This window comes from Dermacentor albipictus, chromosome 7 (genome assembly GCF_038994185.2).
Source record: "Dermacentor albipictus isolate Rhodes 1998 colony chromosome 7, USDA_Dalb.pri_finalv2, whole genome shotgun sequence".
Classification (NCBI taxonomy): Eukaryota; Metazoa; Arthropoda; class Arachnida; order Ixodida; family Ixodidae; genus Dermacentor; species Dermacentor albipictus.
In genome coordinates this window covers 132,097,229-132,241,407 of record NC_091827.1, presented here as the reverse complement: position 1 = coordinate 132,241,407, position 144,179 = coordinate 132,097,229, and the positions used below count along the sequence as shown (strand labels likewise).

General features: G+C 46.0%; 1 protein-coding gene across 3 annotated transcripts; it reads left to right on the top strand.

The window, feature by feature from the left end:
* The first annotated feature begins 28,920 nt into the window (after window positions 1-28,920).
* Window positions 28,921-81,827, top strand: LOC139048166 (uncharacterized). 3 transcript variants are annotated; one of them, XM_070522720.1, is made up of 4 exons: window positions 28,921-29,174; window positions 57,528-57,638; window positions 74,547-74,633; window positions 81,636-81,827. In XM_070522720.1, exons 1-4 carry the CDS (start codon window positions 28,950-28,952, stop codon window positions 81,651-81,653), a joined length of 441 nt encoding a protein of 146 aa, XP_070378821.1. In that variant the 5' UTR covers window positions 28,921-28,949; the 3' UTR covers window positions 81,654-81,827. The 3 variants fall into 3 exon arrangements, with proteins under 3 accessions (XP_070378821.1, XP_070378822.1, XP_070378820.1); XM_070522721.1 differs by lacking the exon at window positions 74,547-74,633; XM_070522719.1 differs by lacking the exon at window positions 81,636-81,827 and having other exon boundaries at window positions 74,547-77,112.
* Window positions 81,828-144,179: the final 62,352 nt, after the last annotated feature.

Genomic DNA, 144,179 nt, shown 5'->3' with positions numbered 1-144,179 from the left:
GTAGCCCATACCATGCGGGAAATGGGCCTGCTTTCCTGTAAATACCTAAATTATCCTGTTAATTTCGCAGTCATAGATGTCGCCACGCAATTAGGTCACATTGTTTCTCATAACGTGCGAGAAATGTGCCTGATTTCCTGTAAATACCTAAATTATCCTGTTATTTCGCAGTCATAGATGTCGCTATGCAATTAGGTCTCATTGTAGCCCATAACATGCGGGGAATGTACCTGCTTTCCTGTAAATTCCTAGGTTATCCTGTTAATTTCGCAGTCATAGATGTGGCTATGCAATTAGGTCTCATTGTAGCTCATAACGTGCGGGAAATGTGTCTGCTTTCCTGTAAATACCTAAATTATCCTGTTAATTACGCAGTCATAGATGTCGCTATGCAATCTGGTCTCATTGTAGCCCAAACCACGCGGGAAATGTGCCTGCTTTCCAGTAAATACCTAAATTATCCTGTTAATTTCGCAGTCATAGATGTCGCTATGCAATGAGGTCTCATTGTAGCCCATAACATGCGGGAAATGTGCCTGCTTTCCTGTAAATACCTAAATTATCCTGTTAATTTCGCAGTCATAGATGTCGCCCACGCAATTAGGTCACATTGTTTCTCATAACGTGCGAGAAATGTGCCTGCTTTCCTGTAAATACCTAAATTATCCTGTTAATTTCGCAGTCATAGATGTCGCTATGCAATTACGCCTCATTGTAGCCCATACCGTGCGGAAAATGTGCCTGCTTTCCTGTAAATACCTAAATTATCCAGTTAATTTCGCATTCATACATGTCTCTATGCAGTTAGGTCTCATTGTAGCCCATAACATGCGGGAAATGTGACTGCTTTCCTGTAAATACCTAAGTTATCCTGTTAATTTCGCAATCTCACATGTCGGCATGCAACCAGGTCTCATTGTAGCCCATAACATGCGGGAAATGTGACTGCTTTCCTGTAAATACCTAAGTTATCCTGTTAATTTCGCAATCTCACATGTCGCCATGCAACCAGGTCTCATTGTTGCCCATAACATGCGGAAAATGTGCCTGCTTTCCTGTAAATACCTAAATTATCCTGTTGATTTCGCAGTCATAGATGTCGCCATGCAACCACGTCTCATTGTTGCCCATAAACGTGCGGGAAATGTGACTGCTTTCCTGGAAATACCTAAATTATCTTGTTAATTTCGCAGTCATAGATGTCGCCATGCAACCAGGTCTCATTGTTGCTCATAACATGCGGAAAATGTGCCTGCTCCTGTAAATACCTAAATTATCCTTTTAATTTCGCAGTCATAGATGTCGCTATGCAATTAGGTCTCATTGTAGCCCATACCATGCGGGAAATGGGCCTGCTTTCCTGTAAATACCTAAATTATCCTGTTAATTTCGCAGTCATAGATGTCGCCACGCAATTAGGTCACATTGTTTCTCATAACGTGCGAGAAATGTGCCTGCTTTCCTGTAAATACCTAAATTATCCTGTTGATTTCGCAGTCATAGATGTCGCCATGCAACCACGTCTCATTGTTGCCCATAACGTGCGGGAAATGTGACTGCTTTCCTGTAAATACCTAAATTATCTTGTTAATTTCGCAGTCATAGATGTCGCCATGCAACCAGGTCTCATTGTTGTGCATAACATGCGGAAAATGTGCCTGCTTTCCTGTAAATACCTAAATTATCTTGTTAATTTCGCAGTCATAGATGTCGCCATGCAACCACGTCTCATCATTGCCCATACCGTGCGGGAAATGTGCCTGCTTTCCTGTAAATACCTCAATTATCCTGTTAATTTCGCAGTCATAGATGTCGCTATGCAATTAGGTCTCATTGTAGCCCATAACATGCGGGAAATGGGCCTGCTTTCCTGTAAATGCCTAAATTATCTTGTTAATTTCGCAGTCATAGATGTCGCCATGAAACCAGGTCTCATTGTTGCCCATAACATGAGGGAAATATGCCTGCTTTCCTGTAAATACCTAAATTATCCTGTTAATTTCGCAGTCATAGTTGTCGCTATGCAATTAGGTCTCATTGTAGCCCATACCATGCGGGAAATGTGCCTGCTTTCCTGTAAACACCTAAATTATCCTGTTAATTTCACGGTCATAGATGTCGCCATGCAACCAGGTCTCATTGTAGCCCATAACGTGCGGGAAATGTGCATGCTTTCCTGTAAATACCTAAGTTATCCTGTTAATTTCGCAGTCATAGATGTCGCTATGCAATTAGGTCTCATTGTAGCCCATAAGATGCGGGAAATGTGCCTGCTTTCCTGTAAATACCTAAATTATCCTGTTAATTTCGCAGTCATAGATGTCGCCATGCAATTAGGTCTCATTGTAGCCCATAACGTGCGGGAAATGTGTCTGCTTTCCTGTAAATACCTAAATTATCCTGTTAATTTCGCATTCATAGATGTCACTATGCAATTAGGTATTATTGTAGCCGATAACATGCGGGAAATGTGCCTGCTTTCCTGTAAATACCTAAATTATCCTGTTAATTTCGCAGTCATAGATGTCGCCATGCAACCAGGTCTCATTGTTGCCCATAACATGAGGGAAATATGCCTGCTTTCCTGTAAATACCTAAATTATCCTGTTAATTTCGCAGTCATAGATGTCGCTATGCAATTAGGTCTCATTGTAGCCCATAACATGCGGGAAATGTGCCTGCTTTCCTGTAAATACCTAAATTACCCTGTTAATTCCGCAGTCATAGATGTCGCTATACAATTTGGTCTTATTGTAGCCCATAACGTGCGGGAAATGTGCCTGCTTTCCTGTAAATACCCAAATTATCCTGTTAATTTCGCATTCATAGATGTCACTATGCAATTAGGTATTATTGTAGCCGATAACATGCGGGAAATGTGCCTGCTTTCCTGTAAATACCTCAATTATCCTGTTAATTTCGCAGTCATAGATGTCGCTATGCAATTAGGTCTCATTGTAGCCCATAACATGCGGGAAATGGGCCTGCTTTCCTGTAAATGCCTAAATTATCTTGTTAATTTCGCAGTCATAGATGTCGCCATGAAACCAGGTCTCATTGTTGCCCATAACATGAGGGAAATATGCCTGCTTTCCTGTAAATACCTAAATTATCCTGTTAATTTCGCAGTCATAGTTGTCGCTATGCAATTAGGTCTCATTGTAGCCCATACTATGCGGGAAATGTGCCTGCTTTCCTGTAAACACCTAAATTATCCTGTTAATTTCACGGTCATAGATGTCGCCATGCAACCAGGTCTCATTGTAGCCCATAACGTGCGGGAAATGTGCATGCTTTCCTGTAAATACCTAAGTTATCCTGTTAATTTCGCAGTCATAGATGTCGCTATGCAATTAGGTCTCATTGTAGCCCATAAGATGCGGGAAATGTGCCTGCTTTCCTGTAAATACCTAAATTATCCTGTTAATTTCGCAGTCATAGATGTCGCCATGCAATTAGGTCTCATTGTAGCCCATAACGTGCGGGAAATGTGTCTGCTTTCCTGTAAATACCTAAATTATCCTGTTAATTTCGCATTCATAGATGTCACTATGCAATTAGGTATTATTGTAGCCGATAACATGCGGGAAATGTGCCTGCTTTCCTGTAAATACCTAAATTATCCTGTTAATTTCGCAGTCATAGATGTCGCCATGCAACCAGGTCTCATTGTTGCCCATAACATGAGGGAAATATGCCTGCTTTCCTGTAAATACCTAAATTATCCTGTTAATTTCGCAGTCATAGATGTCGCTATGCAATTAGGTCTCATTGTAGCCCATAACATGCGGGAAATGTGCCTGCTTTCCTGTAAATACCTAAATTACCCTGTTAATTCCGCAGTCATAGATGTCGCTATACAATTTGGTCTTATTGTAGCCCATAACGTGCGGGAAATGTGCCTGCTTTCCTGTAAATACCCAAATTATCCTGTTAATTTCACAGTCATAGATGTCGCCATGCAACCAGGTCTCATTGTTGCCCATAACGTGCGGGAAATGTGCCTGCTTTCCTGTAAATACCTAAATTATCCTGTTAATTCCGCAGTCATAGATGTCGCTATGGAATTAGGTCTCATTGTAGCCCATAACATGGGGGAAATGTGCCTGCTTTCCTGTAAATACCGAAATTATCCTGTTAATTTCGCAGTCATAGATGTCGCTATGCAATGAGGTCTCATTGTAGCCCATAACATGCGGGAAATGTGCCTGCTTTCCTGTAAATACCTAAATTATCCTGTTAATTTCGCAGTCATAGATGTCGCTATGCAATGAGGTCTCATTGTAGCCCATAACATGCGGGAAATGTGCCTGCTTTCCTGTAAATACCTAAATTATCCTGTTAATTTCGCAGTCATAGATGTCGCTATGCAACCAGGTCTCATTGTTGCCCATGACATGCGGGAAATGTGCCTGCTTTCCTGTAAATACCTAAATTATCTTTTAATTTCGCAGTCATAGATGTCACCATGCAACCAGGTCTCATTGTTGCCCATAACATGAGGGAAATATGCCTGCTTTCCTGTAAATACCTAAATTATCCTGTTAATTTCGCAGTCATAGATGTCGCTATGCAATGAGGTCTCATTGTAGCCCATAACATGCGGGAAATGTGCCTGCTTTCCTGTAAATACCTAAATTATACTGTTAATTTCGCAGTCATAGATGTCGCTATGCAATGAGGTCTCATTGTAGCCCATAACATGCGGGAAATGTGCCTGATTTCCTGTAAATACCTAAATTATCCTGTTAATTTCGCAGTCATAGATGTCACCATGCAACCAGGTCTCATTGTTGCCCATGACATGCGGGAAATGTGCCTGCTTTCCTGTAAATACCTAAATTATCTTTTAATTTCGCAGTCATAGATGTCACCATGCAACCAGGTCTCATTGTTGCCCATAACATGATGGAAATATGCCTGCTTTCCTGTAAATACCTAAATTATCCTGTTAATTTCGCAGTCATAGATGTCGCTATGCAATGAGGTCTCATTGTAGCCCATAACATGAGGGAAATGTGCCTGCTTTCCTGTAAATACCTAAATTATCCTGTTAATTTCGCAGTCATAGATGTCACCATGCAACCAGGTCTCATTGTTGCCCATGACATGCGGGAAATGTGCCTGCTTTCCTGTAAATACCTAAATTATCTTTTAATTTCGCAATCATAGATGTCACCATGCAACCAGGTCTCATTGTAGCCGCCCATAACATGCGGGAAATGTGCCTGCTTTCCTGTAAATACCTAAATTTTCCTGTTAATTTCGCAGTAATAGATGTCGCTATGCAATTAGGTCTCATTGTAGCCCATAACATGCGGGAAATGTGCCTGCTTTCCGGTAAATACCTAAATTATCCTGTTAATTTCGCAGTCATAGATGTCGCTATGCAATGAGGTCTCATTGTAGCCCATAACATGCGGGAGATGTGCCTGCTTTCCTGTAAATACCTAAATTATCCTGTTAATTTCGCAGTCATAGATGTCACCATGCAACCAGGTCTCATTGTTGCCCATACCATGCGGGAAATGTGCCTGCTTTCCTGTAAATACCTAAATTATCCTGTGAATTTCGCAGTCATAGATGTCGCTATGCAATTAGGTCTCATTGTAGCCCATAACATGCGGGGAATGTACCTGCTTTTCTGTAAATATCTAAATTATCCTGTTAATTTCGCAGTCATAGATGTCACTATGCAACCAAGTCTCATTATGGCCCATAACATGCAGGGAATGTGCCTGCTTTCCTGTAAATACTTAAGACTTTATATCCTGGTAATTTCGCAGTCATAGATGTCACTATGCAACCAGGTCTCATTATGGCCATAACATGCGAGGAATCTGCCTTCTTTCCTGTAAATACTTAAATTATCCTGTTAATTTCGCAGTCATAGATGTCGCCATGCAACCAGGTCTCATTCTTGCCCATAACATGAGGGAAATATGCCTGCTTTCCTGTAAATACCTATATTATCCTGTTAATTTCGCAGTCATAGATGTCGCTATGCAATGAGGTCTCATTGTAGCCCATAACATGCGGGAAATGTGCCTGATTTCCTGTAAATACCTAAATTATCCTGTTAATTTCGCAGTCATAGATGTCACCATGCAACCAGGTCTCATTGTTGCCCATGACATGCGGGAAATGTGCCTGCTTTCCTGTAACTACCTAAATTATCTTTTAATTTCGCAGTCATAGATGTCACCATGCAACCAGGTCTCATTGTTGCCCATAACATGATGGAAATGTGCCTGCTTTCCTGTAAATACCTAAATTATCTTTTAATTTCGCAATCATAGATGTCACCATGCAACCAGGTGTCATTGTTGCCCATAACATGCGGGAAATGTGCCTGCTTTCCGGTAAATACCTAAATTATCCTGTTAATTTCGCAGTCATAGATGTCGCTATGCAATGAGGTCTCATTGTAGCCCATAACATGCGGGAGATGTGCCTGCTTTCCTGTAAATACCTAAATTATCCTGTTAATTTCGCAGTCATAGATGTCGCCATGCAACCAGGTCTCATTCTTGCCCATAACATGAGGGAAATATGCCTGCTTTCCTGTAAATACCTAAATTATCCTGTTAATTTCGCAGTCATAGATGTCGCTATGCAATGAGGTCTCATTGTAGCCCATAACATGCGGGAAATGTGCCTGCTTTCCTGTAAATACCTAAATTATCCTGTTAATTTCGCAGTCATAGATGTCGCTATGCAATGAGGTCTCATTGTAGCCCATAACATGCGGGAAATGTGCCTGCTTTCCTGTAAATACCTAAATTATCCTGTTAATTTCGCAGTCATAGATGTCACCATGCAACCAGGTCTCATTGTTGCCCATGACATGCGGGAAATGTGCCTGCTTTCCTGTAAATACCTAAATTATCTTTTAATTTCGCAGTCATAGATGTCGCCATGCAACCAGGTCTCATTGTTGCCCATAACGTGCGGGAAATGTGCATGCTTTCCTGTAAATACCTAAGTTATCCTGTTAATTTCGCAGTCATAGATGTCGCTATGCAATTAGGTCTTATTGTAGCCCATAACATGCGGGAAATGTGCCTGCTTTCCTGTAAATACCTGAATTATCCTGTTAATTTCGCAGTCATAGATGTCGCCATGCAATTAGGTCTCATTGTAGCCCATAACGTGCGGGAAATGTGTCTGCTTTCCTGTAAATACCTAAATTATCCTGTTAATTTCGCATTCATAGATGTCACTATGCAATTAGGTCTTATTGTAGCCGATAACATGCGGGAAATGTGCCTGCTTTCCTGTAAATACCTAAATTATCCTGGTAATTTTGCAGTCATAGATGTCGCCATGCAACCAGGTCTCATTGTTGCCCATAACGTGCGGGGAATGTGCCTGCTTACCTCTAAATACCTAAATTATCCTGTTAATTCCGCAGTCATAGATGTCGCTATGCAATTAGGTCTCATTGTAGCCCATACCATGCGGGAAATGGGCCTGCTTTCCTGTAAATACCTAAATTATCCTGTTAATTTCGCAGTCATAGATGTCGCCACGCAATTAGGTCACATTGTTTCTCATAACGTGCGAGAAATGTGCCTGATTTCCTGTAAATACCTAAATTATCCTGTTATTTCGCAGTCATAGATGTCGCTATGCAATTAGGTCTCATTGTAGCCCATAACATGCGGGGAATGTACCTGCTTTCCTGTAAATTCCTAGGTTATCCTGTTAATTTCGCAGTCATAGATGTGGCTATGCAATTAGGTCTCATTGTAGCTCATAACGTGCGGGAAATGTGTCTGCTTTCCTGTAAATACCTAAATTATCCTGTTAATTACGCAGTCATAGATGTCGCTATGCAATCTGGTCTCATTGTAGCCCAAACCACGCGGGAAATGTGCCTGCTTTCCAGTAAATACCTAAATTATCCTGTTAATTTCGCAGTCATAGATGTCGCTATGCAATGAGGTCTCATTGTAGCCCATAACATGCGGGAAATGTGCCTGCTTTCCTGTAAATACCTAAATTATCCTGTTAATTTCGCAGTCATAGATGTCGCCACGCAATTAGGTCACATTGTTTCTCATAACGTGCGAGAAATGTGCCTGCTTTCCTGTAAATACCTAAATTATCCTGTTAATTTCGCAGTCATAGATGTCGCTATGCAATTACGCCTCATTGTAGCCCATACCGTGCGGAAAATGTGCCTGCTTTCCTGTAAATACCTAAATTATCCAGTTAATTTCGCATTCATACATGTCTCTATGCAGTTAGGTCTCATTGTAGCCCATAACATGCGGGAAATGTGACTGCTTTCCTGTAAATACCTAAGTTATCCTGTTAATTTCGCAATCTCACATGTCGGCATGCAACCAGGTCTCATTGTAGCCCATAACATGCGGGAAATGTGACTGCTTTCCTGTAAATACCTAAGTTATCCTGTTAATTTCGCAATCTCACATGTCGCCATGCAACCAGGTCTCATTGTTGCCCATAACATGCGGAAAATGTGCCTGCTTTCCTGTAAATACCTAAATTATCCTGTTGATTTCGCAGTCATAGATGTCGCCATGCAACAACGTCTCATTGTTGCCCATAACGTGCGGGAAATGTGACTGCTTTCCTGGAAATACCTAAATTATCTTGTTAATTTCGCAGTCATAGATGTCGCCATGCAACCAGGTCTCATTGTTGCTCATAACATGCGGAAAATGTGCCTGCTTTCCTGTAAATACCTAAATTATCCTTTTAATTTCGCAGTCATAGATGTCGCTATGCAATTAGGTCTCATTGTAGCCCATACCATGCGGGAAATGGGCCTGCTTTCCTGTAAATACCTAAATTATCCTGTTAATTTCGCAGTCATAGATGTCGCCACGCAATTAGGTCACATTGTTTCTCATAACGTGCGAGAAATGTGCCTGCTTTCCTGTAAATACCTAAATTATCCTGTTGATTTCGCAGTCATAGATGTCGCCATGCAACCACGTCTCATTGTTGCCCATAACGTGCGGGAAATGTGACTGCTTTCCTGTAAATACCTAAATTATCTTGTTAATTTCGCAGTCATAGATGTCGCCATGCAACCAGGTCTCATTGTTGTGCATAACATGCGGAAAATGTGCCTGCTTTCCTGTAAATACCTAAATTTTCTTGTTAATTTCGCAGTCATAGATGTCGCCATGCAACCACGTCTCATCATTGCCCATACCGTGCGGGAAATGTGCCTGCTTTCCTGTAAATACCTCAATTATCCTGTTAATTTCGCAGTCATAGATGTCGCTATGCAATTAGGTCTCATTGTAGCCCATAACATGCGGGAAATGGGCCTGCTTTCCTGTAAATGCCTAAATTATCTTGTTAATTTCGCAGTCATAGATGTCGCCATGAAACCAGGTCTCATTGTTGCCCATAACATGAGGGAAATATGCCTGCTTTCCTGTAAATACCTAAATTATCCTGTTAATTTCGCAGTCATAGTTGTCGCTATGCAATTAGGTCTCATTGTAGCCCATACCATGCGGGAAATGTGCCTGCTTTCCTGTAAACACCTAAATTATCCTGTTAATTTCACGGTCATAGATGTCGCCATGCAACCAGGTCTCATTGTAGCCCATAACGTGCGGGAAATGTGCATGCTTTCCTGTAAATACCTAAGTTATCCTGTTAATTTCGCAGTCATAGATGTCGCTATGCAATTAGGTCTCATTGTAGCCCATAAGATGCGGGAAATGTGCCTGCTTTCCTGTAAATACCTAAATTATCCTGTTAATTTCGCAGTCATAGATGTCGCCATGCAATTAGGTCTCATTGTAGCCCATAACGTGCGGGAAATGTGTCTGCTTTCCTGTAAATACCTAAATTATCCTGTTAATTTCGCATTCATAGATGTCACTATGCAATTAGGTATTATTGTAGCCGATAACATGCGGGAAATGTGCCTGCTTTCCTGTAAATACCTAAATTATCCTGTTAATTTCGCAGTCATAGATGTCGCCATGCAACCAGGTCTCATTGTTGCCCATAACATGAGGGAAATATGCCTGCTTTCCTGTAAATACCTAAATTATCCTGTTAATTTCGCAGTCATAGATGTCGCTATGCAATTAGGTCTCATTGTAGCCCATAACATGCGGGAAATGTGCCTGCTTTCCTGTAAATACCTAAATTACCCTGTTAATTCCGCAGTCATAGATGTCGCTATACAATTTGGTCTTATTGTAGCCCATAACGTGCGGGAAATGTGCCTGCTTTCCTGTAAATACCCAAATTATCCTGTTAATTTCGCATTCATAGATGTCACTATGCAATTAGGTATTATTGTAGCCGATAACATGCGGGAAATGTGTCTGCTTTCCTGTAAATACCTAAATTATCCTGTTAATTTCGCATTCATAGATGTCACTATGCAATTAGGTATTATTGTAGCCGATAACATGCGGGAAATGTGCCTGCTTTCCTGTAAATACCTAAATTATCCTGTTAATTTCGCAGTCATAGATGTCGCCATGCAACCAGGTCTCATTGTTGCCCATAACATGAGGGAAATATGCCTGCTTTCCTGTAAATACCTAAATTATCCTGTTAATTTCGCAGTCATAGATGTCGCTATGCAATTAGGTCTCATTGTAGCCCATAACATGCGGGAAATGTGCCTGCTTTCCTGTAAATACCTAAATTACCCTGTTAATTCCGCAGTCATAGATGTCGCTATACAATTTGGTCTTATTGTAGCCCATAACGTGCGGGAAATGTGACTGCTTTCCTGGAAATACCTAAATTATCTTGTTAATTTCGCAGTCATAGATGTCGCCATGCAACCAGGTCTCATTGTTGCTCATAACATGCGGAAAATGTGCCTGCTTTCCTGTAAATACCTAAATTATCCTTTTAATTTCGCAGTCATAGATGTCGCTATGCAATTAGGTCTCATTGTAGCCCATACCATGCGGGAAATGGGCCTGCTTTCCTGTAAATACCTAAATTATCCTGTTAATTTCGCAGTCATAGATGTCGCCACGCAATTAGGTCACATTGTTTCTCATAACGTGCGAGAAATGTGCCTGCTTTCCTGTAAATACCTAAATTATCCTGTTGATTTCGCAGTCATAGATGTCGCCATGCAACCACGTCTCATTGTTGCCCATAACGTGCGGGAAATGTGACTGCTTTCCTGTAAATACCTAAATTATCTTGTTAATTTCGCAGTCATAGATGTCGCCATGCAACCAGGTCTCATTGTTGTGCATAACATGCGGAAAATGTGCCTGCTTTCCTGTAAATACCTAAATTTTCTTGTTAATTTCGCAGTCATAGATGTCGCCATGCAACCACGTCTCATCATTGCCCATACCGTGCGGGAAATGTGCCTGCTTTCCTGTAAATACCTCAATTATCCTGTTAATTTCGCAGTCATAGATGTCGCTATGCAATTAGGTCTCATTGTAGCCCATAACATGCGGGAAATGGGCCTGCTTTCCTGTAAATGCCTAAATTATCTTGTTAATTTCGCAGTCATAGATGTCGCCATGAAACCAGGTCTCATTGTTGCCCATAACATGAGGGAAATATGCCTGCTTTCCTGTAAATACCTAAATTATCCTGTTAATTTCGCAGTCATAGTTGTCGCTATGCAATTAGGTCTCATTGTAGCCCATACCATGCGGGAAATGTGCCTGCTTTCCTGTAAACACCTAAATTATCCTGTTAATTTCACGGTCATAGATGTCGCCATGCAACCAGGTCTCATTGTAGCCCATAACGTGCGGGAAATGTGCATGCTTTCCTGTAAATACCTAAGTTATCCTGTTAATTTCGCAGTCATAGATGTCGCTATGCAATTAGGTCTCATTGTAGCCCATAAGATGCGGGAAATGTGCCTGCTTTCCTGTAAATACCTAAATTATCCTGTTAATTTCGCAGTCATAGATGTCGCCATGCAATTAGGTCTCATTGTAGCCCATAACGTGCGGGAAATGTGTCTGCTTTCCTGTAAATACCTAAATTATCCTGTTAATTTCGCATTCATAGATGTCACTATGCAATTAGGTATTATTGTAGCCGATAACATGCGGGAAATGTGCCTGCTTTCCTGTAAATACCTAAATTATCCTGTTAATTTCGCAGTCATAGATGTCGCCATGCAACCAGGTCTCATTGTTGCCCATAACATGAGGGAAATATGCCTGCTTTCCTGTAAATACCTAAATTATCCTGTTAATTTCGCAGTCATAGATGTCGCTATGCAATTAGGTCTCATTGTAGCCCATAACATGCGGGAAATGTGCCTGCTTTCCTGTAAATACCTAAATTACCCTGTTAATTCCGCAGTCATAGATGTCGCTATACAATTTGGTCTTATTGTAGCCCATAACGTGCGGGAAATGTGCCTGCTTTCCTGTAAATACCCAAATTATCCTGTTAATTTCGCATTCATAGATGTCACTATGCAATTAGGTATTATTGTAGCCGATAACATGCGGGAAATGTGCCTGCTTTCCTGTAAATACCTCAATTATCCTGTTAATTTCGCAGTCATAGATGTCGCTATGCAATTAGGTCTCATTGTAGCCCATAACATGCGGGAAATGGGCCTGCTTTCCTGTAAATGCCTAAATTATCTTGTTAATTTCGCAGTCATAGATGTCGCCATGAAACCAGGTCTCATTGTTGCCCATAACATGAGGGAAATATGCCTGCTTTCCTGTAAATACCTAAATTATCCTGTTAATTTCGCAGTCATAGTTGTCGCTATGCAATTAGGTCTCATTGTAGCCCATACTATGCGGGAAATGTGCCTGCTTTCCTGTAAACACCTAAATTATCCTGTTAATTTCACGGTCATAGATGTCGCCATGCAACCAGGTCTCATTGTAGCCCATAACGTGCGGGAAATGTGCATGCTTTCCTGTAAATACCTAAGTTATCCTGTTAATTTCGCAGTCATAGATGTCGCTATGCAATTAGGTCTCATTGTAGCCCATAAGATGCGGGAAATGTGCCTGCTTTCCTGTAAATACCTAAATTATCCTGTTAATTTCGCAGTCATAGATGTCGCCATGCAATTAGGTCTCATTGTAGCCCATAACGTGCGGGAAATGTGTCTGCTTTCCTGTAAATACCTAAATTATCCTGTTAATTTCGCATTCATAGATGTCACTATGCAATTAGGTATTATTGTAGCCGATAACATGCGGGAAATGTGCCTGCTTTCCTGTAAATACCTAAATTATCCTGTTAATTTCGCAGTCATAGATGTCGCCATGCAACCAGGTCTCATTGTTGCCCATAACATGAGGGAAATATGCCTGCTTTCCTGTAAATACCTAAATTATCCTGTTAATTTCGCAGTCATAGATGTCGCTATGCAATTAGGTCTCATTGTAGCCCATAACATGCGGGAAATGTGCCTGCTTTCCTGTAAATACCTAAATTACCCTGTTAATTCCGCAGTCATAGATGTCGCTATACAATTTGGTCTTATTGTAGCCCATAACGTGCGGGAAATGTGCCTGCTTTCCTGTAAATACCCAAATTATCCTGTTAATTTCACAGTCATAGATGTCGCCATGCAACCAGGTCTCATTGTTGCCCATAACGTGCGGGAAATGTGCCTGCTTTCCTGTAAATACCTAAATTATCCTGTTAATTCCGCAGTCATAGATGTCGCTATGCAATGAGGTCTCATTGTAGCCCATAACATGCGGGAAATGTGCCTGCTTTCCTGTAAATACCTAAATTATCCTCTTAATTTCGCAGTCATAGATGTCGCTATGCAATGAGGTCTCATTGTAGCCCATAACATGCGGGAAATGTGCCTGCTTTCCTGTAAATACCTAAATTATCCTGTTAATTTCGCAGTCATAGATGTCGCTATGCAACCAGGTCTCATTGTTGCCCATGACATGCGGGAAATGTGCCTGCTTTCCTGTAAATACCTAAATTATCTTTTAATTTCGCAGTCATAGATGTCACCATGCAACCAGGTCTCATTGTTGCCCATAACATGAGGGAAATATGCCTGCTTTCCTGTAAATACCTAAATTATCCTGTTAATTTCGCAGTCATAGATGTCGCTATGCAATGAGGTCTCATTGTAGCCCATAACATGCGGGAAATGTGCCTGCTTTCCTGTAAATACCTAAATTATACTGTTAATTTCGCAGTCATAGATGTCGCTATGCAATGAGGTCTCATTGTAGCCCATAACATGCGGGAAATGTGCCTGATTTCCTGTAAATACCTAAATTATCCTGTTAATTTCGCAGTCATAGATGTCACCATGCAACCAGGTCTCATTGTTGCCCATGACATGCGGGAAATGTGCCTGCTTTCCTGTAAATACCTAAATTATCTTTTAATTTCGCAGTCATAGATGTCACCATGCAACCAGGTCTCATTGTTGCCCATAACATGATGGAAATATGCCTGCTTTCCTGTAAATACCTAAATTATCCTGTTAATTTCGCAGTCATAGATGTCGCTATGCAATGAGGTCTCATTGTAGCCCATAACATGAGGGAAATGTGCCTGCTTTCCTGTAAATACCTAAATTATCCTGTTAATTTCGCAGTCATAGATGTCACCATGCAACCAGGTCTCATTGTTGCCCATGACATGCGGGAAATGTGCCTGCTTTCCTGTAAATACCTAAATTATCTTTTAATTTCGCAATCATAGATGTCACCATGCAACCAGGTCTCATTGTAGCCGCCCATAACATGCGGGAAATGTGCCTGCTTTCCTGTAAATACCTAAATTTTCCTGTTAATTTCGCAGTAATAGATGTCGCTATGCAATTAGGTCTCATTGTAGCCCATAACATGCGGGAAATGTGCCTGCTTTCCGGTAAATACCTAAATTATCCTGTTAATTTCGCAGTCATAGATGTCGCTATGCAATGAGGTCTCATTGTAGCCCATAACATGCGGGAGATGTGCCTGCTTTCCTGTAAATACCTAAATTATCCTGTTAATTTCGCAGTCATAGATGTCACCATGCAACCAGGTCTCATTGTTGCCCATAACATGCGGGAAATGTGCCTGCTTTCCTGTAAATACCTAAATTATCCTGTGAATTTCGCAGTCATAGATGTCGCTATGCAATTAGGTCTCATTGTAGCCCATAACATGCGGGGAATGTACCTGCTTTTCTGTAAATATCTAAATTATCCTGTTAATTTCGCAGTCATAGATGTCACTATGCAACCAAGTCTCATTATGGCCCATAACATGCAGGGAATGTGCCTGCTTTCCTGTAAATACTTAAGACTTTATATCCTGGTAATTTCGCAGTCATAGATGTCACTATGCAACCAGGTCTCATTATGGCCATAACATGCGAGGAATCTGCCTTCTTTCCTGTAAATACTTAAATTATCCTGTTAATTTCGCAGTCATAGATGTCGCCATGCAACCAGGTCTCATTCTTGCCCATAACATGAGGGAAATATGCCTGCTTTCCTGTAAATACCTATATTATCCTGTTAATTTCGCAGTCATAGATGTCGCTATGCAATGAGGTCTCATTGTAGCCCATAACATGCGGGAAATGTGCCTGATTTCCTGTAAATACCTAAATTATCCTGTTAATTTCGCAGTCATAGATGTCACCATGCAACCAGGTCTCATTGTTGCCCATGACATGCGGGAAATGTGCCTGCTTTCCTGTAAATACCTAAATTATCTTTTAATTTCGCAGTCATAGATGTCACCATGCAACCAGGTCTCATTGTTGCCCATAACATGATGGAAATGTGCCTGCTTTCCTGTAAATACCTAAATTATCTTTTAATTTCGCAATCATAGATGTCACCATGCAACCAGGTGTCATTGTTGCCCATAACATGCGGGAAATGTGCCTGCTTTCCGGTAAATACCTAAATTATCCTGTTAATTTCGCAGTCATAGATGTCGCTATGCAATGAGGTCTCATTGTAGCCCATAACATGCGGGAGATGTGCCTGCTTTCCTGTAAATACCTAAATTATCCTGTTAATTTCGCAGTCATAGATGTCGCCATGCAACCAGGTCTCATTCTTGCCCATAACATGAGGGAAATATGCCTGCTTTCCTGTAAATACCTAAATTATCCTGTTAATTTCGCAGTCATAGATGTCGCTATGCAATGAGGTCTCATTGTAGCCCATAACATGCGGGAAATGTGCCTGCTTTCCTGTAAATACCTAAATTATCCTGTTAATTTCGCAGTCATAGATGTCGCTATGCAATGAGGTCTCATTGTAGCCCATAACATGCGGGAAATGTGCCTGCTTTCCTGTAAATACCTAAATTATCCTGTTAATTTCGCAGTCATAGATGTCACCATGCAACCAGGTCTCATTGTTGCCCATGACATGCGGGAAATGTGCCTGCTTTCCTGTAAATACCTAAATTATCTTTTAATTTCGCAGTCATAGATGTCACCATGCAACCAGGTCTCATTGTTGCCCATAACATGAGGGAAATATGCCTGCTTTCCTGTAAATACCTAAATTATCCTGTTAATTTCGCAGTCATAGATGTCGCTATGCAATGAGGTCTCATTGTAGCCCATAACATGCGGGAAATGTGCCTGCTTTGAAGGTTGAAGGTTGAAGGTTGAAGGTTTATTTCCGCAACTGGTGTTGCGAGGATAGCCAGGGAAAAAGCTCTATAGACAGCTTGAGAGGTCCTGACTTCCTCTTACAGTGCAGCATTGACGGCGGCGGAGTACAACAACAAACAAAACGTGAGGAGAAAAACAAATAAAACAAAAAAACACGTACGTTCGCTACAGAGAACGAGACATGCACGTTCAGTACGCAGTACATTGTACTTGTAAAGTACAAAACTACACGAACATTTGGGGCAATTCTTTCAGAGAAATATTAGATAAATCAATATTCTCGTAGCAGTACAAATGGTTCAGAAGTGTCGGTAGGGTATACTGCAACATTTGTTTGCCATAGTTTGTGCGGCATTTCTTAACATTCCAAGGTTTCGTTGTGCGGGTATCATACACAGTTCTGCTCTGCTCTAACCCAGCAAGTCTAAGCAAGGAGTCATCATTTTTCATCATGGCGAGTTTATATTTATAGCACAGTCTGTAGTTATACATGGACTTCATCTGTATAATGTTGTGTTGATGGAAAAGGCCTGCAGTGTGGAAGAAAAACGGCACTTTACATGCAATGCGTATAATACGTTTTTGTAAGACAGTGAGTTTGTTAATGTTTCCAGCTGCTGTTGTTGCCCACACCATACATCCGTAGTTGGCTATGGAAGAGAACAAAGTGTGGTAAAGTAACAAGTTAACTGATGTAGGAAAATTAAAGCAATTGCGGCGCATGATACCAACTGTTCTGGAAAGTTTCTGAACTACGTAATTAATATGATCATTCCACGACATATCTGCTGCAAAGTAAACGCCCAGAGTTTTCACAGACTGCACAAATTCTATTCTGGTATTGTTTAATTCAATTAGAGGAGGTTCAAAGCCTTTGTGACGTGGGTGAAACATGATTGCTGCAGTTTTGCTAACGTTAATTCTTAAGTGATTATCATCCGCCCAAGTATTTATTTCTTTTAAGGTTTTATTAGCTCGATTTGCGAGATCAGCAGTTGAAGTACCCGAAAAAAACAAGCTGGTGTCATCTGCGTAAATTATGTACTTAGCAGGGCGGTCGATGTGGACAATATCATTGACATAAAGAACAAAAAGAAACGGACCCAAAATGCTCCCTTGCGGAACGCCGGAAGCTACCGCTTTCAACTGGGAGCATTCACCGGCAATACTAACAAACTGAGACCTATGTCGCAAGTATGAGGCAATCAGCGTATGGGCTATGCCTCTAATACCGTAATGATCTAATTTTTTAAGCAGCACAGAGTGATTAACAAGGTCGAACGCCTTTGAAAAATCTAGAAATAATCCTAGTACCATGTTTTTTTATTCAAAATTTTCTAGTATGAATTCTTTTTGAGCAAGGAGAGCTAACTCAGTAGATCTGTTTTTACGAAAGCCATATTGAGCTGAAGTGATAATGTTGTATCTTTCACTAAAACAAGATAGCCGTTTAAGGACAACTTTTTCGAGGCCTTTAGAAAACACAGGTAAGATGGATATCGGACGATAGTTTCCCAATACATTTTTGTTCCCTTTTTTATATATTACTATAACTTTTGCCCTTTGCATAAGACGCGGGAAAACGCCGGAAACTAAAGATAAGTTGAAGATATGGGCAAGGCAAGGTGCAAGAATGTCGATAGTAAATCTTATGGGCTGTATCTGGAAACCTGACGCATCTGTAGCTTTACTATTATTGAGTGATAAAAATTCTATAATTACTTTATTTACTGTAACCGGCATTAGAAATACTGTTTCGCTATTTCGGGCACTCATATTTGACAGATTTACATCGCTATTTGATGTGTCCGCAAAAGAAAGAAAGTAGTCATTAAAGGCATCTGCTAGGTCAGCACCTTTTAATTCAATCCCTTCATAAATAATTTTTGTCGTCGGTTCGGGAGAATTACCAAAGATAGATTTTAAAACCTTCCAAATTTTTCGGACTGTCCACCAGTTGAATTGAATCGGTTATAAATATATTGCTTTTTAGCGATGCGAAGTTGCTTTGTAACGAAGTTCCTAAATTTTTTGAACGTTTTCAGCGCTTCAGGACACCTACTTTTTAAAAACAGTCTGTAAAGTTTATCTCGTTTTCTTATCAATTGCAACATATCTTTGTCGACCCATGGTTTTCTACTTTTCTTGGATTGGGAGAATTTCTTCAGTCGAAAGGAAGCATTATAAATGTCAGTAAATATCTCTAAAAATTTTTAGTATGCTTCATCAGGGTCGGTTTCCTCAAAAACATGTTCCCAGTTAAGAATAGATAAGCGTTCCTTGAACTCGCATAACGTCTGATCATTTATAACTCGATAAAATGACGTTTGGTCCGGTTGTCGTTGGGAATTCGGAGTGAGATTGACAGATATGAAAATTGGCATGTGATCACTCAGAGCATAAGCGATGGTGCCAGATTTCAAGCTATCTGTTTTGAAGTTTGTTATGAAGAGATCTAAAAGTGTTTCTGATTCTGTCGTAGTCCGTGTAGGTGACATGATGACATTTTCACAGGAGTGAACGTTAAGTAAAGTATTGAACTCGATTGTTGTGCTATTATTGGCCAGCATGTCAATGTTAAAATCGCCACCTAAAATTAACTGATATTGGTTCATGTTAACAAATTCTAGGAATGAATCAAGAAATAAAAAAAGCTCAGCAGAACTGCTACCCGGTGGTCGGTAGCAGACACAAAATATCCTTGTGCCGGACTTGACTGCCAAGACTTCATAATGGGGCGTGATACAAGAAAATTCAGGCAGCATTTCCGATTCCTTAAGATTCGAAACTAACATTGCAACACCACCACCCCTTCTTATGGATCGGTTCTTATAGAAACACTTATACGTCGGTACAACATAAACGTCACCTTCACAAGTAAACCACGTTTCCGAAAACATAACAACATTGAAACGAGTTTCCACTTCGCCAAAAAAACAGTCAAGTTCTTCTTGCTTATTTCGGCCACATCTGAGATTAACGTGAATACAAGAGCAGCAATGAGGATTATCAAGCTTAATGGAACTATGGAGGTCAGAAAGAGGAACTAATTCAGTAAAAAGAGACATTGAAGAAAGAGTGCCGCGTACTACCGCACATTACTGGCCTCACAACTGGTCTAAATCTGCTGCACAACGAATGACAATCACAGGATCGTATTGTTTCCTTCTAATGAACACTTTTCCATTCCGGTGCCAAGCATACTGGTACTCATTTTCACCTGCCCAAGCCTTTGCATAGCGCAACAGCTCACGGCTTTGACGCGTCATGTTTTCAGTGACTGAAATATCCGATTGAGCATCTCTTAAGGCTGTCCGCTTTTGAAACCACTTGTCACGATTTAAGAGCTTTGAAAACCGTACAATTATCCCGGGCACCTTGCCTGGCTTTGAGGGAAGTCTGTGCACAACATCGACGTCGTTCGAAGTGAGCTCTGGTAAATTCACAGATTTTGCTACATCATTTATCTTTTCCATGAGATTCTCATCATTGGTCACAGGTATGCCATGCACCTCAAGATTCAGCTTCCTATTTCGCCACTCAAGATCGTTCACAGTCATTTTCAACGACTCAACATCATCAGCGTCGACTCTGGTCTCAACGGCACTGACACGTTTCTTTAAGGAACAAATTTCTTTATCATGTTTCACTTGTTGCTCAAGTATATCATCGTATTTTTTTTACATTAGTTCGATGGATTTCTTCACTTCATTGACTTGGTCAGGCAGGCCAGCAAGAGCATCAAGTTTTTGAACTATGCCGGCTAAACAGCTAGCTAGGTCAGGCTGCGTACTGGGTGCGTCAGAACTTCCTGCGTTTGTTTTACGACAGTCTGGACATCGCCACGCTTTGCGACCTTTCTCGCCTTTTCCCTTATATGTTGACGGAGAGACACCAGAGCAATTGCCGAGACGGTAGGTGTACTCACATTCGGTGCACTTGATGGCGAGTCCGTCACTTGGCAGACATTCTTTGCAGGCAGGGCATGTCTCCGGCATATTAGCCTTGGTATAGCTTATGCAACATACAGGTTTAAAATGGGAAATCTTTCTCCTAACACTACAACTGAGAGCACGGTAAAAAACAAGGCAGCAGCGAGCAACACGGCAGCAGCAGCGGTGGTGAAAGAAAATGGCAAGTAAGAAGGTAGGTTTTTCACCAACCTGTAAGACGAAAACAAAGAAGATAAGGGGGCGTCCGATCACCACCGTCGCTGCTACTCGTGTGACACGTTTACAGCTCGGCCGGCAGAAGAGCGGTGGCGCAAAAGTCTGTGACGTCACACTTGGAGCTGTCCTGAGGCCGGGGCAGCAGGGTTCGTCGTTGAAATCTGCAGATGCAAGTAATTCACGGAAGCTGAGCGTCGGTAGGCACTGGAATGTCCGCCTTCAGGACAGAGCAAGGCAGCGCACTATGGCAGCGGGCAGTCAGGGGTAACCAACCTGTAAGGCGAAAACAAAGCAGATAAGGGGGCGTCCGATCACCACCGTCGCTGCTACTCGTAAATACCTAAATTATCCTGTTAATTTCGCAGTCATAGATGTCGCTATGCAATGAGGTCTCATTGTAGCCCATAACATGCGGGAAATGTGCGTGCTTTCCTGTAAATACCTAAATTATCCTGTTAATTTCGCAGTCATAGATGTCACCATGCAACCAGGTCTCATTGTTGCCCATAACATGCGGGAAATGTGCCTGCTTTCCTGTAAATACCTAAATTATCCTGTTAATTTCGCAGTCATAGATGTCACCATGCAACCAGGTCTCATTGTTGCCCATAACATGAGGGAAATATGCCTGCTTTCCTGTAAATACCTAAATTATCCTGTTAATTTCGCAGTCATAGATGTCACCATGCAACCAGGTCTCATTGTTGCCCATAACGCGCGGGAAATGTGCCTGCTTTCCTGTAAATACCTAAATTATCCTGTTAATTTCGCAGTCATAGATGTCACCATGCAACCAGGTCTCATTGTTGCCCATAACATGCGGGAAATGTGCCTGCTTTCCTGTAAATACCTAAATTATCCTGTTAATTTCGCAGTCATAGATGTCACCATGCAACCAGGTCTCATTGTTGCCCATAACATGCGGGAAATGTGCCTGCTTTCCTGTAAATACCTAAATTATCCTGTTAATTTCGCAGTCATAGATGTCACCATGCAACCAGGTCTCATTGTTGCCCATAACATGAGGGAAATATGCCTGCTTTCCTGTAAATACCTAAATTATCCTGTTAATTTCGCAGTCATAGATGTCACCATGCAACCAGGTCTCATTGTTGCCCATAACATGAGGGAATTATGCCTGCTTTCCTGTAAATACCTAAATTATCCTGTTAATTTCGCAGTCATAGATGTCACCATGCAACCAGGTCTCATTGTAGCCCATAACATGCGGAAAATGTGCCTGCTTTCCTGTAAATACCTAAATTATCCTGTTAATTTCGCAGTCATAGATGTCACCATGCAACCAGGTCTCATTGTTGCCCATAACGCGCGGGAAATGTGCCTGCTTTCCTGTAAATACCTAAATTATCCTGTTAATTTCTTAGTCATAGATGTCACCATGCAACCAGGTCTCATTGTTGCCCATAACATGCGGGAAATGTGCCTGCTTTCCAGTAAATACCTAAATTATCCTGTTAATTTCGCAGTCATAGATGTCACCATGCAACCAGGTCTCATTGTTGCCCATAACTTGAGGGAAATATGCCTGCTTTCCTGTAAATACCTAAATTATCCTGTTAATTTCGCAGTCATAGATGTCACCATGCAACCAGGTCTCACTGTTGCCCATAACATGAGGGAAATATGCCTGCTTTCCTGTAAATACCTAAGTTATCCTGTTAATTTCGCAGTCATAGATGTCGCTATGCAATGAGGTCTCATTGTAGCCCATAACATGCGGGAAATGTGCCTGCTTTCCTGTAAATACCTAAATTATCCTGTTAATTTCGCAGTCATAGGTGTCACCATGCAACCAGGTCTCATTGTTGCCCATAACACAAGGGTGATATGCCTGCTTTCCTGTAAATACCTAAATTATCCTGTTAATTTCGCAGTCATAGATGTCGCTATGCAATGAGGTCTCATTGTAGCCCATAACATGCGGGAAATGTGCCTGCTTTCCTGTAAATACATAAATTATCCTGTTAATTTTGCAGTCATAGATGTCGCTATGCAATTAGGTCTCATTGTAGCCCATAACACACGGGTTATATGCCTGCTTTTCTGTAAATACCTAATGAAGCTTTATATCCTGTTAATTTCGCAGTCATAGATGTCACTATGCAACCAAGTCTCATTAGGGCCCATAACATGCAGGGAATGTGCCTGCTTTCCTGTAAATACTTAAAACTTTATATCCTGGTAGTTTCGCAGTCATAGATGTCACTATGCAACCAGGTCTCATTGTTGCCCATAACATGCGGGAAATGTGCCTGCTTTCCTGTAACTACTTAAATTATCCTGTTAATTTCGCAGTCATAGATGTCGCTATGCAACCAGGTCTCATTCTGGCCCATAACGTGCGGGGAATGTGGCGTAACCAAAGATGCAGCGCTTGAATATTTGTTAGGCTTTTTGCATAAAGACTTATTATGCACATTTTATCATGCATGTAATCATTAGGCCAAGGATTGTTCTCTTGGGACCATGTTAAATTCTCGTCAATGGCATCATCACAAGCTTCCACAAGCGAGCTAGACACAATCTCCCGATTGTAAAGCTGATTATCAAGCAACGCGTCGTCGTACCTGAGGTGCCCCACAGAACCGTCTATACGGATTGGTGCTGCAGCATCCCACAGCTTTTCGTGGATGGAGCGTATGTTTAAAGAAGAATCGTCGGACACGCACCACTGGGGTACCTCTAGTATATAGCCATTGTACAGCCATGCTGGCAGCCATTGTATAAATTTGGTATCGTATCCTTTATTTCCTGCTTTGTTTTTCACTTGATTGCTTGCTTCATTCCTCATTATCTCTTTCTCGTAGCTCTATATGTTTCTGTGAGTGGAGTTAAAAAGTTAATTGAAACTGAGAGATTCGTTCGTTTCCTTCAGTGTGCCCTGTTTCTTCTATTGGTTTTCGATTTAACTTCAAGAATTATACGTTGGATAGTGATGCTGGTGGGTTGCAGCGGCAGGTGTGTTTAGCCTGGCGAATGAGACCGGCAACTGCGCCGTCGGATTGTCGCTTTCCCTGTCACTGGATTATCGTTTAGCAAGGCGTGAAGCTTCCTTGCGGGCTATAGCGGATCCATCCGGAAATACAAGGTGTTTGTGAAATATATGTGGGAAGCCTTCTCTTTGCGATTTCTCATAAGACAGTCTTTTCATCATGGTAGCTTCGATGCCACCACAGAAAGTTTCCAATGTCTCCTCTCTCTTTGTGAAAAGTACCGAGTGGAGAGTCGGTACATCTCGTCTTGAATGACCATCCTGATATATATTCAGATCCTGTCCTTATTCGATGTGATACCGAGGCTTCCTCTCGACGAAACGGCCTGGTTAAGTAGGCTGCATGCTGTGAAACCCAGAACATTAGAATGCAAGCGTGGATTTTGTGACTTGATTTCTCTTGGGAATTTTAGCTTTTGGGAGATGTGAGAGCACTGCGTACGGAAAAGCATGTGTTTCAGTTTCAGTTTATTTCTTTAATAAGTAGATATAGATGCTTACGCAAGTATACCGAAGGAGGTCCCACAGTATGTGGATGAAAGGGGACCTCCTGTCAGAAAATATACACACTAGAACATCTCACAGCATACAACAGCTATTCAGGAGTCACTAAGTGGAAGATTATAGAAAGTAAATGTAGTACAAACTGCAAAATAATATAAAGTCAATAGCTAGTTGTAGAATTAAAACAATAGTTTAAGGGATTCGCAACAGAACAAACCAAAAATATTGGTAAAGGCTACAAATGAACGAAAGAAAACAAAAGAAGAAGGAGCAACAGAGAGGAAATGAGCAGGAGTGAAGTGACTATCTTAGATATGTGCAATACTTTTCTATCTAGTAGAAAAGGTAATAATGTTTTCTTGAAGAAACCTAAGGATGAAGAGCGCTTGACATCTAGCTGGAGGCTCTTCCAAGTAGATAATGCTGCGAAATATCCTGATTGTTTTCCATAATTAGTATATATTAGTGGCAATAAGAAATTGTTGTTTGCTGCAAATCTTGCGCGGTTCAAGTTAACCGAAGCAGCCTCAGAAAATATATTTACTTGGGGAGGATTACGCGTTACCTTAAATAACATTACAGGTAATTTATATTTAACAAGATTTTTTTTTACTGAGAGTATTCTGTGGTTGAGAAGCATATCAGAAGTATTGCAGTTAAATGGGCTGAACTACAATATCCGCATGGCTTGATTCTGCAAATGCTGTAGTGGTGCTATATGAGTTGGATATGTGTTAACGCATGCTGTAATGCAACAATTGAGATGGTTGTGAATAAAAGAATAATACAAGGTTAGCAATGTTGGCTTGCTAAAATAATATCTACACTTATTTAAAATTCTAATACCGAGAGCAATTTTGCGCTATAAATAGGTGATATGCTTCGTAAATTTTAAGTTTGAATCAAAAATTATACTATGAGCGTTCATTAACTGCGCCGATGTCAAGAGAGTTTAGGTTGACAGTGGGAATGAATTCTAGTGTCCTATGATTCGAATGGAAAAGCATAAAAGACGTTTTGACATGATTTGTTCTTAGCGAGTTAAGCTGGCACCACATTAAAGTATTTTTCAGATCAGTGTTTAGCTTAGTATTAAGAGAAGTTAGTGAACGATCGGTTGCATGTGGTGTCATCAGCGCAAAGTAAGGCTTCAGTTTCGGATAAACATCCGGGTAAGTAATTTATATAAAGCAGGAATAGTAGTGGACCAAGTACAGACCCCTGCGGGAGCCCTTTTTTTGTTATTCTGAAATTATAAAGTGAGGAACTAAAATACACAGCTTGTTGTCTATCTGTTAGGTAACATTTTATAAGTGCTAATGCTTGGCCATTGATGCCTACTGCCCGTAGTTTAGCAAGATGGCGTGGTTTATTGATTCAAATGGTTTGGATAGATCGATAAAACTGATCCTGCGTAGAAATCGGCATCTATAGCGCTTTTTATTTTATCCGTGAAAAAAACGTGCAGCACAGTCAGTCGAGGATCCTACCCTGAAGAGAAATTGATTTGGCGAAATAATGTTAACTTTTGAGAAGTATTTTGTTAAGCGCTTGTCAATACGTTTTGCGATAACCTTGCTACAGAAAGGAACAATAGCAATAGGGCGATAATTAGAAATGTAGGAGTGGTCACCCTTTTTAAAAAGTGGAATATCCATTGCTTTTTTAATTGACTTGGAAATACTCCAGTCTTAAAGATCAAATTGGTAACATGAGACAACGGGCGAGCGATAGGATGAGCTGCTAAGTTAAAATTAATAGAACTGACTTCGTCGAGACCTGCTCCTGTAATCTTTAAATCATCTATGATACTGATTATTTCATCTGAGCTAGTTGGAAATAGGTACAATGATCGTAAGCATCGCTGAAATGATCGTTTAGTATCATTGGCATGATCAGAGGAATGGTCACAGAAAAACTCATTAAATGCGTTCACGATTTTTCTTGTTTCTATATAAGTGGCGTCTCATGAATGAAGCTTACTTATTGGTTTAGCCCGATGAGGGCGGTTTAAGAAGGAATTTATTATTTTCCACTTTCACTTTGAATCTGTGCCAGCTTCGGCTATTCTGAATTCGTAATAATTCATTTTGGCTACCCTGATCAGCCGGTTTAGCGAGTCAGAATAAATATGATAGCGAGTTTTGTGTTGAATGTTAAAAGGGCGTTCTTTAACTTTTTGGTACGGGCTCTCTGTTTTACGTTGGCTGGTTAGTAGACCATTGGTTAACCAATGGTTCCGTAACGCTGGGTCTTGTCTTCTGCATTTTACAAAGCTTTCAAGATTAGCGATACGTTTGTTTATGTTGTCCGAAAAGTCATTAAATGCTGATTGAGAGTTTGACTATGAAAATACAGAACACCAATTTAGCTCCCCAAGCGAGCGATCAAATCGATCTTCTTTATTAATCACAGCTTTATACAATTCATTACAAGGTTTCTATAATTGATAAGGAAGTTTAAAAAGACAGGAAAGTTGTCAGTGGTGTTAATTTCAAGTGCACCGCAAACTGGAGGGCACATAAGGCTGGAAAATATGGGATCTATTAAGGTGGTGGAAGCCCCTAAACTACATCTAGTTGGAAGGAAAACCAATGATACGAATCCAAATCTGTGAAGGCAGTTAGTGTAGGCAGTAGTAGCCGCGCTGCAGTCATCCGAAAGATTGATGTTACTGTCACCAAGAAGCACAACATTATTCTTTTCTGAAGTTACCAAGTATAGTGTTCAGATCATTGCCAAAATCAGATATTGAAGTTGAAGGTGAACGATAAAGACAACCGGCAATTGTCTGGCTCGCATCCTCCCGTTCAATCTACACAGTTTCACAATTTGGCGCTGAAAATATGTCATGTCTTCGTTTGTAACGCACATCTGGACACATAAAACCAGCGACACCTCCGTAGTTCTGATGAGGATGGTAGCAATATTCCGAATCATAATAGGGAAGGCCAAATAAATCGTTATCTGCAACTGAAAGCCAAGTTTCAGAAATGCAGATGAGAGAAAATGTGTGGTCTAGAGACCCTGAAAAGTTGTAGATGTCATCATGGTGATTTTTAGACTTAGAGCGGTAAAGTGAATTGCAGATAGGCATGGGTTCCTAAAAAAGATTTAAGTTGTTCAGTTGTAAAGTAAGACAACATTATCGAACACAATAGGTTAGTTCCTTGACCCTCCTATAACTACCGGAAGACCGATAAATCACTCTCGGACAAGATACGAAAGACTCGACTGTCGCACGTCTTTCTTGCTTTTATTTGGCAATTCTCGGTCGATAGAAATTGCCATCCTTTGTCCCTTTTCTGTGACTGAGCCTTCGCAAACAGACTTTGTTTTCTCTGGTCAAGTGATCATTAATATATATGGGAACATGATTCGGTCCTGCGAACCCGAGATCTTTAGAATTCAGGCGACCTTTTCGCGCTTTAGAAACAAAATCCTGCTTCTTTGTCCTTGAGCAGAACCGAGCAATAATGTTCTTATTGCCCGTTCCTCACCTCGTTGCGACGCGGTGTACAACATTGATGTCGTCATCAGAAATTGTACAGCATATTTTTTCACCGGCAGCTTTCGTGATCGCAAGACAGTTCTCACCCTGTGTAAATGCTACCTGATCAGCTTTGTCATTTCCATTTATTCAAATGTGAAATGGGATCGCTATAAACTTCAGCTTGAAGTCTTTCTTGTTGAAGCCTTTTGCAAATGAGAGTGACTTGTGCGGGAACTTACCTAATGGCAAATGGCGATATAGCTGTTTCAATGCCGACTCCGAGTCCGTAAGGATTAAGACATCTTGTATGGGCAGAGTATTGCGCATTCGTAAGGCAGCAGCCTATTGCCGCACCCTTGACAACCGTTCATGAGACCAAACGGTCGAGCCGGCAAGACGATGCAGACCGCAGCAGGACCGCTTTTATGGACCAATGCGCATACACTCACAGGTAATTCTTGTAATTAGCTGTCAGCGAATCCAGAATGAGGTACTTTGCTTCTGTAGCCGAAATAGTGTCGTTTGGATGCAGTCTCGGTGTGATAAGCATAGGCCACATCTTCGAATGCCCCTGGCAAATCTATCCTTTTGCCAGTTGAGGGCATATCAGCTCCTCGCGTCGAATAAGGCCTCATAGAGAGATACTGTTACTATTGTAGGCCTTATTTATACTGCTGTGTTTCTACAACATACAGCGAAGGTTTTGTAAAGCAAGCCTAGCAGGGTGTGATTTTTCGCATACCGTTTCTGGATCATACTGGAAAGAGGCACTTCGTAAGTAGGAATTATTTTTTTCGTAGCTGAAAATTGCTTTTCGGTTTAAATATTAAAACTATCATGTGTTGTAGGCATGAAATTACGATGTCAGGCTAGTTGGTGGATAACTGTCAGCGTTTGTGGCGCAGAATGTTAGAGGTGGGGTATGGACGGCTGCCAAGTTCGCAAAATATTTTTCACGACATAAAAACAGGACGCCAGATTACCTTCCCCACATATTCCAAGGAGTTATTAGGTTTGTCTTGGAGGTACATTTATGAGTTCTGAAAGCGTATTCGAGCAATAATGTCGCAGTTTTAGTGCCAGGAATCCCGCACGTTCGACATCGAAGTCGCCTAGCCGTGCGTCGGCGCTCTCATCCCCGGGATGGAGTCGGCGCTGCTCCTCATTGGGCGAGGGGCGCGGGTCGATGACGGCCAGCCTCCCCGACTCCATGGACGGCGTGCTGCTGCTGCTCGCGGCCTTCGCGGCGGCGACCTTCGCCGCGCCGCGTCTGCGCGCCGTCGATCCCGAGGAGCCCGACGCTCTGCTCAAGTTCGCGCTCACCGAGCTGCAGCGCGTCAAGGTGGAGAACCGCGAGATGGACGACTGCCACGGGCTCGAGCTCGCTTCTATCGACACCCGCGACGAGAAGGTGGGTGCTGCTGCACCTCACTCTGCGCTATCGGGCTGGCTGCAGACAGCAGCGCGTTTTAACCGGCGCCTCTTGTTCCCGTCCTTTGTTTACAGTGGAGCCCATTCCTCGCACCCGGTGCGATAGCCTTCGGAAAGCCTTTTAGCTGGCTTGTAACACGGCCAAGTCAGTGAACAGCACGCACCAAGGGCGTAGCAGTTGTGTGAGTTGCGTCAATTGCGTCAAAACCTTTTCTCAAGTGCGATGAAATCCCACGTGCGTATTTCGGCACAGCATAAGGGCTGCGCACAAACCGTAACGGCGCATTTCTCAGGGCATCATTTCATCTGTTTATTTAGTTCCGGATGGCTCTTGCAGGTCGAGGCAGGAGTGGCTGCATATTATGACAAGAATGCGTACTTTCCCTTCGAGGGAGCAAACAGAGTAACCATTTCCAAGGAGCTACGTCATAAACGGTGGTCATCGAATGGTGTTGACGCGGTGTAACTTTCCTCTCAAAACAAAAGACATAGAAGATTGCTCAGAACCTCAAGCCACGAAAAAAAAATCAAAACCGACGCATGACATTGTAAGTGCGTCTGAAGCCTAGAAAAAAGGATTAGCAAGGGGTTGAGTGCAACACGTTTGGCGGAAGGACGTTACATTCTTGGAAAGTACGATAAACGATATCAGGTGTTTCTTGTCTGCAGCATTAAACTTGTTTTGTTATGTTTATCGCTTGTCTGTTGCGACTTATTATATTGCATGCAAGTGTCCAATTTCATTTTAATCAAGTTGCTAACGACGTTCAAAAGCATAACATCTGTAAGAGGAGTAATCTGGGGCGAGCTTTTAGTGTGTGGCCGTGACTGAGGTTTCCCTATTGTACTCGGATGTCTAGCCGTGACTGAGGTTTGCCTATTGTACTTGTATGTATAAGAAATAGGATCCTTCGACTCTTTCGTTCTCCGGTAAAACCCGGCAGTTTACGATTTTCGCACTACGACAAAATTTCATGACAATTGAATTAAACCTGATTTCTCAATGAAGCTTCGCCCTTTCGCAAACGGTGTGCAGCTGCTACATGTCCAAGGAGCACTGCCTGCCTTGTGTGATCAAGGGGCCATGACGTATAACAAAATTATTATGAAAATAGTATAGTGAGATATATGCTTCATTTTCACTAGGATTCAAGCAGAAACCGTGATATGTATTCCGTTCAGCACCTGCCGGCCTAAAGTGAAGAAACGTTGGTCGCCCTTTTGTGGTCGCAGGAACACGGCGCATACCATCGCGGCTTGCGCACGTCGCAAATATCTAGACGACATTAATTCGCTAGGAAGCGCTTACGTTACTCTGCACTTAAATGAAATTTCCGAAAATGCATAATTGCTTATGTTAACGGTTTCAGAAAACACCAGCAATATTCCGCACTTTGGACGGCCACACAACAAAAACCCCGATATCTCCCTAGTTTCTGCCTTTTAACAAGACGCGCCTCCGAACTTCTAGACATAAAACCCGCAAACCCTAGTTTATGAATAAGCTGAAGCGCTTTTCCTTTCGAGCGCTGACACAAAGTGCACGTGACCGCACGTACTCGCTGTGCTGGTTCGCCAACATGGCAGCTAGGGTGGCATCGTGTAGCGGCTAACCTGCATAAATGCTATGGCGACACGGTCGGACTGCTGCTCGCGCCTGGGCCCCAGCAGAAGCTGCAGAGCGCACTACTTGCGACCGGCCGGCATCCGTGCATTCGGCAATTGAGTGGCCCAATTACTGTGTTCGATTGCCGTTATTTTGGTGGCACTTTTAAAGTCTTTAAGGCGGTGCTTTAGGAGCCATAAATTTTCATTGCCGCTGAGGAAACCTACTGGATATGCACTTTATAGATAATCGTGGAATCAATAGTTTCTCCAAAATATATAAATTCACTGGCTGGCCGAGGATGCCGCCAGGACCCAAGAACTCCTGGCCGTCACCGAGGCGGGGCCTTTGGCCCTCCCCACCAACTCGCAGGGCACACAATAAAGTTCTTTCCTCCTCCTCCTCCTGGCTAGTCTAATGTCCGTATTGTTCATCATGTAAGTGAACTGGCATCTTTCTTTTTCTTGTGCGTAATTACCAGTTTTATACCTGTGCGAAGAAACGACCACAGAGAAAGCATACGAGGACAGACTTGCAACTGATCTTGATTCCACAGAGACCACGGATAAGTACATCCCAGAAATGCACCACTGCGCGTGCGCGAAAAAAAGGCGTAATCACCAAAACTCCTTTCTGTTCAAGCAAACGCAACGTAACTACGTTAATGAACAAACCACATCTCATTGTTGTACAGATAAACTGAGGCGTCGCTGACACAATCCCTTCTTTCTGATATGATACGCCTCGCGTAACTCTCTTGCTCGACTATCTCGGCACCGGCGCCATATATGCAACGCTTACAGGATTGGCCAACACAGGCACGCCAAGCAGTGGGTAGGAAGGTGCCCACTCACTTTATCCCCAATGGACAATTCATGCTGACGCGTAACTTCACGAGCCTTCCTGTTTGGCCTGCGTAGACTTTGGCACGTGGGAGAGGAATCTGATAGACTACCCAAACACTGTAATCTACATGGAGATTGGCTTGCTTTATTCCGCACCCTTGGGACATATTCCTGATATTACCTTGTGCCACTCCGTCTGATTGTTCCTCACTTTATTTTTCCTTTATTGCTTTTCTTTGCCTTTCCTGCTGGCGCTTCGTATGTGTACATATGCCTAGCGTCGTCAGCAGCAGAAACTGTTGGAAGTCAGCGTCCTTTTCACTCAGTCACTATCGTCGTCCTTTCCTTATTTTTTGAGCGTTTACATACCAGTTGCAATGAAAGAACTAACCCGGCAGCGAACAATTCTGATCATTTTATATTTCTTTGCATGTTCACGTAAACAATTACCGTTGTCAGGGAGATGTGATACTTGGTCGTATTTCCCATCAAGGTGATCTGCCAATCATGAACATCATTATTTATTATCCCTTAAGGACCCCTTTCATTGTACTACATAAGGGGGGGGGCGAATGCCTCAATAATTACTATGGTCATTATTATACAATAGTGGGAGACAGAACTTGCGCATTAGCAAGTAAGAGCTTGCTACCTTATTTCTGTTCCTGTCATCATGGTTGTAATGAGTAGAAAACAAACAAGTGGAGACACAATGTGGTACTTCCCAGTTTGTAGTAAAATAGCCTTAAAAGCAAGTAAGCTTGTATGTCACATTTCAGCATTCCTGTTTGGTGGAATACAAAACTGCAGACTGCTGATTTCCTGTATAGGACTCGCACCTCTTCATCTGGTAAACTTCCCAACATTTCATGGTGAGGCTCGAAGCTGAAGAGGACCGGTTGTCATTGTAGCAACTGTTGAGCTTCTTATGGCTCGGCGTGGGCAGCTTCCCGGCTAGTAATCTCTCCTTTCTCGGTCTTCCTCAAAACAGAAACGATGAGGCTATGACAAACATGGTACCAAAAACGATGAAACAAGAGTTATTCCAATAAATGAACAAAGCATGGTTCCTGATGAAGTTTTCAGTAACATACCCTGTGAAAATTCTGACTCTTGTTGTTACACACAGTGGCGGCCCTCTCAATGTTGACGTACACGTCCTGAAATATTAGACTTAAAAGGATTGAACAAGTATGAGAAGCGTCTTGGAGGCTGAAATTGCACAAAAAAAAAGGGTCTCGATTACAATTGTGAAAGCATGGTTTGTTATTCATGCCTGAATAAGAACAGGGCACACAATGCTCCATGACAGAAAAACACGCGCAACACTGTTTTGCGTCTGTATTTCTTTCGATAGTGTCCTGGTGTGCGTTGTGCTTAGTCAAGCCTCGTTTACATGACAATTGTTTTTGCGAAGTACTAGTAATCAACACAGTGAGCAAAACGAGAACAAGATGAAAGCAGGAGCCACATTTTCGACAAGTGGGCTTGTCTTCTTCGAGGCGACATACGTTTTGCTTGCCACAGTATATACAGGTGGGGTTCTTCTAAAGGGGAGATGGTGTGAGGCGGGCGGGAGCAGAAACGAGCAAAGGTGTGTTAGTGGTGAGGGTGTCGAATTGAGCATATAGGAGTGCTGTGCACAAGGCCAGTGACACGGCCGTCTGTCAGTCACGTCAATGAAACTGGCATCGAACGCGGAATGGTGACCCATAGAGGATCTCGGCTGTGCTGACTGCAAGGCATCCTTGACTGTTGTTCGCAGCCCCAGTAGTACAGCGGTAGCCTTTCCATCCCGTGCTGTCTGACAGTGGCTGTCAATGACGCCTTCAGTTGTCGGTGGAGACGCTTGATCATGCCATTGCTCTGTGGGTGGTAAGCGGTGGTACTTGACGGCGCGTGCCGAGCAGCTTCGCCAGGGCAGAAAAAAAGCACGCTTTGCAATTGTCGGTTTCGGTCAGCAGTTATGCGCGAAGGACAGCCGTGCCGCGGCACCCACGTAGCAGCAAATGCTTCCACCACTGTTTTGGCGGCGTTGTAGAGGCGTCGCCTTACCTTGAGTACCGGTCGACACACTTGAGAAGGTAGCTGAAACCATGGCAGGGCGGAACCACCAAGTCTAAATCCACGTGATCAAAACGGCTCTCAGGAGGCACCGCTGAGCGCGTGTGCCAGGTCACTTTCATGGATTGACAGGCTTGGCAGCTTCTTGCCCAGCATCTTTGTTGTTCCCTGGTCAGACGAAGCGGGCTGTGATAAGCCTCTGTGTCACTCTGATTCCGGGATGGCTTAGCCCGTGCAGTGAGTAGAATATTGGCCGCCGAAACTCATGGGACACGGACGGACGAGGAGCTGCCTGCGATATGTCGCACGTGACCCATGTTGTTGTTTAGGGAAGCGGTACCTCCGCAAGCTAGAGCGACGAGCCCTTTTTCGGAAACTGGCGCAGCTCGGGGTCGTTTAGCTGGGTGGAGGCTAAAGCTCGCAAATGCACAGGGCCAGCAGGCTAGCGCCGATGCGCGACAGTGCGTCAACTGCCTCATTTTCTGTCTCACGGATATGGTGGATGTTCGTAGAAAATTCGGAGATAAACGAGAGTTGCCGAAGCTCACATTCTGAGTACGAGGAACTGTTGCTCTTGGAAATGACGGTTAATGGGTTGCGGTCGGACAGAATGTAAAAGCTACAGCCTTTAAGAAAAAATCGGTAATGCTTGAAAGCGCAATAGTTAGCCAACCTCCAGCTCCCAAAGGTGCTGTAGCGAGCTTCTGTAGGTTTGAGGAGCTTTGAGAAGAAACTCAGCGTCCTCCAGCCTATGCCATCGTGCTGCTGTAGTACTGCACCGACCGGTGTGTTCGACGCGTCTACCATAAGGTGACTGGGCGCGTCGGGCAATCAGCAACACGGCAGTCGCCAACTGCGTTTCGCTTTCCTGGGAGGAGTATTCGCGCTCCGAAGACCAGTGCAAGGTAGGAATATTTTTTTTTTTTAGTTGTAACGCAGCAGGTCGGTAAGCGGTTAAAGAACATGCGCACAGGATGGCATGCGCTCATGAAATCGATCCTCCTGCATATTTTGATTGCTGCGAGACGGGTGACAAAGTTATGTGTGTGGGGAAGGGGACATTAGATCCGGAATAGTGACGGCTTTCGAAACTCGGTAATCACCACAAGGCCGCCACTGTCCTGCATTGGAACCAGATGGAGAGGTAAAGACCGACTCCTGGAGGAAGAACGAATAACGCCGCGATAAAGCACGAGTTCAAACTCACGACGGCGATTTCCAACCTCCGTCCAGCGAGCCTCCGTGGCCGCGCGGTGGCAGGTGGACCGGTGGTGGTGATGTGATGCGTCACTTTGTGTTGCAGACAGAGACTTGTCACAATCTGTTCACGTCACATGCGATATATCCGGAGATTCACCCTGATGATGCGTGCCCTGCTTCCGTGGATAGCGCAACATTTTCACACATACGTGTTCTGTGTTTACGTGTTCTGTGTTTTGTGATACGTGTTACGTGTTTCACAATACGTGTTCTGCTGGACTGAAAAATAAGTTATTCAATCAATTTATCTATCTATAATTATGACCACTGCATGCAGGTGGCTATGTTTGCATCCCTAATAACGAATATTGTAGATTATTACAAGAGTTTTTTTTTTCCATGAGTCCTTAGTATTGCTTACTGGAAAGAGAAGCAATACTAAGACATATTGTTCACATGCCTTTCGCACGCCTTTGATAAAAGACTGTGCCGAAGGGGTCACTGAAGTGTGCAGGTTTTTTTCAGGGTCAAAAAGCACGCAAGGCAATTTGAAGCGAGGTCAACATATAACATATTCATTTTCTAAGCATAGGCTACCAATTGATTAAACTATCTCTCAGCCGACTACCTTCATCTCTTTAAAAATATAAGAATATTTGCACCGTGAATATTTAAGAGGAAGCTTTAACTCAGGTCCAACTCCAACGCGGCTTATTCAAATACATGTAAAACGCAAAAACGTCTTTCTGAGATGACCCCTGAACCAATTTGAATGAAATTTGTTGCATTTGAGAGAGAAAGTTAAATTCTAGTGACTGTTGGAAGCAAAATTTCGGTTTAGGTTCGGAATTTTCTTAAAACGATTTTCAAATATTCGACCGTATGGAGAAAATAGAAACACGTAGTTTACAAATTCATAGGTCTGCATCAAGAACAGATATCGCGGTTCTGTAAGGGGCATCCATTTGATCATTGAAAGTGGAATAATTAAATGTGCCATTCTACATCTTACGTGAAGTTGTTAGGTTGGTTACAAGCGTTCTGCAAAAGCTGTATTTCCATGTTACAATTTTTTTTATATTCATGTGTCACATATCAATTTTGTCCGCTTTATATGTAGTATTAGACTCAATTCACAGAATTGTATTATCACTTTTTGTTGTTGAGTTACAGATTTGTAAACTTGACAGTGTCGTTTCTTGAAAATTTTTTATTTTTGCCAATTTTTAGTAGAAAATTGACAACCTAACTCAAAGATTCAAAACTAACAGTCACGAGATGTTATGTTTTTCTTTTAAATGCAACAAACGTCGTCAAATTTCATGCACTGGTTGCCGAGAAAAACGAATTCTCCTTTTACATGTATTTAGATAAGAGCACCCGAGCTAAAGCTTCCTCTTAAGCATAAGCAACCGCCCCGCCGTTCGGGGGCTCACGCCTTTTCTTTTTTTTTCGTCTGCCACTCCGCGTTCGCTCCTTCATCTTTTTGCTGTTGTGCTCGTTGGCTCGGTTACACCAAGCACCACGCCGGTGCTTGCCGCAGGAACGGGCGCCTAAGGGCTGCGCTCTCAAAACACTGTTGAAGTGAGTAAAATAAGAATGAGTGGCTATAGTGTTGGGCTGCTGAGCACGAGGTCGCGGGATCGAATCCCGGTCACGGCGGCCACATTCCAACGGGGGACGAAAACACCCGTGTATTTATATTTAGGTGCACGTTAAAGAACCCCAGAATATCGAAATTTCCGGAGTCCTCCAATACGGCGTGCCTCATATTCAGAAAGTGGTTTTGGCACGTAAAAACCCAAATTTCTTTTAAAAAAATAGAATGAGACAGCCGCCTCTGGTGCTTGATGCGGTGGTTAACGTACTGTCCGGATTTGTAGAAAATAAAACGAAAGAATAAACAGAGTCCTTCCATTTTTTCCAAAAACATGGAAGGACTCTGGTATAAATAAAAAAGCCGTGTACGTCCACGCCAACAATGAAGGAGTAAGCATTTAGCCACAATAAAAATGTTAGGTCAAAATGCAAAGACAACTCAAGAGACACCTCAAATTATGTGGGTGACAGAACACTTGTAATGACGCATTAGGTGGCAAGGGGTATGCTACCGCATCGCCGGGGGGAGGGCTCTTCCCCACCAGAAAAACTTTGGAGGGAGATCGGGCTCCGGACCTCCTCCCGTAGTCGGCGCCTGTGCTTTTCATCAGCATTTTTTATCAGCAACGAAACAGGCTATCAGTTGGCATTGTAACGTTTCAACCGGCCACATGAACATTCGCAATGTAGCTACAGCGATTATTATCAGAAGAAAAATACTGACACGTGTACTTGTTTAATTTTTCATCGGGTGACCGCGTTCCATCCACCGCCTAACAAATGTTATCACACAGCGCAGGACACGCTTACGTGTATCGAAAGTCTCTGTCTTTCCTATCAATAACTTCTATTCATTCATTATTCTCGAAACTTATCGATGGTTCTATGCGCTGTCTGTTGTCACCGAACCATGTGCAATATCTCTGCGCGCGACGCGAATGGTGTAGAACTTAATGGAAGACACGTGGGTCCCAGCGGTTACTCTGGAACCATCGATGACTGATGTATAAAAGCCGACGGGCTTGACCCGCTGATCAGATTTTTTCGATGATCGCCGACAGCGTTAGCCGCAATCGTTGTGCTTTAGGTGTAGCCTGTTTTTGTGGGCACAGGTTCACCGAATAAAAAGTTAGCTTAGTCTTTCACAGTATTGCCACTACGTTCTTTACCGTCACTACCACGTGACAATGCACTAAGCAGTACAAGGCACTCCTCCTCCTTCATCACCGTGTCTGCACTCCCATCCATTGCTCTCACGCTCCGGCATGGTGCATGGCAGATCAAGTGGCCCATCCGCTTGCAACGCGGTGCTACTGGAACGGGCAGGTTGGCTCAGAGATCCGGAACGCGCACAAGCTTCGCCTCCGCTACTTCCGCCAGTTTTTCCTCGTGCTCCATGTACGGGCCCCCGGGATGTTTTGCCTCATCCGAGAGTATTCACTCGCCCTGCTCGTTACTTTTCAACCGGCTTCTATTTTTCTCTGTGTGGTCTAGTTCTATGCTTTGGGCAAAATCGCACGCTGATGTTTGCAGCTGCTGCAAGAAAAGCAGGCTGACTTTAGGAGCTCGGCTTGAGTCAGGCCAGCTACAGAGCGGTCTCGCGCTGTTTGATCCGGGAGTTGCCTAGTTTCGCAGGTCAACCTTTCCAGTTCAACAGCGAATGCTGCCTTTGTCTCATTTCTGGGTTCTGACCTCCAATCCATGATACAAAATAACCCTAAGAAATTCTGGGCCGTGATTTCCACTCGAAAAGACTGGGGCCGAATTTCACTCGAAGACAATACCGGAGCACCTATTTCAGAAGAATCCTCAGTTGCTCTAACTTTCTTTATCTCGATGTTTACACGTAAGTATTACTCTATAATTTCCGCAATCGCAGACGTAAACTACAGGTATATGGCACCAATAGAGATTGATGCCTCCGGCATATCATCTATAATTAAGAAATTAAACGTCTCTACCTCAGCCGGCATTGATATTAAAAATAATAATATTTTATAGCGTACATCCACAGCCCCCATGCTATCACGCATTTTTGAGCAGTCCTTATCCACAGGGGAACTACCACGTGACCGGCAAATCGGGAAAATCATTCCCATCTTACCCACCCATATCATCCACAAGCATTCCATCTAAATTACTAGAGCATGTCATAGCATCTAATATTGTGCAGCACTTAGAAGCTAAGAATTTCTTCTATCCAAACCAACACAGTTTTAGGAGAGGACTTTCCTGTGAGGCTCAACTAACAGAATTCCCTAACGAGCTATCCACATACGTAGACAATGGTTTCCAGGTTGATAATATCTTTATTGACTTTGCCAAAGCCTTTGATCGCGTTTCCCACTCTAGATTGATAGTCAAACTATCATCATCACATTCAGACAGGCTTACAACATCATGGATAAGAACTTCCTTACATCCCACAAATATTTTACGTTTACTGACCTTCATTCATGTTCCTTAGCCGATGTGTCATCTGGTGTACCTCAAGGTAGCGTGCTGGGTCTCTTCTTGCTTCTCATCTGCATAAATGATTTGCCGTCCAACATAGCATCAGCAATCAAATTATTTGCTGACGATTTCGTAGTTTATCTCCCAATTAAGACACCCGACGACCACTTCGGTCTTCAAGAAGATTTAGAATAAATTACAAACTGGAGCACGCTATGGCAAATGTCACTAAACACAAAAAATTCAAATTAATGACCATCAGCCGAAAAAAAACAAACTCTCTCTACACTTACTCGCTTAATAACAGTGCTGTCACTGTCACCCCTTGTACAAATATCTCGGTATCCATATTATCCCAAACTTATCATGGAAGAAGGCACATATAAAACATGTTACAGCAAAAGCATCTAGCACACTTGATTACCTAAAATGAAACCTGCGTGAAACCCCTTCAGCTATCGTGAAATAGCATACAGAACTTTTGTCCGTCTTCAGCTCGAATTCACTTCCGCCATCTGGTCGCCACGTCCGGAATACTTAATAAATTCTCTCGAATCTATTCAAAAGCGTGCCGCACGTTTCATCGCGAAAGATTACAGTAGGCATTCTAGCGTTACTGCTATTAATAAATCACTATCACTCTCATCTCTTGAATCTAGAAGGGCGATAACTGCTTTGCTTACTGCACAAAACCACTCAAAGTCAACACGCAACTACACCCCTTTCCCGCCCATTTCGCACATCTGGCCACTAATATAACGCACACAGTTTCACACGTGTGTTTGGCCACACAAATTCATTTACCAAATCTGAACTACCGCTGGAAATATCAGCTCGGAACGATCTTCCAAGCCACATTGTTGAAATTAATAACTTGGAATCATTTAGAGAAACAATAAATAATGATTCTGTAGTCATGTGCACACGTTGTTTCATTTGTACTATGTGACTTAACTGTCGTCATTCTCGCTTCTTGCAAGCAGTTTATAGGTATACACGTGTTTTGCAGTTCTTTGCCAGGAGTTGGATGAGCCATGTGCATCTCTGATTGTCCGGAGTGTTGTTTTTGTTCTTCGTTTACTTGATGTTAAACGGCGTCTTTTTTTTCAATTGTTTGATTTATTGCGGGCAGATGTAACGGATACGAAAGGCAGGTACAAGAAGAAAGAAGAGAAAACGAAGAAGACGAGGAGCTTTAGAGGCCGGACTGCGCTACGATTACGCTACGATCATCGTCCATCTCCTGTAAATAAAACCATTTCTTCACAACTATTCGTAATAGTTGTGGTGGAAGGTGCCGGCGTATCGACACCCGAAGACGGAGGCTGAACCACAAGTCCTTCGACGGAGCCGTCGCCTTGCTGGACTCCCACCGAATCCACCGGAGTTGAATATGTTCCACGATGCAGACGAACAACGGCCCATTCCAACTGCTCCGCCGACCAGATCCGTTCTACAACTTAGAGATGCGCGTCCCTTTGCCGGAAGATTGGGCGAAGAGGTTGAGGAATGGCTCATCCATTATCACCGGGCGAGCGCCGCCAACAAGTGGAACAGTGCTTCTGAGCTTTCGAACGTCGTGTTCTTTCTAACGGATGGTGTGGTTCAACAATCACGAGGAAACGTTCACACGTTTCCTCGTGTTCCACGTAATAAAACTGTGTAGGATGGTGAACACTCGAATGCCTGAGGAAGACAAAGTCGGGTACATCCTAAAAGGAATTGCCGAAGAGGTTTACAGTTTCCTCATCGCAACAGACACCCTGGCTTCAGTCGCCGACCTAATTCGGCACTGTTGCACTTTCGAGCAACTGAAGACGAGGCGCATCATGCCGAAGTTTGGCAGGCTAGCCAATTTGACCACAGTTGCAAACGTAGATAGCAACCAGCCCCTCGATCATGCATCAACGATCCCACATATAGTTCGGGAAGAACTCAGCCTGCACGCGCAAGTGACACATCCAGGTACTCGTGGCTTCCGCCTACCACCAGATTTTGAACCAAACGTGGCATCCTTCTTCCCGTTTCCTGTGGTGAGGGGCACTGAGGATTATGAACTCGCGCCCCGACAGCAGCCACGTCTCTACGACAGAGGCCCTACTTATGACGCTCGGCCACAAGAAGAACAGCCGCGTTTATACCCCCGAGGCCCTGTGACTTCTGTCACGCCGCGACAAGAACAGCACCGACCCAACTACCACGACGTGACTTATGACCGATATAACGGATTTCAGCGAACAGCAGAGACACGCTATCCAAATGACAACAAATTTCTCGCCGCCCGCAGCAGCCTAGCATTCGTTTCGACGAAGATGCTGCGAACCCTGATCCTCCCGTGTGCTACAACTGCGGTTCCACAGGTCATATAGCTCGGTATTGTCGCCAAGGCCGTCAATCATGAAGGACACCACCGATGTTCTCGCCATCCGGAACCCGTACTTCATATGACTTGCTGACAACCGATTTGCTTCCAATCTCACACACCTTCCTTCTCACACGAGATCAGACGTAGCGATTCGCCAGCATCTGAGCGGAGTTTGACGCCACCAAGTAACCGTCCCCGTCGCTTTCCATCCCGTCGGCACCGTTCTTCCTCACCGCCGCCGGGAAACTAGCATCCGCGAAAAAAGGAGGTGAGGTCACCAGATGGTCTTTGCAACAAATACCTCTGCCTGTTGTGGTGCTCAAAAACAAAGTGAATGGGTCGATTGACGGAATACAGACCATGGCGTTATTTGATACTGGGGTGATTGTGTCTGTGATGAACCTCGCTTTTCAAAAATCAAAAACCGTCTAGGCCACAACATGTTTCTTTGGAACTACGGTATTACGTTTCGTGGAGTAGGTGGCGAGTGGCTTCATCCCCTTGGTATTTGTGCTGTGAGAGTTTTGTTCGCTGGGAAAGTGTTTTTGTCGGAATTCCTTGTTCATTCTCGCTGTTCGCACATGTTATTCTTGTTATCGATATTCTCGAACATTACGGTGCCTCCGTGGACTGTTGTTGGAGCGAAATATCTTTGAACAAGTTATTTATATCAGCATATTCCGAACAAAGCTCGCGTGGCGAAGAGAGGGACACAGGCACACTCAGTGTTCTTGATGAAGTGATTGCACCATCGTGGTGCCTGACGCCCCTCCCTGTTTCTGCAACTACTATTGACGCTAATTGTGTTGACCTTGTAGTTAGATCTCTCCGCACAAACTGTGGTTAAAATATGTACTTGTGCCCTGCTCTGTCGTGTGCACGATGAAAGGAATCGCCACATTGTGGGCGCTGAACTGTTCCGCCATGCCGGTTGTCCTTCCTCGCGGTATGAAAATCGCTCTCTTCGATAAAGCCGCATGTAGCTCAATAGCGGCACTAACTACGGACGTTTCTACAGCTTGCTCTCCTTGCGATAATCGCCATTCTGAAGAGCTAATGCTCGGCATGATCAGCAAGGCTCTCGGCACATCGGAACGGCAAGCACTGGTACAGGTCCTTGCCAGACATGAGGCTGCATTCGACTTCACGCATGGAGATGCACCCCTTCATTTACCGTCGTCCCGTGCTCGTCACAAAATAGATACCGGCTCCGCACACCCCATCCGCCGGAAGCTCTACCGAGTGTCATCGTCCGAGCGCAAAGTTATTGCAGAGCAAGTCAAGGAGATGAGGAACAATGGTGTCATTCAAGAGTCGTCTAGTCCATGGGCAGCCCCAGTAATCCTGCTCCGAAAAAAAAAGATGGCTCCTGGAGATTCTGCTTGGATTACAGACGTCTAAACGCAGTGACGAAGAAGGATGTCTATCCGCTACAGCAAATCGATGACGTCATTGACTGCTTACATGCTGCTTCTTCTCAATACTTGATTTGCGATCGGGGTTTGGGCAAATACCTATGGACTAAACATTGATCCTAACGTGTTTGCTTGGATTAAGTGTTTTTTGTCTAACCGTTCACGGTTTGTTTATGCTAACGAATGTTTCTCTTCCACTGGCCGAGTAACCTTCGGTGTACCACAAGGGTCAGTTCTAGGACCATTGCTATTTTTAATTTATATTAATGATCTCCCAGACCAAATTAAATCATTAATTAGATTATTCCCTGATGACTGTGTTCTCTATCGTGTCATTTCTAACCTTGATGACTGCGATACTCTTCAATCAGACATTGGCATAGTAACATAATGGTGTTCTAGATCAAACATGAAACTCTATTCTAATAAATGTAAGGCGATGCATGTGCCCCGTGCTATCAGAAATACAACCCTTCTTACGTACAATATTAACAACTTACTTGTAGAAAATGTTTCATCATACAAATATCTTGGTATCTACATAAGACACAATCTTACATGGAACATTCATATTAATTTCATTTACGGTAACGCTAATCGCATGCTTGGGTTTTTGTGGCATAATTTTTCGTCGGCAACTGCAGACGTCAAGTTACTTCTATACAAATCCTTAGTGAGGCCTAATCTTGAATATGCATGCTCTATTTTCGACCCTTCTACTCTAAAGCAAAAAATATAATTGAACCCATTCAAAACCGAGCTGCTAGTTTTATTCTTTCGAATTATTCTCGTCATGCAAGTGTCTCGTCAATGAAACTAACCCTTGGCTTGCCTTACCTAGAGTTACGTCGTAAATACTTTCGCCTATGTCTTTTTCATAAGATTTCTTACGCTAACGAAACACTTAAAGATGAACTAATCTAATCATCGTATTAAGGTTGAAGTTCGAACTAGTCGGACCAACGTTTATTTTGATTCCTTTTTACCAAGAACGACGAATGACTGGAACCACCTCCCTGCCTCCATCATTGCCATTTCTGACGCCAAAAACTTCAATAATATTGGCAACGAATTTATTCGTAATAATTACCACTCCTCTCTGTAATGCCCCCGGGCCTTGAGAGCATGACAATAAATAAATAAACAAATACATAAATAAATAAATAAAGATAGATAGATAGACCCTGCCGACAAGGAAAAGACCGTTTTCGTGACTCCAGATGGCCTATTCGAATTTAATGTTATGCCTTTTGGCCTTTGAAATGCTCCTGCCACCTTCGAAAGATTCATGGACACAGTACTACACTACGTGGTCTAAAGTGGGAGATATGCATGTGTTACCTCGATGATGATGTAATCTTTGGCCGCACGTTGGAAGAACATAACGAACGCCTCAGCCTTGTTTCTCGACTACATCGAGAAACAAGTTACAAGCTGGACTGGTTCTAAACTTAAAAAAAAAATGTCGGTTTGGCGAACGTCAAACACTGGTCCTGGGACACCTAGTCGACAAGGATGGCGTCAGACCCGATCCTCGTAAGATTGAAGCGGTGAGCTCCTACAAGCCACCGCTGTAAGCACGAGGACTTCGCTCATTTATTGACCTATGTTCGTATTTTCGTCGTTTTGTAGCCCGGTTTGCTGACATCGTTTACCCGTTGACATGTATTTTGTGACAAAATACGACCTTCAATTGGACACCAGAGCGTGACGCATCATTCTCCCAACTAAAGTTTATACTAACGTCAGCACCGCTCTTGCGTCACTTCGATCCATCTTGCCCGACTGAAGTTCACACTGATGCTAGTGGAATCGGGATAGGAGCGGTCAACGCCAGAGTGGCACAGAACATGTCGCATATGCCAGCCGCTGTCTGAGCAAATCTGAACGCAATTATACGGTTACGGAACAGGAATGCCTGGCTGCTGTTTTCGCCGTACAGAAGTTCCGGTGTTATATTTACGGTAGACCATTCAAGATTCTCACGGAACATCATTTTTAATTCTCGCTGGTGGGTTTGCGTGATCCCTCTGGTCGCCTCACACGTTGGGCACTGCGCCTGCAGGAATACGACTTTGTGGTATCGTACAAGAGTGGCCGTCGTCACGCTGACTCAGACTGCCTCTCTCGGATTCCTCTTGCGACTACCGACTGCGATGCTGAGAATTTTCACGACTGTCTCGCTGCTGTCGCTTCTACGTTCCCTGACGCGGCAAATCTTCAGCGAGAACAACGAAATTATGTTACCCTCATTCCGCTTTTTGTTGCCACCAGTACCTTTTAAGGCAGCGGTCGCTTTACTGTCCGTGATAAGTTGCTCTACACAACCAATTACTCCGGGCACGGAGCGCGTTTTCTGCTTGTTGTCCCCGAGGGTCTCCGCTTCCACGTTCTACGCGCCATGCATGACAATGCGACATCCGGCCATTTCGGTTTTGTACAATCGCTACACCACACGCAGGAGCACTTTTACTGGCCCAACATGTACGAAACAACCAAGCGCTATATCGCTAGTTGTAAAACGTGCCAACGTCACAAGCGACTGACCACCCCAGCCCCGGGTCCCCTTCGGCCATTCACACCACCCAGAACGCCATTCGAGCAAGTAGACCTTGACCTTTTGGGTCCATTCCCGTTATCTAACAAGAACCATTGGATAATTTTCTGCGTAGACCATCTCACACGGTACGCAGAAACTGCAGCCATACCCTCTTCCACCGCTGCTTGTGTGACGGTCTTCCGGTTGCTTTCCTTGGTCCTTCGTCATGGCCCACCAGGTATTATCATCAGCGACCGTGGTCGCCAGTTCACTGCTGATGCCATTGAAGAGTTACTTCGTTTGTGCACTTCACAGTTCCGTCATTTTACACCGTATCATCCACAGACCAATGGCCCCGTTGAAAGGACGAATAGAACGCTGGCCCAACATGCTTTCCATGTACATCTCCAATCATAAGAGCTGGGACGACGGGCTGACCTTCATCACTTACGCATACAACACGGCGAAACACAAGATCACGAACTATAGCCCATTTTATCTCCTGTATGTAAGGTTACCGCGAAGCCCTTTGGACGCTTTCTTACCATTCGCTCTGCACATTAAATAAAAGAACCAACCTAGCAAATGATTTCATTGTTGTTGCGGCACATCTATGGCTAGGTAACGCATTGGTGCGTGGAAAACTCCAGAGCAACAGCGTAAATACTAGGAGCAGCATAGGAGACACAATCGACAATTCGACCAGGGGCGACGTGCTGGCTAACTTGACATTACTCTGATTACTACCTATACGCGAAATCCCTAATACTACCATTACTCTAAAGCCATGAAGCATTACATACCCCCCTCAACAGTTGTGGTGGTTTTCAACAGCTTCGCGGAACATCCTCTTTCGCAGAGCCGTGATGGTGAGTCAGTATTTTTTACTACTGCCCACTTAGCACTGCCATATGCAAATAGGGCGTTTTGAAGTTGTAAATCTCGATGTGAATATTTTAAATGAAGAAGGCGGCCAATGAAGCATCCTGTACATCGCGAAGGGATACAGAGAGGGTTCTACCTGCTCATTGTTGAAGAGCAAAGGACGCACAGAGGTTTCAGCCCACTACACCACGTGCGAACGGGTAAGAGCCGTAATGCCTGCCAATGAGGAAATATGGAAAATGAGCCGAGAGAAGCGCTTCGATGTTGTCGAAGTAAGCAGGGAAGTGAGGAGTTGCGGTGGTTTTAAACGAGATGGGATCCACTTCAATTACAGGCTAGCACGAGAAGTGGGCTGGCGACTTGGGGGTCGCGCTGTTGCTTTTTTAGGGGGCCCGCGGGCGCTCAGGAGGTCAGAGTAGGTAGTAATGAAGAAGGTCCCCTAGGGGAACATCAGCAGAGCATCGCCGTCGATAACAGAAAAAGGAGGAAAGCAAGAACAAGAGCTCGCCATGCAATAGGCTACATAAACATGCAGGGCGGCAGAAGAAAGGAAAAGTGGGCAGAGATTGAGGAGCAGTTACATAGAGAACAAATAGGGGTGTATGCGGTTACATAAACGCACCTTAGAGACTCAGAAGAGCCACCAGTTATTGATAATTATGTATGGGAAGGGTGCAACAGAACTAAGTCGGAAAGAAAGGGAGGTGGAGTCGGAATGCTCATCCATCAGGGAGCCAAATGGAAAAGAGTAAATTCACAATGTCAAGAACATCTTTGGTTATCAGGTACAATGAGTGGGAAAGAAACTTGGCTGGGAGTTACGTATTTGTGGACCGGAAAAAATTGCACAGAGAAGAATAAAGAGTTGGTGGAATGCATAAGCGCTGATATTAAGGGTTTCAGGAATGGTGCTGAGATTGTCCTATTAGGTGACATGAATGCCCACATACAGGATTTAGATGCCTATACCGACAATAAAGGGAAGTCAATGCTAGACCTTTGCGAGCAACATAACCTCGTGATCGTGAATACAAGTCCTAAGTGTGAAAGACAGATCACGTGGGAAGTGGGAAACCGGCAATCGACCATTGATTACTGTCTGATGACAGAAGGAATTCATGATAAGTTGAGAGAAATGGTCATCGATGAGGAAGGGTTTAGCAGCATAGGGAGTGACCATAAACGCATCATTTTGAAAATGGGATATGTAGTTGGGAAAGAGAGCAAGGAAAGCACAATGGCCAGTCCAAATTTGAACGCTGAACAAATAGCAAATATAGTCACTAGAGTTGAAGAAGAACTTGGCAAGTGGCCAAGTAGGGAGTGGTTATGGTGAGCTTCTAAGTGTAATAACGACAGAAATACGTAAAGAGAAACAACATGTTTGTTGGAAAGGAAAAAAGAAACCGAAAAGCTGGTGGAACAAGGAGATACGAGAAGCGATTGCCGAACGACAGAAAGCATCTCGAGAACACAGGCAGGCAAAGAAAGCGCAGTTGCCACAGGATGAAGTAACCAGTAAATGGAAAATATACCGGGAGAAAAAGTCTATGGTTCAAATACTGGTGCAAGCAAAATTAAAAGGTGAAAGTGAACGTTGGTTGTCAGAAATACGTGAGAAAAAGAAGTCCATACCTAGAATATTTTAGAATCACATAAAATTATTAGGCAGGAAGTCAACAACAGTGCAACAACATATCCTAGACGAAGATGAAAACAGACTGGAAGGAGAAGCGGCAATAAATTACATCCAAAAAGTAACAGCCGAATCTTTCCAAGGCATGGACGAGGTTGTATTTGAAGAAAAAACGAGCATAAAGGAGACCCAAGTGGAAAAGGAGCTGGTGCTGACAAATTTAGACTGGAAGAAAGCGGAAGAGAAAATTCCTAAGCGCACAGCCACTGGCCTAGACGAGGTTCCCGTTAGGCTGATAAATGAACTGGGACCAAAAAGTAAGAAAGCTCTGGTGAAAGCAGTGGAAAAAACTTTGATACACGAATACCAGACAGTTGGCGACAAAGTAGAATGAATTTAATTTATAAAGGTAAGGGGGAGAAAGACAGAATTCACTCGTATAGACCGTTGACCATTACATCGGTAATATACAGGCTAGCAATGCAGGCAATCAAATTAAAGCTTCAAGCATGGGCAGAGAATAATGGCATTTTGGGAGAGCTTCAGAATGGCTTTAGAATAGGTAGGCGTTTGGATGATAACTTGTTTATTCTTACTCAGTGTTTTGAAATATCAAAAGCAGAAAGCAGACCGTTGTATGTGGCCCTTTTGGACATTACAGAAGCCTACGACAACGTAGACCGCAAGATCTTGTGGGATATTCTGGAAGGGGAAGGCTTAGGTAACGATTGTATACAGCTTTTGAGAGAGATTTACTTAGACAATACCGTTTGCGTTGAATGGGAAGGGATGAGAAGCGCGGAGAAAGTTCAAATCAACAAGGGACTGAGGCAGGGGTGCTCTTTATCCCCGCTGCTGTTTATGATGTACATGGTGAGGATGGAGAAGGAGCTAGAAGGAAGTAATATCGGGTTTAATCTCTCATACAAACAGGCAGGTACAGTAATAGAGCAGCAACTCCCAGGTTTATTTTATGCGGACGACATTGTGTTGCTCGCTAACAAGAAAAGTGATTTCATCATCATCATCATTTATTATTCCCTTAAGGGTCCCTTCGGGGACATTACGTAAGGGGGGGGGGGGAACATCGATGTGAAAGTGCCATACATCAGCTCAAAAAAAAATGCAAACAAAGGCAATAGAAAAGTAAATAATAAACTGTAGAATACATCAGGTATAAACAGAACAATGAAAATATCTCAAAACTGAGTAGCAATAAATAAATTAAAAAAGTACACGTAAATGTGGAACATGCTAAACATAAGTGGCAAGAAATAAGAAAAGGAAAAATAGGTGATGAAAAGCAAGACGGATTGCTGGGAGAGGAAACGCGAGGAAAAGTGGCTATTTTGGGTTGAAATGGTCTGATAGTAACTGTCTAAATTTGGAGGGATTTGACTCTAAAACCACGGTTTCGGGAAAATTGTTCCATTCTTTTATGGCGATGGGGAGGAAGGATTGCAACGTCTGGCTAATATCTGTGGACAGGAAGGCAACAATTTAGGTTTGAAATTTAGTGTTAGAAAATCAGGTGTTATGCTATTCTATGAAAACAGTGAACAGACAGTGGAGATACAGGGCCAAGAAATACCTCGAGTAACAGAATATAAATACCTTGGTATATGGATGGAAGCACAGGAAAAAATCATAACAGTCAAGGGGAAGAGAAATGCAGCCATAATAAAGGACAGAGCGCTATGGGGATACAATAGGTACGAGGTCCTACGAGGTATGTGGAAAGGGGTAATGGTTCCAGGACTTACTTTTGGAAATGCGGTTGTTTGCTTTAAATCAGGGGTACAATCAGGGCTCGACGGGAACCAAAGGTCAGTGGGTCGCCTCGGATTGGGCGCTCACGGGAAGACTACAAATGAAGCTGTGCAGGGGGATATGGGCTGGACTAGTTTTGAAGTGAGGGAAGCTCGCAGTAAAATTGAGTATGAAGAACGGCTGAGGAATATGGACGAAAGTAAATGGGCTGGGAGAGTGTTCAGGTATCTGCACAGGCAAAACATTGATTCACAGTGGAGGAAAAGAACTAGGAAGCTTATCAGCAAGTATGCGGCCTGTGGGGTGGGCAACACAGCAACAAAGAAGGTCAAGCGGAAAGTTAGAGAGGCTGAATTAATCTCATGGGTGGCGGCAATGGAAAAGAAACCTGCCATGAGTGACTACTTAGGAGGAAAAAACGAAATCAGGAAAGAAACCATTTATGATAACTCAAAGGGAAGCTCATTACTTTTCGAAGCGAGATCGGGATGCCTTAGAACACGCACCTATAAAGCGAGATATAAGAAGGAAGAAGAAGCATGTGCTTGCTGCTGTAAAGCTAGGGAAACGACGGAGCATATTTTATTAGAATGTGAAGACGTCTACCCAGCGGTCGATTTAGGCACCACTGGCCTCCTTGAAGCCCTTGGGTTCAGCGGGAGCAGTGGTAAAGCAAACAGGTCCGCAATAGTCATTAGTAAGAAGCGATTGGAGGATTGTGGAAGAAAAGTAGGGAAACGACAAAAGACGGAGACATACAAAAACACAGTTCGCAATAGGGGATCAGAAAATTTGGACGTGTTAGTTCATAGTGTTTTTTCTCTTTTCTTTTTTCATTGGTTAACCTAGGTAGGATATCAGGCAGCATAGTAGCAAGAGCTTGGTGGCGCAACCCACCACCCCGTTCCAAAGGGGACGCTCATAACATCCATCCATCCAGCAAGTTAGTTGTGTCATGACAAACATAGCGTTTCTCTGAATTTAATATTATAATAATAATAATCTTTATTTATCTTTTTCCACAGAATACAGAATGAGAGCGGACGTAAGGGTAAAAGCCGCATGCAGCGGCTTGAAAAAAGCCCATTACGGCCCACATGACAGTATGACGAGGAAACAGCTTAGTCATGACAAACGCAGAGAAATACTGGAAGCATTGGAATACATTGCGAACTTTGTGGACATACAAGGGCAAAAATACAGTAAGGATTAGTAAGGAAATATACGTACAAACTTTAAAACAGCCTTAGTGCAATTGTTAACATTGTGTGATGTAAGAAAGATTAGCGCGACATACAAAAACAGAACGAAACACCATACATTAGTGCAGGAGCGGCAAAACACTAATTAACTTATTTTTCGACATTTCTTTCAGTGCGACGTTATTCCGTTCATGTGTGTTAAGGTAACAAGGAAGTTTATAGGCGCTTGATTGAAATCGGTACACAGTCCGATAAAACGGTGTAGACCAAGCGGTGCAACGGCGTACATTGTACATGGGCACATGGCTTTGAAGGTTGAATAGTGTCAACATATCTGCGTTGTTTGTTCTAATAGCATTCTTGTACATAAGAATTAATCTGAAGGCATAAAGATTAGGGACTTGAATGATGTTAAACTTGGAATAATAGCTTTCTGTGTGGGCATATCATGGTATGTTAGCAGCAATTAATCTTATCGCACGTTTCTGCGTAACAATAATCTTGGATAAATTATGCTTCGTACCTGTGCCTCAGACAGTGTGGCAATAGTTAAGTATTCGAACTAAGAAAGCGTTGTAGATTAATATTTTAATTCTTGTTGATAGCACATACCGTTGACGACATAGCACCCCATTCACTTTGTTCATTTTTGATCATATGTTATTAATTTGAGCATCCCAATTAAGGGATTCCGAGAAGGTTACTTCCAGACATTTGATACTACGCGCGATTTCAATATAGTTGTCCCCGAACCTAACGATAATATTTTTTACAACCTTGTTTTTCGTTCGAAATACCATGGCTTCAGTTTTGCTTGTGTTCACCTTTAGGTAATTTTCCTGCTACCACTGACACATGTATAGCAAAAACTCATTACCTGTAGAGAATAAGTCATTTTCTCTACTTCCCGTAATGAGAACCGTAAGGTCATCAGCATAGGCCGTAAGGTTCACCGGTAGCTTAGTGTCAAATATATCATTTAAGTAAACTAAAAATACCAAAGGGCCTAAGATGCTTCCTTGCGGCACGCCCGATTTTATGTATTCGCTATAAGACAGAGCATCATTGTGTGCTGCAATTTGTTTACGATGTTGAAGGTATGATCGTATCAAATAATTAGGAATCCCTCTTATACCATAGTGGTTTAGTTTATTTAATAACAAGTCATGATTGATTGAATCAAAGCCTTTGGAAAAGTCAATATAAATTCCGAGGGCAAGGAGCTTGTCTTCAAATGCATTTATATATAAATGATTTATTTATTTCGAAAATGACATACAAATACGAGCCTGCCCAAGCCAACAATGGGCTTGTGGGGCAGCGCTCGGCAGAATGGAGCAAGCCAGGGAGCGGCACAGTAAATCAGTTATGTACAAAACTCAAAAATAAAACTAAAGAAAGAAAGAAAGGAAGGAAGAAAAGAAACCAAATTACACATACAAATCAAAAATATAAGATTTAACTTCTTTCCGTGTGCTGGAAGATAAAACTTTATCTGGCAGGTCATTTAACACATCAGGTACATAGAAGGCACGGACACGTTTGCCATATCTTGTCCTTACTCTTGGTAAGGTAAAGCGGTCGCGTGTACGTAATGCTCTGACGTAGTTCCCTTTGCTTGAGCAGTGCCAACTCAGTGGATCTGTTTTGGTCTGAACCCGAACTGATCATTCGACAAAACGGAATGCTTATCTAAAGAATTAGTTATTCTCGTGAGGATAATTTTCTCTAAGCCTTTAGAAATTACCGGTAGAACATCAATTGGCCTATAATTTGACAATTCAGAGGTATCGCCTCCTTTGTGTATCGCTTTAACGTTTGCAATCTGCATCTGCTTAGAAAATACTCCACTACTGAGACAAAGGTTGAATATGTATGTTAAGTTAATGTTAACTTTACTCCATCTAAGACATTATTATCAGTGTGGCAGGTGATATAGTAATGTACAATTGTAGCATTTTGTTTACAAGTAATAAACGTGCTAAAGATGGTGTTGCTCTGCGGTTACACTGGGCACTTGCAAGCTTGTGCCTCGTGTTACTCGTGGAAGGAAGGAAGGAAAAAGTGGAGAAGGAAAAGCAGGGAGGTTAACCAGTTTAGCTTAACCGGTTTGTTACCCTACACATGGGAGTGGGATGGGGGGATGAAAGATAGGGAAGGGAGAGAGAGAGAGCACATAGCACAGCAAACACACATCGTCCGTTAGAGTCCATCACTCTGGCGTGGTACGTGATGTCACTGTCACAGCCGCTTGTCCAATTCCGTCTCTCTCAAAAACCGAAGTAGTTTCTTCGCCGCCTTCAGCTGCGATGTCTTCTGTCGGCGGCATGTAAAAATCGTGTCGAGGGATAATGGCCTAGTGTCAAGGTGCACTAGAAAGGATGCCAGGGACTGTCGCTGAACATTATATTCAGGACAGTCGCACAGAATGTGTTCCAGCGTCTCCTTGCAAAGACAGGCATTGCAGAGAGCGTTGTCGGCCATTCCAATGCGAAATGAGTAAGATTTCATGAAAGCCACCCGTAGCCATGAGCGATAAAGCAGAGTCGCCTCTTTTCGTCGGAGTCCAGTTGGCATATAGAGATGCATCAAAGAGGGAAGGTGGTATTGACGGTTGCTCCGGTTGGTCTGGCTGTTTTGTGTGTACCATAGAGAGAGCGTGATCCTCCTGTGCAAGCGCTCGAAGTCTGCTAGCTGCGTCGGACCGTGAAAGTGGTATGACCTCTTCTTGTGCGTCTTCAGGAGCTGCCCGAGCGTTATTATCGGAGTCTTCGTTTCCTATGAAGCCGCAGTGACTTGGCAGCCACTGAAACGTCAAGTGGTATCCTTTCTCCTGTGATGTATGGAGTAGGCATCTAGTATCGAATACGAGCTGTTCGAATGGCCCGCGACGCAGAGCTGATAGCACAGATTGTAGGGCTGCCTTTGAGTCGCTGAACATTCACCATTGTCAAGGTGGCTCTCGATTGACGAAACACAGTGAAGCGCGAAGAGCAGCTAGTTCAGCAGATGTCGATGTTGTTGGGTGGTCAGTCCTAAAGCTGATGGCAATAGCTCTTGCTGGAACAACCACAGAACCGAACGAACACTGGATGTTTGTGGAACCATCAGTATTCGCTGTCTGCGTACCTCTCGTGTAGAAGAAGCAGAGACAGTTGTTTCAGCACAGACGACGACAGTTCAGACTTTTCCCAATTCCTGGTACACTGAGATGGACTGTGGGGCTGATAAGACACCGAGGGGGTATCGATGGTTTAGATGCAGCGGCGAAGCCCGAGGGAATTTGTCGTTGTACTCCACGATAGTTTTAGAGAATGATGCTTGGTGCTTGTCTGAAGGTAGTGTTGCAAGCCGGTGATAGGGGACACGTGCAAAATGTCTGATGTGCATTTTCAGGGCTTCCACCGCAATGTGAGTTCGCATTTGATGGTCCCGAGCAATCGCAAGAGTTGCCTCTGTTGACGCGCATCTGGGCAAACCAAGGCAGACTCTGAGTGCTTGAGCTTGTGCTGCCTGCAGAACACGAATATTTGTCTTGCAGGTGTTGTTCAGTACAGGTAGACTATATCTGAAAAATACCAAGAAAGAGAGCTCTGTAGAGTTTAAGCATTGCGTCTACTGACATCCCCCACGTCTTTCCTGTCAAGTATTTAAACAACTGGGAAGTTGCTGTCAGGCGCCGTTTCATGTAGGCCACGTGCGGGCTCCAACAGAGGTCTCGGTCAATAATTACGCCAAGAAATCTGTGGGTTCAGACATAGGAAATGGTCCGCCCATTGATTTAGATGACATAAGGCGTCATCGGTTTGCGAGTAAATGCCACTAGTGCGCATTTTTCTGGTCATATGCTGAGACCCTGTTTACACAAGTAGTTCGCTGTCAAAGTGGCCGCTCTTTGAAGCCGCGCACGTATCTGAGGACGTTTGACTGCCGAAGTCCAGACACAGATGTCGTCAGCATATATTGAAATTTCGATGGTAGTTGGCAAGTACTCAGCAAGTCCAGCAAAAGCAAGGTTGAATAGCGTCGGGCTGAGAGCACCGCCTTGAGGAACGCTGCTGCTGGTATAGCGTCACGTAGTTGGGCCATCGTCAGTTAACACATAGGCTGATCTTGCAGATAGGTAACTTGCAATCCACAAAGAGACTCGACCACCTAAGCCAACCGTCGCAAGAGCGGCGACAATGGCTTCATGTAATACGTTATCGTATGCCCCTTTCACACCTAAGAATAAGGCTGCAGATAAACGCTTACGGGACCTTTCGTGCTGGACGTTTGAAACGAGATCAACTACATTGTCGATGGAATAGCGGTCACGTCGGAAACCAGCCATGGAAATCGGATAAATCTTGTAGTATTCAAGGTACCATTCCAGGCGGCCAAGGATCATCCGTTCCATTATCTTTCCTACACAGCTGGCCAGCGCTATTGGGCGATAAGAGGTGAGCTCTAGTGGGGATTTGCACTGCTTTTAAGAGTGGCACCAGGCGGCTTACTTTCCATTCGGCAGGAACATTTCGCTCCTGCCATGAAGTGTTGTAAAGGCTCAACAATTTTATCCGTGTGGACTGTCCGAGATAGCACAAGGCCCGGTATGATATAACATCTGGACCCGCAGATCATGAGCGCCTGCAGAGAGCTAGTGCCGCTTCGAGCTCCTCCATTGTAAAAGGAAGGTCCATGCGGCATTCACGGGAATGGGGGACGTCAGCTCGGGCTGGAGGATCTGGACGAGTCGCTTGTTCTGCGATCCGCGCACAACAGTCTTCTGCGACATCGATGTCTTGCCGCCCTTGGAAAAGCGCTAGCGCCTTGAATGGAACACGCCCTTCCGGAAGGCAACGCAGACCTTGCACCGTTTTCCAAATGTGAGACAGTGGCTTGCGGCGGTCGAGTGTCTGGCAAAACGTTGCCCAACGTTCCGACGCTGATCTATCCATACGACGCTGAATCTTCTTTTGCATCCTCCTGGCTGCCCTAAGGTCTTGAATTGATTTTGCACGCCGATATCGACGTTCCACCGGTCGACGAAGTGCTCGAAGTCGCTCTAATTCTATGTCGAAGTCATTTCGCGTGCAAGATGTCGTCATCATGCGAGTGGCGTTTTGCATAGTAAATTTAATCGTTTGCTCTAACCCAGAGGGTAAGCCCTCGCGGAAGGCATCTTCCATCTCTGATTTGAAGATTTGATCGTGGTACGCGAATAACGTAGCGACAAGTATGTCTCTATCGTGATATGCGGTCAGACTCGGTAGACGCGTATCGTGATAATCTATTAATAGGCGTGTATCATGACTTTTGCGGCTTTTGCTGCTATACAGCGAATGAGGACACATATTCGTTCCTGTCTTTGTTAGACAAGAAATGTAGTGTTAGTTCTTATTGTAAATTTCATATTTTTAGATAGAGACGAAAATTACAGTAACATCGCTAACGTTATTTTCTTTCTTGTCGCCTGTTTTTCTTATATGTTAGGCTAGAAGAGGAAGAAGAATATTTCTAACAGATGAGGAATCCAACAGAACATTTTTTCACACATGAAGGAGTACGGCACATCTTACTGTACAGTGTCCAAGAAGAGGCACGCAATCAGACCCTGTGGCCGTATGCGCGAAGGCGTGAAGCACGTGATTTTTGTTGCAACCCCAATACCGACAGTCCACACAAAGTGCGAACAACTGGCCTTCATTCAGTCCAAAGACGAGCAGATGAAAGGTCCGGATACATTTTAGTCCACTGCTCCAAATGCAAGATGCCTTCCGCCAAGCCGGAGCTGCTTCAGGGTGCTCCATTAGAAGTAGTACCCAATGGTGCTCGGAAGCAACAGCTCATTGTCTTTTCCCAAATAAAGGTTTATTTTTTTTCATTGGCTTTGCTATGTCCCATGTGGTCCAAAGCAATCTGAATGTTTTCATCTACATGTGTAATTTTGCAGTATTGGTTGTCAAAGGGTTAAGAGGCTTCTAGGTATGGTCTTACAAAGCCATGCGTATCGCGGTTATGAAGAAATCTAGGGGAAGGTGGCGAAGTGCAAGGATGAAATGATTCTGATGCCCAAAGGTACCGCGGTGAAAAACTTGCGACCGTTCAAGGTCGCAACGGCGCTGGTGCGATCGTTTTGTGGCCGAGCAACAAGAAAGAGTGTTGAGGCAGGAACGAAGAAGGCTTGCGAGGCAAGGCTCTTCAAGAAGCTGCAGAGTTACCATACGAGAAAGCTTTCAGAGAAACACGATACGTGCATAGGGTGTGGAAGTGTTGTAGAAACATGTTTTGTTACAATGTCACAGTGTCCGTTCTGAATTTGGAAGTAGTCTGCCCGCAGCCTTTGGTTTTAACGAGAGTTGCAAAAATATCTTCAGTGGAAACTTGTAAGAGTCGGTAGAACGGCTGGTTGCGCTATGTGAAAGAGAAAACATGCATTGAAGCGAATTTCTTTGTCCCATAACAACAGCTTCGATTACAGTAGCATTTAAACATAAATATCAACCAGAAAGATGAAAATAATGTGGCATGTGCCATTACCTCTTTTCGAAGAGGCCCACGAGTAAGGAAAGCCCAATTAACAGACTGAGATGGGCTAGTTGGTTGCTCACTTGATGGAACATGGTTATAACGGCGCGTTTTGAGGGCAGGACATGGAAAGCGGCGACTGTCCTGTGTGCATTCTTTCTGTGTCCTGTCTTCAAAACGTGCCGTTATAACCATGTTTCAAGGAAAGCACGAAACATGTGAAAAGAGTCGGCGCGCCTGCAGGTTGAGAATGGCGTCAAGCACCACCTGAAGCTCAAGGTGCAGCCTGCAATGATAGTGACACCTGCCTGCAGCCATAGGAACGTCACCACGTCCGTCAACGTTCACCTCCAGGTGAGCATCAACAGTGAGGTGCAGCAGTGCGTGGTGGTGCCGGCTGTTAGAGCAGGGCCGCGTGTGTCGCTGCTCACAATGGCGATCGAAAACACATTTTTCTTATTTGTTATCACAGAGTCATCGCTTTTGTGAAAGGGAGTCCCCTGTGTTACGGCAGCCTGCTTTGCTGTAGCAGCAATTGTCCGTTCCCTCTCTCGTCTTCCATATCTTGTTCGTGCTACAAACATATATGGAACACTGCGGTGGCCTGCAATTTGATCCAATTTTTCTATACAATTGCGATGCCAGCAAAAGCCTTCGCTGGGCTTGCTGAAGTAGCTATTGTCTCAAATAGGATGTCTAGCAGTCAGGTCTTTTTACCGATTGCGTCAGCTGTGAGAACCCGACGCCTATCTTTTCACCCATTTCGATGAAAGGATAGCCCTATCAAATGGACTGGACTTGAAAGCTTTATTCTGGTCCTGCAGGACGCGCTAGCCCTACCAAGTAAAACCTTTATTTGACATGCCAGATGGCGAACAAGCTTGAGGACGTCAGAAGAACAGTGGCGAGGTGCAGGCTCTTTTCCGAGCCCCTGTGATCTCGATGCTTTCCTCTTCTTACGTTCAGACTGCGTGAAAATGAAGGCTTCCTGTCTCCACAACAGCTGGCACTTTTCTCTCTGCCGGTGCCACAGCATCGCAGGCTCTTTTCTACTCACCGCTTCAGAGAAATGCGGCACGGAGCTTTGTCGGCATGGCGTCACTTGACGTTAAATCATGTCGGCGGGCTTGGTGGTTTGAATCCATAAATGATTGTGTAAGCACAATTTAACGAGTGCGTAGAAAGAAACAGATACACAGATACAGCACTAACTTTCAACTATAGATTTTATTTTCGGACGCATCGATAAATATATTCCGTGCGAACGAAAACAAACGATACAGCAAAATCGAACATTCAGCGGTGCATGTCGATGAACAGTACACGTGTGCAAGGCATGGTCAAAACATAGACTGCAATACTTACCACCATAAACCGAGCAATCGCATCTCCTTTTCAGTGATGACTTGCTAGCGTGCCTCTAATTTTGCAATTTCAGAAGCCTCTACAATCTCCATTGTTATCCTGCTAGTGCTGCGAGTGCTTCCAAACATTGGTTTTACTTATTGTATTTCGCATAATCTCAGCAAAGCCGGGGGTGGACGTGCTTTTCTCTGCCCGTCCACCGAAGCTATGCAAACAGGCTTATAACAAAACGAACGCATGTTCTAATCAACATCGCAGACAATTTGCAACCGGCCCTCAGAACGTTGTCTATGCCATTCCGCTTTCGTGCGCAAGAACATAGGTCTAGCTGACAGATGCATCAAGGAGAAACTAAAAGAGCATCAATATAACGTCACTAGGGTAATCTCGGTTCATTTAGGTATTCATTACCGAGATTGTCCCTGCAAACCAATGTTTGGAAGTACGTCTATTTTCTACAGGGCTCATAGCAGGATGACAAGGGAGAATATGGAGGGTTATGAAATTGCAAAATTAGAGGAAAGGTGCGCGAGCATGTCATCAGTGTCGCTATCTGAAAATCGTTGTAACCATTGCAGTGTGTTTTAACCATACCTTGGACACGTGTGCGGTTCATCCACATGCAGAATTGAATGATCCTTTTTTGCTGTCTCGTTTGTTTCCGCTCGTACGGTACACATTTATCGATACGCTCTAAAATAAAATCCGTATTGAAAGTTAGTGCTGTTTCTGTGTATCTGTTTCTTTGTACGTAGTCGTTCAGCCACGCTGAAACATTACATAATGGGTCACTGGACGGCCAAGCTTAACCTGGACCACTCACTAAGACTCGTCCCTGGTATACGGCTGTCGACGACTCGAGTAGAAGTTGAGGTTGAAAATGTGTGTCACAGATGTGGCCCGAACAAGTAGAGAGAAACAAGCGTCCCCTCGAAGTAGCGCTTATTTAATCACATAACTCACGGGCTCCTTTACATGGCAGCATTGTGTTCGCAATATACATGATGATCGCAAAAGCATAAGATCGAATGCAGCGATTAAAAGAATAAACGCTATGCAATTGTTAGCGACAAACACCAGATATTATACTCTTAAAATCGGGGAAAGCAGTTATAGAAATTTTATGTTTTAGAATATCGCTATATAAATACCGAACACGATTTGCCTCAGAACTAAACAACAGCACAGCTTCATACGTGTAATACAACATTAGAAAACTTTTTTGTTTCAGTAAGAGCACATAAAAAAAAGATATTCGATAAGCATGGCTGTTATCCTGTCTCTAAAGGCGTTAGTATCTCTGGTGTTGTGCTAACCTTGGGAGTGTTAGCCAGTACCATAATAATAATAATATTTGGGGTTTTACGTGCCAAAACCACTTTCTGATTATGAGGCACGCCGTAGTGGAGGACTCCGGAAATTTTGACCACCTGGGGTTCTTTAACGTGCACGTAAATCTAAGCACACGGGTGTTTTCGCATTTCGCCCCCATCGAAATGCGGCCGCCGTGGCCGGGATTCGATCCCGCGACCTCGTGCTCAGCAGCCCAACACCATAGCCACTGAGCAACCACGGCGGGTAGCCAGTACCACCACTCACAAACCTTGGCGGTGGATGTGGAACATCCTTTCTGCCGCAGGCGTCACGAGTGCGTGATCTTTCTGGGCGAAGGCAACTGGTTGGTAAACCCGCAGATGTTTCAGAACTTCAGTTTGGCCTAGTTACTATATACTGCATATCATATTGACCGCAAATAAAGTCGGGGACAGTGGAAGAGAACACAAAAATGACACGGGCGGCTACTTGCAACTGGTTTATGCACGGCAACTCGTGGAAATATATACACATTTAGAACATGCACAGAACGCAGCAACAAGAACACTCGTCAGCCGAGCGGGGCAACCAATTATAAAAAAAAAGTATATCTCCGATTGAAACAACCTAATAGAAGTGTCACTAGCACAGGCTTAGTTTTTCTTTTTTATGTGACACGCCTCCATCAGTTCGCGTGAGGTCTCGCCTTGGCTTCTCCCCAGAATCTTTATCTCCTTGAAAATTGGTGCACAGGGCCAGGTATTGAAGTGCGCTGGCAGGTACGCCAATTCATCTTTCGTCAACTTTGTTCATGTTCCCGGGTTCGATCATTCAGGCACTGTCGCGTCCGCCCTACGTTGGACTTCCCACACGCCAGAGGGATTTCGTACACAACTCCTACATTGCATTTTGCATACGGCTTGGTATAGTTCTTGCCACATCCTTGCCTTCCTTTGAGATCGGGGGGAGGGCAGAGCCGCGCCAGCTTAAAAGGGGGCTGAAAAGACAAGGTGGACTCTAAGCCTGCCTGCCACCTTCCTTAGGTTGTGAGCGACCCTGTGAACATAGGGTAACACTTCAGGTTGTACGGCCATAGTAGTCGTCCTCACCATAGCTTTGTTCCTAGATCATTTTACCTTCTGCAGGATGGTGTTAGCGACACTTCTATTAGGTTGTTTCAATCGGAGATAAAATTTTTTTTATAATTGGTTGCCCCGCTAGGCTGATGAGTGTCTTTGTTGCTGCATTGTGCGCATGTTCTATTAGTCTGCATATTGCCACGGGTTGCCGCTAATAAACCAGTTGCAAGTTACCGCCGTGTCGGTATTGTGTTCTCTTCCGCTCTCCCCGGATGTGCCGCAAATGCTACCTGAAGGCATCAGTGTGCCCGGACTCGAGGCCGTGGTTATGTAGGAACGAGAACGAGGTTATGTAGGAACGAGAGGTTGACCGAAGGGCCCAATTTTTAATAATCATGAGAATCGAACAAACGAAGACACCAGGGAAAACATAGGGAAAATGCTTGTACTAACTAAATGAATTTGTAAAAAAAATATACAAATTAATGGCAATGAAAGTGGATGACCAAACACCCTGACGTAAGCGGCGAATGATCCCACGTCTTCATTGCCGTTGTTAATTGTTGGGGAAAGACTTACGTAACCCATTTAAACGCATTTCAAATGAAACAGAATCAGCTATTAGGATAAATACATTTAGCCAATATATCCATAATACATCATATCTTTTAAGAACAAATCACACTGTTTCAGTCACACAACTCGTTCAATATAACCTATGTACCTTTTTGTTCCATCAAATCAATTACACACGATGCGATAATTTCATATCATAATCTTCTCTAATAAATACCAATATTACCAGGTTGCCAATAAGCAGGAACTTCATTTTACCCAAAATACATACTAATTATGGCAAGCAGAGCGTCCATTTTTCATCTATCGCATTCTATAACACGCCACCATTAGATATAAAAACACTTAACATTCACGAATGCAAGAAAGAAATAAAACAATACATTCTGTCGAATACTAATGCCTAGCTCATACAACCATTCTTTCAGGGTGCCTTCATTTCGTTTTCACTGTCGTATCATTAGGTTTCTGTTTGATGTCCTTGCCACACATATATATTCGAGTTCGCAAATGGTCCTGTCTACGTCATGTCACTTACGCTATTACCTTATTACTCGTCAACGAGATTGTGTTAGAGTGCTTTTTATTATGACTTATTCAGGTACATGTAATTCTTCAGTCATGCTGTTCATACTAAAACCTGTCATTCTTTCATGTTAACGATTTGTTGAAACTGCTGTAATTTGCGTTTTATTATGTTTAGTTCGTAAAGTACTTGCCATTGCAGTCTTTGAATTCGGGACCTCCTTCTGTATATTAACATCTTGTATTCTTTCTGGTCATCACAATGAAACAGATTCTTATTCGGATTATATTATCATTTCTTTATTCGAGTTAGCGAGTACAAGTACTTTGCCGTATGTTTTCCTTGGTGTCTTTGTTTGTTAGCTTTTCATGATATACTTGTGCACATCATCACGGTGGCCTCTTGTACGATGTCTTTCGATGCTGGGAAAGTTTAGATTTGTGCCCGGCCTCTGGCAGCTACGGCTATCCCATAAGCTGCACTAGTCGCATGATCGTAGTTGTAACACATAAGTACCCAAGAAAGTAGATGGGGAAACCGCGCCGCGGTAGCTGAATCACTTAGAATATCACACGCGTAATCAGAAGACGTGGGATCGTTCTCCACCTGAGGCAAGTTGTTTTTTCATCCACTTTCATTGCCATTAATTTATAATTTCTTTAATTCAATTAATAAGTACAATTAACTTCCGCTACGTTTTCCTTTGTGTCTGTTTGCTGGCTTATCATGATATGATTAATAAAAATCTGGCCCCTCAGTTAAAGCCCTTTCTTCATGCGCACAAGTAAGAAAATATTGTTGCGCTGTGCGGCGGAGCCGAAGCCGAGGAGATGGAAGAACTGCGCGCGGCGTAGAACAGGCCCGACTGTCTGCGGGATTTCGTCTCCAGGCCCCCTCGATCATTTTGCAAATGAATCCATCAAATCCGTAACAACTTTGGTGGAGGTGCTGGGGTAATATTCTTCCATACACCCTCCGACGAAGCCGGCGCTTGCTAGGACTACCGCCTGAAGACACGGACATGAACCAACCTCAAACCAGTCATGACACAAACACGCAAGATGACAGTAAGCGCCCGAGGCAAGTCATCTGCTGGATCCGTCAGAAAGAACCACGCACCTTTTCCGGGGAAGCTGATCAGGATGTCGACGACAGCATTATCACAGGGTAAGCGGTCTCAATGGGCTGAACGCAACGGAGGGACTTGCTAACGTCAAGTTTATTTACCACATGGTCAAAGTACAGTGTTGAAGGCCACCCTGACAAGAAAGCTGTAAAAATATAGCTTGACGAGGCCAGCAGGCCACCGGCAGGCAACATCAGTATCGCACACATGCGTAATACAAACAATAAGGTTTCGTAAGTAGCTTCATTAATGCAACACGTGGTATATATCCACTTCCCTGGGCATGAATACATCTACATACATGCACACTCATTACGAGTGCATTGAAATTCGGGTAAATATCGTTAGCGCCAGGGGAATATATACTGTCCCACTTTTAAAAATGAACCTTATTAAAAGGAATTAGAAAGAAGTTAGGCAACAGTAAAGAATGTGCACATGCAACTTACAAGAAATGAAATGAATATAGATGTGATGAGTACATTCTGAACGGGTATGGACATAAACTAATTGACAAATTTCAAACAGTCACCTGAAATTTATCAAAGACAAAGATATCGCGCAATAGCGTGCGCGATAGAACCGTATCTCCATTTAAGCCGTTCTGCAGTTGATTTAATCGCGCGGGTACGTTGTAGGTCAGGGTTTGCATAAAGTAATTTGTTCGATGGTGCCTGATCATTCATTTTTTCTATCCTCGTGTTACACGGGTGCTGGGTCGTTCTACAAGGGCTGACACATTTTTTTTACGAATTGTATGGTTTTTTTATCTGCAAATTGTAATTGGTGTAGGAGACGGTACGGGTAAATTTCTTTTTCCCCTGACTTCTCCGGTTCGACAATAACGAAAGCGCGATGACAACGTGGCTCGTTGCGGAAATGAATAGCTGCTTCGGAGACTCACTTTCAAAAAGAAAAAAGGCTGAGCATACGCTTTCGCGTAGAGCACAGCTATACGGTGAAACATGCACAATCTACATCGAAGAAGTATTGAAAATGTGCAGAATCGTGAACACGGCCATGTTGGATGAAGATAAGGTTGGACATCTTATGAAGGGCATATCGCTGAAGATGTCTACAATTTCCTTATATTAAAGGAAGACCTGCGTACTCCGTCTGACCTGAGAGGTCACTGCCGCGCTTTTGAGGCACTGAAGACGCGTCGTGTATTGCCAAAGTTTGGTAAACTTGACAACGTGAACACGGTCGCAAGCGTGCATGTCTCCTCCTCCCACCACATCGCCTTGCTAGAACGTCAATCCGTTAAAGAAGAATTTGCGCACTTTAAAGCACAAGGTGGAGGAAGTGACGCAGGACGGGAGTACCCTCAATGCACACTGCCAACTGCAAACTAAAAACGAAATTCGGCCTTTGCTTGATAAACGCGTCCGCGTCAACACGGCGGAGTTCCGGAATCCATCGCGCACCTTCGAACGTCGTCAGACCGCACCACCCCAACACCTTGCTACCCGGTACAGCCAGCCCGAGGCCCCATTGTATGGCTATCCTGTGCACCGCGAGCCAGCTACTTGCATTAGCTGCGGTATCCGTGGACATATCGCCAGGTATTGTAGCCGACGGCAGCAACAAGTTTCAGCCATACAAGATTGCCAATCTAGAGGCCATGACAGCGCGCCGAGGCAGACCACTGCGCATCTTCGACGACAACCGCGTGAACGTGGATCCCGGCGTGATCTTCCGGCTTCCTACCGTAGCCTTACTCCTCTTTCAACCAGCTATCATCGCTCGCCATCACCTCGCCGTCGCTCACTTTCTCCTACCTTAACTAGCTGGTGCGACCGATGGAGGTGAGGTCGCGGGACGGTCAAGCAGTCCTCCGCCTATATCGCCATGCGCAAAAACAAAGTTTGTGTCTGTGTTGATGGTTTAAATACTGATCCCTTAGTCGATACCGGTGCTGCAGTTTCTGTAATGAGTGTTTTGTTTAAGAATCGTCTTGGACACAGTGATGTTCGCGTGGCACCAAAAAACTGTGCTTTTCGTGGAGTTGGGGGCGAACCACTGCGGCGCGTTGCAGTTTGCTCTGCTACGGTAAGTGCGGGTGGACAAGATTTTCCAACTGAATTTGTTGTTTTGGAACGCACCACTCACAACATCATCCTTGGGATTGACTTTCTTGATGAATGTGGTGCAGTGTTAGATCGTGGGGCTGGTGAAATTTCTCTTCGAAGTCACATGATAAAACCCACACCAGCAGTATCTGGTGTGCACAAGCAGAGTGTATTTTCTGTGTCTCACGATGTCCTTTTACCGGCTCCCACTGCGGCGTTTGTTCCGGTGACTTCCACGCATTGACCTCTGCATCGCTATCATGGTTTAATTGAGCCGTACTACCATACTATGTTGAAGAAAGATGTCTGGGTTCCTCGATCCGATATAGAATGATTAGATGGTGGTGCTCGCGTGTGGACGGTGAACGCCTATTTAGAGCAAGTTTTACTGCCGACGGGACTCAAGCTGGCCACCTTTGACTGAGATGCGACCGTTGACGCTTCTACTGACGCAAGGGCAGCAAATTGCGACTACTCTATGGAATTCTACCGCATGACGAACAAGTCGCTATCCTCTTCAACGCGGAAAGAATTGCAAAAGGTGCTCGTCCGCTATGCGCCAGTTTCTTATTTCGCGCAAGATGAGTGTCCAATTTCGCTTCCTGACTTGCCAACGCAACATCGCATAAACACGGACCAAGCGACGCCCATCGCCAGAAGCCGTACCGCGTCTCTCCCGCAGAACGAAATGTAATCGCTGAGCAAGTTCAAGGAAAGCGGCGGAAAGGCGTTGTGTGTGTAGGAGTCTTGCAGTTCCTGGACAGCTCCAGTGATATTGAGAAAAAGGACAATTTTTGGAGATTCTGTGTTGATTGTCGATTACTTAACGCAGCCACAAAGAAGGACGTATATCCTCTGCTACGCTTCGACGATGATATCGATAGCCTTCATGCAGCCTCCTAATTTTGCTCCGTTGACTTACGATCGGGATACTGGCAAATACCTATACACCCGACAGATAAAGATAAAACTGCCTTTGTTACGCCAGATACTTGGTCTCTTTGAGTTTAATGTCGTGCCTTTCGGTTTATGCAATACGCCGGCAAGTTTTGAAAGCTTTATGGACACAGTGCTGCGCGGATTCAAATGGGAAATCTAGATGTGCTACCTCGACGATGTACTCACCCCTATGAAAATGGCCATTGCCTTTATGTTTCCTTTATGTTTCCTTCTTGTGTCCTATGTGACCTTTATGTTTCCTTGTCCTTTGTGTGACCTCCAGGATGTGAACTTTGTGTGTACTACGTGTTTACTCATCCTAACGTATACCTCGAGGAAGTTACCTTTATTATGCCTCTAGGATGTGTCCTTTATGTTTACGGCAGGATGTTAACTGGATGTGCACTATGTGTTACCTGAGTGTACACTTGAGTGCACATGTAGGTAACATAGAGTGCACATAACAACTGTCTTTACATATAATATAGGCAGATCTATCTGTACTGTGTGACAGGCATTGATACACTCAGCAGAGTCATTGTAAGTACTAAATCTTGACTTATGCTTTCATTTGGTCCAAGAAAACAACCCTTATTATAATTCTTGTAGGATGTGTCCTTTGTGTTTACGGCTGGATGTTACCTAGGTGTGCACTTCAGTACACACGTAGGTAACATAGAGCATATAGTGGGCGAGTTGGTTACGATTCATCGTACCTTTAGCAACAGCGCAAAAGCAACGCGGAAACAAGGAACACTCCGAAGAAACAGCGCCGTCTTGTTGTGTTTCTTCCTTTTGTCCGTGTCGCTTTCGCGCTGACCACAAGTACGAGTAACTGCTGTGTCGATATTAGCACGCGTAGAAGCAGGGCAGCGCGGATCCCGTAAATGCTTGCTTGGGCGTACAACTGAACAATTTATAATTGTGAGTTGGCTAAGTATGAAAGTTGTGTGCGGAGTATGGCCGTATTTGATTACGCGAGCATGCAAGCAGTACGCCTGTTTCACTTTGGCCGAAGTTCCGCTGCCGCTGCAAGCCAGCTATCGCCACATTTTGTCGCCTTCATTCCTTACGCTACGAGCAAATATGGTGCCACCTATGCAAGATAAAGCCTGACATTCTCAAAAACACGCCACTGGGCACCATAAGAAGCGTGTATATGTGTGGCAATTCCGAATTTCTGATCGGTAGGCGTCACAGCTCTCGCGGTTGCCCGCACACCGTGCGCCATCCCAAGCGACGGAACAGCACATGATGCGCGCTGATTGGCTCGTGCCCGCCGACAAACCACAGGACAAGCGTTCGCGCATAGTTCGTCTAAAATCTCTGCATATACTTTAAAAAAACAAGGCAGCGCACCAAGACACTTTAAAATCAATAATTTGTGTTTAAATACCAGCCTTCCTTCCAGCAACGACGTTTTTAAATCTCGAAGGCCGTGCTTTTCCAAAATTCACGCCCTAAAGAAAAATGTAGATCTCGGAGGCTAAATTCACGTTTTAACCGCAGTGCGGCGCTGCCGCAGTGTAACGGTTGACGGTGAGCTGGGTCACGTTGTTTTGCTGTGAGCGGTGAGAGTGTTCGTTACACAGTAATTTAATCATATTTTCGAAGTGCCTAAACAAACTGTGATCCGTACCGTGTGCATTAACCATCAGGAAACCTCTGGACTCGTGTAACGCCATTAGTTCGCCTTATGTTTCGTGTGATACGCCAGTGTCTTGTGTAGCGCCCGTCCGAGCGGCCTTTGTTCTCGCCTGTCCGCGTTCGCTCGTGGAATACCTGATACTGTGGCTTCGAATTATGGTGCGTGAAAGAATTTGTTGACAGTTGTGCTTTCGTGCGCTGGTGTTCATCGGCGATTCAACAGTGTTCGCGCTGGAAAGAGTGTCGCCGCGTGGTGCCTGCGAGACGAAGAAGCCGTTTGCTGACCACATTGAAGGTAAGCAGATCTGACGCTTGCGCGCATTCTCGCAGCTTTTGGTTCATGTAGTAAGCTTTGTGGAACGACAACAGAACACTTTCTGAGCGTACGTTGACCATGTTGCTGTGCACATTTAGCAAAGCGTTTCACGAGGGGAGTTTCCGTGAAATGTATCATTTCTTACCGCTTACTTGCTTTATGGAGTGATGTGCTACCACCGCCGATTGTTGGGACTTAATGGGCAAATATTTACCTAAACGCTGAAAGTTACTGTTTTCTCGGTAGTTTCCCGGCAAGAAATTCTTCCGTAGATATGAATTTCCGCAAGTTACGTTTGTAATGGATGTCGATGTCTCACGGGCATCGCGAGTTGGCACGCGACTGCGATGTTTGACACTTGAACAGGTATTAGCTTGTGTGAAGATTACTTTATTGATAGTGTTCAGATTGAAGTGCAGCTTCGCGAGAACTTGTCTGCATTGTTTGTGTTCTTCGACGTGCTCGTGTATTTGTCTTCTATATTGTAGGGCAAATGTAGACCGACATTACAACAGCGAAATTTCTTTTTAATCGAGGCATCTCAATGAGACGCTCGTTTTCATTAATATTTTCATCCGAAGAACGGGATGTGAGTTCCTGCGATTGTTAAAGACAGTGGTTTGTAGCACTGCCCAATAAGGGATGCGATTTGCTTGCGATGCTTTGCGCTCGATGTTTGCCACTCTTATAACCCACCTTTCACGGCTGGCTGTTATAGTTGATAACGATAGCGGAATGTCGGTCAGATCAATGAGCAAAGGAGTAGCATCGGAAAAGGGATCGCTACAAAATCGCGGTCTAGGTTTTAGACCCTTCGTAATCGATTGGTCATTTGATTTACTAGATCTTTAAGTTTTGGTGATAATTTCCCATGTAGTCTGATGTTTGCGGCTGGTTTTATTCCCGCCTGAATTTTACCATATAACAGTGTAACCACTTGAGATATAACTACGAGACATCTGTACAAGCAGGCACACAAAGATTTGTTGGCCAGTTGCCTACTCCTATAGGTCATGTACTACTTAGCAGCTGCTGCAGAAATGTTTAAAAAAATTTGTGAGCAATTTAATACCTGAGTGGACTGGCAGGTCAGTCTCTTTCAAACAATTAGTTAAAAGCTTCTGTGTTGCCCTGATGTTTTTATGATCTGTTTTTGACTTCTCCACGTTTCTTCGCTGTGTGCATACAGGCCAGGCTGTTCTTGCTTAAATGAATATTTTTGAATAAGTGAAAAAGATTGGCTTTTGTTTTGTTTTTCAGGTGCCTTGTGAGCTCTCACCCAAGCAACACATTCCAGAGGTCTGCTGTGAGCAGACGTGGCAAACTGAAGTAACATTCAGATAGTCCAATAAACTGTTCGTAGTTTCAGACAAACTTTTGCAAAGTATAGTCAAAACTTTCTTTTAAAAGTGCAAGCACTGATCCAACCTGATCTTTCCATCCAAACATTACATATTATATTAGTCACAAAGACATAACTAGAACAGCAGCACTGCAGTGAGGAACGTACAGTGGTTCTCCAAGTGTTATACTGAAATAATCTATGAAGGCTAATTAGTTTGCAATTTTAGAACAAATTGTCATGAATTTCTGTGCCATAACAGAGTTTCAATCCATGCGCTGCATCATGTAGGGAACAGTAACCTTACAATGAAAACCAATGCAAAACTTTTTAACTCAGGAAAAATTTATAAATATAAAATGTGTACACGGAACTCTTCATCTATGCATGTCTACGTAAAATACAGGATTTAGTCACTGCGGCCACATAAAGGATGCATAAAGGTAGGACACACGAAGGAAACATAAAAGCAGTGGCCAAATTTCAACATGGAGGAAACATAAAGTACGGTAACATAAGGGATACATAAAGGGAGGACACACGAAGGAAACATAAAAGCAGTGGCCAAATTTCAACATGGAGGAAACATAAAGTACGGTAACATAAGGGATACATAAAGGGAGGACACACGAAGGAAACATAAAAGCAGTGGCCAAATTTCAACATGGAGGAAACATAAAGGATATTTCCTCATGTGAACTGCGGGAAACATACAGTAAACATAAAGGACATAACCATTTTCATAAGGGCATTTTTGGCAAAACACTTGAGGACCACAATCAGCGCCTTGGCGTCATACCGGACCGCGTGCTAAACGCTGGACTGCTTTTGAACTCAAAGAAGTTTCACTTCGGTGAACGCCAGACTCTGGTGCTCGGTTTTCTCGTCGAGAAAGACGATATTCGACCTGACCCAGAAACGACTGCTGAAGTGCGGGATTTCAGCCAGCCGAAGACAGCGAAAGACCTCCGTACTTTCCTTGGCCTGCGTTCATACTTCCGTCGGTTTATTAAGAACTTCGCCCAACTTGCTCACCCAGTCACGTGTCTCCTTCACAAAGACAATCCCTACGTATGGACTGCAGGATGCGAGGACGCGTTTCGTCTGCTGAAGTATCTACTAACTTCTGGGCCTGTCTTACACCATTTTGATCCCGAGGCCATGACTGTGCTACACACTGAGGCAGCGGTGTGGACGTCGGCGCCGTCCTCGTTCAACTTCATCATGGGTGCCAGCACGTCGATACATGCGCAAGTCGGACACTGACGAGAATGGAGCGAAGTTACACTGTCACCGAAATGGCAAGCCTGGCAGTGGTTTTCGCCATCAAAACGTTTCGGCCATACTTGTACGGTCGCCATTTGAAGATAGTGACGGGTCATCATTCCCTTTGCTAGCTTGTTGGACTGCGGATCATTCTGGACGGCTGGTACGTTGGGCGTTACGCCTTCACGAATATACCTTTTCTGTCGGCTATACAAGAGCGGTCGGTGTCGTACAAATGCTGACTGCTTGCCTCGTCTCCCGTCGCCGCACTCCACCGCTAACGATGACGACTTCGACTACTATCTTGCCAGCATTACCGAGTTTCCTCCCCTCAGCACCTTTACACGTGCTGAAGGTAGCACTGTGTTTACCGTTGTACTAATGAGTTAACCATTGTATAATAATGACCATAGTGTTTCTTGATGCTTTTGCCCCCCTCCCCCTTATGTAATACCCTGAAAAGGGTCCTTAAGGGTCAATAAATGATGATGAACAACGTCGTGATCCTACACTCATAGCCATATTGGAGGCTGCCCGCAGGTCAGGTCGGACAACGCCCTTCACGCTGTGTAACGGCTTGCTTTACAAAAAGAATTACTCTGACGAAGGCGCTTCCTCGCTCCTAGTCATTCCCGAACGCCTGCGTACTGCTAATGTTCACGCCATGCACGATGACATCACATCGGGTCATCTTGCTTTTGCTCGCGCGCTTCATCGATTACGCCAGCGCTTTCATTGGCCGAAGCGATGCAAGAGCAAAAGACAGTACATTGCAAGTTGCCCAGATTTTCAATGTCGCAAGAAGCCGAGTACACACACCTCCTGCGGGCTTTTTGCAAGCACTGAAACCACCTACCTTACTTTTTGACAAATTTGGTATCGATTCGCCCGGCCCCCTTCCCAAGAGCTCCACCGGCCGCCGCTGGATAATTGTGTGCGTCGACTGCTTGACGCGCTCTACTGAGACTGTGGCGCTTACATCTGCTACCATCACCGATATGTCGTGCTTTCTGCTTCATTCTGTGATCCTGCGTCACGGCGCTCCGCGTGTTGTTGTAAGTGACTGTGGACGGCAATTCACCGCCGACGTTGTTGAAGAACTGCTGCCCCCCTTTGCGGTTCTACTTTTCGCCATTCAACGCCGTACCACCCACAAATAAATGGCCTCACCGAACGCGTGACTCGTACGCTTACCAACATGTCCTCGCTGCATGTCTCAGCTGATCACAGGAATCGGGATGCCGTGCTGCTCTTTGTCACGTCCGCATACAATACAGCCAAGCACGACGTAACCGGGTATGCGCCTTTCTATCTCTTGTACGCTCGCAGCCCCCAAACGTTCTTGGGCACAATTTCGCTAATTCATTCTTCTGCCTCTTTTATCTTCACCTCTTCCACCCCACACAATATCCCTCATACTGTCCCTATTGTGGAGCAAAGCGCACAGTATATCATTGCACCTGGGAGTGCCCACACCCTCCGGGCTACTCCCCTATTCCTTCACCTTCCCCTTCCTCCTGGGAGACTGCGCTGACCAGCTCAGACCCGCAAGAGCAGCGGCGGCTGATCCGGCGGGCACGCGGAGTGGCGCGAGCCAATGGGGCCCTGAACTAAGGGCTCTACCCTGCGAGGTAGTCGCCCAAACTCATGATAAATAAATGTTTTCACTCTCTCTCTCTCTCTCGCCATAGCCACTGAACGCAGACGCGTCCATTCCGCAGACATTGTGTAGCGCCGAAGAAGCGCGTCGGCTCGCTCGGTTAAGAACACTGTCTTCGCAAGTTTCAACCAAGGCACGCTATGACGCCGGGCGTATGTCACTTTCGCTTCTGGCGATCATGCGTTACTAAGGACACCTCTACGGAAAGAAGACTTGTATCGCAAATTCTTCTCAGCGTTCAGCGGTCCATTCGTGATACTCAGCCGATCAAGTGACGTCAACTACGCCATCGCAAAACTGACCGCCAATAATCGCCGGTTGCGGGAGACTCAAGTGGTTCATGTGGCCTGCCTGAGGCACTACCATCATCGGGTTCCCGAATCAAGAACTACCATATATGTGCTTCGTCTGCACCGCAGGAAGATGTTATGCTGCGCCGAAGAGGAGAGGGGAGAACTGCGCGCGGCGTAGAAAAGGTCCGACTGCGTGCGATCTCCTCTCTGCGCCCCCTCGACCATATTGTGAATAAATGCATCTCATCAGTAACGACTTAGATAAACTGGTCAGTCTAAATTAATGATGCAGGTTAGTTTTATTATGTTTTAGTTAATGCCACAACAAAGAGCGTTCAACTTGTATATCAGGTAAGATCCGAGGGCTAAACGATTGTGTAGGAAGGAAAACCAGATTGCAGTATGGTCACTCTAATATCGCCGAAACAGTGCCCACTTGTACACGGGTGTTTTGACAGTGGAAGGTGTAGGAAATGCTTTGCATCAGAACGATGATTGTTAACCTGGATTCTAAACGGTGTTTCTGTTTGATCAACATTTTTCAGGTGGCACGTGCCATATTCAAACAAATAAATGACGTTAGACGTGTCACAGTTCAAGTCCGTGAATCTTACCTGATATACAAGTTCAGCGCTCTTTCTTGTCACATTAACGAAAACATTGAAAAACTAACCTGCATCACTAATTTAGATTGACCAGTTTATATATATCTTCTTACTTGTGCACGTGGTCATGGTGGTCTTTTGTACGATGTTTTCCTATGTTCGAAAAGTTGAGATTTGTGCCCCGCGGCTGGCAGCTACGGCTATGGCATAAACGAGTTGCATGATGGCTGATCCTATGGGCGTGACTATTGCAATTTTGAGAAGTTATAAAGCTTTGGTTTTATAATGCATGATACACCGGTTTTCGTCCACATGTACGTTGTTAAATCTATCGGTGCATGCGTTTTGAAATCCCGATTTCTGCTGCAGTGCGTTATACAGCCTTCATATTTTACTCGTGTGCAGCTTGTGCTTCTTTAGCACCACATGATTATGTGATTGCATGTAGTGACGTTGCCTATTTGCTGTTTTTTGTAGAACTGCCTGGCTATTCTTGCGTTTGTACACCATGTACTCGCGTTGCATTTTGTTTGACTAAGGCTTCATCACGCGCATGTTCGTGTGGAACAAAGCGATAAGTGTCTGGCGTCTGGATATATGTGTGATGTGACGAGACTTGCATTCACCCTCACGAATGCCGGTCCTCAGGCCGAAACGTCGGTAAAAAGATATGTCATAACATTCGTGTTCTTTCTTTATTGTATATATATATATATATATATATATATATATATATATATATATATATATATATATATATATATATAGTCATATAATGAGAAGCCAACAAACACTGACACCAAGTACAACATAGGGGAAATTGGTTGTGGGTTCGGTTCCCACCTGCGGCAAGTTGTTTTTTCATCCACTTTAATTTCCATTAATTTATCATTATTTCATTTATTAAGCACATGCAATTTCCCCTATGTTGTACTTGGTGTCAGTGTTTGTTGGCTTCTCATTATATGACTAATAAATATCGGGTCCCTCGGTTAACCCCCTTTCTTCTCGTTTATATATATATATATATATATATATATATATATATATATATATATATATATATATATATGTGTGTGTGTGTGTGTGTGTGTGCGTGTGTGTTTTGTTGACTTCTTGTTTTGTTTTTTCCACAGCCCGAAGTTTGCGAGGCTGAGGTATGGGAAAACCAGGACGAAGACGGCCGTCACCAGATGGCGCTCCTCCGCTCTAGCTGCATGCAGGTCGAGGAGCTACGCCACTGATTTGCTTTGCAATGAACACTTTTGCTATTTGCTTTTATGGACTTTATGGATTCATTGTTGCCAGCTTCACCACCGAACCTTAGGTGTACATTGCGTTGGCGCCACAATTAGAACTGACTTCACCTGTTTTTTATCATCACTCATCAATAGTACTTCCCGCCGCGGTTGCTTAGTGGCTATGGTGATGGCTGCTAAGCACGAGGTCGAGGCGTCGCATCCCGGCCACGGCGCCGGCATTTCGATGGGGCGAAAACACCCGTGTACTTAGATTTAGGCGCACGTTAAATAACCCCAGGTGGTCTAAATTTTCCTGAGTCCTTCGCTACGGCGTGCCTCATGATCGGATCGTTGTTTTGGCACGTAACAGCCAATGCGCCGACTCTTGGCGTTTTCACACCGATCATCATCATCATCATCATCATCATCAGCCTGGTTACGCCCACTGCAGGGCAAAGGCCTCTCCCATATTTCTCCACCGATGGCATTCAGTAATAGTGGCTTGCACAGTGGAAGAATTCTTGAGGAGATAGCATCATCTGCTATGCCTTTAATGACATGGGCTACTTTATCAGGTTCGGGCATGTTCGGATCCACTTTGCGGCGCAGGGCGAGCATGCCCTGGATGTACGTTAGGTAGGATTCAGTCCACGTCTGGACACGCGAGGCGAGGTTTTTTCGGGGAGGCGCGCAGATGCCCAGCAGGCTTTCCAAACAAATCGTGGAGCTTCCATTTACAAATGTCCCAGCTGGTAAGTTCCTCCTCGTGGGTCTGAAACCAGACGCGTGCCGTTCCGGCGAGGTAAAATATCAAATTGGCGAGCATGATGGTCGGCTCCCAGTGGTTGCGGGCGCTCACCCGCTCATGTAGTTGAAGCCAGTCTTCAACATCAGTGTTGTCGGTGCCAGAAAAGGTTCCTGGGTCGCGCGGTTGTGCGAGAAGGACGGTGGGCGTGGGTGCCGACGTGCCCGAAGCATCCTAGCCGTGAGCTGGCATTGTAGGTGGAGCCAAGGAGTGGCCGCTGCGTAAACCCGTCTTTTAAATGATCCCGCAACCTCCATCAAAAATATTAGGCGGCCAAAAGAATTCAGATGTACACTTACAGAATATTCACAACAATTGCGTCAGTGTGGCAGAGGGCGCGTGACGTCCAGAGCGTTGTCTTCGTAAGGCGTCTCCTTCGTCAGCGTGACACAGTATAATTTTTTAAGCGTTAATACAGGAGGAGGTCCTGGAGTTACAAAAACTATCAAAGGGATGTCCTATTAGTAATTTAACAATATATTAATAATACATTGTGGAAACCTAGCAGTGACAGACATGAGATTACACGAAGTTAGTGAAGCAGGTAATCGAATACAAGAAAGATGCTTGCAGTAATTCAAGTTCAACAAGAAAATTAAATGGATACTGCGTATTAGTAAATAAAAATGTAATTGACTTTAAAGAAACATAGGAATAACATATATGAAAGAACACGAGGTTAACGGAGCAGATAATGCGAAACAGAAATATGCTTACAATATGCGAAGTCAAATATATGCTATGCAACGAAAAACAAAATTTCTAAGAAAGGAGGCAATGGGAGATTGAGAATCAAACGAATACATTGGGCAAATACAGAAGCCACTAAAAACCTAGAATTTCGAAAAAAAAACATAAAGAAGCCAATTGGAGATCGAGAATAAAAGCGATACATTCGGCAAATGCGGAAGTAATAAAAACTGTAAAATAAATTTGTCTACAATAAATGTTCATAGTACCTGTTGCCAGTAGTGTCGTTAGTAAATATTTCTTCGTAACTCTTGAATGTTAATGCTGTGCAACAGGCTTTATATGGGGTTGTAGTTTATTCCAGTATTTAATGACCGTAAACAGGGCAGTAAACATTCCATAACTAGTGTTTATTCTTGAATGTACAGAACTGTTGTTAGAGGAAAATGTCGTATATTTAGTGTTCGTTATAGCAGATATATTAAATGTATCGAAATGACTTCATATTTTAGCGTGCGCCACATTAGTAAAACGAATTTGAGCACATAACGTAACGGTAGTATTTTTAAGGAAGTTAAGATTAGTATGTCATGTGACATGTAACTAGAGAAATTGATAATCATCAAGGCTTGATTTCGTAACTGTTGCACATGTGTTATGCGCGTGCAATACGTGTTTCCCCAAACTAAGATTCAGCGTTCTAAGTCGCAATGTATATATGCGTAATAAAGTGAAGTTATTCTGTATTGTGGAAAATGCGAGCGCGTTAACATTAATACTCTTATTCCAAAGGCAATTTTTTAGATCATGTCAGCATGCAAGTCACACCTAGGGCGGGTCAAGTTTGACGCCAAGGAGCACAACTTCATGTGCAGGTGATGTGGGTTTGTAAGATGAGCGGTGGTGCGGGTGCCATGACACGCTTATGAAAAAGCATAAACTGTGCTTTCGAAACTGCGTTTTGATCTGAACTTTATTATTTGTGCACCACACAGATAAATTCTCCAGGTCAGAGTTTAGTCGATTTATTACAGTATTTATGCATTTGCGGGTGTACAATAAGTTCATTGGCACGCTGGGCATATGCTAGGTACCTGGCCACAAAGGTATAAAAGGCAACGTAGCTGCCGACGAAAACGCTGTGTCATTCAGTTTTAGCGACAAAGATGGAAATCTCCCCATGCCTGCCACAGACTTAAAGCCTTTTCTACGCTGTAAATCGAGGAACGACTTGCAAAAGAATAGGATACCCAAGCACTGAATAAGCTTCACAATAAAACCAAAACTAGGGAACAGATATCTGGAAAAACGGCACGATAAAAAGAAGTACTTCTTTGCCGATTTTGAATAGGACACACTTATGGTACTCACTATTACCTCTTGACTGGGGGCGATCCTCCGACTTGTAGCAGGGGCGTCAATCGTTTGGCAGTATTCCATATTCTTATTTAGTGTCTTGCAATAGAAATATAGAGGAAAAATTATTTCGCTTCTGCATATCGCGAAAATATGCCTGTTCCCCCATGCATTTTTTCTTAGCGATGAACCGCTTTTTAATCTGCAAACAGTCGTAGATTTCACAGCCGAAACCAACACCTCGCAAATAATTTTGCCAGGTAATTTGAACCAGTGATTGACAGCCCTTGTATTCGAGGGGTCACAGTTGTTTCGTTGACGCATGTTTTCACAAAACACATTTTCCATCGCCCCCGTCCCTAATTGATCAGTGTCATTACTTTAGTACCCATATATTTTAAGCCATGTACAGCGACAGTTTTCAGGCCCTTTTGCAGCCATGTCACATCTACCGTGATGTATTCACTGTCTGCGCCATTCACAATACATCGTTAAAAGTACAATTTTTCGTGGTGCTCGTTGGCCATACCTGGCCCTTGCACCATTAAACACCACACATCATCACAATCGGTTCAGTTTGCCTGTGCTGACATATGGGGCAGGAACTTGGACACTGTCGAAGAAGCTCGAGAACAAATTAAGGACCGCGCAAAGAGCGATGCAACGAAGAATGCTAGGCACAACGTTAAGAGACAAAAACAGCGGTTTGGATCAGAGAGCAAACGGGTATAGCCGACGGGCTTCACCTTAAGTGAAGGAATGACGCAGGGCAGGTCATGTAATGCGCAGTTTAGATAAGCGGTGGACTGTTAGGGTTACAGAATGGGTTCCAAGAGAAGGGAAGCGCAGTGGAGGACGGCAGAAGACTAGGTGGGGCAATGAAATGAGGAAATTCGCGGGCGCTAGTTGGAATCGGTTGGCGCAGGACGGGTGTAATTGGAGATCGCAGGGAGAAGCTTCCGTCCTGCAATAGACATAAGATAGGCTGATGATGCTGATGATTATATACTTATATATCATGACGATGCTGGTGAAGAAATGAAACACTCGCCGTGTACGTCACCGCTAATTGTCATAAATCAAAGGTACAGAAAGCCTCACTTACAACGATTCCCAGAGCGCGTGGGCTCCACATGATTTCCTTTTTAACCGTGAGCTTAAGATCGTGTAAATCTGTCATTCATTCTGAAGCACAATTTTCCCGGTCCCCTCCCCAAATAGCCTGCATCTTTGGTTACCTTCCTCGTCTCCCTCTAAGAGATGTTGAAGATAGCTCTTCACTGTCCCCCGAACGTCGCAAAAATAGATGGTTAGCGTCAACATTTGTGTCATGCCCGTCGAGCAGTCAAGTTGAACGTATTAGCTCACAATCAATAAGATCTGCCATTCAGTGGCAACAGCAGCCTGTTGACAAACAATTAGTCGCGCAACTAGCTGCACATTGCCCCAGTGTTCTTTTTAATGTCAACAGCTCACACATCCAGCACATGCATTTGCTAGTTTCGCACAGGTTTGTAAATTTCATTAGTTGCAGAAAGGGTGCCAATTGCTGAACAGGTAGGGAAAAAAACAGGTTGCGAATAACAAGCCTTGTCAGTGTAAATACTACAACTGGATGGACATAAAAATATGCAGTTTTTTATAGGGCCATTATGTGCAGTTATTTTCAGTTGCACTAACTGTAGAAACAAAGGGCAGCTTTAGACAACTACTAATGGCCGCACTGGTTGGTACTGTGAGACCTTGGGGAAGGTGGGAGATGGAAATTCAAAATGATGGGCAAAACAAGAACAAGGTGAAAGTGGGAGCCATCGTTTGGATAAGTGGACTTGTCTTTTTCAAGGCCTTTGTAAAAGACAAGTCCACTTGTCAAAACTTTGGCTCTAGTTTTTACCTTGTTCTTGTTTTGATGGTTGGTGCTGTGGCATTCATAATCACAAAAAAATGATTTAGGGAACGAGAAAACAAATATTCACCTAGCTGCGTAGCTGTCCAACCGTGATGTTTTCAATGAGTAGAGCACAAGAATTTCTGTCCTGCATTTTTCGCAGCTCATTTCATAACTACAGCCTCCATTCCCCGTCGAGTGCCATAAATAATTACAGCACTTGAATTTTAATACAACCCGTTGAAGAGGAGACTTCATACCACCAAAATTAAAGGATGCGGCCATGTGTGAAAGAGCGATGGAACGAAGAATGCTAGGCATAACGTCGAGAGTCAGGAAGAGAGCGGTTTGGATCAGAGAACAAATGGGTATAGCCGATATTCTAACTGACATTAACCGAAAATAATGGAGCTGGGCAGGCCATGTAATGCACAGGTTAGACAAGCGGTGGACGATTAGAGTTACAAAATGTGTGCTAATGGAGTGCAGTCGAGGACGTCACAAGGCTAGGGGTGGAGATAAAATTACAGAATTCACGGGCGCTAGTGGGAATCGCTTGGCACAGGACAGGGGAAATTGGAAATCGCAGGGAGGGGCCTTCGTCCTGCAGTGGACCTAAAATAGGCTGCTGCTGCTGCTGATGAGGATGATCATGAAAATGATGATGTGTGAAAGCCGGTTAACCACCTTGGAGCAGTATCTGAATGCCATAGGGAGACCACGTCACTGAAAGCTGCCAAGTTGGCCCTTTAAATCCAGTTGTTCAAGTCTTGGAAATGCAGGACAACAAGCTCCTCCCTTTGGTTCCTTTGAGAGGTGAATGAACAGTGCTTGTAGGTGCACGCACACATTAGTGATATCTGGTAGCCGTTTTGTGGCATCTACTACAGGACTGCCACGAAAGATTACAGCGTAAAGATGACCCCTTGCTCATATATAAGCTGCACCGCACTTTGTGCGCATTTTGAACTCAACACGTTATACTGTAGCGTCATTATTTGCTACACTGTTGGGGAATCTGGGTTTATTTACTCGGTCTACGACTATACCCCCGCCACCCCCCTACAGAAAGAGGTAATAAAAATGATATTTTCGGCCTGTATACGTTTAGTGCTACCTCACAGATTGAAACATGAGCAGGACTTTTCGAGTTGCAGGCTTGACGAATATCAAGTTCAATTTTATTAAATACGAAAACTCCCGTGTACTTAGATTTAAGTGCACGTTAAAGAACCCCAGGTAATCGAAATTTCCTATGTCCTTCACTACGGCGTGCCTCATAATCAGAAAGTTGTTTTGGCACGTAAAACCCTATAATTTAATTTGACTTGCTTGAAATCTAAGGGGCACTACTGGCCTTTCTACTGAGCTCCGTTTGCTCTTGTTACGCTAATATGGACGTAAAGGCCGTTATATTGATAATATGGACGTAAAGACCATTGTCCATATTACGTAAAGGCGTAATATGGACAAAGGACGTAAAGGCTGTTACTTCTAGTGCACAACTTGACCAAATTTGCTTATGAAGGAAACTGATCAAATATGAGAGTCGAGTGTATGGAGATTAGCGGATGTTTCCAAACCTGAGAGCCATTGTTGGAAGAGCCTATAAATATGAGACAGAAAACCAGACGCTTGCTGCGAGGACTCAAAACCAATCTTCCCTGTGTAACAGCTACGTACCCGCTCAAATGTTTGAAGCCACAGCTATCCCATTTAGCAAGGACATTATTGCCAATATGTATGCCGCGGAATCGGTAATTCTTTCAAGTAGATGTTGGATACCTGCGGCAAGAAACATACTATATATGTTTCAAGTTTTACCAGTACGCTGTTAAAATGCATTATCTATTATTTTTCTGTTTTACCTGTTCTAAAACTACAGTTGGAAACTTTGCCGGGGACGAAATCCACAAACCAGTCCTGCAAATTCTAAACAAATATTGACCACCAGATTCGAATTGTCTGGCTCCAGGCACATTCCTCTCATCAAAGAAATTAGACTGGCCACTTGACGATGTCAAAGACTTCGTCAACAGGGTGGTGGGAGGCCTCGACTAGCGAGGGATCGCACGGTGACGTTCCGTGAACTTACGAAGCACTGCCGCAAAGGTAGACGAGAAAACTCCCTCCCCGTAAACCACTTTATAAACTGCAACAGGTTATAACAGTTGCAGACTGGCTCATTCACCAAACCTTACAAGTATTCAATAATATATCCGGGCTGCTTCTCACCTAATTTCAGAAACTGCGTGGCCCATAAATCCCACCTTACACATATATTGAACGACTGCCCTGGGCTAAAATACTCGGATAAGGAGGTAGCGGTGTGTCCAGCTTCGATCCAGCGGTTCAGCTGCGGACCACGAATTGGGCTTTGGAGTTCGTCGAACGTCAACGGCTCACGGCCACCTCACGCCACCTGGCTGAAGAAAGAACACAGTAACTCTAACAACATACGAAAATAAAATTTCTCCTCCTGCTCCTCTCCTTCTTGGGCTGATTATTCGCCGTGAAGGCGAGCAAGTAGTGTGTTTCTTCCATTCAAAACAAGAACCACGTTATGTTCTATGTGCAAGAGTCTGTTGCACTCAATTATGTCAAATTAAATCGTTAAAGGACAAAACGTCAGAAAATGAACACGTTTCTGGTGCAGACATGCGAACCTTAGAATGAGAAAGACATTGCAGCGAAGTCCAAGAAATACTTGAATTCAGTAAAAAGTATTAAATTTTATTCATGAGCAAAAGGAGAACTCGGTGAGCAGGAGCCAACGTTTCGACATGAGGATTTGTGTTTTTCAAGATTTTTTTCGACGTCTTTTTCAATATTGCTTGATCATCTATATGTTGACTATTCCTTAAAGGTTGGCCGATTTTGTTCAGTACGGGCTTTCTGAAGAGCGCGCTGCTCTATAAAGCCCCAACAGCAATGACCTGCACCACAAACAAGCGGTAATATTTGTGATTCAAGTTTATTAATGAAATATTCTCGAGATAGCTGTTAAACATTCTATTCCCTTTAAATCGCATGCATTTTTTTACCCTTACCAGAATTGTTAAAAATTGCCTGTGCCATCCAGCACAAATTTATTTTAGTTACATTACTCGAAGAGACGCGCAATTTCTTAGATTGAAAATAAATGTACATATTTAAAATGAACAATATTTCACTAATGACAGATCACTGCAGCGCACACATTACAATGTACAAGCTAAAGCCATTATTTTAGAAGGCATAGCGAATTGTTACGAGTTGTTGAGAAATTAGACCGCCCTACAATCTGCTAGCCGCGTGGTTAGCTCAGATGGTTGAGCGGCTGACCAGGAAAGACGGTGGTCCCAGTTCGAGTACCGGACCAGGATGAATTTTTCTTCAACCGCAAGGCTTTTTTTTTTCGAGGAACCCGTAGGGGAAACATGCGAACAGGTGTATGTCTGATTTTCCCTTTATTAGTTACGTCTATCCACCATGTGGTTTTCCGCTGAACTATTACGCCAGACATCACGTATACATATATTCTCTATTTAAACTATAGAAACACACACACGCGCCAGCAGCACGTTTCGCCAGCTCAGTGGCGCCTCTTGCTCTTAAAGCACCCAGAACAAATTCAGACATAGCCTCTGCATATGTTCTCTATTTACGGTATAGGTAGAGTTACTGTGTATGCTACCAAATGTAGCAGAGTTGCGCGTCTGTTTTATCACGACGCTAGCGCCTCTATTGGCAGAACGTCATCACGTGGTAGTCAAGCAGCCGTGCATTGCGGAGAAGCAGATGCCCGGGCCAATTTTTGTATTTCCCGACGCCGCCGCAGCAGCGAAATGGATTGACACAAGTTATCGCCAGTCAAATTCAAAGCGAATCCGGACGATCTTGGCGTTCGCTGTTCGCGTGCGCGCTAGCTGCGGAGCGACAACATAACGTGCGCAGCGCATCTCATAGTTGCTCCATCACAGTCTCCTCGCAGTCCCATCGGAATGATATAATGACCGGGTGCTCTGCTCCCGACTGCATGAATTGCTCTGAAAGCGGAAAAGCTTTTTATTCGATCCCATTCAATCCCATGCACCACACTGCTTTCACAGAACCGTCATAAAAGAGCCAGCTCACATTTTCATGATAATGCACTGCTTGGGTTGTTGTTTCTGAACATAAAAGATATTACACTACTAAGTAAAGATATTTCATCTACTACTGCTTATGTGAAGCAGGACGCAAGAGGAATTAATGTCGTTATTTACCATACGGTAAAGGCCTAGCTGTGTTTTGCATTATTACCCGTAATGTAACTATGTCAATCTGCGAGAGAAAATCTTTCACTACACTCCACAGAAGGTTACTTTTGGAATCCCTGCAGTGAAAAGGCACACAATGAAGTGGCACTTGCAGGTATGGCTGATATCCAGTGCCTGCTAGTAGGTGGGTTCGTTTCTACAGCAAATTTAGTGGGGCACCAGAGTCGAAATACTAATGGTTGGTCATTGATTCATCAGTAATATTTAAGACTGCCTACACGTTGGCAGCTTTGGCACATAAGCAGGTATGACTATTGCAAAACCCAGCACCTAGTATCCAGTGCAGCGCCGGATTGCCGCGCGTTGGATGCTGGGGCGCTGGGCTGGCGTGGCGTACTGGGAGGTGCTGGTGCGAAAAACAGCCCTAGCACGTGAAATACGCGGTGCCTGGACACCGTATATCTATTTCGTAAGAACAGAAAGCAACAGAGAGCGTTTTGGTGCAATAAAAGAAGAAACAACCTCCAACCGTGATTCGATCATCTGACCTACAAATCCCAAGCCCGGTACTCTACCACTACGCCAGATCCGGAGCTGAACGTTGTCGCCTAATTTTCCACGTCAAGGACCGAGAAGCAGCTTTAGTTTCACAGAGATATGCCTCGCTCAGTCATAGTAAATGCGCTATCGCCCAGCAAATAAAACTCACGCCTGTACCACAAAGAACATTTTGCTGTCCGTAATTAGTAGCATTCTCGGAAGTGCCACAACAGCGATTTTCACTTGCCATTGGCATTTTAAGTTCGAAAAAATTCTGAATGAACCGCCGACCCAGGACGCTGTATAGGCTGTTACTACAGATTTGGATAGCCGTTTCTTGTTCTTCACGCGAAGCATATGCAAAGTTTTCTTAGTTCAGTGATGCCTTTCAGTCGACACGTCTGTCTATTCATATATCTTCGTCAGAGAAGCGCAAGCTAGGGCTGTGAGCCTTCGGCGACAGCACATATATACCTGTGTTTATGACGTGTCACATCGGCACTCATCGCTACTTGTGCTGGAACTGTAAACATAAAGAAATGGTTTATTTAAGAACACTGATGCGAAAGCTGAAATATGGTTATTTATCCTTGTTAGACTTCTTGATTCCCGAGCCTAGACGCGCCGAGAGCGTGCAGACGGACTCGGCGGATACGCTTGGCCTAAGCTTCGGAGGGGACCGATCTCGGCGCCTTTTCCTTGACGATCTTTTCAGTCAGCTGTTTCGATGCACTTTGTTTGCGATTAGGCGGGAAAGCTGTCCACAAGCGATGCAAAAGCGTCCGCGGTCGATCGACGATACGGTAGGCATGTCGCCTGCAAAAACAGAGTGCGGCTTCGCCGCATAGATTTGGTTGCTTCCCAGACAAGATGGCGGACCTACGCGTCACTCTGCTATCTTTGGTAGCATATACAGTAACTCTTTGGCAGCATATACAGTAACTCTTTGGTAGCATATACAGTAACTCTAGGTATAGGCACACACACACACCTGGAGCACGTTTGGCCAGCTGGTTGCCGCCTATTGCGCTTAAAGCACCCACCACACAATTCAGATATCGCGTGTTCATATATTCTCTATAAACTCTATTGACATCCACCCGTTCGTAGCAATTGCTACGAACGGGTGGATGACTGATTTTCCCTTTATTCATTACTTCTCTCCACCTTGCGGGTTTCCGCAGAACTACTACGTCAAACTCTATTGACACACACACACGCGCACACATACATACACACAAACACCCACACACACACACCAGAAACAGGTTTGGCCAGCTTAGTGGAGCCTTTCGCGCTTAAAGCACCCATCACACAATTCAGACATCCCGTCTGCATATATTCACAATTTTCACAATTCACAATATATTCACAATTTTCGCTATAAACATACACAAAACACACACACATCAGGAGCACATTTGACCAGCTCAGTGGCACCTTTCGCGCTTAAAGCGCCCACCACACAATTCATACATCGCGTATGCATATATTTTCTATTTACGCTATTGACACACACACACACCAGGAGCACGTTTGGCCAGCTCAGTGGCACCTTTCGTGCTTAAAGCGCCCACCACACAATTCAGACATCGCGTATGCATATATTTTCTATTTACGCTATTGACACACACACACACCAGGAGCACGTTTGGCCAGCTCAGTGGTACCTTTCGCGCTTAAAGCGCCCACCACACAATTCAGACGTCGCGGCTGCATATATTTTCTATTTTACACTATTGACACACACACACACCAGGAGCACGTTTGGCCAGCTCAGTGGTACCTTTCGCGCTTAAAGCGCCCACCACACAATTCAGACGTCGCGGCTGCATATATTTTCTATTTTACACTATTGACACACACACACACCAGGAGCACGTTTGGCCAGCTCAGTGGCACCTTTCGTGCTTAAAGCGCCCACCACACAATTCAGACGTCGCGTATGCATATATTTTCTATTTACGCTATTGACACACACACACACACCAGGAGCACGTTTGGCCAGCTCAGTGGTACCTTTCGCGCTTAAAGCGCCCACCACACAATTCAGACGTCGCGGCTGCATATATTTTCTATTTTACGCTATTGACACACACACACACCAGGAGCACGTTTGGCCAGCTCAGTGGCACCTTTCGCGCTTAAAGCGCCCACCACACAATTCAGACATGGCGGCTGCATATATTTTCTATTTTACGCTATTGACACACACACACCAGGAGCACGTTTGGCCAGCTCAGTGGCACCTTTCGCGCTTAAAGCGCCCACCACACAATTCAGACATAGCGTCTGCATATATTTTCTATTTCACGCTATTGACACACACACACACCAGCTGCACCTTTGGCCAGCTCAGTGGCACCTTTCGCGCTTAAAGCGCCCACCACGCAATTCAGACATGGCGGCTGCATATATTTTCTATTTTACGCTATTGACACACACACACACCAGGAGCACGTTTGGCCAGCTCAGTGGCACCTTTCGCGCTTAAAGCGAGCACCACACAATTCAGACATCGCGGCTGCATATATTTTCTATTTTACGCTATTGACACACACACACACCAGCTGCACCTTTGGCCAGCTCAGTGGCACCTTTCGCGCTTAAAGCGCCCACCACACAATTCAGACATAGCGTCTGCATATATTTTCTATTTTACGCTATTGACACACACACACACCAGGAGCACGTTTGGCCAGCTCAGTGGCACCTTTCGCGCTTAAAGCGCCCACCACACAATTCAGACATGGCGGCTGCATATATTTTCTATTTTACACTATTGACACACACACACACCAGGAGCACGTTTGGCCAGCTCAGTGGCACCTTTCGTGCTTAAAGCGCCCACCACACAATTCAGACATCGCGTATGCATATATTTTCTATTTACGCTATTGACACACACACACACCAGGAGCACGTTTGGCCAGCTCAGTGGCACCTTTCGCGCTTAAAGCGCCCACCACACAATTCAGACATGGCGGCTGCATATATTTTCTATTTTACGCTATTGACACACACACACCAGGAGCACGTTTGGCCAGCTCAGTGGCACCTTTCGTGCTTAAAGCGCCCACCACACAATTCAGACATCGCGTATGCATATATTTTCTATTTTACGCTATTGACACACACACACACCAGCTGCACCTTTGGCCAGCTCAGTGGCACCTTTCGCGCTTAAAGCGCCCACCACACAATTCAGACATAGCGTCTGCATATATTTTCTATTTTACGCTATTGACACACACACACACCAGGAGCACGTTTGGCCAGCTCAGTGGCACCTTTCGCGCTTAAAGCGCCCACCACACAATTCAGACATGGCGGCTGCATATATTTTCTATTTTACGCTATTGACACACACACACCAGGAGCACGTTTGGCCAGCTCAGTGGTACCTTTCGCGCTTAAAGCGCCCACCACACAATTCAGACGTCGCGGCTGCATATATTTTCTATTTTACGCTATTGACACACACACACACCAGGAGCACGTTTGGCCAGCTCAGTGGCACCTTTCGCGCTTAAAGCGCCCACCACACAATTCAGACATGGCGGCTGCATATATTTTCTATTTTACGCTATTGACACACACACACCAGGAGCACGTTTGGCCAGCTCAGTGGCACCTTTCGCGCTTAAAGCGCCCACCACACAATTCAGACATAGCGTCTGCATATATTTTCTATTTCACGCTATTGACACACACACACACCAGCTGCACCTTTGGCCAGCTCAGTGGCACCTTTCGCGCTTAAAGCGCCCACCACGCAATTCAGACATGGCGGCTGCATATATTTTCTATTTTACGCTATTGACACACACACACACCAGGAGCACGTTTGGCCAGCTCAGTGGCACCTTTCGCGCTTAAAGCGAGCACCACACAATTCAGACATCGCGGCTGCATATATTTTCTATTTTACGCTATTGACACACACACACACCAGCTGCACCTTTGGCCAGCTCAGTGGCACCTTTCGCGCTTAAAGCGCCCACCACACAATTCAGACATAGCGTCTGCATATATTTTCTATTTTACGCTATTGACACACACACACACCAGGAGCACGTTTGGCCAGCTCAGTGGCACCTTTCGCGCTTAAAGCGCCCACCACACAATTCAGACATGGCGGCTGCATATATTTTCTATTTTACACTATTGACACACACACACACCAGGAGCACGTTTGGCCAGCTCAGTGGCACCTTTCGTGCTTAAAGCGCCCACCACACAATTCAGACATCGCGTATGCATATATTTTCTATTTACGCTATTGACACACACACACACCAGGAGCACGTTTGGCCAGCTCAGTGGTACCTTTCGCGCTTAAAGCGCCCACCACACAATTCAGACGTCGCGGCTGCATATATTTTCTATTTTACACTATTGACACACACACACACCAGGAGCACGTTTGGCCAGCTCAGTGGCACCTTTCGTGCTTAAAGCGCCCACCACACAATTCAGACATCGCGTATGCATATATTTTCTATTTTACGCTATTGACACACACACACACCAGCTGCACCTTTGGCCAGCTCAGTGGCACCTTTCGCGCTTAAAGCGCCCACCACACAATTCAGACATAGCGTCTGCATATATTTTCTATTTTACGCTATTGACACACACACACACACCAGGAGCACGTTTGGCCAGCTCAGTGGCACCTTTCGCGCTTAAAGCGCCCACCACACAATTCAGACATGGCGGCTGCATATATTTTCTATTTTACGCTATTGACACACACACACCAGGAGCACGTTTGGCCAGCTCAGTGGCACCTTTCGCGCTTAAAGCGCCCACCACACATTTCAGACATCGCGGCTGCATATATTTTCTATTTTACGCTATTGACACAGACACACACTAGCTGCACCTTTGGCCAGCTCAGTGGCACCTTTCGCGCTTAAAGCGCCCACCACACAATTCAGACATAGCGTCTGCATATATTTTCTATTTTACGCTATTGACACACACACACACCAGGAGCACGTTTGGCCAGCTCAGTGGCACCTTTCGTGCTTAAAGCGCCCACCACACAATTCAGACATCGCGGCTGCATATATTTTCTATTTTACACTATTGACACACACACACACCAGGAGCACGTTTGGCCAGCTCAGTGGCACCTTTCGCGCTTAAAGCGCCCACCACACAATTCAGACATAGCGTCTGCATATATTTTCTATTTTACGCTATTGACACACACACACACCAGGAGCACGTTTGGCCAGCTCAGTGGCACCTTTCGCGCTTAAAGCGCCCACCACACAATTCAGACATGGCGGCTGCATATATTTTCTATTTTACGCTATTGACACACACACACACCAGGAGCACGTTTGGCCAGCTCAGTGGCACCTTTCGCGCTTAAAGCGCCCACCACACAATTCAGACATGGCGGCTGCATATATTTTCTATTTTACACTATTGACACACACACACACCAGGAGCACGTTTGGCCAGCTCAGTGGCACCTTTCGTGCTTAAAGCGCCCACCACACAATTCAGACATGGCGGCTGCATATATTTTCTATTTTACGCTATTGACACACACACACACCAGGAGCACGTTTGGCCAGCTCAGTGGCACCTTTCGTGCTTAAAGCGCCCACCACACAATTCAGACATCGCGGCTGCATATATTTTCTATTTTACGCTATTGACACACACACACACCAGGAGCACGTTTGGCCAGCTCAGTGGCACCTTTCGCGCTTAAAGCGCCCACCACACAATTCAGACATGGCGGCTGCATATATTTTCTATTTTACGCTATTGACACACACACACACCAGGAGCACGTTTGGCCAGCTCAGTGGTACCTTTCGCGCTTAAAGCGCCCACCACACAATTCAGACGTCGCGGCTGCATATATTTTCTATTTTACACTATTGACACACACACACACCAGGAGCACGTTTGGCCAGCTCAGTGGCACCTTTCGTGCTTAAAGCGCCCACCACACAATTCAGACATCGCGTATGCATATATTTTCTATTTTACGCTATTGACACACACACACACCAGCTGCACCTTTGGCCAGCTCAGTGGCACCTTTCGCGCTTAAAGCGCCCACCACACAATTCAGACATAGCGTCTGCATATATTTTCTATTTTACGCTATTGACACACACACACACCAGGAGCACGTTTGGCCAGCTCAGTGGCACCTTTCGCGCTTAAAGCGCCCACCACACAATTCAGACATGGCGGCTGCATATATTTTCTATTTTACGCTATTGACACACACACACCAGGAGCACGTTTGGCCAGCTCAGTGGCACCTTTCGCGCTTAAAGCGCCCACCACACAATTCAGACATCGCGGCTGCATATATTTTCTATTTTACGCTATTGACACAGACACACACTAGCTGCACCTTTGGCCAGCTCAGTGGCACCTTTCGCGCTTAAAGCGCCCACCACACAATTCAGACATAGCGTCTGCATATATTTTCTATTTTACGCTATTGACACACACACACACCAGGAGCACGTTTGGCCAGCTCAGTGGCACCTTTCGTGCTTAAAGCGCCCACCACACAATTCAGACATCGCGGCTGCATATATTTTCTATTTTACACTATTGACACACACACACACCAGGAGCACGTTTGGCCAGCTCAGTGGCACCTTTCGTGCTTAAAGCGCCCACCACACAATTCAGACATCGCGTATGCATATATTTTCTATTTACGCTATTGACACACACACACACCAGGAGCACGTTTGGCCAGCTCAGTGGTACCTTTCGCGCTTAAAGCGCCCACCACACAATTCAGACGTCGCGGCTGCATATATTTTCTATTTTACACTATTGACACACACACACACCAGGAGCACGTTTGGCCAGCTCAGTGGCACCTTTCGTGCTTAAAGCGCCCACCACACAATTCAGACATCGCGTATGCATATATTTTCTATTTTACGCTATTGACACACACACACACCAGCTGCACCTTTGGCCAGCTCAGTGGCACCTTTCGCGCTTAAAGCGCCCACCACACAATTCAGACATAGCGTCTGCATATATTTTCTATTTTACGCTATTGACACACACACACACCAGGAGCACGTTTGGCCAGCTCAGTGGCACCTTTCGCGCTTAAAGCGCCCACCACACAATTCAGACATGGCGGCTGCATATATTTTCTATTTTACGCTATTGACACACACACACCAGGAGCACGTTTGGCCAGCTCAGTGGCACCTTTCGCGCTTAAAGCGCCCACCACACAATTCAGACATCGCGGCTGCATATATTTTCTATTTTACGCTATTGACACAGACACACACTAGCTGCACCTTTGGCCAGCTCAGTGGCACCTTTCGCGCTTAAAGCGCCCACCACACAATTCAGACATAGCGTCTGCATATATTTTCTATTTTACGCTATTGACACACACACACACCAGGAGCACGTTTGGCCAGCTCAGTGGCACCTTTCGTGCTTAAAGCGCCCACCACACAATTCAGACATCGCGGCTGCATATATTTTCTATTTTACACTATTGACACACACACACACCAGGAGCACGTTTGGCCAGCTCAGTGGCACCTTTCGCGCTTAAAGCGCCCACCACACAATTCAGACATAGCGTCTGCATATATTTTCTATTTTACGCTATTGACACACACACACACCAGGAGCACGTTTGGCCAGCTCAGTGGCACCTTTCGCGCTTAAAGCGCCCACCACACAATTCAGACATGGCCGCTGCATATATTTTCTATTTTACGCTATTGACACACACACACACCAGGAGCACGTTTGGCCAGCTCAGTGGCACCTTTCGCGCTTAAAGCGCCCACCACACAATTCAGACATGGCGGCTGCATATATTTTCTATTTTACACTATTGACACACACACACACCAGGAGCACGTTTGGCCAGCTCAGTGGCACCTTTCGTGCTTAAAGCGCCCACCACACAATTCAGACATGGCGGCTGCATATATTTTCTATTTTACGCTATTGACACACACACACACCAGGAGCACGTTTGGCCAGCTCAGTGGCACCTTTCGTGCTTAAAGCGCCCACCACACAATTCAGACATCGCGGCTGCATATATTTTCTATTTTACGCTATTGACACACACACACACACCAGCTGCACCTTTGGCCAGCTCAGTGGCACCTTTCGCGCTTAAAGCGCCCACCACACAATTCAGACATGGCGGCTGCATATATTTTCTATTTTACGCTATTGACATACACACACACCAGGAGCACGTTTGGCCAGCTCAGTGGCACCTTTCGTGCCTAAAGCGCCCACCACACAATTCAGACATCGCGGCTGCATATATTTTCTATTTTACGCTATTCACACACACACACCAGGAGCACGTTTGGCCAGCTCAGTGGCACCTTTCGCGCTTAAAGCGCCCACCACACAATTCAGACATGGCGGCTGCATATATTTTCTATTTTACACTATTGACACACACACACACCAGGAGCACGTTTGGCCAGCTCAGTGGCACCTTTCGCGCTTAAAGCGCCCACCACACAATTCAGACATGGCGGCTGCATATATTTTCTATTTTACACTATTGACACACACACACACCAGGAGCACGTATGGCCAGCTCAGTGGCACCTTTCGTGCTTAAAGCGCCCACCACACAATTCAGACATCGCGTATGCATATATTTTCTATTTACGCTATTGACACACACACACACCAGGAGCACGTTTGGCCAGCTCAGTGGTACCTTTCGCGCTTAAAGCGCCCACCACACAATTCAGACGTCACGGCTGCATATATTTTCTATTTTACACTATTGACACACACACACACCAGGAGCACGTTTGGCCAACTCAGTGGCACCTTTCGTGCTTAAAGCGCCCACCACACAATTCAGACATCGCGGCTGCATATATTTTCTATTTTACGCTATTGACACACACACACACCAGGAGCACGTTTGGCCAGCTCAGTGGTACCTTTCGCGCTTAAAGCGCCCACCACACAATTCAGACTTCACGGCTGCATATATTTTCTATTTTACACTATTGACACACACACACCCCAGGAGCACGTTTGGCCAGCTCAGTGGCACCTTTCGTGCTTAAAGCGCCCACCACACAATTCAGACATCGCGTATGCATATATTTTCTATTTACGCTATTGACACACACACACACCAGGAGCACGTTTGGCCAGCTCAGTGGTACCTTTCGCGCTTAAAGCGCCCACCACACAATTCAGACGTCACGGCTGCATATATTTTCTATTTTACACTATTGACACACACACACACCAGGAGCACGTTTGGCCAGCTCAGTGGCACCTTTCGTGCTTAAAGCGCCCACCACACAATTCAGACGTCGCGGCTGCATATATTTTCTATTTTACACTATTGACACACACACACACCAGGAGCACGTTTGGCCAGCTCAGTGGCACCTTTCGTGCTTAAAGCGCCCACCACACAATTCAGACATCGCGTATGCATATATTTTCTATTTACGCTATTGACACACACACACACCAGGAGCACGTTTGGCCAGCTCAGTGGTACCTTTCGCGCTTAAAGCGCCCACCACACAATTCAGACGTCACGGCTGCATATATTTTCTATTTTACACTATTGACACACAAACACACCAGGAGCACGTTTGGCCAGCTCAGTGGCACCTTTCGCGCTTAAAGCGCCCACCACACAATTCAGACATGGCGGCTGCATATATTTTCTATTTTACGCTATTGACACACACACACCAGGAGCACGTTTGGCCAGCTCAGTGGCACCTTTCGCGCTTAAAGCGCCCACCACACAATTCAGACATAGCGTCTGCATATATTTTCTATTTCACGCTATTGACACACACACACACCAGCTGCACCTTTGGCCAGCTCAGTGGCACCTTTCGCGCTTAAAGCGCCCACCACGCAATTCAGACATGGCGGCTGCATATATTTTCTATTTTACGCTATTGACACACACACACACCAGGAGCACGTTTGGCCAGCTCAGTGGCACCTTTCGCGCTTAAAGCGAGCACCACACAATTCAGACATCGCGGCTGCATATATTTTCTATTTTACGCTATTGACACACACACACACCAGCTGCACCTTTGGCCAGCTCAGTGGCACCTTTCGCGCTTAAAGCGCCCACCACACAATTCAGACATAGCGTCTGCATATATTTTCTATTTTACGCTATTGACACACACACACACCAGGAGCACGTTTGGCCAGCTCAGTGGCACCTTTCGCGCTTAAAGCGCCCACCACACAATTCAGACATGGCGGCTGCATATATTTTCTATTTTACGCTATTGACACACACACACACCAGGAGCACGTTTGGCCAGCTCAGTGGCACCTTTCGCGCTTAAAGCGCCCACCACACAATTCAGACATGGCGGCTGCATATATTTTCTATTTTACACTATTGACACACACACACACCAGGAGCACGTTTGGCCAGCTCAGTGGCACCTTTCGTGCTTAAAGCGCCCACCACACAATTCAGACATGGCGGCTGCATATATTTTCTATTTTACGCTATTGACACACACACACACCAGGAGCACGTTTGGCCAGCTCAGTGGCACCTTTCGTGCTTAAAGCGCCCACCACACAATTCAGACATCGCGGCTGCATATATTTTCTATTTTACGCTATTGACACACACACACACCAGCTGCACCTTTGGCCAGCTCAGTGGCACCTTTCGCGCTTAAAGCGCCCACCACACAATTCAGACATGGCGGCTGCATATATTTTCTATTTTACGCTATTGACATACACACACACCAGGAGCACGTTTGGCCAGCTCAGTGGCACCTTTCGTGCCTAAAGCGCCCACCACACAATTCAGACATCGCGGCTGCATATATTTTCTATTTTACGCTATTCACACACACACACCAGGAGCACGTTTGGCCAGCTCAGTGGCACCTTTCGCGCTTAAAGCGCCCACCACACAATTCAGACATGGCGGCTGCATATATTTTCTATTTTACACTATTGACACACACACACACCAGGAGCACGTTTGGCCAGCTCAGTGGCACCTTTCGCGCTTAAAGCGCCCACCACACAATTCAGACATGGCAGCTGCATATATTTTCTATTTTACACTATTGACACACACACACACCAGGAGCACGTATGGCCAGCTCAGTGGCACCTTTCGTGCTTAAAGCGCCCACCACACAATTCAGACATCGCGTATGCATATATTTTCTATTTACGCTATTGACACACACACACACCAGGAGCACGTTTGGCCAGCTCAGTGGTACCTTTCGCGCTTAAAGCGCCCACCACACAATTCAGACGTCACGGCTGCATATATTTTCTATTTTACACTATTGACACACACACACACCAGGAGCACGTTTGGCCAACTCAGTGGCACCTTTCGTGCTTAAAGCGCCCACCACACAATTCAGACATCGCGGCTGCATATATTTTCTATTTTACGCTATTGACACACACACACACCAGGAGCACGTTTGGCCAGCTCCGTGGTACCTTTCGCGCTTAAAGCGCCCACCACACAATTCAGACTTCACGGCTGCATATATTTTCTATTTTACACTATTGACACACACACACCCCAGGAGCACGTTTGGCCAGCTCAGTGGCACCTTTCGTGCTTAAAGCGCCCACCACACAATTCAGACATCGCGTATGCATATATTTTCTATTTACGCTATTGACACACACACACACCAGGAGCACGTTTGGCCAGCTCAGTGGTACCTTTCGCGCTTAAAGCGCCCACCACACAATTCAGACGTCACGGCTGCATATATTTTCTATTTTACACTATTGACACACACACACACCAGGAGCACGTTTGGCCAGCTCAGTGGCACCTTTCGTGCTTAAAGCGCCCACCACACAATTCAGACGTCGCGGCTGCATATATTTTCTATTTTACACTATTGACACACACACACACCAGGAGCACGTTTGGCCAGCTCAGTGGCACCTTTCGTGCTTAAAGCGCCCACCACACAATTCAGACATCGCGTATGCATATATTTTCTATTTACGCTATTGACACACACACACACCAGGAGCACGTTTGGCCAGCTCAGTGGTACCTTTCGCGCTTAAAGCGCCCACCACACAATTCAGACGTCACGGCTGCATATATTTTCTATTTTACACTATTGCCACACAAACACACCAGGAGCACGTTTGGCCAGCTCAGTGGCACCTTTCGTGCTTAAAGCGCCCACCACACAATTCAGACATCGCGTATGCATATATTTTCTATTTACGCTATTCACACACACACACACACACCAGGAGCACGTTTGGCCAGCTCAGTGGCACCTTTCGTGCTTAAAGCGCCCACCACACAATTCAGACATGGCGGCTGCATATATTTTCTATTTTACGCTATTGACACACACACACACCAGGAGCACGTTTGGCCAGCTCAGTGGCACCTTTCGTGCTTAAAGCGCCCACCACACAATTCAGACATCGCGGCTGCATATATTTTCTATTTTACGCTATTGACACACACACACACCAGCTGCACCTTTGGCCAGCTCAGTGGCACCTTTCGCGCTTAAAGCGCCCACCACACAATTCAGACATGGCGGCTGCATATATTTTCTATTTTACGCTATTGACATACACACACACGAGGAGCACGTTTGGCCAGCTCAGTGGCACCTTTCGTGCTTAAAGCGCCCACCACACAATTCAGACATCGCGGCTGCATATATTTTCTATTTTACGCTATTCACACACACACACCAGGAGCACGTTTGGCCAGCTCAGTGGCACCTTTCGCGCTTAAAGCGCCCACCACACAATTCAGACATGGCGGCTGCATATATTTTCTATTTTACACTATTGACACACACACACACCAGGAGCACGTTTGGCCAGCTCAGTGGCACCTTTCGCGCTTAAAGCGCCCACCACACAATTCAGACATGGCGGCTGCATATATTTTCTATTTTACACTATTGACACACACACACACCAGGAGCACGTATGGCCAGCTCAGTGGCACCTTTCGTGCTTAAAGCGCCCACCACACAATTCAGACATCGCGTATGCATATATTTTCTATTTACGCTATTGACACACACACACACACCAGGAGCACGTTTGGCCAGCTCAGTGGTACCTTTCGCGCTTAAAGCGCCCACCACACAATTCAGACGTCACGGCTGCATATATTTTCTATTTTACACTATTGACACACACACACACCAGGAGCACGTTTGGCCAGCTCAGTGGCACCTTTCGCGCTTAAAGCGCCCACCACACAATTCAGACATCGCGTATGCATATATTTTCTATTTTACGCTATTGACACACACACACACCAGCTGCACCTTTGGCCAGCTCAGTGGCACCTTTCGCGCTTAAAGCGCCCACCACACAATTCAGACATCGCGTATGCATATATTTTCTATTTTACGCTATTGACACACACACACACCAGCTGCACCTTTGGCCAGCTCAGTGGCACCTTTCGCGCTTAAAGCGCCCACCACACAATTCAGACATCGCGTATGCATATATTTTCTATTTTACGCTATTGACACACACACACACCAGGAGCACGTTTGGCCAGCTCAGTGGCACCTTTCGTGCTTAAAGCGCCCACCACACAATTCAGACATGGCGGCTGCATATATTTTCTATTTTACGCTATTGACACACACACACACCAGCTGCACCTTTGGCCAGCTCAGTGGCACCTTTCGCGCTTAAAGCGCCCACCACACAATTCAGACATGGCGGCTGCATATATTTTCTATTTTACGCTATTGACGCGCACACACACCAGCTGCACCTTTGGCCAGCTCAGTGGCACCTTTCGCGCTTAAAGCGCCCACCACACAATTCAGACATCGCGTATGCATATATTTTCTATTTTACGCTATTGACACACACACACACCAGCTGCACCTTTGGCCAGCTCAGTGGCACCTTTCGCGCTTAAAGCGCCCACCACACAATTCAGACATCGCGTATGCATATATATTCTATTTTACGCTATTGACACACACACACACCAGGAGCACGTTTGGCCAGCTCAGTGGCACCTTTCGTGCTTAAAGCGCCCACCACACAATTCAGACATGGCGGCTGCATATATTTTCTATTTTACGCTATTGACACACACACACACCAGCTGCACCTTTGGCCAGCTCAGTGGCACCTTTCGCGCTTAAAGCGCCCACCACACAATTCAGACATCGCGTATGCATATATTTTCTATTTTACGCTATTGACACACACACACACCAGCTGCACCTTTGGCCAGCTCAGTGGCACCTTTCGCGCTTAAAGCGCCCACCACACAATTCAGACATCGCGTATGCATATATTTTCTATTTTACGCTATTGACACACACACACACCAGGAGCACGTTTGACCAGCTCTGTGGCACCTTTCGTGCTTAAAGCGCCCACCACACAATTCAGACATGGCGGCTGCATATATTTTCTATTTTACGCTATTGACACACACACACACCAGGAGCACGTTTGGCCAGCTCAGTGGCACCTTTCGTGCTTAAAGCGCCCACCACACAATTCAGACATAGCGACTGCATATATTTTCTATTTTACGCTATTGACACACACACACACCAGGAGCACGTTTGGCCAGCTCAGTGGCACCTTTCGTGCTTAAAGCGCCCACCACACAATTCAGACATAGCGTCTGCATATATATTCTATTTTACGCTATTGACACACACACACACCAGCTGCACCTTTGGCCAGCTCAGTGGCACCTTACGCGCTTAAAGCGCCCACCACACAATTCAGACATCGCGTATGCATATATTTTCTATTTTACGCTATTGACACACACACACACCAGGAGCACGTTTGGCCAGCTCAGTGGCACCTTTCGTGCCTAAAGCGCCCACCACACAATTCAGACATGGCGGCTGCATATATTTTCTATTTTACGCTATTGACACACACACACCAGGAGCATGTTTGGCCAGCTCAGTGGCACCTTTCGCGCTTAAAGCGCCCACCACACAATTAAGACATCGCGGCTGCATATATTTTCTATTTTACGCTATTGACACACACACACCAGGAGCATGTTTGGCCAGCTCAGTGGCACCTTTCGCGCTTAAAGCGCCCACCACACAATTCAGACATCGCGGCTGCATATATTTTCTATTTTACGCTATTGACACACACACACACCAGCTGCACCTTTGGCCAGCTCAGTGGCACCTTTCGTGCTTAAAGCGCCCACCACACAATTCAGACATGGCGGCTGCATATATTTTCTATTTTACGCTATTGACACACACACACACCAGGAGCACGTTTGGCCAGCTCAGTGGCACCTTTCGTTCTTAAAGCGCCCACCACACAATTCAGACATCGCGGCTGCATATATTTTCTATTTTACACTATTGACACACACACACACCAGGAGCACGTTTGGCCAGCTCAGTGGCACCTTTCGTGCTTAAAGCGCCCACCACACAATTCAGACATCGCGTATGCATATATTTTCTATTTTACGCTATTGACACACACGCACACCAGGAGCACGTTTGGCCAGCTCAGTGGTACCTTTCGCGCTTAAAGCGCCCACCACACAATTCAGACGTCGCGGCTGCATATGTTTTCTATTTTACACTATTGACACACACACACACCAGGAGCACGTTTGGCCAGCTCAGTGGCACCTTTCGTGCTTAAAGCGCCCACCACACAATTCAGACATCGCGGCTGCATATATTTTCTATTTTACACTATTGACACACACACACACCAGGAGCACGTTTGGCCAGCTCAGTGGCACCTTTCGTGCTTAAAGCGCCCACCACACAATTCAGACATCGCGGCTGCATATATTTTCTATTTTACACTATTGACACACACACACACCAGGAGCACGTTTGGCCAGCTCAGTGGCACCTTTCGTGCTTAAAGCGCCCACCACACAATTCAGACATCGCGGCTGCATATATTTTCTATTTTACACTATTGACACACACACACACCAGGAGCACGTTTGGCCAGCTCAGTGGCACCTTTCGTGCTTAAAGCGCCCACCACACAATTCAGACGTCGCGGCTGCATATGTTTTCTATTTTACACTATTGACACACACACACACCAGGAGCACGTTTGGCCAGCTCAGTGGCACCTTTCGTGCTTAAAGCGCCCACCACACAATTCAGACATCGCGGCTGCATATATTTTCTATTTTACACTATTGACACACACACACACCAGGAGCACGTTTGGCCAGCTCAGTGGCACCTTTCGTGCTTAAAGCGCCCACCACACAATTCAGACGTCGCGTATGCATATATTTTCAATTTTACGCTATTGACACACACACACACCAGGAGCACGTTTGGCCAGCTCAGTGGTACCTTTCGCGCTTAAAGCGCCCACCACACAATTCAGACATCGCGTATGCATATATTTTCTATTTTACGCTATTGACACACACACACACCAGGAGCACGTTTGGCCAGCTCAGTGGTACCTTTCGCGCTTAAAGCGCCCACCACACAATTCAGACATCGCGTATGCATATATTTTCTATTTTACACTATTGACACACACACACACCAGGAGCACGTTTGGCCAGCTCAGTGGCACCTTTCGTGCTTAAAGCGCCCACCACACAATTCAGACGTCACGTATGCATATATTTTCTATTTTACGCTATTGACACACACACACACCAGGAGCACGTTTGGCCAGCTCAGTGGCACCTTTCGCGCTTAAAGCGCCCACCACACAATTCAGACGTCGCGGCTGCATATATTTTCTATTTTACACTATTGACACACACACACACCAGGAGCACGTTTGGCCAGCTCAGTGGCACCTTTCGTGCTTAAAGCGCCCACCACACAATTCAGACATCGCGGCTGCATATATTTTCTATTTTACGCTATTGACACACACACACACCAGCTGCACCTTTGGCCAGCTCAGTGGCACCTTTCGCGCTTAAAGCGCCCAGCACACAATTCAGACGTCGCGGCTGCATATATTTTCTATTTTACACTATTGACACACACACACACCAGGAGCACGTTTGGCCAGCTCAGTGGCACCTTTCGTGCTTAAAGCGCCCACCACACAATTCAGACATCGCGTATGCATATATTTTCTATTTACGCTATTGACACACACACACACAAGGAGCACGTTTGCCCAGCTCAGTGGCACCTTTCGCGCTTAAAGCGCCCACCACACAATTCAGACGTCGCGGCTGCATATATTTTCTATTTTACACTATTGACACACACACACACCAGGAGCACGTTTGGCCAGCTCAGTGGCACCTTTCCTGCTTAAAGCGCCCACCACACAATTCAGACATCGCGGCTGCATATATTTTCTATTTTACGCTATTGACACACACACACACCAGCTGCACCTTTGGCCAGCTCAGTGGCACCTTTCGCGCTTAAAGCGCCCACCACACAATTCAGACGTCGCGGCTGCATATATTTTCTATTTACGCTATTGACACACACACACACCAGGAGCACGTTTGGCCAGCTCAGTGGCACCTTTCGCGCTTAAAGCGCCCACCACACAATTCAGACATCGCGGCTGCATATATTTTCTATTTTACGCTATTGACACACACACACACCAGCTGCACCTTTGGCCAGCTCAGTGGCACCTTTCGCGCTTAAAGCGCCCAGCACACAATTCAGACGTCGCGGCTGCATATATTTTCTATTTTACACTATTGACACACACACACACCAGGAGCACGTTTGGCCAGCTCAGTGGCACCTTTCGTGCTTAAAGCGCCCACCACACAATTCAGACATCGCGTATGCATATATTTTCTATTTACGCTATTGACACACACACACACCAGGAGCACGTTTGCCCAGCTCAGTGGCACCTTTCGCGCTTAAAGCGCCCACCACACAATTCAGACGTCGCGGCTGCATATATTTTCTATTTACGCTATTGACACACACACACACCAGGAGCACGTTTGGCCACCTCAGTGGCACCTTTCGCGCTTAACGTGCCCACCACACAATTCAGACATCGCGGCTGCATATATTTTCTATTTTACGCTATTGACACACACACATACCAGCTGCACCTTTGGCCAGCTCAGTGGCACCTTTCGCGCTTAAAGCGCCCAGCACACAATTCAGACGTCGCGGCTGCATATATTTTCTATTTTACACTATTGACACACACACACACCAGGAGCACGTTTGGCCAGCTCAGTGGCACCTTTCGTGCTTAAAGCGCCCACCACACAATTCAGACATCGCGTATGCATATATTTTCTATTTACGCTATTGACACACACACACACCAGGAGCACGTTTGCCCAGCTCAGTGGCACCTTTCGCGCTTAAAGCGCCCACCACACAATTCAGACGTCGCGGCTGCATATATTTTCTATTTTACACTATTGACACACACACACACCAGGAGCACGTTTGGCCAGCTCAGTGGCACCTTTCCTGCTTAAAGCGCCCACCACACAATTCAGACATCGCGGCTGCATATATTTTCTATTTTACACTATTGACACACACACACACCAGGAGCACGTTTGGCCAGCTCAGTGGCACCTTTCGTGCCTAAAGCGCCCACCACACAATTCAGACGTCGCGTATGCATATATTTTCAATTTTACGCTATTGACACACACACACACCAGGAGCACGTTTGGCCAGCTCAGTGGTACCTTTCGCGCTTAAAGCGCCCACCACACAATTCAGACATCGCGTATGCATATATTTTCTATTTTACGCTATTGACACACACACACACCAGGAGCACGTTTGGCCAGCTCAGTGGTACCTTTCGCGCTTAAAGCGCCCACCACACAATTCAGACATCGCGTATGCATATATTTTCTATTTTACACTATTGACACACACACACACCAGGAGCACGTTTGGCCAGCTCAGTGGCACCTTTCGTGCTTAAAGCGCCCACCACACAATTCAGATGTCACGTATGCATATATTTTCTATTTTACGCTATTGACACACACACACACCAGGAGCACGTTTGGCCAGCTCAGTGGCACCTTTCGCGCTTAAAGCGCCCACCACACAATTCAGACGTCGCGGCTGCATATATTTTCTATTTTACACTATTGACACACACACACACCAGGAGCACGTTTGGCCAGCTCAGTGGCACCTTTCGTGCTTAAAGCGCCCACCACACAAGTCAGACATCGCGGCTGCATATATTTTCTATTTTACGCTATTGACACACACACACACCAGCTGCACCTTTGGCCAGCTCAGTGGCACCTTTCGCGCTTAAAGCGCCCAGCACACAATTCAGACGTCGCGGCTGCATATATTTTCTATTTTACACTATTGACACACACACACACCAGGAGCACGTTTGGCCAGCTCAGTGGCACCTTTCGTGCTTAAAGCGCCCACCACACAATTCAGACATCGCGTATGCATATATTTTCTATTTACGCTATTGACACACACACACACCAGGAGCACGTTTGCCCAGCTCAGTGGCACCTTTCGCGCTTAAAGCGCCCACCACACAATTCAGACGTCGCGGCTGCATATATTTTCTATTTTACACTATTGACACACACACACACCAGGAGCACGTTTGGCCAGCTCAGTGGCACCTTTCCTGCTTAAAGCGCCCACCACACAATTCAGACATCGCGGCTGCATATATTTTCTATTTTACGCTATTGACACACACACACACCAGCTGCACCTTTGGCCAGCTCAGTGGCACCTTTCGCGCTTAAAGCGCCCACCACACAATTCAGACGTCGCGGCTGCATATATTTTCTATTTACGCTATTGACACACACACACACCAGGAGCACGTTTGGCCAGCTCAGTGGCACCTTTCGCGCTTAAAGCGCCCACCACACAATTCAGACATCGCGGCTGCATATATTTTCTATTTTACGCTATTGACACACACACACACCAGCTGCACCTTTGGCCAGCTCAGTGGCACCTTTCGTGCTTAAAGCGCCCACCACACAATTCAGACATCGCGGCTGCATATATTTTCTATTTTACGCTATTGACACACACACACACCAGCTGCACCTTTGGCCAGCTCAGTGGCACCTTTCGTGCTTAAAGCGCCCACCACACAATTCAGACGTCGCGGCTGCATATATTTTCTATTTACGCTATTGACACACACACACACCAGGAGCACGTTTGGCCAGCTCAGTGGCACCTTTCGTGCTTAAAGCGCCCACCACACAATTCAGACGTCGCGGCTGCATATATTTTCTATTTACGCTATTGACACACACACACACCAGGAGCACGTTTGGCCAGCTCAGTGGCACCTTTCGTGCTTAAAGCGCCCACCACACAATTCAGACATCGCGGCTGCATATATTTTCTATTTACGCTATTGACACACACACACACCAGGAGCACGTTTGGCCAGCTCAGTGGCACCTTTCGTGCTTAAAGCGCCCACCACACAATTCAGACATCGCGGCTGCATATATTTTCTATTTTACGCTATTTTCACACACACACACCAGCTGCACCTTTGGCCAGCTCAGTGGCACCTTTCGTGCTTAAAGCGCCCACCACACAATTCAGACGTCGCGGCTGCATATATTTTCTATTTACGCTATTGACACACACACACACACCAGGAGCACGTTTGGCCAGCTCAGTGGCACCTTTCGTGCTTAAAGCGCCCACCACACAATTCAGACATCGCGGCTGCATATATTTTCTATTTTACGCTATTGACACACACACACACCAGCTGCACCTTTGGCCAGCTCAGTGGCACCTTTCGTGCTTAAAGCGCCCACCACACAATTCAGACGTCGCGGCTGCATATATTTTCTATTTACGCTATTGACACACACACACACCAGCTGCACCTTTGGCCAGCTCAGTGGCACCTTTCGTGCTTAAAGCGCCCACCACACAATTCAGACGTCGCGGCTGCATATATTTTCTATTTACGCTATTGACACACACACACACCAGGAGCACGTTTGGCCAGCTCAGTGGCACCTTTCGTGCTTAAAGCGCCCACCACACAATTCAGACATCGCGGCTGCATATATTTTCTATTTTACGCTATTGACACACACACACACCAGCTGCACCTTTGGCCAGCTCAGTGGCACCTTTCGTGCTTAAAGCGCCCACCACACAATTCAGACGTCGCGGCTGCATATATTTTCTATTTACGCTATTGACACACACACACACCAGGAGCACGTTTGGCCAGCTCAGTGGCACCTTTCGTGCTTAAAGCGCCCACCACACAATTCAGACATCGCGGCTGCATATATTTTCTATTTTACGCTATTGACACACACACACACCAGCTGCACCTTTGGCCAGCTCAGTGGCACCTTTCGTGCTTAAAGCGCCCACCACACAATTCAGACGTCGCGGCTGCATATATTTTCTATTTACGCTATTGACACACACACACACCAGCAGCACGTTTGGCCAGCTCAGTGGCACCTTTTGCGCTTAAAGCGCCCACCACACAATTCAGACGTCGCGGCTGCATATATTTTCTATTTTACACTATTGACACACACACACACCAGGAGCACGTTTGGCCAGCTCAGTGGCACCTTTCGCGCTTAAAGCGCCCACCACACAATTCAGACATGGCGTATGCATATATTTTCTATTTACGCTATTGACACACACACACACCAGGAGCACGTTTGGCCAGCTCAGTGGCACCTTTCGTGCTTAAAGCGCCCACCACACAATTCAGACGGCGCGGCTGCATATATTTTCTATTTTACGCTATTGACACACACACACACCAGGAGCACGTTTGGCCAGCTCAGTGGCACCTTTCGTGCTTAAAGCGCCCACCACACAATTCAGACATCGCGTATGCATATATTTTCTATTTACGCTATTGACACACACACACACCAGGAGCACGTTTGGCCAGCTCAGTGGCACCTTTCGCGCTTAAAGCGCCCACCACACAATTCAGACACGGCGTATGCATATATTTTCTATTTTACGCTATTGACACACACACACACCAGGAGCACGTTTGGCCAGCTCAGTGGCACCTTTCGCGCTTAAAGCGCCCACCACACAATTCAGACATGGCGTATGCATATATTTTCTATTTTACGCTATTGACACACACACACACCAGGAGCACGTTTGGCCAGCTCAGTGGCACCTTTCGCGCTTAAAGCGCCCACCACACAATTCAGACATGGCGTATGCATATATTTTCTATTTTACGCTATTGACACACACACACACCAGGAGCACGTTTGGCCAGCTCAGTGGCACCTTTCGCGCTTAAAGCGCCCACCACACAATTCAGACATCGCGTATGCATATATTTTCTATTTTACGCTATTGACACACACACACACCAGGAGCACGTTTGGCCAGCTCAGTGGTACCTTTCGCGCTTAAAGCGCCCACCACACAATTCAGACGTCGCGGCTGCATATATTTTCTATTTTACACTATTGACACACACACACACCAGGAGCACGTTTGGCCAGCTCAGTGGTACCTTTCGCGCTTAAAGCGCCCACCACACAATTCAGGCGTCGCGGCTGCATATATTTTCTATTTACGCTATTGACACACACACACACCAGGAGCACGTTTGGCCAGCTCAGTGGCACCTTTCGCGCTTAAAGCGCCCACCACACAATTCTGACATGGCGTATGCATATATTTTCTATTTTACGCTATTGACACACACACACACCAGGAGCACGTTTGGCCAGCTCAGTGGCACCTTTCGCGCTTAAAGCGCCCACCACACAATTCAGACATGGCGGCTGCATATATTTTCTATTTTACGCTATTGACACACACACACACCAGGAGCACGTTTGGCCAGCTCAGTGGCACCTTTCGCGCTTAAAGCGCCCACCACACAATTCAGACATCGCGGCTGCATATATTTTCTATTTTACGCTATTGACACACACACACACCAGCTGCACCTTTGGCCAGCTCAGTGGCACCTTTCGCGCTTAAAGCGCCCAGCACACAATTCAGACGTCGCGGCTGCATATATTTTCTATTTTACACTATTGACACACACACACACCAGGAGCACGTTTGGCCAGCTCAGTGGCACCTTTCGTGCTTAAAGCGCCCACCACACAATTCAGACATCGCGTATGCATATATTTTCTATTTACGCTATTGACACACACACACACCAGGAGCACGTTTGCCCAGCTCAGTGGCACCTTTCGCGCTTAAAGCGCCCACCACACAATTCAGACGTCGCGGCTGCATATATTTTCTATTTTACACTATTGACACACACACACACCAGGAGCACGTTTGGCCAGCTCAGTGGCACCTTTCCTGCTTAAAGCGCCCACCACACAATTCAGACATCGTGGCTGCATATATTTTCTATTTTACACTAGTGACACACACACACACCAGGAGCACGTTTGGCCAGCTCAGTGGCACCTTTCGTGCTTAAAGCGCCCACCACACAATTCAGAAATCGCGGCTGCATATATTTTCTATTTTACACTATTGACACACACACACACCAGGAGCACGTTTGGCCAGCTCAGTGGCACCTTTCGTGCTTAAAGCGCCCACCACACAATTCAGACGTCGCGTATGCATATATTTTCAATTTTACGCTATTGACACACACACACACCAGGAGCACGTTTGGCCAGCTCAGTGGTACCTTTCGCGCTTAAAGCGCCCACCACACAATTCAGACATCGCGTATGCATATATTTTCTATTTTACGCTATTGACACACACACACACCAGGAGCACGTTTGGCCAGCTCAGTGGCACCTTTCGCGCTTAAAGCGCCCACCACACAATTCAGACGTCGCGGCTGCATATATTTTCTATTTTACACTATTGACACACACACACACCAGGAGCACGTTTGGCCAGCTCAGTGGCACCTTTCCTGCTTAAAGCGCCCACCACACAATTCAGACATCGCGGCTGCATATATTTTCTATTTTACGCTATTGACACACACACACACCAGCTGCACCTTTGGCCAGCTCAGTGGCACCTTTCGCGCTTAAAGCGCCCACCACACAATTCAGACGTCGCGGCTGCATATATTTTCTATTTACGCTATTGACACACACACACACCAGGAGCACGTTTGGCCAGCTCAGTGGCACCTTTCGCGCTTAAAGCGCCCACCACACAATTCAGACATCGCGGCTGCATATATTTTCTATTTTACGCTATTGACACACACACACACCAGCTGCACCTGTGGCCAGCTCAGTGGCACCTTTCGCGCTTAAAGCGCCCAGCACACAATTCAGACGTCGCGGCTGCATATATTTTCTATTTTACACTATTGACACACACACACACCAGGAGCACGTTTGGCCAGCTCAGTGGCACCTTTCGTGCTTAAAGCGCCCACCACACAATTCAGACATCGCGTATGCATATATTTTCTATTTACGCTATTGACACACACACACACCAGGAGCACGTTTGCCCAGCTCAGTGGCACCTTTCGCGCTTAAAGCGCCCACCACACAATTCAGACGTCGCGGCTGCATATATTTTCTATTTTACACTATTGACACACACACACACCAGGAGCACGTTTGGCCAGCTCAGTGGCACCTTTCCTGCTTAAAGCGCCCACCACACAATTCAGACATCGCGGCTGCATATATTTTCTATTTTACACTATTGACACACACACACACCAGGAGCACGTTTGGCCAGCTCAGTGGCACCTTTCGCGCTTAAAGCGCCCACCACACAATTCAGACATGGCGTATGCATATATTTTCTATTTTACGCTATTGACACACACACACACCAGGAGCACGTTTGGCCAGCTCAGTGGCACCTTTCGCGCTTAAAGCGCCCACCACACAATTCAGACATCGCGTATGCATATATTTTCTATTTTACGCTATTGACACACACACACACACCAGGAGCACGTTTGGCCAGCTCAGTGGTACCTTTCGCGCTTAAAGCGCCCACCACACAATTCAGACGTCGCGGCTGCATATATTTTCTATTTTACACTATTGACACACACACACACCAGGAGCACGTTTGGCCAGCTCAGTGGTACCTTTCGCGCTGAAAGCGCCCACCACACAATTCAGACGTCGCGGCTGCATATATTTTCTATTTACGCTATTGACACACACACACACCAGGAGCACGTTTGGCCAGCTCAGTGGCACCTTTCGCGCTTAAAGCGCCCACCACACAATTCTGACATGGCGTATGCATATATTTTCTATTTTACGCTATTGACACACACACACACCAGGAGCACGTTTGGCCAGCTCAGTGGCACCTTTCGCGCTTAAAGCGCCCACCACACAATTCAGACATGGCGGCTGCATATATTTTCTATTTTACGCTATTGACACACACACACACCAGGAGCACGTTTGGCCAGCTCAGTGGCACCTTTCGCGCTTAAAGCGCCCACCACACAATTCAGACATCGCGGCTGCATATATTTTCTATTTTACGCTATTGACACACACACACACCAGCTGCACCTTTGGCCAGCTCAGTGGCACCTTTCGCGCTTAAAGCGCCCAGCACACAATTCAGACGTCGCGGCTGCATATATTTTCTATTTTACACTATTGACACACACACACACCAGGAGCACGTTTGGCCAGCTCAGTGGCACCTTTCGTGCTTAAAGCGCCCACCACACAATTCAGACATCGCGTATGCATATATTTTCTATTTACGCTATTGACACACACACACACCAGGAGCACGTTTGCCCAGCTCAGTGGCACCTTTCGCGCTTAAAGCGCCCACCACACAATTCAGACGTCGCGGCTGCATATATTTTCTATTTTACACTATTGACACACACACACACCAGCAGCACGTTTGGCCAGCTCAGTGGCACCTTTCCTGCTTAAAGCGCCCACCACACAATTCAGACATCGCGGCTGCATATATTTTCTATTTTACACTATTGACACACACACACACAAGGAGCACGTTTGGCCAGCTCAGTGGCACCTTTCGTGCTTAAAGCGCCCACCACACAATTCAGACATCGCGGCTGCATATATTTTCTATTTTACACTATTGACACACACACACACCAGGAGCACGTTTGGCCAGCTCAGTGGCACCTTTCGTGCTTAAAGCGCCCACCACACAATTCAGACGTCGCGTATGCATATATTTTCAATTTTACGCTATTGACACACACACACACCAGGAGCACGTTTGGCCAGCTCAGTGGTACCTTTCGCGCTTAAAGCGCCCACCACACAATTCAGACATCGCGTATGCATATATTTTCTATTTTACGCTATTGACACACACACACACCAGGAGCACGTTTGGCCAGCTCAGTGGCACCTTTCGCGCTTAAAGCGCCCACCACACAATTCAGACGTCGCGGCTGCATATATTTTCTATTTTACACTATTGACACACACACACACCAGGAGCACGTTTGGCCAGCTCAGTGGCACCTTTCCTGCTTAAAGCGCCCACCACACAATTCAGACATCGCGGCTGCATATATTTTCTATTTTACGCTATTGACACACACACACACCAGCTGCACCTTTGGCCAGCTCAGTGGCACCTTTCGCGCTTAAAGCGCCCACCACACAATTCAGACGTCGCGGCTGCATATATTTTCTATTTACGCTATTGACACACACACACACCAGGAGCACGTTTGGCCAGCTCAGTGGCACCTTTCGCGCTTAAAGCGCCCACCACACAATTCAGACATCGCGGCTGCATATATTTTCTATTTTACGCTATTGACACACACACACACCAGCAGCACGTTTGGCCAGCTCAGTGGCACCTTTCGTGCTTAAAGCGCCCACCACACAATTCAGACATCGCGGCTGCATATATTTTCTATTTTACGCTATTGACACACACACACACCAGCTGCACCTTTGGCCAGCTCAGTGGCACCTTTCGCGCTTAAAGCGCCCAGCACACAATTCAGACGTCGCGGCTGCATATATTTTCTATTTTACACTATTGACACACACACACACCAGGAGCACGTTTGGCCAGCTCAGTGGCACCTTTCGTGCTTAAAGCGCCCACCACACAATTCAGACATCGCGTATGCATATATTTTCTATTTACGCTATTGACACACACACACACCAGGAGCACGTTTGCCCAGCTCAGTGGCACCTTTCGCGCTTAAAGCGCCCACCACACAATTCAGACATCGCGGCTGCATATATTTTCTATTTTACGCTATTGACACACACACACACCAGCTGCACCTTTGGCCAGCTCAGTGGCACCTTTCGTGCTTAAAGCGCCCACCACACAATTCAGACGTCGCGGCTGCATATATTTTCTATTTACGCTATTGACACACACACACACCAGGAGCACGTTTGGCCAGCTCAGTGGCACCTTTCGTGCTTAAAGCGCCCACCACACAATTCAGACATCGCGGCTGCATATATTTTCTATTTTACGCTATTGACACACACACACACCAGCTGCACCTTTGGCCAGCTCAGTGGCACCTTTCGTGCTTAAAGCGCCCACCACACAATTCAGACGTCGCGGCTGCATATATTTTCTATTTACGCTATTGACACACACACACACCAGCAGCACGTTTGGCCAGCTCAGTGGCACCTTTTGCGCTTAAAGCGCCCACCACACAATTCAGACGTCGCGGCTGCATATATTTTCTATTTTACACTATTGACACACACACACACCAGGAGCACGTTTGGCCAGCTCAGTGGCACCTTTCGCGCTTAAAGCGCCCACCACACAATTCAGACATGGCGTATGCATATATTTTCTATTTACGCTATTGACACACACACACACCAGGAGCACGTTTGGCCAGCTCAGTGGCACCTTTCGTGCTTAAAGCGCCCACCACACAATTCAGACGGCGCGGCTGCATATATTTTCTATTTTACGCTATTGACACACACACACACCAGGAGCACGTTTGGCCAGCTCAGTGGCACCTTTCGTGCTTAAAGCGCCCACCACACAATTCAGACATCGCGTATGCATATATTTTCTATTTACGCTATTGACACACACACACACCAGGAGCACGTTTGGCCAGCTCAGTGGCACCTTTCGCGCTTAAAGCGCCCACCACACAATTCAGACACGGCGTATGCATATATTTTCTATTTTACGCTATTGACACACACACACACCAGGAGCACGTTTGGCCAGCTCAGTGGCACCTTTCGCGCTTAAAGCGCCCACCACACAATTCAGACATGGCGTATGCATATATTTTCTATTTTACGCAATTGACACACACACACACCAGGAGCACGTTTGGCCAGCTCAGTGGCACCTTTCGCGCTTAAAGCGCCCACCACACAATTCAGACATGGCGTATGCATATATTTTCTATTTTACGCTATTGACACACACACACACCAGGAGCACGTTTGGCCAGCTCAGTGGCACCTTTCGCGCTTAAAGCGCCCACCACACAATTCAGACATCGCGTATGCATATATTTTCTATTTTACGCTATTGACACACACACACACCAGGAGCACGTTTGGCCAGCTCAGTGGTACCTTTCGCGCTTAAAGCGCCCACCACACAATTCAGACGTCGCGGCTGCATATATTTTCTATTTTACACTATTGACACACACACACACCAGGAGCACGTTTGGCCAGCTCAGTGGTACCTTTCGCGCTTAAAGCGCCCACCACACAATTCAGGCGTCGCGGCTGCATATATTTTCTATTTACGCTATTGACACACACACACACCAGGAGCACGTTTGGCCAGCTCAGTGGCACCTTTCGCGCTTAAAGCGCCCACCACACAATTCTGACATGGCGGCTGCATATATTTTCTATTTTACACTATTGACACACACACACACACCAGGAGCACGTTTGGCCAGCTCAGTGGCACATTTCGTGCTTAAAGCGCCCACCACACAATTCAGACATCGCGTATGCCTATATTTTCTATTTACGCTATTGACACACACACACACCAGGAGCACGTTTGCCCAGCTCAGTGGCACCTTTCGCGCTTAAAGCGCCCACCACACAATTCAGACGTCGCGGCTGCATATATTTTCTATTTTACACTATTGACACACACACACACCAGGAGCACGTTTGGCCAGCTCAGTGGCACCTTTCCTGCTTAAAGCGCCCACCACACAATTCAGACATCGCGGCTGCATATATTTTCTATTTTACGCTATTGACACACACACACACCAGCTGCACCTTTGGCCAGCTCAGTGGCACCTTTCGCGCTTAAAGCGCCCACCACACAATTCAGACGTCGCGGCTGCATATATTTTCTATTTACGCTATTGACACACACACACACCAGGAGCACATTTGGCCAGCTCAGTGGCACCTTTCGCGCTTAAAGCGCCCACCACACAATTCAGACATCGCGGCTGCATATATTTTCTATTTTACGCTATTGACACACACACACACCAGCTGCACCTTTGGCCAGCTCAGTGGCACCTTTCGTGCTTAAAGCGCCCACCACACAATTCAGACGTCGCGTATGCATATATTTTCAATTTTACGCTATTGACACACACACACACCAGGAGCACGTTTGGCCAGCTCAGTGGTACCTTTCGCGCTTAAAGCGCCCACCACACAATTCAGACATCGCGTATGCATATATTTTCTATTTTACGCTATTGACACACACACACACCAGGAGCACGTTTGGCCAGCTCAGTGGTACCTTTCGCGCTTAAAGCGCCCACCACACAATTCAGACATCGCGTATGCATATATTTTCTATTTTACACTATTGACACACACACACACCAGGAGCACGTTTGGCCAGCTCAGTGGGACCTTTCGTGCTTAAAGCGCCCACCACACAATTCAGACGTCACGTATGCATATATTTTCTATTTTACGCTATTGACACACACACACACCAGGAGCACGTTTGGCCAGCTCAGTGGCACCTTTCGCGCTTAAAGCGCCCACCACACAATTCAGACGTCGCGGCTGCATATATTTTCTATTTTACACTATTGACACACACACACACCAGGAGCACGTTTGGCCAGCTCAGTGGCACCTTTCGTGCTTAAAGCGCCCACCACACAATTCAGACATCGCGGCTGCATATATTTTCTATTTTACGCTATTGACACACACACACACCAGCTGCACCTTTGGCCAGCTCAGTGGCACCTTTCGCGCTTAAAGCGCCCTGCACACAATTCAGACGTCGCGGCTGCATATATTTTCTATTTTACACTATTGACACACACACACACCAGGAGCACGTTTGGCCAGCTCAGTGGCACCTTTCGTGCTTAAAGCGCCCACCACACAATTCAGACATCGCGTATGCATATATTTTCTATTTACGCTATTGACACACACACACACCAGGAGCACGTTTGCCCAGCTCAGTGGCACCTTTCGCACTTAAAGCGCCCACCACACAATTCAGACGTCGCGGCTGCATATATTTTCTATTTTACACTATTGACACACACACACACCAGGAGCACGTTTGGCCAGCTCAGTGGCACCTTTCCTGCTTAAAGCGCCCACCACACAATTCAGACATCGCGGCTGCATATATTTTCTATTTTACGCTATTGACACACACACACACCAGCTGCACCTTTGGCCAGCTCAGTGGCACCTTTCGCGCTTAAAGCGCCCACCACACAATTCAGACGTCGCGGCTGCATATATTTTCTATTTACGCTATTGACACACACACACACCAGGAGCACGTTTGGCCAGCTCAGTGGCACCTTTCGCGCTTAAAGCGCCCACCACACAATTCAGACATCGCGGCTGCATATATTTTCTATTTTACGCTATTGACACACACACACACCAGCTGCACCTTTGGCCAGCTCAGTGGCACCTTTCGTGCTTAAAGCGCCCACCACACAATTCAGACGTCGCGGCTGCATATATTTTCTATTTACGCTATTGACACACACACACACCAGGAGCACGTTTGGCCAGCTCAGTGGCACCTTTCGCGCTTAAAGCGCCCACCACACAATTCAGACGTCGCGGCTGCATATATTTTCTATTTTACACTATTGACACACACACACACCAGGAGCACGTTTGGCCAGCTCAGTGGCACCTTTCGTGCTTAAAGCGCCCACCACACAATTCAGACATCGCGGCTGCATATATTTTCTATTTACGCTATTGACACACACACACACCAGGAGCACGTTTGGCCAGCTCAGTGGCACCTTTCGTGCTTAAAGCGCCCACCACACAATTCAGACATCGCGGCTGCATATATTTTCTATTTACGCTATTGACACACACACACACCAGGAGCACGTTTGGCCAGCTCAGTGGCACCTTTCGAGCTTAAAGCGCCCACCACACAATTCAGACATCGCGGCTGCATATATTTTCTATTTTACGCTATTTTCACACACACACACCAGCTGCACCTTTGGCCAGCTCAGTGGCACCTTTCGTGCTTAAAGCGCCCACCACACAATTCAGACGTCGCGGCTGCATATATTTTCTATTTACGCTATTGACACACACACACACCAGGAGCACGTTTGGCCAGCTCAGTGGCACCTTTCGTGCTTAAAGCGCCCACCACACAATTCAGACATCGCGGCTGCATATATTTTCTATTTTACGCTATTGACACACACACACACCAGCTGCACCTTTGGCCAGCTCAGTGGCACCTTTCGTGCTTAAAGCGCCCACCACACAATTCAGACGTCGCGGCTGCATATATTTTCTATTTACGCTATTGACACACACACACACCAGCTGCACCTTTGGCCAGCTCAGTGGCACCTTTCGTGCTTAAAGCGCCCACCACACAATTCAGACGTCGCGGCTGCATATATTTTCTATTTACGCTATTGACACACACACACACCAGGAGCACGTTTGGCCAGCTCAGTGGCACCTTTCGTGCTTAAAGCGCCCACCACACAATTCAGACATCGCGGCTGCATATATTTTCTATTTTGATCTATTGACACACACACACACCAGCTGCACCTTTGGCCAGCTCAGTGGCACCTTTCGTGCTTAAAGCGCCCACCACACAATTCAGACGTCGCGGCTGCATATATTTTCTATTTACGCTATTGACACACACACACACCAGGAGCACGTTTGGCCAGCTCAGTGGCACCTTTCGTGCTTAAAGCGCCCACCACACAATTCAGACATCGCGGCTGCATATATTTTCTATTTTACGCTATTGACACACACACACACCAGCTGCACCTTTGGCCAGCTCAGTGGCACCTTTCGTGCTTAAAGCGCCCACCACACAATTCAGACGTCGCGGCTGCATATATTTTCTATTTACGCTATTGACACACACACACACCAGGAGCACGTTTGGCCAGCTCAGTGGCACCTTTTGCGCTTAAAGCGCCCACCACACAATTCAGACGTCGCGGCTGCATATATTTTCTATTTTACACTATTGACACACACACACACCAGGAGCACGTTTGGCCAGCTCAGTGGCACCTTTCGCGCTTAAAGCGCCCACCACACAATTCAGACATGGCGTATGCATATATTTTCTATTTACGCTATTGACACACACACACACCAGGAGCACGTTTGGCCAGCTCAGTGGCACCTTTCGTGCTTAAAGCGCCCACCACACAATTCAGACGGCGCGGCTGCATATATTTTCTATTTTACGCTATTGACACACACACACACCAGGAGCACGTTTGGCCAGCTCAGTGGCACCTTTCGTGCTTAAAGCGCCCACCACACAATTCAGACATCGCGTATGCATATATTTTCTATTTACGCTATTGACACACACACACACCAGGAGCACGTTTGGCCAGCTCAGTGGCACCTTTCGCGCTTAAAGCGCCCACCACACAATTCAGACACGGCGTATGCATATATTTTCTATTTTACGCCATTGACACACACACACACCAGGAGCACGTTTGGCCAGCTCAGTGGCACCTTTCGCGCTTAAAGCGCCCACCACACAATTCAGACATGGCGTATGCATATATTTTCTATTTTACGCTATTGACACACACACACACCAGGAGCACGTTTGGCCAGCTCAGTGGCACCTTTCGCGCTTAAAGCGCCCACCACACAATTCAGACATGGCGTATGCATATATTTTCTATTTTACGCTATTGACACACACACACACCAGGAGCACGTTTGGCCAGCTCAGTGGCACCTTTCGCGCTTAAAGCGCCCACCACACAATTCAGACATCGCGTATGCATATATTTTCTATTTTACGCTATTGACACACACACACACACCAGGAGCACGTTTGGCCAGCTCAGTGGTACCTTTCGCGCTTAAAGCGCCCACCACACAATTCAGACGTCGCGGCTGCATATATTTTCTATTTTACACTATTGACACACACACACACCAGGAGCACGTTTGGCCAGCTCAGTGGTACCTTTCGCGCTGAAAGCGCCCACCACACAATTCAGACGTCGCGGCTGCATATATTTTCTATTTACGCTATTGACACACACACACACCAGGAGCACGTTTGGCCAGCTCAGTGGCACCTTTCGCGCTTAAAGCGCCCACCACACAATTCTGACATGGCGTATGCATATATTTTCTATTTTACGCTATTGACACACACACACACCAGGAGCACGTTTGGCCAGCTCAGTGGCACCTTTCGCGCTTAAAGCGCCCACCACACAATTCAGACATGGCGGCTGCATATATTTTCTATTTTACGCTATTGACACACACACACACCAGGAGCACGTTTGGCCAGCTCAGTGGCACCTTTCGCGCTTAAAGCGCCCACCACACAATTCAGACATCGCGGCTGCATATATTTTCTATTTTACGCTATTGACACACACACACACCAGCTGCACCTTTGGCCAGCTCAGTGGCACCTTTCGCGCTTAAAGCGCCCAGCACACAATTCAGACGTCGCGGCTGCATATATTTTCTATTTTACACTATTGACACACACACACACCAGGAGCACGTTTGGCCAGCTCAGTGGCACCTTTCGTGCTTAAAGCGCCCACCACACAATTCAGACATCGCGTATGCATATATTTTCTATTTACGCTATTGACACACACACACACCAGGAGCACGTTTGCCCAGCTCAGTGGCACCTTTCGCGCTTAAAGCGCCCACCACACAATTCAGACGTCGCGGCTGCATATATTTTCTATTTTACACTATTGACACACACACACACCAGGAGCACGTTTGGCCAGCTCAGTGGCACCTTTCCTGCTTAAAGCGCCCACCACACAATTCAGACATCGCGGCTGCATATATTTTCTATTTTACACTATTGACACACACACACACAAGGAGCACGTTTGGCCAGCTCAGTGGCACCTTTCGTGCTTAAAGCGCCCACCACACAATTCAGACATCGCGGCTGCATATATTTTCTATTTTACACTATTGACACACACACACACCAGGAGCACGTTTGGCCAGCTCAGTGGCACCTTTCGTGCTTAAAGCGCCCACCACACAATTCAGACGTCGCGTATGCATATATTTTCAATTTTACGCTATTGACACACACACACACCAGGAGCACGTTTGGCCAGCTCAGTGGTACCTTTCGCGCTTAAAGCGCCCACCACACAATTCAGACATCGCGTATGCATATATTTTCTATTTTACGCTATTGACACACACACACACCAGGAGCACGTTTGGCCAGCTCAGTGGCACCTTTCGCGCTTAAAGCGCCCACCACACAATTCAGACGTCGCGGCTGCATATATTTTCTATTTTACACTATTGACACACACACACACCAGGAGCACGTTTGGCCAGCTCAGTGGCACCTTTCCTGCTTAAAGCGCCCACCACACAATTCAGACATCGCGGCTGCATATATTTTCTATTTTACGCTATTGACACACACACACACCAGCTGCACCTTTGGCCAGCTCAGTGGCACCTTTCGCGCTTAAAGCGCCCACCACACAATTCAGACGTCGCGGCTGCATATATTTTCTATTTACGCTATTGACACACACACACACCAGGAGCACGTTTGGCCAGCTCAGTGGCACCTTTCGCGCTTAAAGCGCCCACCACACAATTCAGACATCGCGGCTGCATATATTTTCTATTTTACGCTATTGACACACACACACACCAGGAGCACGTTTGGCCAGCTCAGTGGCACCTTTCGTGCTTAAAGCGCCCACCACACAATTCAGACATCGCGGCTGCATATATTTTCTATTTTACGCTATTGACACACACACACACCAGCTGCACCTTTGGCCAGCTCAGTGGCACCTTTCGCGCTTAAAGCGCCCAGCACACAATTCAGACGTCGCGGCTGCATATATTTTCTATTTTACACTATTGACACACACACACACCAGGAGCACGTTTGGCCAGCTCAGTGGCACCTTTCGTGCTTAAAGCGCCCACCACACAATTCAGACATCGCGTATGCATATATTTTCTATTTACGCTATTGACACACACACACACCAGGAGCACGTTTGCCCAGCTCAGTGGCACCTTTCGCGCTTAAAGCGCCCACCACACAATTCAGACGTCGCGGCTGCATATATTTTCTATTTTACACTATTGACACACACACACACCAGGAGCACGTTTGGCCAGCTCAGTGGCACCTTTCCTGCTTAAAGCGCCCACCACACAATTCAGACATCGCGGCTGCATATATTTTCTATTTTACACTATTGACACACACACACACCAGGAGCACGTTTGGCCAGCTCAGTGGCACCTTTCGTGCTTAAAGCGCCCACCACACAATTGAGACATCGCGGCTGCATATATTTTCTATTTTACACTATTGACACACACACACACCAGGAGCACGTTTGGCCAGCTCAGTGGCACCTTTCGTGCTTAAAGCGCCCACCACACAATTCAGACGTCGCGTATGCATATATTTTCAATTTTACGCTATTGACACACACATACACCAGGAGCACGTTTGGCCAGCTCAGTGGTACCTTTCGCGCTTAAAGCGCCCACCACACAATTCAGACATCGCGTATGCATATATTTTCTATTTTACGCTATTGACACACACACACACCAGGAGCACGTTTGGCCAGCTCAGTGGTACCTTTCGCGCTTAAAGCGCCCACCACACAATTCAGACATCGCGTATGCATATATTTTCTATTTTACACTATTGACACACACACACACCAGGAGCACGTTTGGCCAGCTCAGTGGCACCTTTCGCGCTTAAAGCGCCCAGCACACAATTCAGACGTCGCGGCTGCATATATTTTCTATTTTACACTATTGACACACACACACACCAGGAGCACGTTTGGCCAGCTCAGTGGCACCTTTCGTGCTTAAAGCGCCCACCACACAATTCAGACATCGCGTATGCATATATTTTCTATTTACGCTATTGACACACACACACACCAGGAGCACGTTTGCCCAGCTCAGTGGCACCTTTCGCGCTTAAAGCGCCCACCACACAATTCAGACGTCGCGGCTGCATATATTTTCTATTTTACACTATTGACACACACACACACCAGGAGCACGTTTGGCCAGCTCAGTGGCACCTTTCCTGCTTAAAGCGCCCACCACACAATTCAGACATCGCGGCTGCATATATTTTCTATTTTACGCTATTGACACACACACACACCAGCTGCACCTTTGGCCAGCTCAGTGGCACCTTTCGCGCTTAAAGCGCCCACCACACAATTCAGACGTCGCGGCTGCATATATTTTCTATTTACGCTATTGACACACACACACACCAGGAGCACGTTTGGCCAGCTCAGTGGCACCTTTCGCGCTTAAAGCGCCCACCACACAATTCAGACATCGCGGCTGCATATATTTTCTATTTTACGCTATTGACACACACACACACCAGCTGCACCTTTGGCCAGCTCAGTGGCACCTTTCGTGCTTAAAGCGCCCACCACACAATTCAGACGTCGCGGCTGCATATATTTTCTATTTACGCTATTGACACACACACACACCAGGAGCACGTTTGGCCAGCTCAGTGGCACCTTTCGCGCTTAAAGCGCCCACCACACAATTCAGACGTCGCGGCTGCATATATTTTCTATTTTACACTATTGACACACACACACACCAGGAGCACGTTTGGCCAGCTCAGTGGCACCTTTCGCGCTTAAAGCGCCCACCACACAATTCAGACATCGCGGCTGCATATATTTTCTATTTTACGCTATTGACACACACACACACCAGCTGCACCTTTGGCCAGCTCAGTGGCACCTTTCGTGCTTAAAGCGCCCACCACACAATTCAGACGTCGCGGCTGCATATATTTTCTATTTACGCTATTGACACACACACACACCAGGAGCACGTTTGGCCAGCTCAGTGGCACCTTTCGTGCTTAAAGAGCCCACCACACAATTCAGACATCGCGGCTGCATATATTTTCTATTTTACGCTATTGACACACACACACACCAGCTGCACCTTTGGCCAGCTCAGTGGCACCTTTCGTGCTTAAAGCGCCCACCACACAATTCAGACGTCGCGGCTGCATATATTTTCTATTTACGCTATTGACACACACACACACCAGGAGCACGTTTGGCCAGCTCAGTGGCACCTTTCGTGCTTAAAGCGCCCACCACACAATTCAGACATCGCGGCTGCATATATTTTCTATTTACGCTATTGACACACACACACACCAGGAGCACGTTTGGCCAGCTCAGTGGCACCTTTCGTGCTTAAAGCGCCCACCACACAATTCAGACATCGCGGCTGCATATATTTTCTATTTTACGCTATTTTCACACACACACACCAGCTGCACCTTTGGCCAGCTCAGTGGCACCTTTCGTGCTTAAAGCGCCCACCACACAATTCAGACGTCGCGGCTGCATATATTTTCTATTTACGCTATTGACACACACACACACCAGGAGCACGTTTGGCCAGCTCAGTGGCACCTTTCGTGCTTAAAGCGCCCACCACACAATTCAGACATCGCGGCTGCATATATTTTCTATTTTACGCTATTGACACACACACACACCAGCTGCACCTTTGGCCAGCTCAGTGGCACCTTTCGTGCTTAAAGCGCCAACACACAATTCAGACGTCGCGGCTGCATATATTTTCTATTTACGCTATTGACACACACACACACCAGCTGCACCTTTGGCCAGCTCAGCGGCACCTTTCGTGCTTAAAGCGCCCACCACACAATTCAGACGTCGCGGCTGCATATATTTTCTATTTACGCTATTGACACACACACACACCAGGAGCACGTTTGGCCAGCTCAGTGGCACCTTTCGTGCTTAAAGCGCCCACCACACAATTCAGACATCGCGGCTGCATATATTTTCTATTTTACGCTATTGACACACACACACACCAGCTGCACCTTTGGCCAGCTCAGTGGCACCTTTCGTGCTTAAAGCGCCCACCACACAATTCAGACGTCGCGGCTGCATATATTTTCTATTTACGCTATTGACACACACACACACCAGGAGCACGTTTGGCCAGCTCAGTGGCACCTTTTGCGCTTAAAGCGCCCACCACACAATTCAGACGTCGCGGCTGCATATATTTTCTATTTTACACTATTGACACACACACACACCAGGAGCACGTTTGGCCAGCTCAGTGGCACCTTTCGCGCTTAAAGCGCCCACCACACAATTCAGACATGGCGTATGCATATATTTTCTATTTACGCTATTGACACACACACACACCAGGAGCACGTTTGGCCAGCTCAGTGGCACCTTTCGTGCTTAAAGCGCCCACCACACAATTCAGACGGCGCGGCTGCATATATTTTCTATTTTACGCTATTGACACACACACACACCAGGAGCACGTTTGGCCAGCTCAGTGGCACCTTTCGTGCTTAAAGCGCCCACCACACAATTCAGACATCGCGTATGCATATATTTTCTATTTACGCTATTGACACACACACACACCAGGAGCACGTTTGGCCAGCTCAGTGGCACCTTTCGCGCTTAAAGCTCCCACCACACAATTCAGACACGGCGTATGCATATATTTTCTATTTTACGCTATTGACACACACACACACCAGGAGCACGTTTGGCCAGCTCAGTGGCACCTTTCGCGCTTAAAGCGCCCACCACACAATTCAGACATGGCGTATGCATATATTTTCTATTTTACGCTATTGACACACACACACACCAGGAGCACGTTTGGCCAGCTCAGTGGCACCTTTCGCGCTTAAAGCGCCCACCACACAATTCAGACATGGCGTATGCATATATTTTCTATTTTACGCTATTGACACACACACACACCAGGAGCACGTTTGGCCAGCTCAGTGGCACCTTTCGCGCTTAAAACGCCCACCACACAATTCAGACATCGCGTATGCATATATTTTCTATTTTACGCTATTGACACACACACACACCAGGAGCACGTTTGGCCAGCTCAGTGGTACCTTTCGCGCTTAAAGCGCCCACCACACAATTCAGACGTCGCGGCTGCATATATTTTCTATTTTACACTATTGACACACACACACACCAGGAGCACGTTTGGCCAGCTCAGTGGTACCTATCGCGCTTAAAGCGCCCACCACACAATTCAGACGTCGCGGCTGCATATATTTTCTATTTACGCTATTGACACACACACACACCAGGAGCACGTTTGGCCAGCTCAGTGGCACCTTTCGCGCTTAAAGCGCCCACCACACAATTCTGACATGGCGTATGCATATATTTTCTATTTTACGCTATTGACACACACACACACCAGGAGCACGTTTGGCCAGCTCAGTGGCACCTTTCGCGCTTAAAGCGCCCACCACACAATTCAGACATGGCGGCTGCATATATTTTCTATTTTACGCTATTGACACACACACACACCAGGAGCACGTTTGGCCAGCTCGGTGGCACCTTTCGCGCTTAAAGCGCCCACCACACAATTCAGACATGGCGTATGCATATATTTTCTATTTTACGCTATTGACACACACACACACCAGGAGCACGTTTGGCCAGCTCAGTGGCACCTTTCGCGCTTAAAGCGCCCACCACACAATTCAGACATGGCGTATGCATATATTTTCTATTTTACGCTATTGACACACACACACACCAGGAGCACGTTTGGCCAGCTCAGTGGCACCTTTCGCGCTTAAAGCGCCCACCACACAATTCAGACATGGCGTATGCATATATTTTCTATTTTACGCTATTGACACACACACACACCAGGAGCACGTTTGGCCAGCTCAGTGGCACCTTTCGCGCTTAAAGCGCCCACCACACAATTCAGACATCGCGGCTGCATATATTTTCTATTTTACGCTATTGACACACACACACACCAGCTGCACCTTTGGCCAGCTCAGTGGCACCTTTCGTGCTTAAAGCGCCCACCACACAATTCAGACGTCGCGGCTGCATATATTTTCTATTTACGCTATTGACACACACACACACCAGGAGCACGTTTGGCCAGCTCAGTGGCACCTTTTGCGCTTAAAGCGCCCACCACACAATTCAGACGTCGCGGCTGCATATATTTTCTATTTTACACTATTGACACACACACACACCAGGAGCACGTTTGGCCAGCTCAGTGGCACCTTTCGCGCTTAAAGCGCCCACCACACAATTCAGACATGGCGTATGCATATATTTTCTATTTACGCTATTGACACACACACACACCAGGAGCACGTTTGGCCAGCTCAGTGGCCCCTTTCGTGCTTAAAGCGCCCACCACACAATTCAGACGGCGCGGCTGCATATATTTTCTATTTTACGCTATTGACACACACACACACCAGGAGCACGTTTGGCCAGCTCAGTGGCACCTTTCGTGCTTAAAGCGCCCACCACACATTTCAGACATCGCGTATGCATATATTTTCTATTTACGCTATTGACACACACACACACCAGGAGCACGTTTGGCCAGCTCAGTGGCACCTTTCGCGCTTAAAGCTCCCACCACACAATTCAGACACGGCGTATGCATATATTTTCTATTTTACGCTATTGACACACACACACACCAGGAGCACGTTTGGCCAGCTCAGTGGCACCTTTCGCGCTTAAAGCGCCCACCACACAATTCAGACATGGCGTATGCATATATTTTCTATTTTACGCTATTGACACACACACACACCAGGAGCACGTTTGGCCAGCTCAGTGGCAGCTTTCGCGCTTAAAGCGCCCACCACACAATTCAGACATGGCGTATGCATATATTTTCTATTTTACGCTATTGACACACACACACACCAGGAGCACGTTTGGCCAGCTCAGTGGCACCTTTCGCGCTTAAAGCGCCCACCACACAATTCAGACATCGCGTATGCATATATTTTCTATTTTACGCTATTGACACACACACACACCAGGAGCACGTTTGGCCAGCTCAGTGGTACCTTTCGCGCTTAAAGCGCCCACCACACAATTCAGACGTCGCGGCTGCATATATTTTCTATTTTACACTATTGACACACACACACACCAGGAGCACGTTTGGCCAGCTCAGTGGTACCTTTCGCGCTTAAAGCGCCCACCACACAATTCAGACGTCGCGGCTGCATATATTTTCTATTTACGCTATTGACACACACACACACCAGGAGCACGTTTGGCCAGCTCAGTGGCACCTTTCGCGCTTAAAGCGCCCACCACACAATTCTGACATGGCGTATGCATATATTTTCTATTTTACGCTATTGACACACACACACACCAGGAGCACGTTTGGCCAGCTCAGTGGCACCTTTCGCGCTTAAAGCGCCCACCACACAATTCAGACATGGCGGCTGCATATATTTTCTATTTTACGCTATTGACACACACACACACCAGGAGCACGTTTGGCCAGCTCGGTGGCACCTTTCGCGCTTAAAGCGCCCACCACACAATCCAGACATGGCGTATGCATATATTTTCTATTTACGCTATTGACACACACACACACCAGGAGCACGTTTGGCCAGCTCAGTGGCACCTTTCGTGCTTAAAGCGCCCACCACACAATTCAGACATCGCGTATGCATATATTTTCTATTTACGCTATTGGCACACACACACACCAGGAGCACGTTTGGCCAGCTCAGTGGTACCTTTCGCGCTTAAAGCGCCCACCACACAATTCAGACGTCGCGGCTGCATATATTTTCTATTTTACGCTATTGACACACACACACACCAGGAGCACGTTTGGCCAGCTCGGTGGCACCTTTCGCGCTTAAAGCGCCCACCACACAATTCAGACATGGCGTATGCATATATTTTCTATTTACGCTATTGACACACACACACACCAGGAGCACGTTTGGCCAGCTCAGTGGCACCTTTCGTGCTTAAAGCGCCCACCACACAATTCAGACATCGCGTATGCATATATTTTCTATTTACGCTATTGACACACACACACACCAGGAGCACGTTTGGCCAGCTCAGTGGTACCTTTCGCGCTTAAAGCGCCCACCACACAATTCAGACGGCGCGGCTGCATATATTTTCTATTTTACGCTATTCACACACACACACCAGGAGCACGTTTGGCCAGCTCAGTGGCACCTTTCGTGCTTAAAGCGCCCACCACACAATTCAGACATCGCGTATGCATATATTTTCTATTTACGCTATTGACACACACACACACCAGGAGCACGTTTGGCCAGCTCAGTGGCACCTTTCGCGCTTAAAGCGCCCACCACACAATTCAGACATGGCGTATGCATATATTTTCTATTTTACGCTATTGACACACACACACACCAGGAGCACGTTTGGCCAGCTCAGTGGCACCTTTCGCGCTTAAAGCGCCCACCACACAATTCAGACATTGCGGCTGCATATATTTTCTATTTTACGCTATTGACACACACACACACCAGGAGCACGTTTGGCCAGCTCAGTGGTACCTTTCGCGCTTAAAGCGCCCACCACACAATTCAGACGTCGCGGCTGCATATATTTTCTATTTTACACTATTGACACACACACACACCAGGAGCACGTTTGGCCAGCTCAGTGGCACCTTTCGCGCTTAAAGCGCCCACCGCACAATTCAGACATCGCGTATGCATATATTTTCTATTTTACGCTATTGACACACACACACACCAGGAGCACGTTTGGCCAGCTCAGCGGTACCTTTCGCGCTTAAAGCGCCCACCACACAATTCAGACGTCGCGGCTGCATATATTTTCTATTTTACACTATTGACACACACACACACGAGGAGCACGTTTGGCCAGCTCAGTGGCACCTTTCGCGCTTAAAGCGCCCACCACACAATTCAGACATCGCGTATGCATATATTTTCTATTTTACACTATTGACACACACACACACCAGGAGCACGTTTGGCCAGCTCAGTGGCACCTTTCTTGCTTAAAGCGCCCACCACACAATTCAGACATGGCGGCTGCATATATTTTCTATTTTACGCTATTGACACACACACACCAGGAGCATGTTTGACCAGCTCAGTGGCACCTTTCGCGCTTAAAGCGCCCACCACACAATTCAGACATGGCGGCTGCATATATTTTCTATTTTACGCTATTGACACACACACACCAGGAGCATGTTTGGCCAGCTCAGTGGCACCTTTCGTGCTTAAAGTGCCCACCACACAATTCAGACATGGCGGCTGCATATATTTTCTATATTACGCTATTGACACACACACACCAGGAGCATGTTTGACCAGCTCAGTGGCACCTTTCGCGCTTAAAGCGCCCACCACACAATTCAGACATCGCGTATGCATATATTTTCTATTTTACGCTATTGACACACACACACACCAGGAGCACGTTTGGCCAGCTCAGTGGCACCTTTCGTGCTTAAAGCGCCCACCACACAATTCAGACATCGCGTATGCATATATTTTCTATTTTACGCTATTCACACACACACACACACCAGGAGCACGTTTGGCCAGCTCAGTGGCACCTTTCGTGCTTAAAGCGCCCACCACACAATTCAGACATGGCGGCTGCATATATTTTCTATTTTACGCTATTGACACACACACACCAGGAGCACGTTTGGCCAGCTCAGTGGCACCTTTCGTGCTTAAAGCGCCCACCACACAATTCAGACATCGCGTATGCATATATTTTCTATTTTACAATATTGACACACACACACACCAGGAGCATGTTTGGCCAGCTCAGTGGCACCTTTCGTGCTTAAAGCGCCCACCACACAATTCAGACATCGCGTATGCATATATTTTCTATTTTACGCTATTGACACACGCACACACCAGGAGCACGTTTGGCCAGCTCAGTGGCACCTTTCGTGCTTAAAGCGCCCACCACACAATTCAGACATGGCGGCTGCATATATTTTCTATTTTACGCTATTGACACACACACACCAGGAGCATGTTTGGCCAGCTCAGTGGCACCTTTCGTGCTTAAAGCGCCCACCACACAATTCAGACATGGCGGCTGCATATATTTTCTATTTTACGCTATCGACACACACACACCAGGAGCATGTTTGGCCAGCTCAGTGGCACCTTTCGTGCTTAAAGCGCCCACCACACAATTCAGACATGGCGTATGCATATATTTTCTATTTTACGCTATTGACACACACACACACCAGGAGCACGTTTGGCCAGCTCAGTGGCACCTTTCGCGCTTAAAGCGCCCACCACACAATTCAGACATTGCGGCTGCATATATTTTCTATTTTACGCTATTGACACACACACACACCAGGAGCACGTTTGGCCAGCTCAGTGGTACCTTTCGCGCTTAAAGCGCCCACCACACAATTCAGACGTCGCGGCTGCATATATTTTCTATTTTACACTATTGACACACACACACACCAGGAGCACGTTTGGCCAGCTCAGTGGCACCTTTCGCGCTTAAAGCGCCCACCGCACAATTCAGACATCGCGTATGCATATATTTTCTATTTTACGCTATTGACACACACACACACCAGGAGCACGTTTGGCCAGCTCAGCGGTACCTTTCGCGCTTAAAGCGCCCACCACACAATTCAGACGTCGCGGCTGCATATATTTTCTATTTTACACTATTGACACACACACACACCAGGAGCACGTTTGGCCAGCTCAGTGGCACCTTTCGCGCTTAAAGCGCCCACCACACAATTCAGACATCGCGTATGCATATATTTTCTATTTTACACTATTGACACACACACACACCAGGAGCACGTTTGGCCAGCTCAGTGGCACCTTTCTTGCTTAAAGCGCCCACCACACAATTCAGACATGGCGGCTGCATATATTTTCTATTTTACGCTATTGACACACACACACCAGGAGCATGTTTGACCAGCTCAGTGGCACCTTTCGCGCTTAAAGCGCCCACCACACAATTCAGACATGGCGGCTGCATATATTTTCTATTTTACGCTATTGACACACACACACCAGGAGCATGTTTGGCCAGCTCAGTGGCACCTTTCGTGCTTAAAGCGCCCACCACACAATTCAGACATGGCGGCTGCATATATTTTCTATATTACGCTATTGACACACACACACCTGGAGCATGTTTGACCAGCTCAGGGGCACCTTTCGCGCTTAAAGCGCCCACCACACAATTCAGACATCGCGTATGCATATATTTTCTATTTTACGCTATTGACACACACACACACCAGGAGCACGTTTGGCCAGCTCAGTGGCACCTTTCGTGCTTAAAGCGCCCACCACACAATTCAGACATCGCGTATGCATATATATTCTATTTTACGCTATTCACACACACACACACACCAGGAGCACGTTTGGCCAGCTCAGTGGCACCTTTCGTGCTTAAAGCGCCCACCACACAATTCAGACATGGCGGCTGCATATATTTTCTATTTTACGCTATTGACACACACACACCAGGAGCACGTTTGGCCAGCTCAGTGGCACCTTTCGTGCTTAAAGCGCCCACCACACAATTCAGACATCGCGTATGCATATATTTTCTATTTTACAATATTGACACACACACACACCAGGAGCATGTTTGGCCAGCTCAGTGGCACCTTTCGTGCTTAAAGCGCCCACCATACAATTCAGACATCGCGTATGCATATATTTTCTATTTTACGCTATTGACACACACACACACCAGGAGCACGTTTGGCCAGCTCAGTGGCACCTTTCGTGCTTAAAGCGCCCACCACACAATTCAGACATGGCGGCTGCATATATTTTCTATTTTACGCTATTGACACACACACACCAGGAGCATGTTTGGCCAGCTCAGTGGCACCTTTCGTGCTTAAAGCGCCCACCACACAATTCAGACATGGCGGCTGCATATATTTTCTATTTTACGCTATTGACACACACACACCAGGAGCATGTTTGGCCAGCTCAGTGGCACCTTTCGTGCTTAAAGCGCCCACCACACAATTCAGACATCGCGTATGCATATATTTTCTATTTTACGCTATTGACACACACACACACCAGGAGCACGTTTGGCCAGCTCAGTGGCACCTTTCGCGCTTAAAGCGCCCACCACACAATTCAGACATCGCGTATGCATATATTTTCTATTTTACGCTATTGACACACACACACACCAGGAGCACGTTTGGCCAGCTCAGTGGCACCTTTCGTGCTTAAAGCGCCCACCACACAATTCAGACATCGCGTATGCATATATTTTCTATTTTACGCTATTGACACACACACACACCAGGAGCACGTTTGGCCAGCTCAGTGGCACCTTTCGTGCTTAAAGCGCCCACCACACAATTCAGACATGGCGGCTGCATATATTTTCTATTTTACGCTATTGACACACACACACCAGGAGCATGTTTGGCCAGCTCAGTGGCACCTTTCGTGCTTAAAGCGCCCACCACACAATTCAGACATGGCGGCTGCATATATTTTCTATTTTACGCTATTGACACACACACACCAGGAGCATGTTTGGCCAGCTCAGTGGCACCTTTCGTGCTTAAAGCGCCCACCACACAATTCAGACATCGCGTATGCATATATTTTCTATATTACGCTATTGACACACACACACACCAGGAGCACGTTTGGCCAGCTCAGTGGCACCTTTCGTGCTTAAAGCGCCCACCACACAATTCAGACATGGCGGCTGCATATATTTTCTATTTTACGCTATTGACACACACACACCAGGAGCATGTTTGGCCAGCTCAGTGGCACCTTTCGTGCTTAAAGCGCCCACCACACAATTCAGACATCGCGTATGCATATATTTTCTATTTTACGCTATTGACACACACACACACCAGGAGCACGTTTGGCCAGCTCAGTGGCACCTTTCGTGCTTAAAGCGCCCACCACACAATTCAGACATCGCGTATGCATATATTTTCTATTTTACGCTATTGACACACACACACACCAGGAGCACGTTTGGCCAGCTCAGTGGCACCTTTCGCGCTTAAAGCGCCCACCACACAATTCAGACATCGCGTATGCATATATTTTCTATTTTACGCTATTGACACACACACACACCAGGAGCACGTTTGGCCAGCTCAGTGGTACCTTTCGTGCTTAAAGCGCCCACCACACAATTCAGACATCGCGTATGCATATATTTTCTATTTACGCTATTGACACACACACACACCAGGAGCACGTTTGGCCAGCTCAGTGGCACCTTTCGTGCTTAAAGCGCCCATCACACAATTCAGACATGGCGGCTGCATATATTTTCTATTTTACGCTATTGACACACACACACCAGGAGCATGTTTGGCCAGCTCAGTGGCACCTTTCGCGCTTAAAGCGCCCACCACACAATTCAGACGTCGCGGCTGCATATATTTTCTATTTTACGCTATTGACACACACACACACCAGGAGCACGTTTGGCCAGCTCAGTGGCACCTTTCGCGCTTAAAGCGCCCACCACACAATTCAGACATCGCGGCTGCATATATTTTCTATTTACGCTATTGACAAACACACACCAGGACCATGTTTGGCCAGCTCAGTGGCACCTTTCGCGCTTAAAGCGCCCACCACACAATTCAGACATCGCGGCTGCATATATTTTCTATTTTACGCTATTGACACACACACACACCAGGAGCACGTTTGGCCAGCTCAGTGGCACCTTTCGCGCTTAAAGCGCCCACCACACAATTCAGACATGGCGGCTGCATATATTTTCTATTTTACGCTATTGACACACACACACACCAGGAGCATGTTTGGCCAGCTCAGTGGCACCTTTCGCGCTTAAAGCGCCCACCACACAATTCAGACATGGCGGCTGCATATATTTTCTATTTTACGCTATTGACACACACACACACCAGGAGCATGTTTGGCCAGCTCAGTGGCTCCTTTCGCGCTTAAAGCGCCCACCACACAATTCATTCATCGCGGCTGCATATATTTTCTATTTTACGCTATTGAAACACACACACACCAGCTGCACCTTTGGCCAGCTCAGTGGCACCTTTCGCGCTTAAAGCGCCCACCACACAATTCAGACATCGCGGCTGCATATCTTTTCTGTTTTACGCTATTGACACACACACACCAGGAGCACGTTTGGCCAGCTCAGTGGCACCTTTCGCGCTTAAAGCGCCCACCACACAATTCAGACATGGCGGCTGCATATATTTTCTATTTTACGCTATTGACACACAATCACCAGGAGCACGTTTGGCCAGCTCAGTGGCACCTTTCGCGCTTAAAGCGCCCACCACACAATTCAGACATCGCGGCTGCATATATTTTCTATTTTACGCTATTGACACACAAACACACCAGCTGCACCTTTGGCCAGCTCAGTGGCACCTTTCGCGCTTAAAGCGCCCACCACACAATTCAGACATGGCGGCTGCATATATTTTCTATTTTACGCTATTTACACAAACACACACCAGCAGCACGTTTGGCCAGCTCAGTGGCTCCTTTCGCGCTTAAAGCGCCCACCACACAATTCATTCATCGCGGCTGCATATATTTTCTATTTTACGCTATTGAAACACACACACACCAGCTGCACCTTTGGCCAGCTCAGTGGCACCTTTCGCGCTTAAAGCGCCCACCACACAATTCAGACATAGCGTCTGCATATATTTTCTATTTTACGCTATTGACACACACACACACACACCAGGAGAACGTTTGGCCAGCTCAGTGGCACCTTTCGCGCTTAAAGCGCCCACCACACAATTCAGACATGGCGGCTGCATATATTTTCTATTTTACGCTATTGACACACACACACACACCAGGAGCACGTTTGGCCAGCTCAGTGGCACCTTTCGTGCTTAAAGCGCCCACCACACAATTCAGACATCGCGTATGCATATATTTTCTATTTTACGCTATTGACACACACACACACCAGGAGCACGTTTGGCCAGCTCAGTGGCACCTTTCGTGCTTAAAGCGCCCACCACACAATTCAGACATCGCGGCTGCATATATTTTCTATTTTACGCTATTGACACACACACACACCAGCTGCACCTTTGGCCAGCTCAGTGGCACCTTTCGCGCTTAAAGCGCCCACCACACAATTCAGACATAGCGTCTGCATATATTTTCTATTTTACGCTATTGACACACACACACACCAGGAGCACGTTTGGCCAGCTCAGTGGCACCTTTCGTGCTTAAAGCGCCCACCACACAATTCAGACATGGCGGCTGCATATATTTTCTATTTTACGCTATTGACACACACACACCAGGAGCATGTTTGGCCAGCTCAGTGGCACCTTTCGCGCTTAAAGCGCCCACCACACAATTCAGACATGGCGGCTGCATATATTTTCTATTTTACGCTATTGACACACACACACACCAGGAGCACGTTTGGCCAGCTCAGTGGCACCTTTCGCGCTTAAAGCGCCCACCACACAATTCAGACATGGCGGCTGCATATATTTTCTATTTTACGCTATTGACACACACACACACCAGGAGCACGTTTGGCCAGCTCAGTGGCACCTTTCGTGCTTAAAGCGCCCACCACACAATTCAGACATCGCGTATGCATATATTTTCTATTTACGCTATTGACACACACACACACCAGGAGCACGTTTGGCCAGCTCAGTGGTACCTTTCGCGCTTAAAGCGCCCACCACACAATTCAGACGTCGCGGCTGCATATATTTTCTATTTTACGCTATTGACACACACACACACCAGGAGCACGTTTGGCCAGCTCAGTGGCACCTTTCGCGCTTAAAGCGCCCACCACACAATTCAGACATCGCGGCTGCATATATTTTCTATTTACGCTATTGACAAACACACACCAGGACCATGTTTGGCCAGCTCAGTGGCACCTTTCGCGCTTAAAGCGCCCACCACACAATTCAGACATCGCGGCTGCATATATTTTCTATTTTACGCTATTGACACACACACACACCAGGAGCACGTTTGGCCAGCTCAGTGGCACCTTTCGCGCTTAAAGCGCCCACCACACAATTCAGACATGGCGGCTGCATATATTTTCTATTTTACGCTATTGACACACACACACACCAGGAGCATGTTTGGCCAGCTCAGTGGCACCTTTCGCGCTTAAAGCGCCCACCACACAATTCAGACATGGCGGCTGCATATATTTTCTATTTTACGCTATTGACACACACACACACCAGGAGCATGTTTGGCCAGCTCAGTGGCTCCTTTCGCGCTTAAAGCGCCCACCACACAATTCATTCATCGCGGCTGCATATATTTTCTATTTTACGCTATTGAAACACACACACACCAGCTGCACCTTTGGCCAGCTCAGTGGCACCTTTCGCGCTTAAAGCGCCCACCACACAATTCAGACATCGCGGCTGCATATCTTTTCTGTTTTACGCTATTGACACACACACACCAGGAGCACGTTTGGCCAGCTCAGTGGCACCTTTCGCGCTTAAAGCGCCCACCACACAATTCAGACATGGCGGCTGCATATATTTTCTATTTTACGCTATTGACACACAATCACCAGGAGCACGTTTGGCCAGCTCAGTGGCACCTTTCGCGCTTAAAGCGCCCACCACACAATTCAGACATCGCGGCTGCATATATTTTCTATTTTACGCTATTGACACACAAACACACCAGCTGCACCTTTGGCCAGCTCAGTGGCACCTTTCGCGCTTAAAGCGCCCACCACACAATTCAGACATGGCGGCTGCATATATTTTCTATTTTACGCTATTTACACAAACACACACCAGCAGCACGTTTGGCCAGCTCAGTGGCTCCTTTCGCGCTTAAAGCGCCCACCACACAATTCATTCATCGCGGCTGCATATATTTTCTATTTTACGCTATTGAAACACACACACACCAGCTGCACCTTTGGCCAGCTCAGTGGCACCTTTCGCGCTTAAAGCGCCCACCACACAATTCAGACATAGCGTCTGCATATATTTTCTATTTTACGCTATTGACACACACACACACACACCAGGAGAACGTTTGGCCAGCTCAGTGGTACCTTTCGCGCTTAAAGCGCCCACCACACAATTCAGACGTCGCGGCTGCATATATTTTCTATTTTACACTATTGACACACACACACACCAGGAGCACGTTTGGCCAGCTCAGTGGCACCTTTCGCGCTTAAAGCGCCCACCACACAATTCAGACATCGCGTATGCATATATTTTCTATTTTACGCTATTGACACACACCCACACCAGGAGCACGTTTGGCCAGCTCAGTGGCACCTTTCGCGCTTAAAGCGCCCACCACACAATTCAGACATCGCGTATGCATATATTTTCTATTTTACGCTATTGACACACACACACACCAGGAGCACGTTTGGCCAGCTCAGTGGCACCTTTCGCACTTAAAGCGCCCACCACACAATTCAGACATCGCGTATGCATATATTTTCTATTTTACGCTATTGACACACACACACACCAGGAGCACGTTTGGCCAGCTCAGTGGCACCTTTCGCGCTTAAAGCGCCCACCGCACAATTCAGACATGGCGGCTGCATATATTTTCTATTTTACGCTATTGACACGCACACACACCAGGAGCACGTTTGGCCAGCTCAGTGGTACCTTTCGCGCTTAAAGCGCCCACCACACAATTCAGACGTCGCGGCTGCATATATTTTCTATTTTACACTATTGACACACACACACACCAGGAGCACGTTTGGCCAGCTCAGTGGCACCTTTCGCGCTTAAAGCGCCCACCACACAATTCAGACATCGCGTATGCATATATTTTCTATTTTACGCTATTGGCACACACACACACCAGGAGCACGTTTGGCCAGCTCAGTGGCACCTTTCGCGCTTAAAGCGCCCACCACACAATTCAGACATGGCGGCTGCATATATTTTCTATTTTACACTATTGACACACACACACACCAGGAGCACGTTTGGCCAGCTCAGTGGCACCTTTCGCGCTTAAAGCGCCCACCACACAATTCAGACATGGCGGCTGCATATATTTTCTATTTTACACTATTGACACACACACACACCAGGAGCACGTTTGGGCAGCTCAGTGGCACCTTTCGTGCTTAAAGCGCCCACCACACAATTCAGACATCGCGTATGCATATATTTTCTATTTACGCTATTGACACACACACACACCAGGAGCAGGTTTGGCCAGCTCAGTGGTACCTTTCGCGCTTAAAGCGCCCACCACACAATTCAGACATCGCTACTGCAAATATTTTCTATTTTACACTATTGACACACACACACACCAGGAGCACGTTTGGCCAGCTCAGTGGCACCTTTCGCGCTTAAAGCGCCCACCACACAATTCAGACATCGCGTATGCATATATTTTCTATTTTACGCTATTGACACACACACACACCAGGAGCACGTTTGGCCAGCTCAGTGGCACCTTTCGTGCTTAAAGCGCCCACCACACAATTCAGACATCGCGTATGCATATATTTTCTATTTTACGCTATTGGCACACACACACACCAGGAGCACGTTTGGCCAGCTCAGTGGCACCTTTCGTGCTTAAAGCGCCCACCACACAATTCAGACATGGCGGCTGCATATATTTTCTATTTTACGCTATTGACACACACACACACACCAGGAGCATGTTTGGCCAGCTCAGTGGCACCTTTCGCGCTTAAAGCGCCCACCACACATTTCAGACATCGCGGCTGCATATATTTTCTATTTTACGCTATTGACACACACACGCACCAGGAGCACGTTTGGCCAGCTCAGTGGCACCTTTCGCGCTTAAAGCGCCCACCACACATTTCAGACATCGCGGCTGCATATATTTTCTATTTTACGCTATTGACACACACACACACCAGGAGCACGTTTGGCCAGCTCAGTGGCACCTTTCGCGCTTAAAGCGCCCACCACACAATTCAGACATGGCGGCTGCATATATTTTCTATTTTACGCTATTGACACACACACACACCAGGAGCACGTTTGGCCAGCTCAGTGGCACCTTTCGTGCTTAAAGCGCCCACCACACAATTCAGACATCGCGTATGCATATATTTTCTATTTTACGCTATTGACACACACACACACCAGGAGCACGTTTGGCCATCTCAGTGGCACCTTTCGTGCTTAAAGCGCCCACCACACAATTCAGACATCGCGTATGCATATATTTTCTATTTTACGCTATTGACACACACACACACCAGGAGCACGTTTGGCCAGCTCAGTGGCACCTTTCGTGCTTAAAGCGCCCACCACACAATTCAGACATCGCGGCTGCATATATTTTCTATTTACGCTATTGACACACACACACACCAGGAGCACGTTTGGCCAGCTCAGTGGCACCTTTCGCGCTTAAAGCGCCCACCACACAATTCAGACATCGCGTATGCATATATTTTCTATTTTACACTATTGACACACACACACACCAGGAGCACGTTTGGCCAGCTCAGTGGCACCTTTCGTGCTTAAAGCGCCCACCACACAATTCAGACATCGCGTATGCATATATTTTCTATTTTACGCTATTGACACACACACACACCAGGAGCACGTTTGGCCAGCTCAGTGGCACCTTTCGCGCTTAAAGCGCCCACCACACAATTCAGACATCGCGTATGCATATATTTTCTATTTTACGCTATTGACACACACACACACCAGGAGCACGTTTGGCCAGCTCAGTGACACCTTTCGTGCTTAAAGCGCCCACCACACAATTCAGACATCGCGTATGCATATATTTTCTATTTACGCTATTGACACACACACACACCAGGAGCACGTTTGGCCAGCTCAGTGGTACGTTTCGCGCTTAAAGCGCCCACCACACAATTCAGACGTCGCGGCTGCATATATTTTCTATTTTACGCTATTGACACACACACACACCAGGAGCACGTTTGGCCAGCTCAGTGGCACCTTTCGTGCTTAAAGCGCCCACCACACAATTCAGACATCGCGGCTGCATATATTTTCTATTTACGCTATTGACACACACACACCAGGAGCACGTTTGGCCAGCTCAGTGGCACCTTTCGTGCTTAAAGCGCCCACCACACAATTCAGACATCGCGTATGCATATATTTTCTATTTTACGCTATTGACACACACACACACCAGGAGCACGTTTGGCCAGCTCAGTGGCACCTTTCGTGCTTAAAGCGCCCACCACACAATTCAGACATCGCGTATGCATATATTTTCTATTTTACGCTATTGACACACACACACACCAGGAGCACGTTTGGCCAGCTCAGTGGCACCTTTCGCGCTTCAAGCGCCCAACACACAATTCAGACATCGCGTATGCATATATTTTCTATTTTACGCTATTGACACACACACACACCAGGAGCACGTTTGGCCAGCTCAGTGACACCTTTCGTGCTTAAAGCGCCCACCACACAATTCAGACATCGCGTATGCATATATTTTCTATTTACGCTATTGACACACACACACACCAGGAGCACGTTTGGCCAGCTCAGTGGTACCTTTCGCGCTTAAAGCGCCCACCACACAATTCAGACGTCGCGGCTGCATATATTTTCTATTTTACGCTATTGACACACACACACACCAGGAGCACGTTTGGCCAGCTCAGTGGCACCTTTCGCGCTTAAAACGCCCACCACACAATTCAGACATCGCGGCTGCATATATTTTCTATTTACGCTATTGACACACACACACCAGGACCATGTTTGGCCAGCTCAGTGGCACCTTTCGCGCTTAAAGCGCCCACCACACAATTCAGACATCGCGGCTACATATATTTTCTATTTACGCTATTGACACACACACACCAGGAGCATGTTTGGCCAGCTCAGTGGCACCTTTCGCGCTTAAAGCGCCCACCACACAATTCAGACATCGCGGCTGCATATATTTTCTATTTTACGCTATTGACACACACGCACACCAGCTGCACCTTTGGCCAGCTCAGTGGCACCTTTCGCGCTTAAAGCGCCCACCACACAATTCAGACATAGCGTCTGCATATATTTTCTATTTTACGCTATTGACACACACACACACCAGGAGCACGTTTGGCCAGCTCAGTGGCACCTTTCGCGCTTAAAGCGCCCACCACACAATTCAGACATGGCGGCTGCATATATTTTCTATTTTACACTATTGACACACACACACACCAGGAGCACGTTTGGCCAGCTCAGTGGCACCTTTCGTGCTTAAAGCGCCCACCACACAATTCAGACATCGCGTATGCATATATTTTCTATTTACGCTATTGACACACACACAAACCAGCTGCACCATTGGCCAGCTCAGTGGCACCCTTCGCGCTTAAAGCGCCCACCACACAATTCAGACATCGCGGCTGCATATATTTTCTATTTTACGCTATTGACACACACACACACCAGCTGCACCTTTGGCCAGCTCAGTGGCACCCTTCGCGCTTAAAGCGCCCACCACACAATTCAGACATAGCGTCTGCATATATTTTCTATTTTACGCTATTGGCACACACACACCAGGAGCACGTTTGGCCAGCTCAGTGGCACCTTTCGCGCTTAAAGCGCCCACAACACAATTCAGACATGGCGGCTGCATATATTTTCTATTTTACGCTATTGACACACACACACACCAGGAGCACGTTTGGCCAGCTCAGTGGCACCTTTCGCGCTTAAAGCGCCCACCACACAATTCAGACATCGCGGCTGCATATATTTTCTATTTACGCTATTGACACACACACACCAGGACCATGTTTGGCCAGCTCAGTGGCACCTTTCGCGCTTAAAGCGCCCACCACACAATTCAGACATCGCGGCTGCATATATTTTCTATTTTACGCTATTGACACACACACACACCAGGAGCACGTTTGGCCAGCTAAGTGGCACCTTTCGCGCTTAAAGCGCCCACCACACAATTCAGACATGGCGGCTGCATATATTTTCTATTTTACGCTATTGACACACACACACACCAGGAGCATGTTTGGCCAGCTCAGTGGCACCTTTCGCGCTTAAAGCGCCCACCACACAATTCAGACATAGCGTCTGCATATATTTTCTATTTTACGCTATTGACACACACACACACCAGGAGCACGTTTGGCCAGCTCAGTGGCACCTTTCGTGCTTAAAGCGCCCACCACACAATTCAGACATTGCAGCTGCATATATTTTCTTTTTTACGCTATTGACACACACACACACCAGGAGCACGTTTGGCCAGCTCAGTGGCTCCTTTCGCGCTTAAAGCGCCCACCACACAATTCAGACATCGCGGCTGCATATATTTTCTATTTTACGCTATTGACACACACACACCAGGAGCATGTTTGGCCAGCTCAGTGGCACCTTTCGCGCTTAAAGCGCCCACCACACAATTCAGACATCGCGTATGCATATATTTTCTATTTTACGCTATTGACACACACACACACCAGGAGCACGTTTGGCCAGCTCAGTGGCACCTTTCGCGCTTAAAGCGCCCACCACACAATTCAGACATGGCGGCTGCATATATTTTCTATTTTACACTATTGACACACACACACACCAGGAGCACGTTTGGGCAGCTCAGTGGCACCTTTCGTGCTTAAAGCGCCCACCACACAATTCAGACATCGCGTATGCATATATTTTCTATTTACGCTATTGACACACACACACACCAGGAGCACGTTTGGCCCGCTCAGTGGTACCTTTCGCGCTTAAAGCGCCCACCACACAATTCAGACGTCGCGGCTGCATATATTTTCTATTTTACACTATTGACACACACACACACCAGGAGCACGTTTGGGCAGCTCAGTGGCACCTTTCGTGCTTAAAGCGCCCACCACACAATTCAGACATCGCGTATGCATATATTTTCTATTTACGCTATTGACACACACACACACCAGGAGCACGTTTGGCCAGCTCAGTGGTACCTTTCGCGCTTAAAGCGCCCACCACACAATTCAGACATCGCTACTGCATATATTTTCTATTTTACACTATTGACACACACACACACCAGGAGCACGTTTGGCCAGCTCAGTGGCACCTTTCGCGCTTAAAGCGCCCACCACACAATTCAGACATCGCGTATGCATATATTTTCTATTTTACGCTATTGACACACACACACACCAGGAGCACGTTTGGCCAGCTCAGTGGCACCTTTCGTGCTTAAAGCGCCCACCACACAATTCAGACATGGCGGCTGCATATATTTTCTATTTTACGCTATTGACACACACATACCAGGAGCATGTTTGGCCAGCTCAGTGGCACCTTTCGCGCTTAAAGCGCCCACCACACATTTCAGACATCGCGGCTGCATATATTTTCTATTTTACGCTATTGACACACACACACACCAGGAGCACGTTTGGCCAGCTCAGGGGCACCTTTCGCGCTTAAAGCGCCCACCACACATTTCAGACATCGCGGCTGCATATATTTTCTATTTTACGCTATTGACACACACACACACCAGGAGCACGTTTGGCCAGCTCAGGGGCACCTTTCGCGCTTAAAGCGCCCACCACACATTTCAGACATCGCGGCTGCATATATTTTCTATTTTACGCTATTGACACACACACACACCAGGAGCACGTTTGGCCAGCTCAGTGGCACCTTTCGCGCTTAAAGCGCCCACCACACAATTCAGACATGGCGGCTGCATATATTTTCTATTTTACGCTATTGACACACACACACACCAGGAGCACGTTTGGCCAGCTCAGTGGCACCTTTCGTGCTTAAAGCGCCCACCACACAATTCAGACATCGCGTATGCATATATTTTCTATTTTACGCTATTGACACACACACACACCAGGAGCACGTTTGGCCAGCTCAGTGGCACCTTTCGTGCTTAAAGCGCCCACCACACAATTCAGACATCGCGTATGCATATATTTTCTATTTTACGCTATTGACACACACACACACCAGGAGCACGTTTGGCCAGCTCAGTGGCACCTTTCGTGCTTAAAGCGCCCACCACACAATTCAGACATCGCGGCTCCATATATTTTCTATTTACGCTATTGACACACACACACACCAGGAGCACGTTTGGCCAGCTCAGTGGCACCTTTCGCGCTTAAAGCGCCCACCACACAATTCAGACATCGCGTATGCATATATTTTCTATTTTACGCTATTGACACACACACACACCAGGAGCACGTTTGGCCAGCTCAGTGGCACCTTTCGTGCTTAAAGCGCCCACCACACAATTCAGACATCGCGTATGCATATATTTTCTATTTTACGCTATTGACACACACACACACCAGGAGCACGTTTGGCCAGCTCAGTGGCACCTTTCGCGCTTAAAGCGCCCACCACACAATTCAGACATCGCGTATGCATATATTTTCTATTTTACGCTATTGACACACACACACACCGGGAGCACGTTTGGCCAGCTCAGTGGCACCTTTCGTGCTTAAAGCGCCCACCACACAATTCAGACATCGCAGCTGCATATATTTTCTTTTTTACGCTATTGACACACACACACACCAGGAGCACGTTTGGCCAGCTCAGTGGTACCTTTCGCGCTTAAAGCGCCCACCACACAATTCAGACGTCGCGGCTGCATATATTTTCTATTTTACACTATTGACACACACACACACCAGGAGCACGTTTGGCCAGCTCAGTGGCACCTTTCGCGCTTAAAGCGCCCACCACACAATTCAGACATCGCGTATGCATATATTTTCTATTTTACGCTATTGACACACACACACACCAGGAGCACGTTTGGCCAGCTCAGTGGCACCTTACGCGCTTAAAGCGCCCACCACACAATTCAGACATGGCGGCTGCATATATTTTCTATTTTACACTATTGACACACACACACACCAGGAGCACGTTTGGGCAGCTCAGTGGCACCTTTCGTGCTTAAAGCGCCCACCACACAATTCAGACATCGCGTATGCATATATTTTCTATTTACGCTATTGACACACACACACACCAGGAGCACGTTTGGCCAGCTCAGTGGTACCTTTCGCGCTTAAAGCGCCCACCACACAATTCAGACATCGCTACTGCATATATTTTCTATTTTACACTATTGACACACACACACACCAGGAGCACGTTTGGCCAGCTCAGTGGCACCTTTCGCGCTTAAAGCGCCCACCACACAATTCAGACATCGCGTATGCATATATTTTCTATTTTACGCTATTGACACACACACACACCAGGAGCACGTTTGGCTAGCTCAGTGGCACCTTTCGTGCTTAAAGCGCCCACCACACAACTCAGACATGGCGGCTGCATATATTTTCTATTTTACGCTATTGACACACACACACCAGGAGCATGTTTGGCCAGCTCAGTGGCACCTTTCGCGCTTAAAGCGCCCACCACACATTTCAGACATCGCGGCTGCATATATTTTCTATTTTACGCTATTGACACACACACACACCAGGAGCACGTTTGGCCAGCTCAGTGGCACCTTTCGCGCTTAAAGCGCCCACCACACATTTCAGACATCGCGGCTGCATATATTTTCTATTTTACGCTATTGACACACACACACACCAGGAGCACGTTTGGCCAGCTCAGTGGCACCTTTCGCGCTTAAAGCGCCCACCACACA

Excerpts from the sequence above, each read along its gene's own strand:
- LOC139048166 (XM_070522719.1), top strand. The coding sequence starts at position 28,950 with ATGACGGCCAGCCTCCCCGACTCCATGGACGGCGTGCTGCTGCTGCTC. Across the intron at positions 29,175-57,527 it reads TCGACACCCGCGACGAGAAG|GTTGAGAATGGCGTCAAGCA; the intron begins GTGGGTGCTGCT and ends GCGCGCCTGCAG. Across the intron at positions 57,639-74,546 it reads CCGTCAACGTTCACCTCCAG|CCCGAAGTTTGCGAGGCTGA; the intron begins GTGAGCATCAAC and ends TTTTTTCCACAG.